Source organism: Heterocephalus glaber, unplaced genomic scaffold, assembly GCF_053883595.1.
Source record: "Heterocephalus glaber isolate CG9 unplaced genomic scaffold, H.glaber_assembly_v1.0 deba00001564, whole genome shotgun sequence".
NCBI lineage: Eukaryota > Metazoa > Chordata > Mammalia > Rodentia > Bathyergidae > Heterocephalus > Heterocephalus glaber.
The window spans coordinates 21766430-21910608 of NW_028258351.1; the positions used below are offsets into that span (position 1 = coordinate 21766430).

The window sequence follows — 144179 nt, forward strand, 5'->3', positions numbered from 1 at the left end:
TCTCCCATCTCCTTACAAAATCATTTTGTAAACTCTAAAGTGTAGATCATTTTATTATTAGTGTCAAAACAAGTCAAGGGAGGTGACAGTTTAATGAGAGAAGATATAAAAAGAGTACTCTAGAGAAGCCAGAGAAAAGGGGAACAGGAGCAGGGCATTGGATTGGTCAGGGAGCTGATTCTGACAGTAATGTCAGCAGGATGGTGGGGGAAGCAGCTTTGAAGACAAGGGATTAAGGAGTGAGCAGGTGTTAAGGAGGAGGAAAGTTTTCCTGATGGTCCTAGGAGAGCATCACATCACCAATCACAATTTAAGATGTATTCAGGAGAAAAGTAGATTTGGATGGCATAGTGAGAAAAAAAAAGGCAGGAGCGAGGCCAGCTAGAGAGGACTAGGGGAAAAGCATCATCAAGGTCATTCATCAGAAGGCTACTTGAGGAAAAAGGGCAATTAATTGTGCTGATAGCTGGATCATGACTTGCCCCTCATAACTGGGCTAAGGGCCTTACGTAACAGATGAAATTTCAAAGAGCAACTGGAAGTTTCCCAGCCAGGAACAGAAATTTCTGGGTTGAAAGTCATAGGACAGGGATACTAGTGAGTGACACTAGTCATATTGAATTGATTAACTAAAGGGTTGAGTGAGAATATTACATTCTGAAACTGAAAGAGAGACATGCACATTATCTAGTCTAACTTCCACCTCACAGAATTGGAAACTGAGGCTCTGTTTGGACAGATCACCTAATTCATGCTAAAGGTAAAAACTGACTCCTCTTTCTACTCAAACCAAGAGAGCAAGAACTTTCAACTTCAGAACTTTCAAATATAATACATAACCTTCTTCACTCCTGGCATTTACCTACTGAATTTTTCAAAGGAAAAAGTTGATAGAGGGTTAACAAGACCATTGTTTAAATTGATTCTTTTTAAATGGCATGCAGGAGATAGAACTTCTTGCAGTTTTACAGGTGAGAAACTGAGGTTGGAGAGTTTAGATGACTAGTTGTACAGCTAGAGAGTGCAGAGTGTGAACTCATGCAAACATCTTTTGACTCCAAGTCCAGTTTGTTTTTTCACTGTAAGACATCTGCTTCTAGCTTTGCAAGATCCTGTAAGATGCTAATGCTCCCAGAATTGTGCATGCTGCTCAGAATTACACGCAAACCAGGCATTTCCTTCTCTGAAAACAACATGAAGTGATTATTTGGTTGGCCTGGAAACATTCTGTTCAGAGAAGAAATCCTACCAGATAGACATATTCAGTAACCTGGAGACTTTCCTGTCTGACTTCATAATGTTGACTGATGCCTGTGAGAGTTGGGATCTTTGGCCATTTGACTTTGTTATCAGCTAAGTTTTGGTACTTCAGCTGCTTTAATTTTTATCATAACTAAGGAAAACACAACAAGTTGCCATTAATTAATACCTCTGGGGTCTTAAACAATGCATCCTCAAAAAAATCTGTATCTTTTACTAAACATAGGCAAAATATATGTTTATACTATGAAAATCTGGAGGATAATGTAGTAACTAAGAATAAATATTGAGAATTAAAATTTGGGTGAATGAAATTTTGACTTGACCATTTAACTGATATGTGAATTTGAGCAGTTATTTAATCTAGATTTTAGTTTACTCATCTTTAAAATAGGGATGATAGTAATACTTGACTCATAGGGTTCTTGTGGCAATTCAGTGAGTGAATGATACATGGCACAGTATTGTTCAGAAGCAACATGCTAGTTTGGGGAAGGGGGAGAGTGGTTGGAGATATGTCAACAGAAGAGCCTGACATTTAGGAATCATTAACTTCTAGGGAACTCATTAACCACTGCTAATGGGAGAGGGCTCTGGAAGTCAGGTCAATGTCTTCTATGTCGTTCTTTTATGTCTTTTATGCTGCTGTCTGGCGAGGCCCACCATCTGACCACAGCCTGTCCATTGTCTATCAAGTCCTCTTCTTCTCCCCATTGCATGTAGCTAATATCCAGTACAGATGGCCCAGGACACTCTGAAGCCAGCCCCTTTCCCACAATGCAAGCGGGGAAGATGGAATCCAGATACCTGTGAGCAGGGACACTAGCCATCTTGGTTAGCTTAGGGTTGAAGTAGTTCTTGAGATCCTCAGTTTTCAAATCAGGACAGTGTTGGACAAATGGGGATAGATTTCATCACTGAAAGGTTGTGAGGGGATAGTGGCAAAATCCTCAAGCCTGACCTCAAGATGGTCCTTGATGGAATCAGTTTGCGATCTTCCACCAAGATAGGATGATGAAGAAATTTGCACCTGGAACTGCTATCAAAGCCTTAACACAGTAATTTCAAAGCTATGTGTGGGTACATACTTAGCAGAGATTCAGCTACATAGGGAAAGAATGCACTCATTCAACTGTTTATCAAACATTTATTGAAGACCTACCATGATCTGGGAGGATTTTATGATTTGCCCTCATGAAAATTATATTCTAGTGTATGTGTATATGGGAACGGACAATAAACACACATGTAATGTGAATTAGTAATAAATACTTTAATGGAAAGAAAAATCAGGGTACGGAAATGGTAGATGTGCAATGTCTAAATAGATCAATCGGTGTAAGTTTCTCTTAAGAGGTAATATTTGAGGAGACACTGCTGAGGTGAGGAGTAAACATGACAATATCAAAGCAGACCAGTACTCTTGGCAGAGGAACCAAAGCAAAAGGCCTATGAGGTATGTATGGCTGCATAGGAACAGAAAAAAGGCCAGTGGACAGGGTAAAGCAGTAGTTAAGAATGAAGTGGTATAGCACAGACAGTTTAGAGCCTTGGAAATTCAGGTAAGGACTTCAAATTGAATTAAATAAAATAATAATTTTTTTGCAGTATTGGTGATCAAACTCAGGACCTCGCACCAACTAAGCATGTGCTCTACTACGGAGCTATAACCCCAGCCCCAAAAGTTTGGGTTTTAAATGTCAGCTGTTATTATAAAGGTAGTTTTATTCCTCCTTATTCTGTGCTGCATATTGGCTCTATTGTCTGCTCTTTTTCTCTCATTTTAAAATTTATTTTATTGATACCTGATAGTTGTACATATTTATGGACCATAATCTGATACATGTATACTTTTTCTTTTTTTGCAGTATTGGGGATTGAACCTAAAAGCTTTACACTGAGCTACATCCCAGTCCTTCTTATTTATTTTTATTTTGAGACAGAGTCTTCCTAAGTTGTTAAGTTGCCCAGGCTCAATTTGAATTCGTGATCCTCCTGCTTCAGCCTCTCAAATACCTGGGACCAAGTAGCTGGGATTATAGGCATGTATGACCATATCCAGCTAAATATTGTATATTGATCAAATCAGGATAGTAAAATATCAATTACCTCTTGCATTTATTTATTTTTTGAGGGATGAGACTATTCTATATGCTCTCTTTCAGCTATTTTGAAGTATGCAACATCTCATTGTTAATATCAGAATTTATTTCTCCTATTTATTGTAATTTTGTGACCATCTCTTCTCATCTCCCTCTCACCCCACACCTCCCCAGGCTCTGACTCTGTTAACCATTGCTTTTTCTTTCTTTTATCTTCTCTTCCTGCCCTCTCCCTCCCTCTCTCCCTTCCTCCCTTCTTTCCTCTTTTCCTTCCTTCCTCCTTCTCCTCCCCTTTCCACCTCTCCCTTCTCTCTCTAGGCACATGAGCATTTACAGTCCTTTGCCCTTAAAGTTTTGTTTGTTTTGTTTTGTTTACATACTTTTGCTAAATTGTCCAGGCTGGACTCCAACCTGCGGTCCTCCTGCCTCAGGGGTCCAGGTAGTTGGATTACAGGGCTAAACCACCACATCTGGCTTGTTCTGTCTACTTCTATGAGATCAGATATTTAATGATTCCACAAATGAATGAGGTCTTGTGGTGTTTAACTTGCTCTTTTTCTACTCAATATAGCTTCGTTTTGTCAAACAAAAGGACTGTATATATAGGATATCTGCTTTTTCACTCAATGAACAGCTTTTCATTCAACAAAGCAGTCTGTTCCAAGCATTGGTTATTAAAAGCTTATTAAACCCTCATTATCTAGTTGGAATAAAGAGGTGTATGTGGTCACAGTACCAAGAACATAAAAAACCAACCCAAATCAAACCAAACAAAAACAAAAAAACAGTTGTACGCTTTGGAAATGCCCAATAGTTTCTGAGGGAAGCTACTCATAGAAGGTAGGAATCACTTCCGGTATGCCCCAGGGTATCATGGGACCGGTCAGGTTGAGGGAAGACTCGAAGTGGGGAAGGCAGGAAATGGTCAGCGGATCTCGATTGGGCCTAGCCTGGTGACAGTACACCCGTCTCTGCTACATCCCGTTTTTTATTTTTTATTTTTGACAGAGTCTTCCTAAATCGCTAAGTTCCCCAGGTAATCCTCGTGCCTTCCCTCCTCCTGGCTGAGGGAAGGCATTTGAAGGTTAGCTAGGGGCCAGGGTGTGATTTATTTTGGGCTGTTCCATTCCATAGATTAACTAGGTGGACTCTATGGTGGGATGTGTGAGAAATTGGGCATAGAGAGGGAATTAAAGAAAGGGCACATGGCATGACTGGGCCAGAAGGAAAATTTTAGAAAATTCTTCAGTCACTAAATCCCATTTGAAGTTTTTCAGTGCATATATAAGCATGCTATTATGTTGGATATACATATAGTATATTACTGCATAATACTGTATATCATAGCAAATCAAGTTTGAGTACTAAAATCTGAATAAATTGACATTATTATTTTTCAGAATAGTGGAAAAAATGATGATCCTGTTGTTGAAACTTTTATCTTCCTTATCTATGCTTTTCACAGAATTTCTCCTAATTTGAGCTCTCACATTGCTCAGCATCTCAGTTTCCCCAAGAGACAGTCACAGGCCATAGATCCCGTGAGGAGCTGAGAAAATAGCCCCTCCTCTTGTGAAGCTTAGTCTAGTGGAATCTAAGAAAAGCCTCGTTTTGGGTGTGTTCCCCAAGGCTGGGTATTTTTCTCCTTCATCACGAAGAGGTGTTGTTTTTCCTTGTGGCTTCCGGAAGCAGCATCTTGGTGACCCTGGGAGCCAGGGTGGGAGGAATCAAGCATGTGAATTCCATCCTTAAGTAAGGTTTAAGGATCTGCCCACAGCAGATTCTTTAGCTTCCCGCTGAGGAAAATGTGACTGCTGAAGCCTGCAGTAAGGTGCCTGGGGACACTGATATGTGTAACACGTGCCCAAACCGCTGCCACAGCCAGGAGCCAGGAGTCAGAATGTAAGTTTGCTACTGACAGCTGCTTGGTGTTAGCCCTGGAATGTTAATCCTTGATGAAAGGTTGGATGAAAGGCAGCAGCTTTTAGCAGCTGTGTTAATGGTCTCACCCATCAAATGACCCTCTCCTCTTCACCTTTCTGTTGTCAGCTATGTCCAGGTCTCTGATAAGAAGTGGATATGAAATCTTCTTATGGGGTGATAAGTTTTAGTTATTTTAAAAATAATGAGCCTTAAAAAAATCCCCAAAGATATACAGTACATTGAAAAAGTAATGAATCATACTGAAGGAAAATTTAATTTTTTCTAATGTATTGTCTTTTTTTTTTCTTTTGGTACTGGGGATCGAACTTGGGACCTTGTGCTTGCAAGACAGGCTGTGGAACCACTGAGCTAAATTCCCGGCCCACAGTCTTTTAAATTGAGAAAATTGGATGTATTTACCATATATGTGATGTTTTGAAATATATAATGAAATGTTTAAATCTAACTAATGAATGTTACATAGACATTTTGTGGTGTGAACATTAATATCTGCCATAAAAATTTTTCAAGAATACAATATATTGGCATTAACTGTACTCACCATGCTGTGCAATAGATCTCTTAAATTTATTCCTGCTATTTAACTGTAATTTTGTATCCTTTAACATTTGTTCAAATATTTCTAATTTTAGTATAGAGGTAATCTCTACCTTGGTTTACATCCTTTCATATCCTTTACTCCACTCATGTTTGTATTCTTACATACACAATTGGGATATCAATCTGCAAGTACTGTTTTTATCCTGCTTTTAGAAAAAAATGTTTTGAAAAATTTCCTGTAGCATTAACTACAGACAGTTCCTAACCTGTCATGGTCCTTCTTAGAAATGTTTGACTTTACAATGGTGTGAAACCAATACACATTCAGTAGAAACTGTACTTTGAATTTTGAAATTTGGTCTCTTCCTAAGTGTATATGCATTATAATTGTTTCTCCAGCTGTAATTCCCACTCAGCTCCATGATCACAAGAAGAAACACCCGTATCTAGTGTCTTGTCTTGCTAAGCCTGGATGGTTGGGAAGGTAGGTGTATTAAATGAATGTTTGACTTGTGATATATTCAATTTGCCATGGATTCTCTTACTGTTAAGTTGAGGAAGACCTGTATAATACCGTGTATGATTGCTTAAAGAAAAATAAAAAATTAGATGTAAATCTAACAAAATATGTTGAAAAAATATATTGAAAATATATTGAAAACTACAAGACAAATTTCTTTGATGAAAGAAAGACATGTCAATGGAGGAGAGATTGTAGTCATGAATTGGAAGACTCAACATAGTAAAATGTCAGTATACTGATAACTAACTAGATTTAATGCAATTTCTATCAAAAGTTCTAGTTCTGGCTTTAAAGTTTGGCCTACAATATTCTAATATTATTATTTCCCCAAAGTGCTATAATTGTAGTATTTCTCCCAATGAAGAATTCTAAACGGCCTTGCGGAGGTATAAGTGATATAACAATAAACTGTACATTTTTAAGTATACAATGTAAGTTTTGATGTGTGTGCACCTATGAAGCCATGTTCTTAATCAAGATAGTTAAGATGTTCATCAGCCTCAAAAGTTTCCTGCTGTTTACTTGTAGTCTCACCTACTGTCCTTCTGTACCCCTACACAACCCTTCCCCCTGCATCTCTAAGCAACTATTAGTTTGCTTTCAATCACTATAGATCAATTTTCAGTCTGTAGAATTTGATACATATGTAATTATACAGTATTTAGTTTGAGGGGGAAGGTCTGGTTGCTCTCAGTGTAATTATCTTAAAATCCACCCATTTTTATGTTAATAGTTTATATTTATTTATTTGTTTATTTATTTATTTATTGGTACTGGGGATCGAACTTGGGACCTTCCACTTGCGAGACAGGTGGCAGAACCACTGAGCTAAATCCCTGGCCCTATAGTTTATTTTTTTATTGCTGAATAATATTACATTGTATGATTATACCACAATTTATTTACCCACTTACCTGTTGGTAGACATTTGGATTCTTTCTTTTTGACAATTAGAATATTCTGTGAACATTTGTGTGCATATTTGGGACATATGTTTTCATTTCTTTTGGGTAAATAACTAGAAGTGGAATGGCTGGATCATATGGATAACTTCTTGGTTTTTCAAGAAGCTGTCAAACTGTTTCCCAAAGTGGTTGTACTGTTTTACATTATGATTAGCAGGTAGGAGAGGTCCAGTTCTTCCTCTGGGCCAACACTAGGTCCTTTTGTCATTGTAATAGGTATGTAATGGTATTTTATGGGGTCTTGTTATGAGGTATTTTACAGGGACTCATGATGTTGAGCAGTTTTTCGAGTGCCTGTTTGAAATTCTGTATGTCTTCTTTAGTTAAATGCTTGTTTAAACACTTTGTCTTTTACAATTTTCGATTTTCTTTTTTATTGGATTTTTAGGTTTGTTTATTCTGGATACAAGTCTCTTATAGAAGGATATGAACTGCAAATATTATCTCTTAACTTGTGTTGGTCTTTTCATTCTAACAGTAGTTTTCAAAAGGCAGACGCTTGGGGCCTGGGATTTAGCTCAGTGGTGCCACTACCTGTGCCTCTGAAGCTCAAGGTCCTGAGTTTGATCTCCAGTACCAAAAAAAAAAAAAAAAGAAGAAGCAGCTTTAAATTTTGATGAAGTTCAGTCAATTTTTTCCTTATGGCTTGTGTTTTTTGCTGTTACAGCTGAGAAATCTTTGTACAAGTTAAGGCCACAATGATTTTCCTCTAATGTTTACTTTTAACATTTTTTTATGATTGTGGTTTTGAGTTCCTGCTTCACTGGATAAAGTCAGAAGTAAGGCCTTAGTGTAGCCATCAGGTCCTACATGACCTGGCCCCCTGGTTTCCCTTTTATATCTTAATTTTTGGTCTTTTTCCTTGTCCTGTAACCATACCAGCCTTCTCCTTGTCCTTGCAACACACCCATTTGGCCCTGCTATAGGGCTTTTGCATTTTCTGCTGTTCCCTCTGCCCGGAAATGTCCTGACCTCATATACTCATTTAGCACATTACTCTCTTGCTTCCTTCAGGTCTCTGATCAAATGTATTCAAATTAGAGAGGCCTTCCCTGACTTCTCTCTATAACATCATAACTGTCTTCCACTACTTTTATATTTCCCACTGGTACTTATCCTGTGACACATTATATAGCTATTTATTTGTTTATTGCTTTTCTTTCCTCGTGGAATATTAAGCTCTCAGATACCAAGAACCAACAGAATTTAAAGCAGTACCTGGCACATAGTAGATCTCAGTATCTATTTGTGGAGTGGATAGATGATGGGTCTGTCTGGAGAGGCATCATCAGAGAGTGTTTTCCTCAATTATTTGTAACAATCTAGAGAGAGTTAATGAAAAGAAGCCCTGCAAAAGATATTTGGGGAGGGTGGCAGTGGGAAAGGGACTGTTGGATGGTAATGGAAGTACAAAATCTTGAAAGATCTATAAAGTCATATATAACATTAAAAATAATATCTAGGCAAGAACTATATTTGAAAATTAACACCTTGGCAGAGGAAAAAAATGAAAGTCTTGTTTAGTTAATAAATTTATTGTAGTTTTTATTTATTTAACACCAAGAAAAATTAACACGATACAGCAAGTGACCCAAAGAGGCACATTTTGTACACTGCTTCAGACACTTGGTAGCATCAGGCAGGTGTGTTCACTCTGCATTGATTTTCATGTGAACCTCCCGGCTCTTCACTCGAAGTTTGTTGACCTGAGATTCTGCGATGTCAGCCCTTTCCTCTGCCTCCTCCAGCTCATGTTGGAGCTTGCGGAATTTCGCTAGATTAGCGTTGGATTGTTCCTCCTAGGAGGAGAAATAGGAATGTGAGAATTAGACTTTGGTTCTCATTGCTGGCCACACACGATTATTTCCTCCAATCAAGTATATCCTTCTCATGTTCTGTTTGTCATAACAGACTTCAAATCTGGACAGAATATGTCAATTCAATTACAATTTTCATTTGAAAGGATAAAAGGGGAAATAGTTTTGGAGGGGACAGCCTCTGGTCAAGCCTACACATCCACTCATGATGCGTGTCCCAGGTAGAAAGGAAAAAGATACCTCATAGAGCTCAGTAAGTACATGTGAGGTCAATGTATAACTTTGGGAAGATCCCACTAAATATTGTTTTGCCATATATTTTCTTTCTTCTGTATAGAGAAAGGGAAAAAGTGGGGCTAGGAAGAAAGAGCATCTCTGTTGGTATTGGTCTGACTCATTACCATTTGTGGCTTTCCCTTTCTTCTTTCTTTTCCTTCCTTCCCGCGTCCATTATACCCACCACATGTGTCTGGACAAATCAAAACCTGTTTGTTTGGTGCTGGGGATTGAACCTAGGGTGTCACACATGTTAAGCACACACTCTGTCACTGAGCTACATGCACAGCCCTTTCAACATGTTCTTATAGTACTTACAACAGATGTAGGGACAGAAGCCCTGCTCATGACACTGGTAGTGAGTGAGTGAATCAGCTGGGGTAAAAGACTGATGTTTGGTTTTGGAGAAAACCTGACTTTGTGTATGTGAATGGAGAAAAATATTCTGGGGTTAGAGTTTCTACTGTATTCCTGGAAGTGGGTTATTTGGAACTTTCTTTTTTCCCTGCCCTTACAAATTTCTTAATAATAAAACTATATCTTTTTGAAGTCCTATTGTATAATTGGGATGCAGGGGTGTAAATTCATATTTATAAGAAAGCCCTTTGTCCTCTTCTTTCTCATTAATACATCTTTTTAGCACATTTTCTACCTCAAAAGAAATTTGCTTCTTTCCTTAAGGGATTAAAGGTACTCACAGCCTCCTCAGCTTGTCTTTTGTATGATTTCACCTTTGCCTGTAATTTATCCACCAAGTCCTGCAGCCTGAGAACATTCTTGCGGTCTTCCTCAGTCTGAAAGTTTAAAAAAAAATGATGTCCATCCAAACCAAAGAAGCCTACTATGAGTGGTAAAATAAACCACTTGGTATCCCAGCAGGAGGACCTGGGGTAAGCTTGACCGACTCTGAGGCTTCCCTCCTGGTTGTCATAGTAGCCACTCTTGTTAAATGTCAACTATGTGCAGACACTGTAGTAGGGAACTACAAACGTCTTTTCTAATCCTTATCTCCCTAGCCTGGGAAGTAAATGCTCCTATTCTTCTTTTATAGGTGAGTAAACTAAAGTTTAGAGTATTAAGTAATTCACTTGAGTTCAAAAAGCTAAGAGTAAAAATACCCAGTTTATCTGGGCTTAATACTTACATTCTTTTCTCTCCTTTGGCATTTTCATTTCTTCCTCACTCTCTCCCTCTTCATATCCTGCTCTGTCTCCCTCTATCCCTTCTTTCTTCCTTCCTTTCCCCTCTCTCTTACTCCATCCCTCTCTCCCTTCCTCTATTCCTTCCTTTCTCTGGGGATTGCACTCAAGGCCTCTCTCATACTAGACTTGTGCTCTCCCACTGAACTATATCACCAGCCCTACTGTGTTTTCTAAAGGCCTCCGTAATATTCCTAGCTTAGTATAGGTTTGTGATAAGCACCTGTGTCTCTTACCCCTTATAGGTAGGGAGTTAATGTGTATCTATTTGTGAGTGTTACAGAAATATTCACTTTCCCTCTGGGAAGAATGTCTGGCTATTCTAGAAAGCTATTTCCCTTACCTGGTAAGTGAGTTCTTTTACTCTTCTCTCGTGTTTCCGTAATCCTTTAACTGCCTCAGCATTGCGTTTCTGTTCACTTTCAACCTCTCCTTCAAGTTCACGTACCTGCAATCAAGAAAGACACATATGCAGTCTTGGGGCTATTAATTTGCTCTGGAGCTGTTAAAGGTACAGGTTGGGTCTTCCTGACTCTAGAACAAGGATGGGACTCCATATATAGGAAGAGAGAAGGGGAGGGGGAGTGACCTTTTTCCTTTCCCAGGCTTAAGAGATTGAAACACCCACCCTGGCCTCCAGTTTCTGGATCTGCTTCTTGCCGCCCTTCAGCGCCAGCTGCTCAGCCTCATCCAGACGGTGCTGCAGGTCCTTCACCGTCTGCTCCAGGTTCTTCTTCATCCGCTCCAGGTGGGCGCTGGTGTCTTGCTCCTTCTTCAGCTCCTCGGCCATCATGGCGGCCTATTTAGCAAATGAGTCAAGCAAATAATGAAACCTGGTGGTAGCAGGTAGCACTGGTGTGTCAGGAAGGCAAATGTTCATCTTGCTCACATCAGTGATGGCCTTTTTGGCTTTCTCTTCTGCATTGCGTGATTCTTGAATTACTTCTTCCACTTCACTCTGGAGTTGTGAGACATCATTTTCCAGTTTCTTCTTGGTGTTGATGAGGCTGGTGTTCTGTTAAAAACGGTGAAAATTTACAAGGTTAGTTTGCCTTATTGGGATTCTACAAATGTTACATAGTTCGGTAGTCCAAGGAACTTGATGTTAGCATTGAACTAGACTTTAAGTATTTGTTCAGTGTGAAATATTAATCATTTGCCAGGTTGGGAACTCCCTTCCTCACACTAATGCCCCAATGTCCACCTGATTTATACATAAGGATTCTGGAGTTTAAGAATGCCTCTATGTTGGCAGACATTAAGTTTTTGCTCTTTCAATTATATTTCAATCATATGTAACTAGCATCCTATCCCTTCAAAGGTTGAGAATAATATGTTATAAAAGAATAGATTCCTTGGGCTGGGGATTTAGCTCAGTGGTGCCACCGCCTGCCTCGTAAGCGCAAGGTTCCGAGTTCAATCCCGGTACCAAAAAAAAAAAAAGATTCCTTTTGTGAATGCTTGTCATGGGGGTTTCTCAATTAGAAGGAATCTAGTCTCTGTGAACTTTCATGGTTTACTCCCTTGAGGAGTTCTGAATTTGTCTTATGAGAATATTTTCTCAAAATTTTTACCCACCAAAATCACTGATTGTTTCACCCATGGATAACTGAAATTGATCTTTTCGAGCATACCCCCTGCCCTTATTTATGTACACATATTTATAAAAATGAGGTACACCTACAATATACTCTGACTCATCACTTCCAGGGTAACAGTATTTTGCCTTACCTGAGTGTGGAGGAGCTGGACACGCTCACTGGCATCCAGGAGCTCCTGCTCTGCGATTCTCCTGCTCCTCTCTGTCTGCTCCAGCATGGCCTGCAGCTCCTCCACCTCTGCCTGCAGCAGGTTGGCTCTGCGCTCCACGATCGCCAGCTGCTCCTTCAGGTCCTCCTGGCCCCGGAGAGCATCATCCAGGTGCAGCTGGGTGTCCTATTAAGTTAAAAAGGTCTTAAACATTCTGAAGAGGATGAACACATTCCAGGAGACAAATTAGAAGGGTGTATTGGTGTCAGGAACATGACACGACATGCTTGTCATTTGAATGAGCTTGAGAATGGTGATGTCACTTGCTTAAGTTAAGAGAGTTTTTTTTTTTTTGTAGCGGGGATCGAACTCAGGACCTTGCACTTGTGAGGCAGGGGTGGAACCACTGAGCTAAATCCCTGGCCCGGTTAAGAGAGAATTATCAGAAGACATGGGTTCTTGTTCTATTTCTGCTTTTAAGTACTTATTGAAAATCACTCATATTTATCATTTATGAAGCATTTTCTATGCATTCACTCTTCCCAGTACTTCACATCTGTTTACCTCATTTGATCCTCACAGCAACTCTGTGGTGAGAAGTTTCCTTCTTACTTTGTAAAAGAAGAAACAGAAGTTCTGAGAGGTTAAATAACTTATCTAATATCAGGCAGCTAGTAAATGACAAAACCAAGACTCAGCTTCAGGCCTATCTGGTGCCAAAGGCTATGCACGGTCTATCATGTCACACCTTAGTCTCTGGGCTTCTATTTTGTCTATACAGTTTTTAAAAGAATAGGTTCTATGTGCATTTACCTGCCTTTGTGTATTCAGCTCTATAATTTGTGAAAAGAATGGTTAATGAAGCATGTGGGACAGTAACTCTCTTGATTTATCTGAGAGGCTAAAGACCCATCTACCTTGAGGATGCCTTGGGTGTTCCTGTAGTTCCGCAAGCTCTCTGCAGCCAGGCGGTTGGCGTGGTTCAGCTGGATTTCCATTTCATTCAGATCTCCCTCCATCTTCTTCTTGACTCTTAGAGCATCATTCCTGCTCCTGATCTCAGCATCCAGTGTGCTCTGCAGTGTCTCCACGACTCTAATGTGGTTTCTCTTCAGCTGGTCAATTTCTTCATCTTTTTCAGCAATTTTCCTATCAACTTCAGACTTGACTTGGTTTAACTCAAGCTGGATACGTAGAATCTTTCCTTCTTCATGTTCCAGAGATGCCTTAATAAAACAACAACTAATTAGTAATGGAAAAGAACTTGAATATTGGGAGTCTATTCCTTTGTGAGACAAACTCTTATTAATGTGCTTGTCTAGTTTTACAAAGTAACAGTGGTCCCAGGAATCTGCTAGGAAAATCATTCTTTTGTTTCTTAATCACAGATTATATAGGGCAGTTCTGAAATAAAAGTGCTTTGTGATATATAAATACTCATTTTCATATTAACAAATGTATGTGACTAAACCTATGTGTAGTAACATTAACTCACAATCTGTTTTATAAATTAAAATGTCTATGTGTGATATACTAATGTCTAGTGTAGAAACTATCAGTTTTAAACTATATTTGTATATTTTTCTGCTTAGATAATACATATTCAATGTACTATCAATGTGGGGGTAGTTCATGAAAACAAAGAAAAAGCTATCCGTGTGTCCCCACTCAGAGATAACCATTTTTCTAGTTTGTTTTCCTATTCCTATATATTTTTACATACTCAAAGTTGAGTATGCAGGTTTCTGTCTTGCTTTCAAAAAGCATTTTTAAAAGTATTTATTTTTATCTACCATAATTATTTTCCCACATTAATCTTACTTAATGACTGTATAGAAGTCCATCATATGGCTGTTTTAAAATTTGCTTATTCTTGTTCTTGGATTACACATTTTTGTTTTAAAACTTTGTCTCTTTTAAGAGCACTTTGTTGGGATAAATTCCAAGAGAATTGATGGGTCAGAGTAATTACATTTTTAAGGCTTTTGATAATGATTGCCAAGTTGCCCTTCACAGAAGTCATATGAATTCACATTGTCACCACCTCCATAATAATGTGTCCATCTCATGTTACATTGTCCATTTTGAGTCATTTCACTGATAATTTTATTTTTCCCAAAGCATAGTAGAATGTACCTCTGCCTCCTCTAAGGCAGCCTGAATGTCACATTTCTCTTGTTCCACTTGCTTCTTTATTTTCTCCAATTCATGAATTTGCTTCCCTCCCTCTGCAATCTGCTCTGTGAGGTCTGAAATCTCCTCTGTGGATGAACAGACAAAGCAGACCTGATTAGACTGATGGGAGCTTGGAAGAGTCCTGCCAGGGAAATGTAGGATACAGAAAGTCACAAGGACTTACGCTGCAAATTCTTATTTTCTCTCTTGAGTGTTTCAAGTTGATCCAGGGATTCCTCATAGGCATTCTTCACCTTGAACAGCTCAGTGCTGAGAGAACGGGACTCCTTCTGGGAGGCCTCTAGTTCAGCCTGGGTTTCCTCATACTTTTGTTTCCACTCGGATAGGATCTGCAAAACAGTATGTTGTCAGTTTGTCCAAGGAAAAAGAATCCCACATAAAACATTATAAAGTTGAAGCAGGCTGAGCCACCTTATCAAAGTTCCTTTGCTTCTTGTCCAGAGCTGCACAGGCAGCATTAGATCTCTCCACATCTAGCATGAGGTCCTCCACCTCATTCTGGAGCCGCTGCTTTGTTTTCTCCAGGGAAGCACATTTGGCGTTCACAGCTTCTACATGCTCCTCAGCTTCCTGCAGACGCTGAGCCAGCTTCTTCCTGAAAAGTTAGCCAGGTAGTCAAGACCTGGCCAAGACTAAGTTGGAGGAAAGTGATAACCTCCAGGGTCCCTTCTCACAGTACTGTTCTTTATTGCCAGAACTCATGATTTTCAAAATTGTGGCAGCCAGAACTGCTTCCTAGAGTGATAAAGTGCATGGAAAGGTCCTAAATGGGGAATAATTTGAGTCAAACCCTTGGTATGTTATTGAATTTTTAGAGGCTGCAGTTAGTGCTAGTACTATGTGTATTTTACTACTTCAGTAATTTGGGGCTTTTAGGATTTCTGATTGCGGACCATTGTGAAAATGATTAGCTGAGACAATTTAATTGGTTGATATCGCTTCTTATCCCAAAATGAATTTGAGGCTAACTAGATATTTTATTGGTCAAAAATGTATTGAGTATATTTTACTTGTTTTCTCAGACTTTCTGTTTCTTTGTATGTACTTTCTCCCTACAGGATAGTCAGTTTCTTCTAATCATATATACTTGGCCAGTCTATCCAGAAAATAAATTGATAGATAAATCAGGACTCTTCATGCAGCTTAAGCAAAGAGAATTTTTGCTTTTAGTTTGAATTATCTGTGTTCTTGCTTTATTCTCAATGGTGTGCCAAGTGTATACCCCTAAGGTACAGCAAAGGCCTCAGCCTTGATACCTGAGAAAGTCTACTTGAAGGTATCTTGGTCTATACAAAGATGAAGGCTTTACCCTATTTAGACCAGTCTCAGACGTTATGTACAGTTTGGTGTCCTCCAACATGAATTTTGAGAGACATGTCTTCTTACTCAATGCTTAACAAGGTGGGTCCTGGAAACAGAATGTTTGGTTCTGGTCTCAGCTGTACAATTTATTGACCATATGCTTTTGGGCTAGTTGTTTAACATCTTGCAGCCTGAATTTCCTTTTCTGTTTGATGGAGATAAAAATAATTATACCAACACATTATTGTTATGAAAACTAAATGAGCTGGTGTAGATACAGTATACTATTTTTTTTTTTCCCTGTGGTACTGAGGATTGAACCCATGGCCTTTGCACTGAGTTACATTGCAGCCCTTTTGAATTTGTTTTGTTTTGAGATAGGGTCTCACTAAGTTGCTAAGTCGGCCAGGCTGGATTCCAGTATGTGACATTCCTGCCTCAGCCTCCCAGAGTGCTGGGATTACAGGCATGGAGCACTCTGTCTGACTAGATAGTACTTGATATATAGTTTGTGTTTAATAAATGTTAGCTTTTGTTTGTATATCTCTGTCATCATCATCACAACTATTTCTGGGAGTTGCTAAGTTGGGCTGCTAAGAGACCATATTTTTTTCCGGTGGAGTTCACAGCACATACTTGGCCTCCTCCAGCTCCTCCGTGCGCTGGATGGCGTCCGTCTCGTATTTGGTCCTCCACTGGGCAACCTCACTGTTGGCCTTGGACATGGCCCTCTGCAGTTCAGCCTTGGCTTCCTGCTCCTCCTCGTACTGCTCCCGAAGCAGGTCACAGTCGTGGCGGGAGGACTGCAGGGCATGGGCCAGGGCATTCTTGGCCTGTGGAAGTGCAGTTCAGTGACTTAAATTCATGTACTCAGTGATATTTAATTTATAGAACCTCAAGTAGAACCTAATGAGGCATATTTAAATTTAATTAGTTAGCAAGATTTTTGGTGCAACTCACTTTAGTTTCTTCCTCTAGCTGGCGTTTTAGCTCCTCAATCTGTTGGGTAGATGCTTGTTTGCCCCTTGAAAGCTGAGAAACTAAAGCATCTTTCTCATCTAATTGTCGAGAATATTCACCTAAGAATAACGGGAGTCAAAGAATTTTTAAATTGTGTAACATAAGCCTAAAATTTTCATATTTATATACACATATGTATAAAATACATTTTATCTGGTTCTAAATATTGTGTGGGACTGGAGATCAACAGAGAGAATTGCAGTAGGAGTGTAACATATAAACTGCTCAGTCTTACTTTTTTTCTCTTGGCCTGTCCATAAAATTATTAGTTTGTTTGACCCCTCTAAGGTAGGAATACTGCTGTTTATTTGGAAGCCCTGGAATTACTTTTATCTGGTCTTTGATATTAGGGCTTAGAGAAGGCGCTCTTACCTGCTTCCGTCTGCAGACGCGCCCTCTGTGCTGTCAGCTCATGGATCAGGCGCTGCTGCTCCTCCTCCTTGGTCTTCAGTTCACTCACTTGATCTTCTAGTGTACGGCACATCTTTTCAAGGTTTCCCTATGGGACAATTGACAATGAAAGATGAGGCATTGAATGCAGCATCAACAGTTAGACCCTGATTCTTAAAATAATTTTAGAGTCAATCAATTTATACCAAGTATGAGCAGAAATTGAGGACATCAATTCCGTGGAATATGTTAGAATTCAAGCATGGTTTGTGCACTATGTCTCTATTGTAGTTGTTGTTCAGACCATTCATGTATCTCAATGATGCTAACACTTGCTTAAAGTGGATTTTGAAATCATCTTACTGGGTTTTAACGAGCATTCAATAAAATGAAATACAAAGGAATGCAAAATACAAAATGCCTATAAATCATGTTTAATACCAGAGAAAAATGCATTGGCTTTGTAGGACATACCATTATCTAGAGACAATACTGGGTACCTTGGCTTTGGAAATGGCTTCTGCATTACTGCTAAGGTCATCGATCTCCATCTTCAGCTCGCTCTTCTCCTTCTCCAGCTTCTGCTTGACCCGCTGTAGGCTGTCAATCTGCTCTCCAAGCTCAGCCACGCTGTCTGCGTGCTTCTTCCTCAGGGTGGCTGCCGTGGCTTCGTGCTGCAGGGTCGCCTCCTCTAGGTCCCTGCGTAGTTTCTGGAACTCTGCCTCCCGCTTCTTGTTCATCTCAATCTGGGCAGAAGTGGCCCCACCGGCTTCTTCCAGCCTCTCGCTGATCTCCTCCAGTTCCCGGGAGAGGTCAGAGCGCTGCTTCTCTGCTTTGGCCCGGGAGGCTCTCTCTGCCTCAATTTCTTCTTCCAGCTCTTCAATGCGAGCCTGAAAGTGAAGCAAATACATTAATGTAAACTCATCTCAATTTTAGTTTTTAAATTTTTTTGTGGGTAGAAAAATAGAGGTGACCTACCTGCAATTCTTTGATCTTCTTCTGTAGTTGAATTTCTACTGCTTGCTCATCTTCAATTTTGCTTATCAAATTGCTGATTTCAAATTCTTTCCTTTAGACAGAGTGATGACATATTAATATTCAAGTGAATTCAAATATGGTATCACACAGAATGTTTTTCTGGAGTACATACTTTTTAAGCTTTTCATCAAGTTGTTGTTTGTCATTTTCTATATCCATTGTGGATTCTTGGGCCAATTTGAGGTCACCCTCCAGCTTCCTCTTTGCTCTTTCTAGGTCCATGCGAAGTTTCTTTTCTTGCTCCAGAGACCCTTCAAGCTAATGGGAAAGCTAATATGTTAAAAATCAAAAGTTTATTTTTAAAAGTACTTCAAAAAGATATTAGAAAGGTGCTGACATCATCCACTTGCTGTTCTAGCTTGACTTTAGCTTTGGTCAGGGTGTTGACTTTGTCCTCCTCTGCCTGCAGGTCATCCAGGGTCTGCTGGTGAGCCTCTTGGAGGGCCTTCTTCTCCTTGGTCAGCTTAGCGATGGTTTCATCCAGGCCCGCCATCTCCTCTGTGAGGTTCTTCACCTACAAAGGTTAAGAAAGAGATCATTTCTGCTCTAAAGCAGCTCTGTTGGGTGGCAGAACCTCTATCTAGTATGTCAGACTGTGTTTCCTACCTTGTTCTCCGTGGCATGCTTTTCCTTCTCAACCTTGGCCAGTGTCAGCTCAAGGTCATCTATGTCTTTCTTCAGTTCTGAGCACTCATCCTCCAGTTTCCTCTTCTTGGCTGTCAGCTCAGCATTGATCTCTTCTTCATCCTCAGCTCTTTCAGTCACCTCCTTGATTTTGGCTTCAAGCTGGATTTTGTTTTTAATCAGTTGTTCACACCTTTCTTCTGCATCAGCCAAGCTATCTGCTTCCTACAGAGAGATTTATTAGGATATTTAGAGCTGGGCATGGTGGCACACACCTATAATCTTAGCACTTTGGGAGCCTAAAGCAGGAGATGGCAAATTCAAGCCCAGACTGGGCAATTTAGCAAGAGCTTGTCTCAAAAATTGTAATCAAATATAAAAGGCTGGGGTGTATCTCAGTGCTAACATCCCGGGTTCAATCCCCAGTACCATAAAAAAATAATTTAGAGAGTTTCTTCTTTATTGTAAAACTTTTTATTTGCACAAATATAAATGCTTTATTAAATATTATTGAATTTTTTAGTATAAATATGAATTCAACTTTAATTGGAATTATTACATGTCCTGGAGAAATTTAGTTAATTAGACATGAGACTATTGGTTTGTAAACAAACTAGTCTGCAGAATAATTGGCTTGGAGGAGACAATGACTATCTTTTTTTTTTTTTCTACCGGGGATTGAACTCGGGTCCTTGAGCTTGTGCAGCAAGCGGTGAAACCACTGAGCTAAATCCCCAGCCCGACAATGACTATTAATAGTGTGTATCTGGGCAGAAAGACCATTAGTCAGGGCAAAAGAAGTCTGGATTCTTATTGCATTATTATTTCCATAGGTATAAGCAAATTGCTTTAATCCTCTTACTCAGTTTTTTTCATATAAATAGGAGGCTGGAATAAATAATTGCTAGGAGTTTTTAGGTATAATATTCAAAGATTTTGATTTAATGACATTGGTCAGTTTTGATTTTAACCATTTGTTCTCCTTTTCAAGCAACTTATTGCTAGATTTTAAAAAGAAAAGTAAAATTACTTACATTTCTATGCCGCATTATATCCACTCAGACCTTCCCAATCGTGTAAATAATGCTGTAATCATCCCAAAATTTCCATTTCCATTTAAATAATTACTTGTTAGCCTCAAATTGAGTTTTATAATATAAATATATAATTCTAAGAAATTGTATAGCTTCATGAGGTTTTTATAAATGGTTAAAAGACTCAAATAAAAATCAGTTCAGTCATTAACTTATTAAATTATTCTGCCCTAGGGAATTTTTTAAACTTCCTAGTGTGTGTTTGGTTCATATCTTAAGTTTTTAAACAATGTTTAAATGAATGATAATGAGTGTTTCCAAGGATTCCTAGATCATTTTTAATAGAGATACACTGTTTACTCTGATCATAACTATGAAGAGGCTTAGGTGAATAGACTGTGTTCTTATGCTTTTGGAAAAATATAACCTTTGTGTAAGTAAAATTATCAGAAGGAAAAGTTGAAAATAGTTTAAAATTTGAGGAAAACTATTCTTTTCACAGGTAATTTTATTTTATTTTGGTACCGGGGATCGAACTCGGGACCTTGTGCTTATGAGCCAGGCAGCGGCACTACTGAGCTAAATCCCTGGCCCTCACAGGTTACTTTATAATGTTGGGCTTGCTGGCCAAGGAAATGAGAGGTTACATTTAGCCCGAGTGCTGGTACCAAATTTACTCCCTACTCTGATTATAGCTCTTTCCACCCAGGCTACGGCTCTTTCTAGACTCAGGATCAGGAAGAGCACTTTGCAGAACTTTCCATGTTAGTGGTTCAGTTTAAGTAAATACAAATGTTTATTGCATTAAATCTTGAGGATTAAGGAAAAGAGATCCAGAGAGAAAGTAGTCTTTCTTGAAATTAAAGAAAATCTCATAGACTCCACATTTAGAAAATAGGCCTATATTTTTAAGTCTGGGAAGATGCAGCTAAGGCAACAGGTAAAATACCCAATTGAGATATTTAGGGGCTTGGCTTTCAGTTTGGTTCCTTCTTGGTTATTAAATTTTGTGATGTTATTGAATAAATTCTTCCGTCTTTCCTTTTCTCTCTATAACTTGGAAGTAATTGTGCCTTTCCTTCCTCACAGAATATTGAGATAAATGAACGACTTAAAAAATGCTTGAGTATTTTTTTTCTTTCAAGAATGGCCACCAGGAAGTTAGTTTATTTGTATCCTAGAAAAGGTACAGTCACATGGTGTATGTGGAACATGCAATACTCACAGATTGGACTTGGAGCTGCAGGTCATTTTTCTCTTTTAAGAGAGTGACCATTTTTTCCTCGAGCTCCTTCCTCTTTGCCTCCGACTTGGCGAGCTCATCTTTGGTTTTCTGGAACTCTTCCTTCATGGTGGCCATCTCCTTCTCCGTCTCTGCGCTTTTGAGCAGGGGCTTGATCTTGAAGAAAAGTTTCATCCAGGGCCAGTGCTTGACGTTCATGAAGGCGCGGACATTGTATTGGATGCAGAAAAGGGCTTCTCTGAAATGATGTAGAAATACTAGTTTAGATGGATCCGTGAGAGGGAATGTTATTTACTGCACACAAGCTCCCTTTCCTTTTAATGAATATCCCCACTTTATGATATGTGAACTTTTTAGTGTTAGATATAGAACTATTTATGCACACATAGACATGTGTGCATTCTCACTCTCATGCTCAGACTTCTCCTTGGTATAAGTGCTTTACTAATGTGAGTATTGTTCATAGTCCAGTCTTTCATGCTCTCAGTCCCTATCAGACTAGCAGAGAAGGTGAATTTGGAGGAAGAATACTTTTCTTCCTCCTTAAATTCTTTTATTGGTACATTTTAGGTATACAATACATTTACATTTATCATCGGGAACTTATACCTTTACATGGTGTGTCTTGGTTCTTATTTTTTCCCCAGGAGGAAGAATACTTTGAATGTATAAGCGGCATGTAGCACTCTAAGATCACTTGACACATTACAATAGTAATGATCTTGGAATGGGTGTGGTAATTGTAAGTTGATTGTGCTGCCTGGCTGTTGCCACATGGATGTGAACTATGAAATGGCACAAGTTGCTTTCTAAATTGTCTCATCTAAAGCTGACCATGTTATTTAACATCTCATTCTTTAAACTTCTCCTCTTTTTTTTTTTTGATCAGCACTGAATTAGTCACCCTTTTGTTAGCTTCTTTAGATAACATATTGGCTTTTCCAAACTCTTCTGAGTCCTTCTGTCTTATCTGTTCAATTAGATCATTAACATTTACCGGGAATTTAGCATGAATTGTGCTCCAAATTGGTTTTATTTAAATAAAGTTTTAAAATATTAATTAAAAAATCCTTTCCACAAACTATAGCATAGAGTGGCAAAGTTTTGACTAACTTGTGGCAATGTTTATGTCTTTTTAAGATTTTGAAAATGGAAATCCTATGTCTGTAGGTCCAATTTTTAAGAACTGTAAGTCTGGGAGGACTGATACCATGCCACAAATCCTAACATGGAAAAGACTTGGTTCCATTTGTAACGCAGACTTAAAGATGAGAAAAGTGAATCCAAAATGTGTGTGAGGAGAGGAAATGCAATAGTGTTGTAGATAAACTTGGTTAGGTTAATTGCAGAAAGACGAAATGGAACTTTTGAATAGATAAATTTGGATAAGGGAACAGGACTTCTGCAAACATGAGAATAAGAGATAAGTGGCAAATTGTGTAGCCTGGCTGGAAAAGCCTATGTGACTGAAAATGATACATGAGGCAGGGAATAGAGTGGGTCTTGACAGTCAACAAGGCAACTTAGATTTGTCATGGGATGCCATGGGGAGCCAGAAGCCAAGATGCAGCATGATGAAAATAGTGCTTACTGCACACTGTTCCTGCAGCTATATGAGACATAGATGGAAAGGGAGACATTGGAGGCAGGAGAGAAGTTTTGGAGGGACTCCAAATGTGAGGGGTGAAGAGAAGGCTGATGTGTTCTAGGGGTGAGAGGCACATGTTAGCCACAACATGAAAGAATCAATGAATAAGGAAGGCTGATTGCTAGCTAAGGGACCTTATAACCCTGATATTCTATGTAGTTATTACCTCCTCTGCAGCATTTTTTGGTATTCTACCCTCATTAGGAATCCCCTACAGACGGCTTGCGTTCTTGTTATAATCTGAGCCAGCTTTTCATCTCTCATTTCTTCCAGAAGACCCAGAAGGCCAGCTTTGAAGAAAACCTAGAGAAAGGGAGAGTCACAAATCATCCTGATACTGCAGGAGACAAAGAAGTGACAGAAGGTAGTTGGATTAGGTGTAAATAAATACAGTTATACCTTGGTATGTCCAAATTTGTATTGGGTGTGATCAATATCAATAGAGGCCAGGAGTTTTTCAGAAGCCTTTTTGCTGTCAATGAATTGTCCCTCTGGAATAGCACTTGCATTTAAAACCTTGTATCTGCTCAGTTAAGCAAGGAAAGAATGGTTAGGAAGATGTAATCACATATGCAAGTGACACCAAAAAGGAATACCAATAAAAATCTGAGAGTGAAAGTAAAAGTGGACAATCCAACTGTCCTTTAAGATCAAAGCAATGTGATTTTCTTTTGCATTCCTCCTGCGTATTATTTTTCTAACCTATTAGTCTATCTTCTTACCACAAGACTGTATTATTCAACTTCTTAATTTTATAATATATACTAGTAGGATAATTAAATATAATGAACAGAGGACAACAATTAAGGTGGTAAAATATTTATAGCATTTGGTGAAATACAACAGGGAACTGACCTTTGTTTAAAATCCCCATATAAGATTCTGCTTGGGAATCCTTTCCTGCAGATGCGGATGCCTTCCAGCACTCCGTTACACCTCAGCTGGTGCAGGACAAGTTCATGCTCCATGGCACCTGAAAATGGAGAAGAGAACTTGACTACAGGGCACCATATTTTCAAGCCTGTGCCTGTTCAATACCTCATGCTGTGTGTCTTACCAGGAGTTTTGGTTTCATTGGGAATGATGCACCGTACAAAGTGAGGATGTGTGCTCCTCAGGTTGGTCATTAATTTATTTAAATTTTCCTAGAAAACCAGATAAAAAGGACTTGATGAGAAAGTTCTGTTTCAGATTGTTTTTTGTTGTAATCACATGGAGTGAACTGAGGCACTCTCTTTACTAGGCATAAACTTGTGAGGCTTCAATTATTCTGTGTTTTGAAGTGAGTAGCCTTGGTACACAGGAAGTGTTCTCAACATGGAGCCAGAAGACAAAAGACTGTAGCCTTGCTCTGCTACTAATGAGCTGCCTGATGCTTTAAGATTCCCTTTATTTCCTTGGGTCTCATCTGAAAATCCTTCAGATCATTTCTAAGGTCTCTTTCACCTTTTTCAGTGCTAATAATTTTCACAGTAGCTAGCAATTTATAGTGGTAACCTAGGTTAGCAATTGTCTCGACTTCTGCAATTCCTCGCTCGAGTGTATTCCTCCCTGGGACTTCTATCCTCTTGGTTTTTTTTGTTGCTGTTGTTGCTCTGTTTTTTGAAGAGTCTAAAATTGTAAGACTAAATAACCTTGGATACCTGAGACAATCTATGGGCTGAATGAAACATATGGAAGGGGTTGTTCCAGAAATAGAGTAATTAATTATGGCAGAGTATGTTTCATTCAGCAACAGGAAACTTCCATGTCAATATTTCTCAATATTCCTTAGGTATACTCTTTAGGAAGGCAGATTTTTTTTCACCTCTGAGTTAACCACTAGGAAATATAAATAAGTAATGTAAATTTCTAATATTGAAAACATACCCAAGGACAATTTGATGAAAGGTAAAAAACAAGAACAATTTTCTTCTTTAGGTCAGAGGTCATGGATCATATGTTATATTTGCATTTTAGTTTTGAAAACAATGAGAGCCACACAAATTCTCCTAAAATAGTCATTATAATAAATATCTTACAGATTCCTCCTTGGAAGAACCAGTTTCAAATAAGAAAATCACATTGTTTTGTCGTAAAATTATTCTTTTGATCTGAAGAGATGTTTTTTGCCTTCATCATCTACTTAAATCACTAGGCTTGGCTATACAGGGTTTTCAGCTATTATAAAAAATAAGCCCTCTTCAGAGGACAAAGATTTTTTTTTGGTGGAATGATTTTCTATTCTCAACAAGAAATTCACAAACATTCTTAATGGGCAACATTAGAAGAATAAGAAAATTACTGCAGGGACAGTTGTGAAGTTCAGCCTGCTTCCTTGAAAGCTAGCCTCATTATATAATAAGAATCTTCTAAGGACATGTTGGCATCCCTGAGTACATTAGATAATCATGATAAGGAATAATGTTGGCTACTTGTGGTATTGGCTGATAACAGATAGGCTATATTCTAATGGGAGTGAATATTTGAACTGATTCATATTGACATTCCATTCCTCCCTAATTTATTTTAAATCAGGTAATTATCATAATTTATAGAAACTGAATAAATTTTTCATTTAAATTTGTACTTTACCCTGAAAAGGGCTGACACAGTCTGGAAAGAAGAGCCCTTCTTCTTAGCACCTTTCTTTGCACCGCTGTCTGAAATAAAAAGAAAACCCATCAATCAGAGTAACATCCCAGAGGCTGGAATGTTACATGTACATTCTGTGGGAATAGGTTTAATATAGATTAAGGACACAGAAAATACCTCCTTCAGCACTAGCATAAGTAGAAAACAGACTGGCCAGAGTCTTCATTGCTGACTTCTGGTACAACCCAACCACAGTGTCATTCAGGGGGTCCTTGTTCTTATCCAGCCATCCAGCAATGTTGTAGTCCACGGTGCCAGCATAGTGCACCAGGGAGAAGTGGGCCTCAGCCTTCCCTTTGGCAGGCTTGGGCTTCTGGAAATTGGCAGACTTGCCCAGGTGCTGGTCATACAGCTTGTTCTTGAAGGAGGTATCTGTCGCCTTGGGGAACATGCACTCCTCCTCCAGGATGGAGAAGATGCCTAGTGGCTGGATTCAGAAAAGTAGATATTGATATCAACTTCACTTCTCTCCAAAGATATAGATGTGGTGGCTGTCATTCCATTGCATTATGAGCTCCCTCAATTAAGTACATGTGTAAAGTAAATAAGAGCCACAGCTCAAAAAGTCCCTGTGTTATCCTTAGAGTGACTTCCATCATTCATTCTCACATTCCTTGTGTAGCGTTATTTTCAATTAAAAGGATGGGCGGATACAAACTCCAAAGATTAGCACAGCATTTGGGGCTGATTTGTTAAAATTTTTTGAATTATTCTACTCCTTTTCCTACTAAATGAATAAAATTTGTTGTCAAAGTTTTTCTATGAAAACTACCTGCTGACTTAGAATGATATTGACTCAATGGCAATAATGAACAATATAAGTAACTCAATCCTTATTTAAGGTATTTTCTTTCTTTTTTTTTTTTTTTTTGGTATCGGGGATCGAACTCGGGTCCTTGTGCTTGCGAGACAGGTGGCGGAACCACTGAGCTAAATCCCCAGCCCTATTTAAGGTATTTTCTATATTTAGTCTTCTTAAAAATAAATTACGAAGCAGCATGAAAAATTTGACTTCTTGATTCTAACAGATTAGCTTTCACAAAGCCATACTGTCAGTGCATTAAATTTTTATTTAGAAAAAATATTTCTATTCAATATATCTTGGGTAAAAATATAGATAGACTAGAACTAGTGAGTGTGGTTCTTCTAGTGAAGCAGACCACCTCAGTTTTCAGTGCTGCTTTAATGTTGGATTTGAGCCGATACTAAAATAACACTAGTTAGAATGAAATGAAGCCAACCAGTTTCAAATCCTTTTTATGCAAAATTTATAAAGAGGAAGATTTCTAATAGTAACATCCCAATGTCTGTAGATCGCAAACTATTTGAGATTTACAGTGTTACTTTCTAGAATTGCCAAAGCATCTGTACCAGTCATCTTTACAGCCTGACCTTCCCCCAGAAGTCACACAAACCTTCTCGATGAGCTCGATGCAGGCAGCCAGGTCCATCCCAAAGTCGATGAATGTCCACTCGATGCCTTCCTTCTTGTACTCCTCCTGCTCCAGCACGAACATGTGGTGGTTGAAAAACTGTTGCAGCTTCTCATTGGTGAAGTTGATGCACAGCTGCTCCAGGCTGTTGAACTACTCAAAACAATAGAGAATCCCTACATTAAATGAGTTTTATAATAGTAAAATTTATTGCTGAAAAATTTTTTGTTGAATAAAATTTGGAATAAAATAATGAGTTACAATTTAAACTTAATCGTTCTTCCTTCAAAATTCCTAAGAAAATATAATCATTATTGTTGTGAGCCTTTTTTTTGGTAAAATCTGGGTGTTCTTTAGGGGGCCTGAATTACACCAGTTTTGTAGAAACCACCTCCTTTCACCTCAGATCGCACGGCCAAGAATACACCTTAAAACTGCAACCACATTCTTATATGTTACAGTTTGGGTTTAAGTGTGAAAGGGAGAGTAATGTATTGGGAATCCTCTTTTCTTTTACCTTCCCTCTCCAATTCAAAATAAAGTTCACATTTTCAAGTTGGCTCTCACATTATTAAGGAAAGCTTGTCTTAAGGGTGATGTATAAAGTGAAATGACTAGGGCAATTTCAATTCATTTCAGACATTGGCAGATGCCCCTTGTCCAGGCAAATCCCCCTGTCTATGAAAGTAGGGAAATGGTGCAGTATAGCAATTGAAGATCTGACTCTTTGTAATACTTTATTCTCTCATTTTATCCATGAAAAAGCCAGTGTTTTAGGAGTGAAATAGTTTGTATAAGTTGAACTTGGAAGAAGAGACTGTTATATATTTCCAGGCATCTACCTTTTTCCTTTTTTCCTTCTGTACGGCCCAAACACTATAAATCTATGTTCCTATCTTGGGTTTGTCTTATATGCCTGTGAGATGGTTCACTAGTGTTTTGATTTCCCTGCACTGCAGTTTCTTCATATGTAGCAAGGATTAAAATTAACTACTACTCCTGGGTTGCTTTGAAGATTGAATGAGGTAGCCTTTTGAAGTCTGTAACATAGAGCCAGAAATACGTTGACTGCTCAGTAAGTGTTGAGTATTATTATCATTACTTTCAGTTACCTCCTAGATATTTTGGATGTAAGTCTTGTTCTAGGTGCAGTATTAAAACCAACAATGTGGATAGTATAAATGCTAATGAATAATGATAATACATAGTATATCAAGGCCACATTTGCCTCACTCTTACTTTTTATTAGTATGAAGATAACTCACATCAAAGATCTCAAAGCCAGCGATGTCCAAGACCCCGATGAAGTACTGCCTGGGCTGCTTGGTGTCCAGCTGCTGGTTGATGCGGGTGACCATCCACAGGAACATCTTCTCATAGACAGCCTTGGCCAGAGCACCCACTGCATTGTACACCTTCACAAATACAGTATTTTTTTGGTTCACAGTTTTAGAGAGATGTCATGAAGATGTGGTGTGATTCATTGAAGTCATGTACTTACCTGCTGCACAGTCTGGCCTTTGGTGACATACTCATTGCCAACCTTGACCCTAGGGTAGCAGAGGGCTTTGAGCAGGTCAGCGGAGTTCAAACTCTGGAGATAGGCCGCCTTGTCAGCAACTGCAGACACACAAATCAGAAAATGTTGTTTAATGATGTATAGCCTCCTTAACCTAGTCTACCCAGTTTTCCTCCAATTTTCTTTATTTAAATAGAAAGCTTTAAATTGTTCTGTAAAAGGTCAAATGAGGTTCTACGTACATAAGAGCATAAACTTGTCAATAGATATTGGGATTCTTATCTTAGTCTTCTCTCTCCCAATTTATCCATACTAGGGATTAATTTCTTTATCTGAAAATGTGGAAATTAAAATTTACCAAGTCTCTAAAATACGTCTCTAAAATGACATATTTCAGTTTCAAAAGTTAACTTTTGAAAAGTTTAGAAGAGAGAGAATGTCAGGTTGGGTGGTCAGGAAAGGTTTTAAGAAACAGATGCTTAACTTTCCCTAGTAGGTCACATATATTGCATGTTCTTTCCTTATGTAAAGTACATGATTTTTATTTCTCAAATTCTTTTTCATCTTACTTGCTGCCTATATTTTTGACAGGTTTATATATAGAAAACACACATGCACATAGAGATGTTTCCAGGGCAACTTCTAGGTCTAGCCCTATATTTTGGCAGATCATTGTCAGCTACTGGGTTTTCCTAGCTAATGCCAATATGTGGTTATCTTATATGTGGACCCACTGTGGCCAAGGCAAAGCAGCAGGACTATCCTATCTCATTCTACCTGCTATTATCTGGTTCTAGGTTTTGTGGTGTGTGTGTGTGTGTGTGTGTGTGTGTTTGGCTTTGGGGGTTCATTTGATCACATTTGGGCTGGAGAGAAATGAGGAAGATGGAGATGGAGCAAGGGAGTGGTGAAGAGAGCATACAGCATGTGTAAATGTGTAAATGCCCTTCGGAAGTTCAGCTACAGAGGTGATACATGTGCAGTGTAGGATTTTTTTTTAAAAGCAAAACATTTATTAGTACATTTTAGATATACACAATAACGCTCATCACAGGGAATTTGCACCTGTACACGATATATCTTGGTTCTTTTGTCCATTCCTCCCCTCAATCCTCCTCCCTCCCTCTATACAAAAGCTTTGTTTCTATTTTTTTCTTCTATTTTTACTTTTTTATTATTCCTTTTTTCCTTTTTCCCTTCCCCCTCCCTTGTTCCCCTTCCCATTTGAACATTTTCTTTTCATTTCAAATTGGACACACATGTTTAAATACCACATTGTTTCTTTGGTGTGAGAAATTGAAAGTGGAAATAAGGACTAAAATGTATAATAGATATTGGGAAATGTAGTGTAGGATTTTAAAAATATATTTTTTACTGTATTCTCTGATTTGAACTCAGATAGAGATTTGTTACCTTCAGTGCCATCTGGCTCTGCTTGCTCCTCACGCTGCTTTTGCTTGAACTTCATGTTCCCATAATGCATCACAGCCCCTGTGAGTTTATAGATGGACACTTTCTCCTCAGGAGAGAAGCCCAGGATGTCAATGGCACTCTACCAGGAAAATGAGAGGACACAGGCTAGGCCAAAAGACATTGCTTACTTCTGAGAATTTATAGTACAATCTAAGGTGATCACATCTTTATTGTAGTGGTTTGCTATTATTCCCATACACAATGGATTTCTTTAAAACTGTGCTTGCATGTGCATGCATGTATGTGTGTGTGCGTGTGTGTGTGTGTGAGTGAGAGAGAGAGAGAGAAAGAGCAAGAGAGAGAGAGAGGGAGAGAGAGAGGATAGAAAGAGAGAGGATAGAGAGAGAGACTTACATCAGTGGCCATCAGCTCTTCTTGGTCATCAATGCTGGGGACTGTGATCTCTCCTTGACTGACGAAGGCATAGTCATATGGGTTGGTGGTGATCAGAAGCATTTCTGGGTACACAGAATTTAGGGGATTATTTTTTTGTTAGAAATTGTTAATAAAATGTTAACTTCCATATATGGATTTAAATTCTTACCAATTAGATCTGGCTTCTTATTGGAAGTGATCTGATAAAAAATATGGTAGCTTCTTTCTGCCTTTAACTGGAAAGTAACTCTAGACTTTTCAAGAAGATCTGGAAAGAGAGAGAAAGAGAGATAGAACTAGAAAAAATATCAGTTCTTCTGGCATATTAAATGAGCCTCATTGTCTTTGGGCAAACCTGGGAACAGTACATCTGGTTCCACTGATATTTCAATTTGATAAGCCATTCTATGGTTGTACATACTAAAATTACAGATGCACATGGCAACTTCCTATGCTTCTCATCATCTAAGAGCAGCACCTGCAGTATACCTGCTCTGGGGCAAATGAAATTTCTTTTTTTTTTTCAAATGAAATTTCATACAGGGAACCTATGACTTCTGAGTTTTAGTTGGTCTCTAATATCCCTTCCTCATATCATCTCAGATTCACTCTGTTGTGAGGGGGTACCTTGGACATGTGTATCAAAGTTCAGATCAAGAGTAAATCACAATGGTATATTTTGATCACCTTCTTGTAAACCCATAGGTATTCATAGGAACTCATAGATAGCCCTAGTGTTTGTCCTGGAAAAAAAATATCATTGTTACTTCTGAGATAGGAATTCCTCAAAGATGTGCTACAAGGCTATCAACCTGTGAGTGAGACAAGGGTAACATATGGTGGATTATGGGTAAGTCTGGCATTAATGCCCAGGCAACGCTACCAGCAGACCACTGTTTTAAAACCTTCATACACAGAAAGTGTTGCAAAATGCCCTTGCAACCAAAACCACTGGTTCTGTTTTGACTTTCAGTGGCCCTGTTACTCACATGTTTCAATATCAGCAGATGCCAACTTCCCTGTAGTACCAAAGTGGATTCGAATAAATTTACCCTTGGAAAGATAAAAATAATTTAGTATTAAAAACTTGAGGCACACAGAGGGCTGCAACAGAAATCATAATTCTGACATGGCTATTCTGGCATGTAAGGACTGGAAGGATCCTTCTGGGAGCAGGAGACTTACAAAGCGAGAAGAGTTGTCATTCCTCACAGTCTTGGCATTGCCAAAGGCCTCCAGTAGGGGGTTGGCACTGATGATTTGATCTTCCAGAGTCCCCTGCAAAGGAAAGAGCAGTACTTGCATGGGATCCAGACTTATGAGACACCCAACAGAGTGCTGATTCTCACTCCAGCTACAGACCCACCTGCATTTTGCCAGACTCTTCCTTCTTCTTCTCCCCAGTAACTGCAATTGTTGCAAAGTACTGGATAACACGCTTCGTGTTCACAGTCTTTCCTGCACCGGATTCTCCACTGTCAAACAGAAATCAGAAGAGATCAAAACTATGGCTCACCTTATTTACACTTAAGATAATCACTGCAAACCAGGGAAGAAGAAAAAAAATCACCTACGTGATCAGGATGGACTGGTTCTCACGATCTATGAAAGAAATCAAGGTCATCAGTCAAAAAATGCACGTTAAGTAGGAAGACGATGGAATCAGTTCAGCTGACACAGTGTGTCTTGTTCTTTTTAACCATTTGAAGATGTTGTCTATGACTTTGCACTTCTGCTTAGTTACCAATCGGCTCCTCTAAGAGTTAAATTTGTGAAATTGAAAGGCAAAGAATCATCTATTTCTTTTTTGTGCTTTATTACTTTTTATTATGATAAAATACACATAACAGAAAACTTACCATCTTAACCATTTCAGTGTACAGTACGGTAGTATTAAGCTCACTCATAATGCTGTACAACCATCATCACCTTCCATCTAAAAAGCTCTTTTCATTTTGTAAAACTAAAACTTTATCCATTAAACAGTAATTCCCTGGTATCTGGCAACTACCACTCTCAATCTCTATGAATTGTACCTCTACATACCTCTATGAGGTACTCTGAATACCTCATAAACGGAATCATATAGTATTTGTCTTTATTTGTGACTTATTTTAGTCCACGGAATATTCTCAAGGTTCATCCCTGTTGTGGCACATGTCAGAATTTCTTTTTTTAAAGCACTATTCCATTGTATGAATATGCCACATTTGCTTATCTGTTCATCTGGTGATGGATGCTTGGGGTGGTTCCACATTTTAGCTATTGTAAGTAAAGCTGCTATGAATGTGATTGGACAAATATCTCTTTGAGACTTTGCTTAAATTAGTTTGGTTATATACCTAGAAATGGGACTGCAGGGTCATCCTGTGATTATATATTTAATTGGTTGAGGAACCACAGTAAGATTGCACCACTGCACATTCCCACCAACAGTATGCAAAAGTTCTGATTTTTCTACACCCTTGCCAACACTTGTTATTTCTGTTTTTTATAGTAACCATCCTAATAGGTGAAATGTGTATTTCATTAATTTTACAATTTTTTTAAAACCTTTAACTACACAAAGAGCAGACAGAAATGAGCCCCTATATTTCCATCTTACAGATGCAGCAATTTTTAACATCAAGCCAATTTTATGTCATATCTGCCTCATTCTGCTCTCATTGGGTTAATTCTAAAGAGAACCTCAGGCATCATATAATTTTTTGTTAAATAATTTAAAATGAATCACAGAATTTTAAATATAAGAGACCTTAGAAATTGCTTAAACTAACTTTTCCACTTAACAGATAAAGAAGCTGAGATCTAGAGAGGAATATGTGACTTTCCTAATATTAATTATGCAACTAGTTAAGGTCAAAGGTATTCAAGTCTTTCCAGGCTAGGTCCAGTTTATGTATTTTTCTGTTACTTGATCTCCCAGTTTTTGAAGTCACTAGTTGGACTGCTAATGATACTAAATGTTAAGTGGTGAATTGTGAGTGAATGAATTGTGAATATTTGTGTTGATTCTTTTTTATTTTCCTTTTAATATTTATTTCTAAACAATAATACCTATGCTATTGATATGTTTTATTTATATCTGTTTGCTAAATTGTTAAATCTCTAATTTATAGTGGTACAATATAGATTTTAGAGAATCCTAAAATCTACAACTATTTTTCAGAGGAAATTGATACAAATCTGGATAGTACTTGGATGTAGGTATAGACTTCAGAGAACTTTAATGATCTACTCAGTTTAATGTTCTACAGTTTTGGATCATATTCAGATTGAATTTTTTCTACTATAGGAAAAATCAAGGAAGATCATACTGCATTTAGTGGGAGAATAAATAAGAAGACAATGTTCTGGTTTCTTTTGGCAATACTAAATACTAATACCAGTTCAAGTGCCATGATTATGCATGATTTTGTACTAAAATCATATTTGCAAGCCATAAGTGACCTTGACTTTGGAGCAGCCCCAAAGGGTGGGGCATCAGTTGCGGTCGGGGTGCACATTGCTCTGTAAATGCAGCTGCTCAGTATTAAAACCTCTGACGCAAGCCAGCATTTGGATAAATTTTGATTGCTTCTGTGGACAACCAGAAGACAGTATACTGGTGTAGAGTCCTTGTAGAACTCCTGGCCAATTTGTAATAGGAGATTTCTGTTTTATCCCCCCCCCCCTGCCAAAAAAGATAAAAACAAGTGTCACAAAATAGACAAACAAAAAGGGGAAAAATAGACTTCAGTTCAAAATTCCAGGAAAAAGCCAGGAAACTAGAGAACTTATAATATTTCCAAAGGCCATACATTTGGTGTGTGAGGATAAATAGGTTTTAATCTTGTATTTGGGCCTATAATGTGTATTGAAGCTGGTTGTTTATACTTTGATAAGGTAGAAATAAGAGATTTTGGTAAGAGTTTTAGAAATTGTTTGAAGAAGAGAGATATTTAAATAGATATTTTTCTTCTATTCTCATGGAAAAATGCTGCAAAATCTTTGGGAGGAAAGTTGTAGCTCATGGTCCATTCCTAAGGTTGGCAGTATTAGCGGTGTCATTTGAAAATAAAGATAAACATTCACAGCGTCCTGCAGCTGTGATTGAGAACTCCTTTTCTTGGTTGCCATGAATGTGGATATTTAAAGAAATCTATTTGAACTTTTTTTGGTATCATATCCAGATCAGAAAGTTAAGAGAAAATATGGGAAGCAGTAAGTATGTGTACAGAAGTCTGCTACTTCTTTCCACTAGGCTTCCACTACTCACTGTGTTAGTTTGGGCAGGACAGTGAATTCAGTGAGTTTTGCTTTACTTGTCTGTAAAAGGGAAATGGCTGCTGAGCAATATATGACATCAGGGCTACGAAAGGTCTTTAAATATAGGGAAGCTCCCTGTGGCTGAAATATGTCGTTATAATAAGGCTCAGATAAAGTCTGTTCATTAAGGATTCTATTTACGCATTTCTGTAATAGATGCTTCACTCACTCACCAGTCAGCATGAACTGATAGGCGTTGTCCGAGATGGAGAAGATGTGGGGCGGGGCCTCCTGGCGCTTTTTGCCTCTGTAGGCACCCACCACCTCGGGGTTGTACACCGGCAGCCACTTGTAGGGGTTGACAGTGACACAGAAGAGGCCCGAGTAGGTCTGGAATCATCAGAAATTCAACAAATGCATCTTCCTTCTTTTCGGAACAATAAATGGACAAAACCCAGCCACTGAAGGGCACTCACATAGATCATCCAGGCTGCATAGCGCTCTTTGAGGTTATACAGCACTCCAGGCTCGTGTAGATGGGTCATCATAGCCATGTCCTCAATTTTGTCGTATTTTGGAGGGTTCATAGGGAAGACTTGATCTTCCCTGACAGTGAGAGTCTGGTTAGTAAGCAGAAGACCAGTTTGAATCAGTGGTTTGAGGTAGAGTTTATGTTTGCTTCCTTATTATGGTTATAAAAGTATTTGTGTATATGTTCCATTGTATTACTCAGTGTGTTTTAAAAGCATAAAAATGTTTCATTTGAGTTTGGAAAGAAAATCTGTTTCCAATGCTAAGCTAGGATACTACCTCCCCGACTCGCCCCACGTATTGCTTGTACATATTAATGGGTTGGTTTAATGTGATGTTCCCATACATGGATATAGCATGCATTGGTCAACTCCAACTACACTTTTCCTACCCTTTGGCCCATAATTTGGCCCTGGATATATCTGCAAAGGAAATGAAATCAGCACACCAAAGAGAGAACTGCGGGCCCATGTTGATTGCAGCACTATTCAGTTTTTCAAAAGATTTTTTTCCCCCACTGTCTTTTTCCCATTGAGATTTATTTATCAGTTTATATCCTTTTGTGTTTATTTTACTGGGTTAAGTATTTTTATGTTTCTTTACTATTCTTTATAAGAAACTAATTTTGAAATAATGGAGATATTAATACATTATTTAAGCAATGAACTAACTATTTAAGCAAGGACATATATTTGATATATATATATATATATATATTTGGAGGGGTACTGGGGATTGAACCCAGAGCCCTCACACTGAGCTACCTCCTCCCACAGCCCATATTATTTTTTATTTTGGGACAGGGTCTCACTAAGTTGTTCAGACTGGCCTCAAACTTTCAATGCTCTTGCAGCTGCCCAGTCAAAAATGAGTTTGAAAAGAAACTTTTCTTTTGATAGGAGCTTAGTTTTTATTTTTCTCAAGTTTGGAGTTTTACTTTGAGAAGAGGAGAACTGAAAGGAATGGTAAAGGCAGGTAAGTGAATGGGCTGAGTATTATGGGAAGTTGGGAATGGGAGATATGAGGTTACAGCTGTGAATTCTTTTATCTTCCATATCTGATCTCCACCAGCTTAGTAAAATGGTGTTTGTTTTGGCAATAGGCTTAGAGATTTCCAGCAAGGAAGACTTCATATTGAATTGCAGAGCTAGAAAAATGAAATGAGGAGAGGTATTTTTCTACTTACTGCTCCACCTTCAGTCTTTACAGTTACTTTTCCTCCTTCCTTGCTTTGTATGGTGCTCTTCACATAGGATTCCTTAGGCTCCGCCACAAAGACAGACGTTTTAGCATCAAAAGGCTTGTTTTGGGCCTCAATCCGCTCTCTTTCTGATTTTCGGAGGTAGGGAGCAGCTTCCCCAAAAATAGCCATCTCAGCGTCGGAACTTGAGCTCATGGCTGCTATTTATTTAGCAGAGGATTCTGTGTTGGGGAAAGAAAGAACAAAGGAGAGGGAGAAACAGAAAGTAGAAATCATAAATGTGAGTTAGGATGTGAAATAAAAGCAGTGTTCAGAACGTGCAGTCTGTACTGTGACTGTTCCTCCGGCTGACATTCACCAACATTCTACCATAGTCTAAAGGACTATTTTGGAATGAGAGTGTAGTTGAGGCTTCATTCTTTGGTCTTTGTAAATTTCCTGTTCAGATCACATATCTCAATTCTCAGGACTATGTACCTAGAGTTGAATAGAATGGAATCCTTACATGTTCTTTATATCTGGGACCTTGTGCTTGCAAGGCAGGCGGCAGAACCACTGAGCTAGATTCCCGGCCTTTGTAGCTGAAACTCTTAATGGATTACTTTATAGCAACTGTCGTAATTTAATGCCCACTTCTCATAATGCCTGCATCTGCCGTATCCTAGAACAGTCAGGTAGTTTGGAAGAAAAGTTTGCCTTATGCAAATGAAGGTTAATATTTTCAAAGTAATTAAAAACATTTTTGCCTTTTAGATGTCCATTTTCTCTCATAAACCAAATAATTATTTTTAACATCTTTATGTTGATATTTGGTGTTATGTCTCTCAGTGGGTTGTTAAAAAGATCTATAACAAATTCTAGTTCTCTGGATTTTTCATCATTTAGCTTGCTATCAAATGACTTAGTATTGCCCTAATTTCCAAATCTCTTCTGTCATTCTCCTTCGACGTGAGAGATTTTATCTGTCACTGAACAGATCCATTAGCATGGAGGCCCTTCATAGATAAATTCATGGAGGTTCATTCTTTGTTACCAGGAAGAAGAAAAAGGAAAAGAGTTCATCACATGTATGTAAGTTTTGTTTTGTTTTGTTTTTTGGTACCGGGGATTGAACGCCAGACCTTCCACTTGCGAAGCAGGCAGTGGAACCACTGAGCTAACTCCCTGGCCTTGTAATTTATTTTTTTCCTGATTGATAAATATACTTCTGCTATGTTGACATGTTAGATTCACTTTTCCTTTACTTTCAGATAGTAAGTTACTTAGGAAAGGCCAAGATCTTTCTTAAATTATATGTCTTATTTAGTATTTGGTCAGTATAATAACTTGTGACTTCTTGAGAGAAAAATAACTTTTCTTATGCAAATTACAATGAATCACCAAAGTTGCTAAAATATGGTTTTAATGAAAAGTTTGTGTTTAGATTTTTTGGGTGAGAATCTTTCTTGAGTGTTTAAAAAATGTCAGTAAATTGTCTAAGTATTCAGTACTTTGCAGCAGCAAGAGGTTGACTTGAAATAGCCTGTTGTTCTTGGATTGTTGTAAGCACAGCTGAGGACTCACTGTCAAAACTCACTCCATCCTAAATGGTTCTTTTAGTCCTGCAACTCAAAAGAGGATAGTACTTTCTGAGAATAATCATTCTGAAAAATGATTTTCCAGCACTTATAAATAATTACTCGAAAACACTTTCTATTGATAGAACTGAAAAGACATGGAAATGATGTATAATTAAGAACTGTTCACAACTTGCTTAGACTAAATCTCCCCTGTCATCAATACGTGAATAAAACCAAGTCTTACCTCTGAAGTTCCAGATGAAAATGTAGGGTCAGAACTGTCCCACACTATAAAACAAGAAGTTTCTTGTTAGTGATGCTTTTTAATTCCAGAAATATAATTACAGAATTAAAATTTCCCTATCCTAAAGCTTGGCTCTATGAAAACAAAAGACAAAGTTGAGAGGAGAATTTCATGCTCAGAGATAGCCACATGGTTAGGGCTTTCAGCCTCCAGGGTCCTTGGGGTTCCAAGCCCCCCAGCACTTACCTCTGGGTTCTTGATGGAGATAAGACACAAGGATCAGTCCTGTTTATATAGGAACTAATGTGCTGATGCTGCAGCTACCTCCTTTTTGTTAGGGCAAGACGTTTGGCAACATGAAGTCTCAGCATAGTTTGCAGTGACATTTGGCATGTTTGGATATAATTAGAAGTATTCATATCATTTAGAGTATGTGAACCAATCTCCTATAAATAATTTGTCAGGGGCCAATCTGGCATCAGAGAATGTTTTCTAGTGTGCTGGGGAGGGAATCTTTGACAGTGCCTTGTGGGACCTCATAGTCAGTTCTTAGGAGCTATGTTCAATTTGGCAAACTCTTTCATGCATGCCTGGGTAACCGAATGAGCAGATGCCCAGCGACATGCTGCTGTCAGAGCCATCACCAGGCCTCCTTATGCCATCCCACAGGAACCCCCTACTGCATTTCCTGGGCCACTGCCAGGGCTCATCCTTGGAGACAGGGATGGTCAGCAGAGCCAAACTGAGAGGAGCTTCTGCCCTGAGTCTCCACTGCTGGGCCAGGGCCCACCCAGCCAACACTGAAACAAATTACTAGAAATTAGTATGTGTTCAGTGCTGGGAAAATATAGATAAATAGAAAGAAAAATGTCTATAATCCTGGTGTGTAGAGATAAAATATAGGCACGTAAGTGGGATGGTATTATATATAAATGTATAGTAAACTATGTCTTGCAATTTGCTTTAAAATCATTACATTATGGGTGATTTTCATACTTCTAATGTCATTTACATCTTCATAATTCAAACATGTTATATTGTTGTTGTTCTTTTTTAAATTAAAAATTTTAAGGACAAGTATGTTGAGGTATAACTTAGGTATAGCCTAACTCACCCTTTTTAATGACACTTATGTAAGGTCATTTTGCTTATATTTTTAAAAAGAACTTTTTAAAGCTTTACAATAAAATTCACTTCTTTTGTTGTGTGGTTCTGTGTTTTTACAAATGCATTGATTCATGTAACTGCTGTAATAGTATGCAGAACAGCTACAATTTTATCAGTTTTGATAGATATAGGTGGTTCTGTATTCTCTTAGATTTTAATTATGTAAAAGTTAAAGCCTTATGGGTTAGACTAAAATTCTCATTCAGTGGACACTCACAATGCTGATACCTCTGTTCTCTCTAGTGACAAGCACCATTACCAGTTTGGTTTGTGGTATTCCAGGCCTTATCATGCATTTACATGTCTATTTGCTGGGAAAATATAAATGAGCAAAACTGGTCTAAGTAAATGAGACCATAGAAAATATACAATATAAATGTTTAAAGTGTATTATAGATATATCATAGTTTATATATTTGTCAACTTTCTTTTTTCATTCTATACCCTTGGATTCGTTTCCAGTGTTAGTACATATAAGAAAAAATTTCAAGTGTATGCAATTTCTCAGCATTGCTAATTATTAATTAGCTCAAGATCAGTCTTATTTCATATATACTCTTAGGCATTCCCTCCATCTTTAGATTATTTTAATGTTACTCATAAAATTTCTGTGCTAAATTCTATGCTTGAGATTTTAATAATTTTTATACAGATTGTAAATGGTTGGTTTAATAATGATCCTAACTCTTCTATGACATCTCAGATTTCTAGATTTTATGTCTTCTAGAAAGTCTAAAATTTTAAGTATTCATAACTGTATCAATTTTTTTCTCTATACATGTACTTTTTTTGGTGTATATTATAAAAAAAGACTTTCCTCCTTAACTCAAGGACTCAGGGTCATATATATGTTCTTCTATGTTTTCAGTCTAATGATTTTTTAAAAATGTTGATAGTTTCTTAACCCAGGTCTGTGTATATGTTTCTGGGTTTCATATTTTGTACTATATTTCTGTACCAATAGCACATAAGCTTTGATGTCTAGGAGGACAAATTTTACCTCATCAGTTCTCCTTTCCATGGTCAGCAACAGTTACCAGATTTTGTGTCTTTCGAGATGTATTTTATTCATATACGAACATATACTTACATTCTTTTTTTTACTGTCGTAACTCAAGTTTTGTGAATGTTTTAGATTTAGATTGGTGTTTTTAAACTTTTTTTCATTATTGCAGAAAAAAATAATTAAACCAATCAAAAAACCAAATTAGTTAAAACTAAGTTTAATTTCTCTACAAAAGAAATGAAATACTAATGATTAAGATTAAATTAAATTAAATTTGAATGATCTTTTTAGGAAGAAATTAAATGGGCTGCAATAAGATTTTTCAGGAAAATTTGAACTTTGAGCCTGAGGGCAGGGCATAAACCATTGTAACAGCTAACTTTTTTGCCCCTCTAAATCAATTTTTCACCTCATTAGGGACAATATGACCTCTACTGAAAATATATATTTTGGTTATATAAAAAAAAAATTTATATTCCCTTATTGTTAGTTAGAAAGTTTCATATTTATCTTTACAGGGGAAGTTGTTACTTGTGTTATTCAAAACATTCATATTTTTATTTTTATCTACTTGATTTTTCTGGTAGGTATAAATTAAAAATTTTTCACTATGATTGTTTGCAGCTATATTAGATTTTGTTATGTAGAGATCAAAGATATTTGCTCACCCTATAGAAATTTATGACTATTTTATCTCTCTGGTGGATTGTAGTTTTTACAAATAAAATATGAACTATCCCTGCTTCTTTTAGTACTATTTTGCCTTCAATTCTATTTCATCTACTGTCAATCGTGCCACAATTGCTTTTAGTTTTTGGTAGCATATGTATGAGTTATTTTTTCTCCTACTTTTATTTTCAACCTTTCCAAGTTACTTTATTTTTCATCTAACTTTTAAAACAAAGTAGGTATTTGAAAAATCCATTATGACAGTCACTTTTAATGAATGAGTACGTTTTAGAGCAGCAAACTGGCTGGCATGCCTTTTATAGTGTGCACAGTGTTTTAAATATGAATTTCACTAGCCAGATGTTATTTTGTCTAATATTTGGCAAGCCACCTAACCTGTTTAGGATTCAGTTTGTTCATCTGCTAAAGGCAGAATAATCATAATTTCCCACCATTTCATATGATTAATGTAGTTAATGAATAATATATGTAAAGCATTTAGCATTGTACCTGGCAATATAGTTCATAATTAATAAATATTGTCTAATATCACCATGTTTAAAATAATGTAAAGGGCTTTATCCTGTGAGTGACAGGATATCACTACAGTGTTTTGTGTAAGGAACTGACCTTAAGATTTGCTTTAAATGTAATTGTAATAGCAGCATGGAAGATAAATTGCAGGAGTGAAACAGAGTCGAGAACCTACTTTAAACCGTTGTTATGCTATTTTAAGGAAGAGTTGAGGACTGAACTAAGCCAGTAGTGTTTGGAAAAGAAAAGAGAGGGATAGAATTGAGGGATATTTAGGTTGTAGACTTGACTGCTCTTGCTCTTCTAAAATAAAAATAATTTTAGACATTCAGAAACTACCTAAATTGGTTCTACCCCAATATAATTGGAAATAAAGAGAATTTCCTAAGATTAGAGGTTAAATTTCTCATAGAAAGGAAACAGAGTTGGGAAAGAATAGACAAAAGATAATGATATTTCTTTTGGATGTAGAATTGGTAGAATTCCTGGTAAAAGCAAGCAAGTTTCCAGGAACAAAAAGTTTTTGCCACATGAACACATTTTAAAAAATATGATATTTAAACAATGTAAAATTAATGAAGATAAGTAAATCAGTAGAACATAAAAAAGTCCAGAATGGGCCCTTGTATGTATGACAAGTTAGTACATGATAAAGTTGGCATTCCAAACCACTTGTAGAAAGGAAGGGCAGTTCATTGAGTGGGGTTGAGGCTTAAAATTTGAAAATAAAAATTACTTCCTTGTCTGTAACTTATTTCCGAAAATAAGTTACAGATGAATTGAAGTCTTAGACATTAAAACAAGCAAACCATAAGAGAATATGTTTATTCCCTATGGGTAGGAAAGATCTCTGATAAAGAAAAAAGACCCTATGTTAATTGAATATATCAAAATTTAAGACTTCTCAATTAGAAATAAGCTCTATAAACAATTTAAAGATAAATGGCAGACTAGGGAGAATTATTAGTTACATATATCACAAGGAAATTATAGTCAGTTATATTCAGAAGTGAATCAAACAAAAGGGAGATACATGCAAATAGCTAAAAGATATGTAATTCATGGAAGGCACAATACAAATGGGCAGTAAATATATAAATATACACTCAATCCCAGGAAGTGCAAGATCAAATAACATAGAAAATTAGTATATTTTATCCATCAAGTTGGCAAAAAAAAAAAAATTAATAGCAGCAAATTAGTTGGTATGGGGAAGTGGATGCTGTCATATATTATGTGTAAAGATGTAAATTTTCCAGGGCAATTTCTTACACCTATTAAATTTAAAATTGCAATAATTTTACTTCTTACTCTTTCCTACAGAAGCACACGAAATAGGAAAATATGTTTAAGGTTGTGCATTTAGTGTTTCTTTTAATAGTGCAGTTTTGAAAACTATCCATTCAGTTACATTGTAGTTTAATTAAGTGACCACCTGTTAAATGGTGGTGCTCTGATGATGTGCTCAGTGGTTGGAACTTGACACTTTAATCTGAGATTTGGATCAGCTTAATGCATTTTCCACTGGTTCTCTTTGAGCTCTAATACTGAAAACTGAAGGCTTTGTTTTAAATAGCAATAAGCAATGAAGTAGGAAGTTTTAACTAGTAATATTAAGAAAACTAAATTGTGAGATATTTGTTAATGTCTAATTATTGTTATATTTCTAACCTATATCCAATATACAGATATCTTTTAGGCAAGTCTTGTGTGACAGCTCACTTTTAAATTAAAGACTCTTCCAAGGTCTGGCATATATCCCTTGCCCTTGCTCTTCTTGCTAATATCCGCTTACTGTTAAGCCCAGAGTAAGAGTCGAGTTTCCATCTCTAATAATCCTACTCCAAGAGTCACTACCAGAAATTAATTGTATTTCCTGAGATTCCCTCTGTCCTGAGTGGCTCTGTTTTTTCCCTCCAGTGAGTAAAGCAGATGAATCGAGCCACTTTAGATATCTCTACTTTTTCTAGTGTGAAACACTGTAATTATCTTGTCTTTAACCAAAGCAAAAGACTTGCTTTTCGTATGATTTATGCCAAAGAGGAACGTTACTTAGATCCATCTACGTTCTTGCATGTATCAGTAATTGATTTCTTTTTACTGGTGAGGATATTTCATATTGAGAATATACCATATTTTGTTCATCTATTATCTTGCTGATGAGTATTTTTCTTATCTTTTTGTGGAAATATTTTATTTCTTTTGGTTAAATAACAAGGAGTGGAATCATTAGATGAAGATGTAGGTGTCTATTTAATTTATTTTTTAATTTTTTTCCCCATTAACTTTATTGGTACATTTTAGGTATAAAATATAGTTACATTCATCTTTGGGATCTTGTACCTTTACATGAGTCTCTTGGTTCTTATTTTTTTTCCCCTTCCCTTGCCCTCCCTTCACCCCCTCCACCCTTCCATATTTGCAAAGACCTTGTTTCCATTTTTTTCCTCTTCTCATATTTTTTCCTTTCCCTTTTTTCCCTTCCCCTACCCCTCCCAAATCCCCTGCTCTTTTAGACCTTTTCTTCCTGTTTCACAATATCAGTTATACATTTTTTAAATTACAGTATTAAGATCTAGGAGACATTACCACAGATTTTACAGAATTTAGAAGGATATAGAAAGCATATTACAAAAATCTTTTTTGAAATAAATTTGACAACTTCTAAGAAGTACCTTGGAAGACAAATTCATGAAAGTAACTCTGGAGGAAATATAAAATTTGAATAGCACCTATTAAAGAAAGTATATTCCTAGCTTGAAAACCTACCTATATGACAACAGCAGGCTCATAAACATTTTAACTGATAAATTATATCAAACAATTAAAGCAGAAAAAAGAAGGAACACTTCTCCCCTCATTTTAGGAACTCCACATTGTGCTAATCCTAAAATTGGATAAAGATAACAGAAGAAAAAAGTGTGAACATAGAAATTTGTTTAACAAAACAAACTATTGGAAGTCAGATCTGGAAGGATGTAGAAAGTGGTTTTGTTATAGGGATGGCAGTGTTGGTTCAGCATTGGAAGATCCACCCCCAAAAGTCATCATTTTAACAGAGGGAAGAACAAAGCCATGTGATCCTGCCACTAGTTGGAGAAAAAGTATTGGACTAAATTCCACAGCTGTTCATGGTAAAAGCTATCAGGAGACTAGAAGTAGAACAGAACCTTCTCAACAGATTAAAGACATGTACTCCATACTTCCAGCAAGAACGCCTTATATGAATGGAGAAGATACAATGCTTTCTCCTTAAGGTGGGGAACAAAGGCAGATATGCTTACTCTTTATCTGTCCATTAAACTTTGAAACCTAGTCCCCACCAAAATAGTCTGGCAATAAAATGACACAACTAGGATAGGATTGGGATGGCAGAAGCAAAATCTTTATATGTAGATGAAATGATCATCTACAGAGAAAATACTAAGAAATCTCTAGGAGCCCCTAGAACTTGTACTTGAATTTAGCAGGATTAGAAAACACAAGGTATATATAAAAATTCAGGTCTGTGTATACTTGCTATAAATGAAGAATTGGATATTGAAATTTAAAAGTTATGTAGGAGTACAAAAGACCTAGAAAAGTTTAAAACAAAAACAGTGTTGAAAGACGTTTAGTACCTAATTTTAAGACTTCCTCTAAAGCTACAGTAATCAAGGCAGTGTTGGTATAAGGGAAGACATATAGATCATTTGAATAAAACAGAGAATCTAGAAATAGAACCACACATATATGGTCCACTGAATTTTGAAAGACTATTTAACATTAGCATTTTATAGAATATAAACTCAATTCAAGAGCCGAGGAAGAGATAGTGTTTTCAGCAAACGGCACTAGAACACCTGGTATCCATATATAAAAAATTAATCTCAGCCCTTTTTTTCCATACATGAAAATAACTTGAAGGGATCTATGAACCTAAATAAGAAAGCCTAAAAGTATAAAACTTTAAGAAGAAATTATATGGGAAAATATTTATGAATTCAGGGTAGGCAAGAACTACCTAGGATACAAAAGACATGATGTATGAAAGAAAACAATTGATAAATGAGATTCCATCAAAATTTAGAACTTTAAATGACATCATTAAAATAAGAAGTAGTCCTTAAACAGACCATATTTCCAATGCATATAACCCATGACCAGAATATATAAAGAATTCTTAGAGCTCATTAATAGACAACCCAATTAAAATGTAGACGTAAGAAGATGATAAATAGCCAGTATAGCACAAGGAATGATGTGCAACTCTAGAATCAGAAAAATACAAATCAGTACAATAATAAGACTGAATTATACACCATTAGGGAGATGAAGTTAAAAGTTTTAAAAGCCTTGTCCTGACTTTTTCTTTTTGTTGGATTCTCCCCCTTTGCGTTTAATTTGTCACGCCCAATGGATTCATTCTGCTGGGTTTCCTGGGGTTGTGATCCTCATTGTCTTTTCCTAGGGTATTGTCTAAAATTTTTTGGAGTGCTGTTTTGGTATTCATGAAGTTCCTGAGGTGCTCTTTATCATGAAAGTATCTTATTTCTCCATCAATTTTGAAAGATAGTTTTGCAGGGTACATCAATCTGGGTTGGAGGCTATTTTCCTTTAGGGCTTGAAATACATCACTCCAAGCTCTTCTTGCCTTGAGGGTTTGCATTGAGAAGTCTTCTGTGATTCTGATGGGCTTTCCTTTGTATGTGATTTGTTTCTTTTCTCTCACTGCTTGTAGAATTTTATTCTTCTGTTGGATTTCTGGAATCCTAACTATTATATGCCTATGTGTAGATTTTTTTGATTAAGGCTAGCTGGAGTCCTATATGCCTCACTTATCTGTATGTCAAATTCTTTTCCCCTCCTTGGGAAGTTTTCTGCCATCACTTCTGTGAACAGTCTTTTTATGTCATCTGCACTCTCTTCTCTTTCTTCATTGACTCCAATCAGTCTTATGTTATTCTTCTTTGCATCATGTAGCAGCTGCTGGATTGATTTCTCCTGTTCCCTTACAATTTTAAAGCAATTTTTCTTTTCCTCCTCACTAATTGCAATCTTATCTTTTATATGTGAAATTCTATCCTCACATTGGTTCATTCTGCTGGGTAGACTTTCGATGGAGTTTTTAATCTCTTGGAAATCTGTTTGTATCTGTTTTATGGATTCCATTAGTTTCCTATGTTGGGATTCCATCATGTTCCTCGGATCCTCTATTTTTTTTATCTGTGTCCTGTCTAGATTTATTAATCATGTCTTGCACTATGAGCAAAATCTTTGCTGTTATCTAAGTAATTATTTCTGATTTCATTTTTCCCAGATCCTCTTTTGTTGCCAGTTCAGAGAGTCCAGGTGGTTGAGTATCAGAGTGTTCCATCTCGTTTCCCTTTGGGGTTGCTGTAAGTGATCCAGAAGTCTGTTTTTGAGGCTTGTTTATGTGTCTTCTCATTTCCGTGGGGGAAGGGGGGTGCTTCTGGTGCCCATGTGGCTCACCTTCTCTGCCCTAGGAGCTTGGGATGGAGGTGGGGTAGCTTCCTTCTGGGTGCTGGGACCGGCTCAGCTTCTCTGCCCTAGGAGCTTGGGATGGTGGTGGGGGAGCTTCCTTCTGGGTGCTGGGACCAGCTCACCTTCTCTGCCCTAGGAGCCTGGGTTGGTGGTGGGGGAGCTTCCTTCCAGGTGCTGGGACCAGCTGAGCTTCTCTGCCCTAGGAGCCTGGGATGGCAGTGGGGGAGCTCCCTTTCAGGTGCTGGGACCAGCTCAGCTTCTCTGCCCCTGTCTATTTAATTTATAAGATGTGACCAATATTTTAAAAAATTAATTGTACTATTTTACATTCTTACTAGCAATGTATGAGAGCTATAATTACTGTGTCCTTTCCAACATTTGTCATTTGTAGTCTTTACAAATTTGGTCATTCTTATGGATTTTTAGTGGAATTTTTGGGTCCTTTAAACAGTATATAGTTTGATCATGTTTTTAAAATCCAATCTGACAGTCTGTCTTTTAATTGGATTGTTTAATTTAGTCATATTTAATATTATTTAGGTAATTGGAATTGTTTTCTGTCTCTTACCCTTTTTCTTCCTCTATTTTTCCTTTACTAGTTTATTTAGCATTATTCCCTGATATACTATTTTAATTTATTTAATAATTTTTCCACACTTTTGAGTTATTTTAATTGATTTCTCTAGTTTATCATGTACCTTAACTTAAAAGAATCAATATCAGCTTTGTACTAGTTTAATTCCAGTAATACATGAAAATTTTACTCTCATATAACTTTGTTCCCTTTCACCTATTTTATCATTTTGTCTTTAATATCATAAACCCAACAATATACTGTTAAAATTATTATTTTATTATCTGTGGTCATTTCCTTAGCCCAATACAACTTTGCTTCCATATCACTCTTTTGTGCTACTGACAAGTATATTACACATATATTATACAGTATTTATGTTATAGGTCCAATAATACATTATATGGGTATGTTTTATTTTCTACAATTGCTTTTAAAGTCAGATACAAAATGTGAAATACCTATTTGTATAAGGTTTTATAATTACATAATCACCTTTACTGGTGTTCTTTCTTTTTTTTTTTTTTGAGGTGTACATGGATGTGAATTACTTTTTCTTCATTTACTGTGGGATTTCCTTGGTATATTGAGTAATTCCAACTGAAACCTGGGCAGTTTTGCATTTAGCCCAGGACTCTGGATCTTACTTAATCTCTTTATCTGGACTTTTCTAACTCTTCTCTGGTGAAGGGAAGGAGTAGTATCACCTTCTACTTCTTTTTTTTTTTTTTTTTTTTAGTCTAGGAAAAAATATATTTATATCACTGCAATGGCACACCCTGGGTAAAATGTTTCAGCAATGCATATCATAGGCAGCTCATGAGAACTGGCTTTGTTCTATGTGGTGGCACCTGACCTGGTGTCCATAGTAAAACCTGTCGCCTTTGGTCACTCGCTGCCACAGCGATGCAGCAGTGACATACAGGAATGGAATATGGAAATACATATAAATAAAACCACGAGGAGTTTAGGAGCAAGCACTCTGCAGAGCTGGTGCCATAAGACAGTACATTCCTCCATGCAACTGGAGAACAGATGCTGAACTTTAATTCTGCTGATTTCACTGGGAAACGGGGTTCGAAAATCATACATTTCTTCTTTTCAGGTATAGGTGTTACTTCATCCTTGTCTTTGCCCAGAACTGGTGTCACAGAAGCAGAAGAAACACGTTTGGAAGGAACTGAGGAGGGTGTGTTCTGTTTTCTTCCAAGGGCTTTGTAATCGACAGGAAGGGCTGTGAGGCTGCAATAGCAGAATTTACTCCCTTATAGATTTGAGGTTGTTTCTTTACAAGGAGGGAAGTATGAAAGTTCCCTGTTCCAGATTGTCACAGCCCATTTTCTATAAGTTAGTTATAAGTTTGCAGAGTCCACAAATAAGACTATATATGGCACAGCCTCGGGCCCAAAGAGACAGACTTCCTTTGTCCAGTTAGGGGTTTGGGGTCCTGTATTTTTAAAAAATCTGCTTTCTCTTTTTTTCTCAGCCCCACCGTGTCCAAAGAATCCACCAGTGATGAGGACCCTGAAGAAGCAACACCCACGAGCCACATGTTTTTCATCCATCCTTTTTTCCATGCTATGAACCAAGCCCTAAAAGCTACAACTGCATCCTTCGCAACTGTTCCCGTGCATGGTCCTCACACCAGTGGAGGAAGATGATTATAATTTATGCCACAAACAAAACACTATGGTTGTAATTCCAAATGGAGGAGGGATCAAGGATCCTCGGAGAAGCTCAGTGTCTGGCAGCAAATACAGCATCTAAACTTGGAGGCAGAGTTCTATTTATATAGTTACATGTATTTTACACACTGGCGATGGACTTAGGTACTTCTGAGAAACCATTTGTTCCAGGTCTAATCCCAATGACCGGCTGTCATTTCTGAAAAGCCCCACCGTTTCAGCAATCCGTACACCAAGCAATGCTGCAGATACTTCTTCCTTTAATTTCCAAGGGCGAAGATGAAGTAAAAAAAAGTGCAGTTCTTCAATTAAAGTGCATGGATGAGGTAAACTAATTTCAAGAGTTCTGAGTTTATTCGGTAGTGGCTCAGACAGGAACCATCTTGCTGTGCATCTGCTGCACCTGGGTTCGCATCACCTGGACGCTGCTCAAAATCTTATTCTGGTGAGTGATGGCCATGATGCCAATTCTCACCAGGTCACCTTTTGTGTTACATCGCTGAGTACTTACTCCTGGTTCATGTGCACCATAGCCTCTAGTGTGGTATAACTGGCAGCTGTGAAGTTATCCTTATACTGGTCCATTTTAATGGCCTGGAGCCAGTCGCCTACTGATACGATGGCAGAGAATTCAGGAGAGCTGGGATCCAACAAGGCAGTGTTAGGTCTGGAGCTCTCCGTCCCTGTCCTTTTCAAGCTGTTGGGATTTCGGATGAGTTTGTTCAACATGTTGACAATCTGCCCAAATTTAGGCCTGTCTCTTCTCTCCTTCTGCCAGCAGTCCAGCATCAGCTGGTGGAGTGCAATGGGGCAGTCCATGGGCGGGGGTAGCCGATAGCCTTCCTCAATGGCTTTAATCACATCTTGATTGGACATATCCCAGTAGGGTCTCTCTCCATATGACATCACTTCCCACATAACGATTCCATAGCTCCATACATCACTTGCTGATGTGAATTTATGATAGGCAATTGCTTCTGGCGTGGTCCACCGGATAGGAATCTTGCCACCTCTAGTAGTATAAGCTGCTTCGGGATCAACCTCCAGCACTCGGGACATGCCAAAATCAGACACTTTGCAAACTAAGTTGCTGTTTACCAGGATGTTCCGTGCAGCCAGGTCGAGATGCACATAGCTCATATCAGATAGGTACTTCATTCCAGACCCAATACCATGGAGCATGCCCACCAGCTGAATAACTGTAAATCTGCCATCATTCTTCCTGAGGAAGGCATCCAAAGACCCATTCTCCATGTACTCTGTTATGATCATTACTGGTTTACATTTGGTGACGACGCCTTCCAAGTGAATAATATTTGGGTGGTCAAACTGTCCCATGATGCTGGCCTTGCTCAGGAAATCTCTCCTTCGCTTGTCTGTATAACCAGCTTTCAGAGTCTTGATAGCCACACAGATATCTCTCTTGCCAGGGCACTTTGAGCCGCCCACTGCAGACTTCACCAAATTCACCAACTCCTATGACTTTTTTGATCTTAATGCAAGATGCATCAATCTCCTTGGCAAATTCTTGAACTGCCTGGTTGGGATCTTCATATGTAAAGGGATCCACGTAAGTTCTAACACCTTGATTCAAATGTTTCTCTTCATCTGCTTCTTGTTTTGCTTTACTGTATTTACTCCGTCTCCGGCTGATGACAAAAGCTGCAATGAGAATGACCACTAGCACCACGCTGCCTGAGACAGACACCAGGAGGACAGTGGAGTTGGCCCCATCTCCAATGATCCTGGAAGGCACTGTGTTGGTTGTGACCTCCAAGGGCTCACTGAAGTCTCCATAGCCAGCTGCTGTCTGGGCTCTCACATGGAAAACATAGGAAGTCAGAGGGTTCAGACCCTGATGTTCGTGTTCCTGGCGGCTGTCCGAACTATACGATAGCTTCGTTCATTCTGATCCTTCTCATAATACTTGACTTCATACTCCAAGATTACTCCATTGGGCCGATCTGATTCCAACCAAGCCAGAGCCACGCTGTATCTTGTGACTTCTTTAGCCTGGACCAAAGCAATGGATGATGGTGCTGCTTGGTTGGTCGTCACAGTGACAGACACTGATTGGTCCGGACTAGGGTTATACTTGGACACTCTGTTCACCACCCAGATTTCAAAGGTGTAGTTGGTATGTGCGAGCAGGTCAGTGATGGAGACTTTGGTTGTTTTCAGGCCATTCTGCTGCGGGGTACAGTGGACCCCACTTCCTCAGGGTCGGCACTTGCTGGGGTCACCAGCTCCACACTTCTTGCAGACCACATTGTACGAGATGTCCTGGCGGCCTCCTATGTTCCGAGGACTGCTCCATTCCAAGTTCACTGAGGTCTCGTTGACATTGGAAATCAAGTTGAGGGGAGCAGATGGTGGGCGGGTGCAGGGCATGGAGGCAGCGTCATTGTCAGCTCTGAAAAAGCCTCTGTCACAGGTGCATGAGGTGGCTCCTTCCCAGACAGAATAGCTGTGGGGTGGACACTTGGCACAAGTGGCATCCATGGAGAGAGCCTTGTAGTATCCAATTTTGCAAGCTTGGCATTCTCCATTCTGCTCTTCATGCCCAGCATTGCATAGGCAGTTGCCAATGGGGACCAGCCATTCACCATCTGCCCCACAGTACATTTTTGGCACATCCTTCTCTTCCGAGTTGTTGACACAAGAGCCTCGAACTTCCACCAGGGAGGAGGTATCAGCCCCTGTGATGGTGTCTGGAAACTGGGCCAGATTGTGAACAGTGAGTGGGCATTTCTTATAGAACACTCAGACTGACACCAGGGCAATGTAGGCACCAACATCCTGAAAAGCCGGGTAAAACCCCTTTTTGCTCAGTGGCCCCACATCCCGGATCTCAGTGTTGAGCTTCATGATTCTGTCGCCAATGTCTACTTGGGTGAAGCTCACATCAGCAGCAATGGTGTCAATCTTAGCAAACTGGCTCTCTCTGATGAAACGTTCCTTGTCGTTGTCTGATTCATAGTAGTACAGGTTAAACGTCTCCTTGCAGGTCCCCATGACTCCTGGGAGGCTATTGCAGTCCTGCAAGGTGAACTTGATCTTAATGTACACCCTCTGAGCTCCTTCCTGGGTGATCCAATCAATTCGCATCCAGTTATTCTGGCTGGGTTCCATCACGTTGCACACTTGGTAGGTTCGGATTGGTGTGGTTTTTTCATCCATGATACTCACTTTTTCCCACCCTCTTTCCAGAGGGCTTGCTATCCACCCAAGTTCTCCCTGAACGGATCTGGAATCCAATAAAGTAACTTCATTCGCCGGGTACACCCTAGAACCCGTGACAGCGTCGCAAATCCCAAAGAGAAACGAAAAGAGGACAAAATAGAAAATCCCAGCCATGGTTCGCCATGCCAAGGCTGTTATCCTGCCGCTTCTATCCCAGTGGAATAAATGCTTCACACCTTCTACTTCTAAGTCCAGGTTCCTTTCTGTGGTCTTATAATTTTTGGATGGGGATAGTTTTTTCACCAGTGGGCATTATGAAAATGATGGCTTTCCTGTAGGTGTATTCTGACAGTGGGAAGGACAAGAGGCCTTGTTACTCCTAGGTGGGTGGAAGCCAAGGATTCCTATGTTATCTTCACTAGTAATACTGGCAGGGGCACATTATTTACGAATAGGGATGGAAATCCCATGTTGCTACTACTCCCTTGAGACCACTTCATCACAGGGGGTGTTGGGACAACTTATTAAAGCTTCATACATTTGGAAGTATATAGTATAGGCCTTTCATTATGTTTTTTCTGGGGGTAGGGTAGGGCCACAGTTTGTGTGTGTGTGTGTGTGTTTGTGTTTTCTGTGTTATTGAATTGGGCAGTTATTGCCTAAATGTTTTCTCTCTTGCTGGGATGCCCACTTCTTTGTTCTCTTAACAGAGAGAAAGGCCTTTTCTTTTTCTTTGGTCCATTGTGTTTCCAAGTTGTTTGCCTTTTCAACTCCAAATCTGGTTCATACCATGCAAAAGGAAAGCTCCAGAAACATACCACCATATCATTCCTGGTCCTGAGACCCATAGCTGTTCCACCTGTCTCCATCTTTCAAAGTCTCTTATGCTAGGTTTTTGTATAAGGTCCATGGTTTTTAGTTGTACTTAGTCGGAGGAATAGGTAAAAATAAAACTACTTCGTCTTCCTGGAAGTGAAAGTCTCATTACTAATTTTTTGTAGTTCTATTAATTACTAGAAAATAACTATTAAAATATCCTCTGATTTAGGAATTACTTGGGGGAAATACATGTAAAATACCTAACACAGAGCATGGCACAGATTATATTCTTTTAACCTTTGTATATTTCTTAAACACCTGTTATGTGCCAGGCAATGTCTAACTCATCAGATATTCAAAGTGACCAAAACAAACTTTGCTAATGTAGAATTTACCTACAATGACAGATTAAGCAATTAGTTGATTAGTAATAAAGTGGTGATAAGTGCCATAATCAGAAATAAAATAAAAGAGGCAAGAAGCATAACGGGCAGAGAACAGTGAAATGGTTGCCTTTAGGTACTGGGTAACCAGGGAATTCCTGTGGTGTAATTTGCATAGATTTCTGTAGATGTTAAGGAGCAAATCAAGTGGATATGGGCTGAAAAGAAATAACCCTTCCTCTGCTTTGGCAAAATGACAGATAGCTGACCTTATTTCTATGCGAGTGATGTTATAAGATCTTTCCATTGGTCAGGGTAGGAAGGAAATCCAGAACAGTGGATTGCTTTCAGGATGAAGAATTAGATGATCTTGCTTAAATTTGGCTTTTTCATTTATTAGTCATGCAACTTTTGACAAATCACTATCCTCTTTCTAAATTTCCAAAAGGATTTATTTCACAAGGTTGTGAGCATCCAACAACTGACAAATTGCATATGAAAATGTTTTGTAAATAAAGCAAAGGGTCTCATAGATATAAAACATTATTCTTATATTGCTATTATTGACAATACTTGGAATAAATACACTTAGGTAAGGTTTTACAGATTATTTAACCCAATCACCTGATGTAATGGATAAAGAAATTGAGGCCTAGAACAGTTGTGGCTTAATTTATGGGTACAAATGTAGGACAGTAGAATATAGCTTTTATTTTTTTTGTAACAGATTTGGTGATTGATATAAAGTCATGGTTTTCTGAGGGTAGGCTATAAACTACAGCATCATCATCACCTGGAGACTTATTTCTTAAAAAATATTACTTTATTGGTACATTTTAGGTATACAATATAATGACATTCATCACTGAAAATTTGCACCTTTACATACTCTCTTGGTTCTTATTTTTTCCCCTTCCCCTGACCTCCCTTCAACCCCTCCATCTCTCCCTATTTACAAAGACTTTGTTTCCATTTATTCACTTTCTCATATTAATTCCATTCCCTTCTTTCCTTTCCCCTACCCCTCCCACTTCCCTTTCCCCTTTGCCCCTTTTCTTCCTGCTTCACATTATTTATTATATTTTTCAGTCCTTATTTACACTTTCAGTTTCTCACATTAGAGAAACTATTCTGGTATTTACACATGTGTGTCCTGTTCATCTCATTTAAGAGTATGGCCTCAATGTGCATCCATTTAACTATAAGTGTCTCTAATTTCTCATTTTTTATGGCTGAGTAATCCTGCATTTTATTTTAAAAAACCCCACATTTTCTTTATCCAGTCTCCAGTTGATGGGCCTTTAGGCTGCTTCCAAGTTTTAGCTATTACGAATTGTGCTGCTATGAACATGGGTGCACACATATCACTGTGATATGATTCTTTTAATTCTTTGGGGAAGATACCCAGCAGGGGAATAGCTGGGTCAAATGGGACCTCTAGCCCTAGTTCTTTGAGATATCCTGGAGACTTATTAGAAATGTAAATTCTTTGGCCTCAACCTAGACCTATTGAATCAGAAACTCTGGAGACTGGGTCCAGCCATCTGTGTTTTAACATGGCCTCCATAGGCTCTGATGTGTGCTAAATTTTAGAACCACAGATGTGGAGGTTCATATAGCCCTTGAGGAATGTGATACTAGAAGACAAAATACTCAAGTTCACCCTTCAGCAAAATTGTGAGTAGTTGACCTATGTACAGGCATTTTCTTCTTTTTCCTTCTTTCATGCCTCAGTGATGCCTTTCCTTCAGGCACATATCAAGGAACTTCTTTCTTTAGTTTCTTTCTTAGTTGGCTAGCCAATAGCTTCAGTTAGGGTGTGTTATGGTTTGGGTCTAGATGTCCCCCCAAAGCCTTATGTGGTCATAGGATTGATCTAGAGTGTGTGAAGCTGGGATTGATTCATGGTACAATGCTAGGCTCAAGGGTACTAGGATGAAGGGTGTAAATGCTACCCGCCCTAGGTAGACTGAATAAGATAAAAGGGGCAGAGAGACACTGTTAACCTCCCCCTTGTTACCTCTGCTGTCTTGTGGCACCATGCTGTTCCTGCTCTGCCATGCCTGTTGGTCATCCCTGCCTTGGAGTTGGCCGATTATGGACTGAAACCTCTACAAACTGTAAGGCAAATAAATCCCTTCCCCTTTAACTTTGGGTGTCTGGTATTGTGTCTCAGCAATGAGAGAAAAGTAACTAACACAGGATGTTAATTAAAATTAGTACCTTTCAACTTATGAAGAGATTAAATAGAGCAAACATTCTCCAAGATCCCAATAATTCAGTTTCTAATCACAGGAGATTTCAACATAGGATAAAAAGGAGAAGTAATGTCTTGGAGTAGGAGAATTTTGAGGTTTTTTACCCTGTTCTTTATATCTGTTTGGTTATTTGAATCCTTATGAATGGAGTTGGAAAAAAATTCATATTTCCAAGTATCACTATGGCAACGGTCCCAGAATTTACTTCCAGTATCTGTGTATAGAGAAGCAAAGAAACTGATCTTGTTATGAACTCATAGGTGGTTCTGTTGAGTGGCATGATGTCTGACTGGTTACCAAAAACACTAGGGCATAGTCATCTCTGCCTACTTCCCTGTGTGCACATTAGAGGAAAGATCTCTTGCTTTTTTGTAACATTTCACAATATTCTTCCAGTCTCAGTTACTTTCAATCACAGTTTTAGAGCTGTGTTCAGGTAGGAATCAGATTTAAACTGTCTGTATTGTTTCCAGGTCAAATTTGTTCATTCTTAGAGCTTGGGGGCCTTCCATTTCATGTGTCCTGTTTGCTTCATATACAACTGCAATACGTTAGAAACATTTCCTAAACCTCAATGATGCTTCATATCAATTTCAAAGCAGGCAAAGGTGTTAAAAGTAGTCTGAGATTATTGTGTGTGGCTTTATTCTAGTAGATGAGGAAATAATTCTATGTCACCCAATCTGTGAAGAAGATGAGCAAGAATATTAACCAGAATAACTGTGACAGAATATCCTTACTGCCTTAATCAGGGAACCCAGAATAATTGACCCATATATAATAGAATTCACTCTCAGCTCTCCACATACGCAATTATTTAAATAGTTAGGAGACAGAATAATAAAGCAGTTGCTCAGTGCTTTGGGGGTCAATAGGTTAACTCTACAGAGCTTAATTAAATTTGATAATAAATGCCTTCTCTAAGCAGGATAATTCATTAGTCTTCATCATGGCTTAGGTGAAATATTCCTCATAATTATTTTCTATCCCCTTTAAATTCTTTTTTCTTGAAGTAAGCTTCTTATTACTAATTAGTATTCCCACACCAGGGAAAGAGATTTCCCAAATAGCCTCATTAGGAAAGGATATTCACAACTATAAAAGAACAAATTGGTATTTGTCTATCTTATTTTTTGGATATACATGCAATGAAGCCAAATTTTAAGTTTCAAGAATATATCAAAGAAAAAAATCTCCCTGGTGATGGCTATGATAAAATTTCAGTCATATTCTCTTTTTAAATTAATAAATAAATTCCCTTTCTGGTTCCACTTTAAAATATGTAAGATAGTGAGAAAAGTCAAGTTCCTTAGTAACAGAGAGGGAAAAGTTCCAGGAAAATACTTTTTTTTTCCAAAAGGAAGTAAAAATCTGTGACCAAAAAGTAAACCAGACACTGAATGCTATGAAACTCTTTCACTTCTTCAGTGCTTTCCAAGCCCTCTCTCCACACTGGTATAAGAACCTGTTTTCATTCTGCAGTTTTGTTCATTACCACTGCCTCTATATGGATCACGCCTTCTAAACTGTCCTTTCAGGCCCATCCTTTCGCATCCGACTCATTGCTCCCTCCATACTACTCTGAGAGTTGTGGCAGTTTTCCTCATGAAATTTGACCAGGTTGTTGCAAGTCCTAATTCTTCAGCACTGCATTTGAGGCCATACCCTTCCCAATCAGGCTTGGCTTCCGTATCTGCCATCTTTACTTATAATGCCACTGCTTCAACTGAGATCTCATGCCTGTGTTCTCTCTTCAGAATGACCATCTCCTTTTCTGTATCACATGATAGCTGTCTACGTGACTCTGAGCAACTAGCTCAGTTTCTATTCAGAAGTTTATTTGGATTTCCCAGGTTAGTTGTTCACTTTATGTTATTGCCGCATTTTGTTTTGTGAGACCAAAAGTGACTCCATTTTGCTAATGTGAGACCAGAATGATTCCATTTTGTCCAAAATGGAGCAGTCTCCTTTGTTCTTTCAAATTAATGATTAAATGTGCTTAATCTGGGACAAAAGACATGATCTGTAACTCAAGATTCCTAAGCTCATTACTCAGCCATCTGTTTGCCCTAGAAACAAGTGTCCCAGGCCCACTATCTATAGGACAATCTGTTAACGTGCTGACTGTCCACACAGGTGGTCATGACCATTAGTCAAGATGTCTGCTGACCATCAGTACGTGACAGTAGACCACTAACCTTTGTCCCCATTTTTCTTGTAAAAACCTATACGTAATCCCCTTCAACCCCCAATGAGCCTAGCCAATCAAAATTCTACACTTCATACTTGCTAAATGTTAACCAATCATATGGCTGCTAATGACTGAAGCTTGCTGTAATCTCAATAAAAACCCTGCTAATTTGGAACTCGGGGCTCTCAATCTCGATCCGCTGTGTGTCGGTGACAATTGAGAGTCCCTGCTTGAGCTTGAATAAACGACCCTCGTGTGCTTACATTGGAAACGGCCTCCTGGTGGTCTTTGGGACTTTGCAATCTGGGCATAACAGTTTTTATAATTCTGTCAGAGTACATATGCTGTACAATAACTGTTTGAATTGCTATCTCTCTTACGGGGCTAATCTTCTCAAAGACAGGGATGAGTCTCGTTTCCTTAGTATCTAATTCTGTACTGGACACCTACTTGGTACTCACTAAAATTGGTTGCATGTAATTGAGGGCGCATTTATCCCTGTTGCATCTCCTCTGAGCACTTTATGTCACTGGCCTTCTATTAAATTTGGTTTACTGCCACCATTCATTTTCATCATCTCTGTGCCCAGTAGGAGCCCCACAGATGTTAACTAAATGAATTAGTTCTAATAGGACAATACAGCTTATAATTAAGAGACAAATACATTTTTTGATCGCAAAATTCTCTGCAGATTTTATTTCCTTGACATACAAGATAGTGACAAAGAACTTTTTGTGCATTTCTTTGGTCACCCTGCAACAATAAAATGAATTACTCTTCATTTATGACTTTTGTGTGAACTTCCCGGCTCTTCACCCGTAGTTTGTTGACCTGGGACTCAGCAATGTCAGCCCGTTCCTCGGCTTCCTCCAGTTCATGCTGGATCTTGCGGAACTTGGCAAGGTTGACATTGGATTGTTCCTCCTGAGAACAGAAGTGCATTTGGGAGAACAAGAAAATTTGACATTTTCTGATTGATTTTGCCTTGGTTACTAAAAGCAGCTGTAGGATTTGCCTCATGAATTTGAATACAAAAGGTTTTGTTACTTGGTGACATACTTATTTGAGGGCAGGGCATCCTACAAACTAGCCTATATAAATAAGTGTGTTCATACCCCCCTCAGTCTTTTTCACTTCACTCTTTTTCTTGGCAAAATGAAGATGCTACAATAACAACAGAGATCAAAGGAGCAGGGATCAAATTAAATCTAATTTCTGTAAAGCAAATTTAAAAAAAATAGAAGCAGTGGTGGTATTGGGTGCAGAGAACCTTAAAGAAGATTTCAAAATTAACAGTATGAGATAGATAATTGAAAAGAAAAAAAAGTCTAGAGGAGCGTTCATCCTGAAGTTAAATAAGGCTTAGAATTTATACCCTCATTTTCATAGGCCCCTGTGAGTGTAACAGTTTAGACTGCTCTAGGGAGGGAAATGTGCTGTAGTCAAGAAGCATTTGTATGTTAATATGTTTGGAAAATTGTTTAAGGGGTTCTCAGAAGAAATGAACCACAATCTCTGAAGCGCCAGTAATTTGTGGCAAGTTTTCTCATTCCAAATAAATATTTAGTTTCCTAGCTAATTTTGTGTTCACCGGCTTAAAGAGAGCTCCTTAAATTTTAGAAAACTCAGGGCCTCACAAAACCTTGATATGATCCTAAACCTTTCTTTTTCACCAAAGAGATACTCACAGCTTCTTCAGCTTGTCTCTTGTAAGCTTTAACTTTACTTTGTAATTTGTCCACCAAGTCTTGTAGCCTGAGAACATTCTTGCGGTCCTCCTCAGTCTGAAAGAGGCAGTAAATAGATAGTACCATTATTGGAAATGTCTTATTTGTATTTTCTTGAAAACTGAAAATCTGGAAAATATGCAAAGGGAAATCACCTGGTAAGTGAGTTCCTTCACTCTTCTCTCATGTTTACGAAGACCTTTGACAGCCTCAATATTGCGCTTCTGCTCACTTTCAACTTCATTTTCAAGTTCCCTCACCTGGAAGAAAACAAAGGTGTTTAACAGTTTGGCTTTAAATGGCCACATGAACAGGTTACATTCAGTGAAAGTGTGGACACCCACCCTGGCCTCCAGTTTCTGGATCTGCTTCTTGCCACCCTTCAGCGCCAGCTGCTCAGCCTCATCCAGACGGTGCTGCAGGTCCTTCACCGTCTGCTCCAGGTTCTTCTTCATCCGCTCCAGGTGGGCACTGGTGTCCTGCTCCTTCTTCAGCTCCTCGGCCATCATAGCAGCCTGGTTAGCAGAAAACAGAGTCAGTTAGGAGCTGAGAGAGCACAGTAGGGTTCAGGTTTGCCCACCACTGCATTCCCCCCTGCTGACATCAGTGATGGCCTTCTTGGCCTTCTCTTCTGCATTGCGGGCTTCCTGGACGATGTCCTCCATCTCTCCTTGGATCTGGGAAATGTCTGTCTCCAGCTTCTTCTTGGTGTTGATCAGGCTGGTGTTCTGTTGCAAATTAACAAAAAAGAGGAAAAGCACATTTAATCATAACCACTAATACATTGTTGTTTGAACTAGCGTATATAGGAATTAAATTGCTGATTGTAAGAGATTTTTAAAATAAATCCAAATCAGAAGTTAATTAATTTTACATTCATACATTTTCTCCTTTTTATCAATATATCTGTTCATAAAACTTCTCTTAGATTATTACAGGTGAAATTTAATTTCTAATACCAAATGTATTCAACCATTATCTGTGGCTATTTGTAAACATACAGCAAGACCACTCAAATTTAAAGAAGTATACTATGTAGTACTGCACAGTGGATGGAAAAATTAACTTTTAGCTTTTTTTTCATATTGGTTAACTCCATAACATAAGCACATAAGTAGCATCATTATTGGTATAAAAATGAACCAAGAGTCCCCTTTATTTTTTGCAAAGTGGGCAGTATTTGAAATATTTAGTAAATTTTGTCTACTCAAATGAGTAAGAATGATGTATATTAATTTAATTTTAAAGTTATTTGTAGTATATCATTTAACAATTCCATAATGACTGTTTCTACATATTGCAACTTCAAAAGTATACAGTAATATATATTGATTGTAAAAAAAAAAGGCTATGCAAATTAGCAAAAAAAGAGACAAAAATAATAATAATAATAATAATTATTATTATTATTTTTTTTGAGACTGAGAAGAAGCTGAGCTTTGGGTCTGATCAGTGCTGCTCTGGGCAGCAAAGACAAGAACCCCTAGCTTGCAGCACCTTTTATTCAGTACACGGGGAGAAACAGATGTAACAAATGAATATGTAGATTTTAGTACTTCACATTGGGATAAACAAGGTGTAACGAAAGACTGGGGGCAGTGGAAATCTAAGAACAACGAGGAACTATGCAGATGAAGATTTGGTTCCTCCCAGGGTATCTCCCACAGGTGTGGTTTTGCCCTGGAGCATCACAGCATCACGGGATCACTAAGGTCTCAGTTGTGACCTGAGGCCAAAATGGAATTAGAGACAAAAATAATTATTGCACTCTCACCAACACAACACTCTTAATAATCCTTTTGGACAATTTGTACATTTCTAACAAAAAAATCATACATTCTATATTATTTTAAAGTTGCCTCTTCATTTACTACATTGTGAGCATCTTTTCATGACAATAAATGTATACTACAATTCTGCATATTAACTATTGCAAGGATATACCTCCATTTATTTAACAAACCCACTCTAAGCAACAAATGCTAATTAGCACTCATGATGGCCTCTGTGCATTTGACCCCAAGAGTTTTTTTTTTAATATTCTATACGGTTAGCTTTATGTGCATCTGTGATACATAAATATTATCTGGTGGCTTATTGTAATTCTCCAGTTTATTTGCCTATTTACAGCTTAGTGTTTTAAAAGACAAGATGGCTATCAATGTTGTATGTATGGCTATTCCTAGGTGGTCTTCTGGGCTTCATTATATAAATTTAAAACTCCAGATTATTTCAAATAAACATGAGTATTCCAGCCTATAAATACACTTGAAAATCAGCCATATGTCAGGGCATACTTACATTATTCTGTGCATTTTCCAGAACTCCAGGAAGAAATACCCGCCAAAATCACTCCCTGTCTTATAAATACGCTTATCCTCTGAAGTTGTCTTCACCCTCAGGGAGTATTTGTGCCAAACCTAAACCTCACCTGAGTGTGCAGGAGTTGCACACGTTCACTGGCATCCAGAAGCTCTTGCTCTGCCACCCTCCTGCTCCTTTCAGTCTGTTCCAGCGATGCCCTGAGTTCTTCAATCTCAGCCTGCATCAGGTTAGCTCTGCGCTCAACCATTGCCAGCTGTTCTTTAAGGTCATCTTGACCTCTGATGGCATCATCCAAATGTAGCTGAGTGTCCTACACAGAAACAGAAGAAGACTCTTACTCATGTTCCAATTAAAGTGGATACAAGATTAGGGTCATGTACACATTTTGATCTTAATAACTTACAGCCTGGTAGACAGGAACAATCTACAAATACCTTTAATCACAAACTTTTGGAAACTTAGGGTAGCACTTCTACTCAAAAGAATACAATGTTTTATTACTTTAGATCTTGAATTATAAAAAATATTGTGGCTAAATCTATAAAATTTGGATCAGGAAAGTATCCTTAGAGATCAGCTGGCCCAATAGTGTTATTTTACATATTAACTGAATTTTGGGTAAATGCAGTGAACTGCAGCTAAACTCACTTATCACTCCCTCTGTCTCCTCACCTGTCACCGCTTGGTCTTCTTTGCAGATAACAAATGAAGTTCTGTTCTAGGTCTTCTACAGAATTATGCTCATTTTCAGCAATGTACATAAAATTTGTAACTGATTATTACATTAGCTAATCTATGAGCTATATTCTTCATAAAGTATTAAAGTTAGTTATACAGTGACATTTCGACTGACACCATGTGTGTTTACCCCAGTGTACCTTGAGCATTCCTTGTGTGTTTCTGAGATTCCTTATTGCCTCAGCAGCCTGGCGGTTGGCATGATTCAGCTGGATTTCCATTTCATTGAGATCTCCCTCCATCTTCTTCTTGATCCTCAGGGCATCATTTCTGCTCCGGATCTCAGCATCCAATGTGCTCTGCATCGACTCCACAACTCTGAGATGATTTCTCTTTAGCTGATCAATTTCTTCATCTTTTTCAGCAATTTTTCGGTCAATCTCAGATTTCACCTGATTCAACTCAAGTTGGATGCGAAGAATTTTGCCTTCTTCATGCTCGAGGGATGCCTTAATAAAAGGAGCATGTAGGTTACCTAAAGAGGCTTTTCCCTTCCCTGTTATGATGATTTCTCTAAGAATGCATTTTAAAAACTCACAAACTTTTATGATATTAATTTAGGCTATTAGTTTTGCATTCCCAAAGTATAACTGAACATTATTCATAGAATTATATCCACTACCTAAGGCTTGCAGCATGATAGATCTCAGATTGTTTCAATTTATTTGTAATGTATAGGTGAACAAACAAAATATATACCTCTGCTTCCTCTAGGGCAGCCTGCAATTCACTCTTCTCTTGATCAATTTGTTTCTTTATTTTCTCCAGCTCATGGATATGCTTTCCACCTTCTGCAATTTGCTCAGTAAGGTCAGAGATCTCCTCTGTAATTTAATAATAAAAAAGCAAAGTTCAGTTGAAGAGAATGACAAATTGAAAAGATCTCCCCCTACAATTTTTGAAATAGGATGATTTCAGTGACTCACGCTGCAAGTTCTTATTTTCTCTCTTGAGTGTTTCAAGTTGATCCAGGGATTCCTCATAGGCATTCTTTACCTTGAACAGCTCCGTACTGAGAGAACGGGACTCCTTCTGGGAGGCCTCAAATTCAGCTTGAGTTTCCTCATACTTCTGTTTCCACTCTGCCAGAATCTGGAAGTACATTAGCAGTTAGCCCCTGAAACCAAGAATGATGCTAGTTTCCCCCTAGAGAGCTGGTCTTTGGAGCCACCTTGTCAAAGTTCCGTTGTTTCTTGTCCAGAGCTGCACAGGCAGCATTAGTTCTCTCCACATCAATCATGAGGTCCTCCACCTCATTCTGGAGCCGCTGCTTTGTCTTCTCAAGAGAAGCGCATTTAGAATTCACAGCTTCTACATGCTCCTCAGCATCCTGCAGACGCTGAGCCAGCTTCTTCCTGAAAAATTGGTCAATGGGAGTGACTAAGAGTAGAATCAGTTACCACAATGAACTCCAAAAATCTGCTCACTGGGAAATCATATTTTCCCCAAGAGTGTTTATCCTTATATCTACAAGTTTTTCTAAAATAGCTTCTTACTACCCACTTTGTCTCTCCTAGGATTCTGTTTTCCCTAGTGAGTGCTTATCTCTCTCAGTTGTTAAATGTAATTATGAAGGGGGGGGGCGCACAAGAGTAAGCCTTTAAGATGAGTGAGCAATGTGAAAATGCGATGTTGAGTAAACAATGGAAACTATCAACAGGAGGTATTACATTAAAGAATGTTAGTTTTAAGTAGGATTCTTAGACATTTTCTAGTGTGGTCCTCTCTGCTGTTCTTGGAATGACACATTCAAGGTTGTACAGCTAATCAGTAACTCTCTGGATTAGATATCCCCAGAAAATAAGTATTATTCCATTACTATATTTTCCAAATAACCTCCCAAGTCTTATTTACTTCTTCCTTCAGCAACCCACTTAACTGACCGCTTCTCCCACCCCACACCATTATTTAGAATGTTTCCTCTGCAAATGCTTGCCAGATTTTCTCATTTGGTTTAATTCTAACAACTGAGATCAAATGAAAATTTGGAAGGCTTTCTTTGCTAAGAATATAATTTTTTTCCTTCTATATGTAACTCCTATGAGTTTTATTACACAAACTTTACGTGTAATTTGTGAATAAGTCCATTGATACTCATGTATTATAAACTTTTTCCAAACATTCAACACTCCATAGCTAATGAAAAATTGATTATTGTTGATTATGATATTCATAATAATATACCAGATAATCTTAATACCTCCATATTTTCCTTCTGTGAAAGGAAATTGGTCCTACTTAATTTATGAAGGATAGACTGAATAAGACATTTCGATGGAAAGGAATGTAAGGTGTTTCTGTACCAGAATGTGGAAAGCTGCTGTCCCAGTTCTCAATGGACATACACTGAGCTATAAGGAGACTATGGTGGAATTCACCACCTATAATATAATAGATGGAAATTCTTCATCTATCCCCATGCCTGAAATAATCTCTTTCTCTACTTTATCTTCATCATTTTTACTTTTGTTTCTTTCTTTTCTATCATGGAAAACCCATACTTGGCCTCCTCCAGCTCCTCCGTGCGCTGGATGGCGTCCGTCTCATATTTGGTCCTCCACTGGGCAACCTCACTGTTGGCCTTGGACAGCGCCCTCTGCAGTTCAGCCTTGGCTTCCTGCTCCTCCTCGTACTGCTCCCGAAGCAGGTCACAGTCATGGCGGGCTGACTGTAGGGCATGGGCCAGGGCATTCTTGGCCTAGACCAACAAAAAGTGAATAATGTAAGTTTATGTTTGGATCACCCATAGTCTCTGAGTGAAGCTCAGTAGTATGTCACGTCACACACTTCAAGCGATTGAAAGTATCAATTGGAGAAGTCTCACCTTCGACTCCTCTTCTAGCTGCCTCTTTAATTCCTCAATCTGTTGTGTAAATGCTTGCTTGCCTCGGGATAGCTGAGAAACCATAGCATCTTTCTCATCTAGTTGTCTGGAAAACTCACCTGTAGAATAAAAAACACAAATGATTTAGTTCCATTGTTTAGGTGAAGAAAAATTTGAAGGATAGACTGATGAGAACTTCCTTATTTTGTATGATGGAAGGAAGCTTCAGTGCATTGAGAGGGTTATTCTTGTTGCTTTTAAAGTTTGTAGGAGTTTTCTTTCATGTTTTAGGCTTTGGGATTATTATTATTATTTTTTTGAGTAATGCCAAGCTAATAAAAATCTCTTGAGTTCAGAAAGCTTAATGTTTTCCTCCAGTTATAATGTATGATCATTCCTTTTTACCATTTCATAGTAAAAAGATGAAGGAGTAACTAAGAAATAATAAATGGGTGTGTATTGCCTGAAATATGATCTGTGTTCTGAGGACAGAGACTCGCCTTCCGTTCTGCGTCTCTCCGAAGGCTACAGACACTCAATGACTGACCTGATTCTGTGTGTAAACGCGCCTTCTGGGCTGACAACTCATTTATTAAGCGTTGCTGCTCCTCCTCCTTTGTCTTCACTTCACTAAGCTGGTCCTCTAGGGTGCGGCACATTTTCTCAAGGTTCGCCTGTGGTGGGAACCAGGAAACAGGCAAAGATGATATACTTCTACATGTAAGGCTGGGATTTGGAGATTTGTAACTACGTGTGGAAAAGAACTGAATTTTATTTACTTTCCCATCAAAGCCTTGCATGATGCCTAGAAATAGTTTAAGACATAATTTTGGCTTAATTAATTAGATTACTAATTAATTAATTAGATTATTTTCCTTTGGAAAACATGAACATCATTTATATCCTTCATCTTATAAAGTATGGTTTTTGGTAAGATTTGTAATTGCATTCTTTCATGGAAATAGGGACAAAGTTCACAGTGATTTCCACAAATCAGATAGAGAATTTAAGTGATTCAGTTGAATACAATTCTATTAGGAAAAATGTAATAGTCAGATAATATCTAATCTGGCTATGATTTTTATAATTATATAAAAATTCATTTTGAATTATTGCAAATAAAGATAAAAAAGGGACAAGTTAAGAAAGACCTTGGCTTTGGCGACTGTCTCCATGTTGCTAGCAAGGTCATCGATCTCCATCTTCAGCTCGCTCTTCTCCTTCTCCAGCTTCTGCTTGACCCGCTGCAGGTTGTCGATCTGCTCCCCGAGCTCAGCCACGCTGTCCGCGTGCTTCTTCCTCAGGGTGGCTGCCGTGGCTTCGTGCTGCAGGGTCGCCTCCTCCAGGTCCCTGCGCATTTTCTGGAACTCTGCCTCCCGCTTCTTGTTCATCTCAATCTGGGCAGAAGTGGCCCCACCGGCTTCTTCCAGCCTCTCGCTGATCTCCTCCAGTTCCCGGGAGAGGTCAGAGCGCTGCTTCTCTGCTTTGGCCCGGGAGGCTCTCTCTGCCTCGATTTCCTCTTCCAGTTCCTCAATGCGGGCCTAGCAGTAAGATGTCAACATTAATGTGAATTTCTGGCAGTTTCATTCTCTATAGTGCTGAGAAAAGGTAGAGGTTATGATTTACCTGTAACTCCTTAATCTTCTTTTGTAGCTGCATTGCAAGGGCCTGTTCATCTTCAATCTTGCTTTGCAGATTGCTCATTTCAAACTCTTTCCTAGCAGAGAGCAACACTCATATTCAATTCTCTTACCAATCTTTCTTACTGTGTATAACTGAACTTTCTTATACTTCTGGTGTTGAGGAAGTGAGTGGTACATGTTTCACAAGTCAATAATATCCCCTTTTCATTAAATAAAAAAATCAAGGATATCATTTATTCATTTTCCCCACATGCCGTGAAGTAATATTTCAGAGACACTTTAAACATACATTCCATTTGCACTGACAACAAGCAGGTTAGAGCTGAATTATGCCATACTTACTTTTTGAGTTTCTCATCAAGTTGCTGTTTGTCATTTTCTACATCCATTGTGGATTCTTGGGCCAATTTTAGGTCACCTTCTAGTTTCCTCTTGGCTCTTTCTAAGTCCATTCGGAGTTTCTTTTCTTGTTCCAGAGATCCTTCAAGCTAAATTTATAATGGATTTTATTTAAGTTCTTAAGCCCTGAACCCTTTGCCATTAGCCAGATACTCAAGGAAAAATTAAAAGATAGAACCTGAGAACTTTATTATTTACAAAGTCTTATGAACACCACTGGATTTCATGTCACAATTGTTTATTTCATCCATCTTGAGGGGAAACATTTTGGTTTTCATACTTACATCATCCACTTGCTGTTCTAGCTTGACTTTAGCTTTGGTCAGGGTGTTGACTTTGTCCTCCTCTGCCTGCAGGTCATCCAGGGTCTGCTGGTGAGCCTCTTGGAGGGCCTTCTTCTCCTTGGTCAGCTTAGCGATATTTTCATCCAGGCCCGCCATCTCCTCTGTGAGGTTCTTCACCTTTAGATTTGAACAGATAACAGGCATGCTAATGTTGATGACAACATGTTGTCTTGATGAAAAACATGGTAATATTTTAGGACTATGTCAGCCTGAGATGGAAAATGTAAACCAGAAGCCAACTTAGGCCTGCATAGCAGAATGAAAAAGAGATAAAGGTAAGGGCAAGTAGATTGAGGTGGTGAAGCCCACAGATGTGACATAATTATGATAGTGTTTTTCTTTCATATTCAGTAATTTTAAGATGAAGTTTTTGATTTAGATACTTCAGTAACATATTAATACTTGCAAATACTCTAAAATTGATCGTAATTTGTACCTTGTTCTCCGTGGCATGCTTTTCCTTCTCAACCTTGGCCAGTGTCAGCTCAAGGTCATCTATGTCTTTCTTCAGTTCTGAGCACTCATCCTCCAGTTTCCTCTTCTTGGCTGTCAGCTCAGCATTGATCTCTTCCTCGTCCTCAGCTCTTTCAGTCACCTCCTTGATTTTGGCTTCAAGTTGGATTTTAGTTTTAATCAATTGATCACATCTTTCCTCTGCATCAGCCAAGCCATCTGCTTCCTAATGGGAAAATTTAAACATTTTAATTTGTCCAAACTATATCTGCAAACACACAATAATTTATTAAATGGTGGAAACTTAAATGACTATCAGTTTTGTCAACAGACACACCAAATAAATTGCCAACTTTAAAAAGTGAAGTAGACAAAATGTTAATTATTTTGGCCTAGCGATTAACTAAGGTAACACATTTCCTCCAAATATCTAAGTTTGGAAGGAAAATCAGGAAAATGAGCCTTTTGGCAAAAAGCTGCAATTTAGCAACTTCTGCTACTTTTGGAAAAGTCACTTACTCATTCTAGGACTCAGTTTTCTCACGTTTAAGGATGAATTAACTTAACCTTTTTTCTGCCCTGGTAAAAACAGTGTAACTTCTATTTCATACATGAAAATATTTACTAAAGAGAGGATGATCTAAGAGACTATTCCATCAAGAAAGAAAAGTGTTTAGGGATATCTTATGACTTTGCACATTGGTGACCAAAGCAACGTGTGCCCGCACAATGAACATGTTACAGGACATGTGGCTTTGCATCGATTGCTCCTTTAGATCAGCATCTTAGCATTTTTGAAGGGCAAGCAATCACAAAAAGTGTTTCACTAAAAACCTTTTACTTTTAAAATTTAAATTAAGAAAAATTCTTACATTCAGTGAGAGTGATTAGGTAATAAACTATGAACTGTGCAATGTGTAATACTCACAGCTTGAACTTGGAGTTGCAGGTCATTTTTCTCTTGCATCAGAGCTACCATCTTTTCCTCCAGTTCTTTCCTTTTTGCCTCTGACTTAGCCAGATCCTCCTTGGCCTTCTCAAAATCTTCTTTCATGGTGGCCATCTCCTTCTCTGTCTCTGCACTCTTGAGGAGGGGCTTGATCTTGAAATACAGCTTCATCCATGGCCAGTGCTTCACATTCATGAAGGCACGGACATTGTACTGGATGCAGAAGATGGATTCTCTGTAGGAAAAGGAAAGCAGATGCAAGTGGAAAAGAATGTGGAAAGTGACCATCACAACAAAAGTAGGGAAGGCACTGAATTCATTTCTAAAGTATGCAGAGGAAGACTGCTTCATCCCTCACCTCCTCTCCACCATCTTTCTGAACTCCACCCTCATCAGGTATCCTCTGCACATGGCTTGGGTGCGTGTGATGAGCTGGGCCAGCTTTTCATCTCTCATCTCCTCCAGAGTTCCCAGGAGGCCAGCTTTAAAGAAAACCTTGGCAAAGAGCAAGTTAAGTGTGTCATTTCCACTCCTGAGAAAATCTAAAAGGGACAAAATTATGATAGAAATTTGGGCTGCTGGTACCTTGGTGTGACCAAATTTGTACTGGGTGTGGTCAATGTCAATAGACCCTAAAAGTTTCTCAGAAGCCTTCTTGCTGTCAATAAATTGACCCTCTGGAATAGCACTGGCATTTAGAACTTTGTATCTGTCAAATTACAAAGAAAATTAGACGATGATAGATTAAACTTTGGAGAACAAATTTCATTAAAAATTCAACACTGCTTTATGTAAAACATGGAAAGTTGTGAGACACAAACCTCTGTTTGAAGTCTGCATAAAGGATTCTGCTTGGGAATCCTTTCCTACAGATGCGGATGCCTTCCAGCACACCGTTACACCTCAGCTGGTGCAGGACAAGTTCATGCTCCATGGCACCTGAAAAAATGGCATGTTTTCCATATAATAGTCTAGAGAGAAATCACACCACTCTTATCTGGATATCAGAAGTGTCTTACCAGGAGTTTTAGTTTCATTGGGAATGATACAGCGTACAAAGTGGGGGTGAGTGCTCCTCAAGTTGGTCATCAGCTTATTTAAATTCTCCTATAAAACCATATAAAATGTTTTAAAATAATCTGTAGTTATATCTACACGAGAGCTCCAGTCCATTTTCTATAGTCAATTTTGTCCAATTTCAAATTCTAATGAGGTGTCTCTAACAAATCATGATGACCAAGAGGAATTATACATATGGAGTACAGATAGGAAATCACTGGTTACACAAAATCAATCAGTTTCTGCTTATTATTTTCAAGTACTTCCAGTCAGAGAAAATTTGTATTGAGACTTTGATCATATGGAATTGATGTAACTTAATATGGGGTGGTTTAATTTTAAATTTTTAAAAATTTTTAAATTTTTCTTCATACATATTTGCAGTATAGTTGATTGCATTCATTGTGGGGAATTGGTACATGTACATACATAACATATCTCATTGTTTTTTTCCCCTTTCCCTCCACCTGTGGGTTTTTAAAAAGAGGGCTTGATTTTCTGTGAAATTTAATACTAGATCTGTTAGATTTGGGTGGGACTCAGGGGGAATGGCTCCATTATCATAATGTTTGATGTGAAGAGACACACTGTGTCTTCTTTTTAGTAAATTTTTTCCCCTCAAATTCTTTTATTGGTACATTTTAGGTATAAAATATGTTTACATTTATCATTGAGTGCTTGTCTGTACATGATGTATCTTGGTTCTTATTTTTTTCCCCATTACCTGTCTGCCCTTCACCCCATCCACCCTTCCCTATTTACATAGACTTCATTTCCATTTTTTTCTCATAATTTTTCCTTTCACTTCTTTCCTTTCCCCTTCCCCTCCCACCACCCCTACCCCTTTGGACCTTTTCCTATTTCAAATTATCAATTATTCGTTTTAATCATTTTAGTCCTTATTTACACTTTCAGTTTCTCACACTAGCGAAATTATTTGGCATTTACACATGTGTGTCCTATTTATTTCACTTAAGAATATGGCCTCAATATGCATCCATTTAGCTATAAATGTCTCTAGTTTCTCATTCTTTGTGGCTGGGTAGTACTTCATTTTATAAAAAAACCACATCTTCTTTATCCACTTTCCAGTTGATGGGCACTTGAGCTGTTTCCAAGCTTTAGCTATTACAAACTGTGCTGCTATAAACATGGGTGCACATATATCCCTGTGGTATGATTCTTCTAATTCTTTTGGGAAGATCCCCAGCAGGGGAATAGCTGGGTCAAATGGGACCTCTAGCCCTAGTTCTTTGAGCTATCTCCGTACTGATTTCCACAGTGGTTGCACCAGTCTGCACTCCCACCAACAATGGAGAAGGGTTCCTTTCTCCCCACACCCCCACCAGCATTTGTTATTGGTTGATTTCTTGATAGCAGCTATTCTTTCTGCGGTGAGATGGAATCTCAGTGTTGTTTTCATCTGCATCTCTCAAATGAACATTTTGGTAAATTTTTACCAAAATATTTCTCAGATATTTTTCAGTATGTCACTAGTTTTTTCACTTTTACCTTGGGTATCTTTAAGAACTGTTACAATAATTTTATTTTTTATTAATAAAAGTATACCTCTGGAATTCAAGAATATACTGTACCCTGAAGAGAGCAGACACGGTCTGGAAAGAAGAACCCTTCTTCTTGCCACCTTTCTTTCCACCACCGCCCTCTGAAAATAGAAAAATTAAAATTTTTTTCAATAGTCTTTGAAATACTATCTGTGGACATCAGGATTTCCAAAAATTCTTTTGGAATTTAAATTTGCATTCATTCCTATTCTTTCCGTATCTTTCTTCCCTCGATTGTAGATTATACAAATATATAAGGAAATATAATCATGGGCTCACAAAACAACAAAAAATTGTAATGAGTGAAAGGGTAGATGTGGGGAGGGGTAGGACTCCCCAGTGCCACCTAAGCAATGTAAGTTTCCTGGAGGATGTGCTCAAGAGACAGAGTAATATTGCTTCATTAGTGGGTACATTCCCAAGAACAGGCAAAGCTGCAAGCTTGATTCCAGATAAGTGAGCCTCTGCTCACCTTCAGGGAGGTCCTACTTTATATTTGCCAGTGCCTCCATCTTCTCTAAGCATAGTTAAGGAGACCAAACCTCATTTCCCCATGTACGTGGGCCCTGAGAAGGATTTCCTTATCTCCAGGTCAGCTGTATCTTTGAAGGAAGCAATACTATTAAAGTGATAAAAATGAGTTATGTGATCCTGAGCAAATCACTTAGCTGGAGTCTCGGTGTTCTCATTGGTAAAGTGAGAATGTGAACTAAATGATCCATAATGCTAATTTTAGCTCTGAAAGTCCTAAGACAGTTTGCCATAGTTATTAGAAATGCTTCCTTTCATTAAACTTATATTGGTCAATATTTTCATGTTAGGTTTTGCTATAACTGTATTTGTGTCTGATAAACAGTATATTCCTATTTTGTGATTCTTAGAACATATTGATGTTATTAAAAATTACCTGCTTCAGCAGCTTGTCCCCCAACAAAGAGAAAAGCCAGAGTTTTCAATCCAGACTTCTGGTACAGCCCCACCACAGTTTCATTCAGGGGGTCCTTGTTCTTATCGAGCCAGCCAATAATGTTGTAGTCCACGGTGCCCGCGTAGTGCACCAATGAGAAGTGGGCCTCAGCCTTGCCTTTGGCAGGCTTGGGCTTCTGGAAGTTGTTGGACTTGCCAAGATGTTGTTCATAAAGTTTGTTCTTGAAAGAGTTGTCTGTTGCCTTAGGGAACATGCACTCCTCTTCCAGGATGGAGAAGATGCCCATTGGCTAAGAATAGAAAAAAAGAATGATAATGATGAGTCACTCAGATAATTATGCCCCAGTAGTTTATGTAGTTGGTGCAAACCTGAACATGCCACATTTTGAAAGAAGAATTGGGATGATATATTAAATAGGCACAATCCTACTTTGTTGCCTATTCTCTACTATGGAACTAGAATGTGAAAGAAGCATTCATCAATGACATATGGGAAATATGTTTGCTAGAAAGACTCAGTTTAATTCATCCATGCCATTTGGCATTTTATGTTTGTGTATAAAATTAAATTCTAAAAGTACCATTCCAAAACTACATTCTTATTCCATAAATGTATGTATGTATGAATACCTTCTTATCTGCTGATGGTGTAATTTCCTTCACCCCAAATCTAGAGATGACAAAAATATGTCTGATGACTAAAAATGTATAATTGCCAAGAGAAAAATGCATTTCTGCTATATCACTAAAGCTCTTTGTACCTTAAGCTACATCCCCCACCAGCATGGAGTAAGTTAAGTAATGGTAATTTGGTTTTTCCTTCTAAGCAGATTAACTTCTTTCAGTAGCAAATTTAATATAACTGTGATGATTTCACAAATTCACAAATTATCTCCCCTAAACCAATTTGATGAGCCAGAAACTGAAATAATAAAGAAAATTAATACCTTTCCTGGGGGCTCTACAGTTTTTATGTATAGTGGAGATATTATATTTTGTTAATATTTAAAAATTAGCATATTTTTCCAAATTACGTACATTTAGTCTGCTTTTGTATTCTTTCATTTTTTTTTTGGTGAATTTTGACCTGATTATTTGAAGTTTTCTTAGTTGGCAATACCATTTATTTCTTCTTTCCTGCTGCATAGGGTAGAGTTCACACATACTTTATTGATATCAATAGTAGTTTTGAGAGTGTTTAATGATTTCTGAAGGGCTACTGTCCAACTTTTGAGACATCTTGATACATTCTGCCTTGTTATACATGAGTATGATATGTGCTCAGTACACCATTACGGGTACACTGCTGTTAATTTCAATGCTCAGACAACTAGCTATAATTTCATTCATTTCTCCCATACCCACAAAATCATGTAGGAATAAAAGTAAGGGATAATGAAGTTATTAAGTTAAAAATCTGAATCCATATATATGTGCTATCATTTTTCTGCAAACTACTGTACTTTATTCATTAATAACATCACTTAGGATATACTTCACAAATGATCAGAGTACACAAGTATGTCAGGAAACACCACTCCTGTTCTTTGAGAACTGGGATTGTAATTTGACACAGGAAGGTGGGCAACTTGTCTTTACAGTCTTGAAGGCTTAAAAAGTCACACAAACCTTCTCAATGAGCTCGATGCAGGCAGCCAGGTCCATCCCAAAGTCAATAAACTCCCACTCGATGCCTTCCTTCTTGTACTCCTCCTGCTCCAGCACAAACATGTGGTGGTTGAAAAACTGTTGCAACTTCTCATTGGTGAAGTTGATACATAACTGCTCCAGAGTGTTGAACTATAGGAAAGAATAAATATGGAAAATTGGTCATAACTTTTAAGTATTTAGTAGCTACAGTATAGGTACTAATATTTTCTTCTGAATTTAAGGCACTTTGGTTTATTATATCATGCATCTTTAGATTGTTCTCTTAAAGTATAATTCTAAACAAAGAATTGACTCCTCAGATTCTAAGTAACTTCCTGAAATCATGTATTTTAGGCAAAATGATGTTAAATGTGAATTCTTTTTTTTTTTTGGTACCAGAGATCGAACTCGGGTCCTTGCACTTGCGCAGCAGGTGGCGAAACCACTGAGCTAAATCCCCGGCCTAATGTGAATTCTTTTAAATATTCCAGTAGAGTAATTTAAGAAAGTATTTCTATACTCTTAGAAATGTGATCGGATCCAAGATAGATTGTGAATATTTTAACCTTTCATGGACCATTCTTTCAGACTTCTAGACTTGAAAAAATAGAACCCTCTTTTTCTATTTATGTCTATTTATTACCTTCCTATCTCTTTTCAAAGACCTGTTTCAGAAGGAATTATAATTTGCACTTTTTATAAAGTATACTTTATAAAGATTAAATGCTTTAAGAAGATTAATCAGATGACTAGTGATTTGCATTTGCTAATTTTCTACTCACATCAAAGATCTCAAAGCCAGCAATGTCCAAGACCCCGATGAAGTACTGTCTGGGCTGCTTGGTGTCCAGCTGCTGGTTGATGCGGGTGACCATCCACAGGAACATCTTCTCATAGACAGCCTTGGCCAGAGCACCCACTGAATTGTACACCTTTAAGAAGCGTAGTGGTTTGGTTTTTAAAATTGAACATTGTGATGAATTCTTGAGTCTTCAGTGGTTCAAGTGAATCAGGGGGTTTGAATCCTGTTTACCTGCTGCACAGTCTGGCCTTTGGTGACATACTCATTGCCGACCTTGACCCTGGGGTAGCAGAGGGCTTTGAGCAGGTCAGCAGAGTTCAGACTCTGGAGATAGGCCGCCTTGTCAGCAACTGCATGAGCAAAGTGAGAAAGCTGAAACTAACTATAGCTTACACAATTTAAGATGTGAATGATGATGATGAAGAAAAAAGTTTTGCTCAAATAGTAATATGTACAAATATTGTGAAACCTATTTATTTGCTCATATTGTTCAATATCATTGCCATTATTCACCCTAATTTTAACCATTATAATGGCTAATTGGAGGTTGGAGAATCAATGTTGTGTGTGATATTTAAAATATGGCAGAAGAAGACCAAAGATAACAGTAATTTTGGAAACCTTAACCTAGTAATGATAAGGAAATTCAGATCTCTAGATTTTTTCCCAGTACATGTGGATATACAAATTATTCACTAGATTAAAAATATTTTAATCAAGTAAAGAATACTGGCTTACAAAAGTTTAATGAAATATTGAATGGAGAGTCATCACGAATCTTCACAAATCTGCTCAGTTACGCAAGGCATCTGACAGTGTTATTTTCTCTTTCTACTACTTTTGCCCTTCATGAGATAGATCAAAAAAAAGTAAAAACATGGTCCCTACCTCTGAAAAACTCATGGTGTTGGTTTCGTTAAATGAAAGATAACAGTAGGGAGTGATACCTTCAGTGCCATCTGGCTCAGCTTGCTCTTCCCTTTGCTTTTGCTTGAATTTCATGTTCCCATAGTGCATCACAGCCCCAGTGAGCTTGTAAATGGCCGCCTTTTCATCGGCACTGAAACCCAGAATGTCCACAGCACTCTGTCAAAAGAGAAACATTTACTCACCTCCCAATTAATCACCATATCTGATTTGCTCAGGACATGGGGGATCTGCCTCCCCACTTTTTCCCCATTGGGCCTTGCCTTATATTTGACTAACACTTTGCCAGCTCCAGAAGGCACTCATTTTCTTTATCTCTTTGATCCATGTAGCAACATCAAGAAGCATGTTTTAGTCTTTCTAGTTGAGTCATGTGAACAGTGAGAATCTCATGTGACTTGTCCACACTTAACTCAACCAAGATTCAAAGCTAGACCATAAGACCAGGACTTTTCTCATCTATTTCAGCCTGCCTTTGATCCTCAAGATGTGCTCCTTATGGTCTCTTGATTATCTTTGGTTCTTGTCTCCTGTCTCCCAAATCTCTCCTTCGCTTCTTCTTCTCCTATGTTGTTCTAACCTAAAACATAATCATAGTCTATCTTTTCACACTAATGGACATGAATGAATCAGTCAGAAAGAGACTATAATAGCAGGAGCTCCAAGTATTTTTCCATATACCTCTCTGATATCTATTCACAGCTAAGCTGTCTGTGGGATTCCCATGAGTGAATTTTATCTGGTCATTTAGTGCTCATATAGGGAAGAGACATTTGTGAAAGGAATTTTCTCATTTCAGCAAAATAGTTTTGTTTTTTTCCTTATCATATTTTTTTATTAACTTTGTAGTTAATCATGCTAAGCTTTGAAAGGCTTATAAATAGGGCAGGCATCAGAGAAGGTAGAAGAAGATATGTGTATGTGCCACTCTTCTCTCCTAAGACTTATTGCCTTCCAGTTTCAGCTCACTAGGGTTACCTGTTCACAGAACCTACAGGTTATTACAGAAACCTTGGAGGGAAGTTGCTACCTTTTTTTAAACCTCCCCGTCTAGCAGGTATTTCTCATCTTCATATCATTTTGGACATATGGATATTTTAATAAGCTCTAGTGAATAAAAGCTGGCATTTATAAGATAAAGTCACCCAAACAGATTATAAACTTTTGAAAGAAAAAATATTTTTGTGAGCAACTTTCAATCCTTTCTAAGGGTATTGAGATATTAAAGTTAAAAATGTTAAGAATAATAAAAGATAATTAAGAAATTCTAAACCAAATATGAAATATGTAACAGAAAATAATCCAAAAAATAATAATCCTTTTTAAAAGGAGGAGAAGAAAAAAATCTGTAGTTTCAAAAATTGAGATAAAGGCTCACAGAGCCCCCAAAACAGTTTTTTGAGGTAGATGATCCAGTTTTTCTAATACTGCATAGAAAGCTACAGCATTAGCCCACATTCATTCAAAACAAAGTTTGTGTTTACATCTGATTATGAGGAACTGTGAGAATTTCATTTTCTGTTTGGCAGAGGATTTAGTTATTTTTTTCCTAACTATATTTTATTTATGTTGTTTCTCATTTGTGCAATAGGTTTATTTTTTAAATGATTTGATGAATAAATCTTTTGTAAGTTAAAAAAATTTTCATTTTCTGTTATTTAAGATAAAAATATTGTGGCTGTTTCTCAGTTTCTTGGGTGTAGGGTCTGACATAAAATAGAGAAGAAAGAGAAATACTAGTATACAAATATTGATCAAAAATGACCAATAAGATAAAAAAGAAAAAAAAAGGATGAATTAGGTAAGGATAAAAGAACAATTAGATAAGGAATGACAAAGACCTAACACTTATTAGAGACATTTAATGCTTTTAATATATATGTGGGAGAATGTTAAAATACTCTGTCATTTTCTTCCAGGGTTCAGAAAGCCTAAAAAATACCATTACTATTTATAGTCTCTCTGCAAATGCTTTTCACTGCAATAGAGGCAAATATTGTACACTGAAAAGTGCTTTGCTGTATCCTGGTTTGTGCATAATACTTACATCTGTGGCCATCAGCTCTTCCTGGTCATCAATGCTGGGCACAGTAATTTCACCTTGACTGACATAGGCAAAGTCATATGGGTTGGTAGTGATCAGCAGCATTTCTGAACACATGTAATAGAACAGTATACAGAGTTACTTTGGTCACCAAAACATTTCAGAGGGCCATCATAGGCTGATATTCTTTCTTGGTAGAAATAAATCAAGATGCTCCTTACCAATAAGCTCTGGTTTCTTATTGGACATGATTTGATAAAATATGTGATAGCTTCTTTCGGCCTTTAGCTGGAAAGTGACCCGGGACTTCTCCAGCAGATCTGAAAAGTCAGATTAAGGACATTTAAAAGAAAGAAAAGGCTACCATGAAAAGTTAAACTTTTGAAAATTTCACACTACATAGACAAAAACAAGAGTATCCAGTATGTACGTACCCCTGAAGAAAAAGATTCTGAGTCACCACTATTTACTACTAACTTACATGTTTCAATATCTGCAGAAGCCAGTTTGCCTGTGGTACCAAAATGGATCCTGATGAATTTACCCTTGGGAACACAAAGGAGGATTGATTAAAAGGGAGAACTATCTCAATAGCTATGGACCAAATAAATCAGTGTATGGCACGTACACTGATTCTCCTGTGAACAGGAAGACCAAAGACTTACAAAACGAGAAGAGTTGTCATTCCTCACAGTCTTGGCATTGCCGAAGGCTTCCAGTAGAGGGTTGGCACTGATGATTTGATCTTCAAGGGTACCCTTAAGAGAAATGATAAGATAGATAAAGAAACTTCAAAAAAAGTGAACTGAATATATATTTTTTTAAAACTTCCCATTGACTTCCTTCCCTTTCACTTTGCCTGTTGGCAGCATTCTGTAACTCTGGATAAGTCTTTATAAAATGAATTCACTTACTGGGGAGTGGGACACTCCATGGAAGTGGCCTTGATTTCCATATATCTCTGGCCTACTTTTCGCTCCTAATAAATGATTTTGGGAGCTCTTGCCTGTTAAACTTCATCTCATTCTTATAAGCCCTTCCAAGATTTATTTTCTGCCATCAAGTGTAATTGGTTGGTATGGTTTTTGAGTACTGTGATCACATTTTTAAAAGCCTATTATTCCTTCTTTCCTCAGAGGACTATCAGACCCACCTGCATTTTGCCAGAGGGTGCTTCTTCCTTCTTCTTCTCCCCAGCAACTGCAATTGTTGCAAAGTACTGGATGACACGCTTTGTGTTCACAGTCTTTCCTGCACCGGATTCTCCACTGGCAAGACCAATCAGAATTTAAAAAACCCACAATGAAGGTGGTATTAACCACCACAACAATCAAAACTTAGAAGAAAGAAAGTCATGACATCTACATACGTAATCAGGATTGACTGGTTCTCACGATCTGTGAAAGAGAAACCCAAAGATAATGTAAAACAACACAGCAAACACACTTAGCACATAGTAAACTTAATAAACTCAAAATTGTCTTTTAAAATTCCCCACTCACAGAAAATAAGAACAATATAAATTGTGGTTTGCTTTTCGCAAGAAACTTTTAAAAATAATCAGGAAAAGTGTGTTAATTGACCTGTGCATTACACTCCTATTGCCACTCACATAATAGAATATGGAATGCATTATTTCACCACTCTATCCATGAGAATAATCAAGCAATCACAGATAAATAATAGTTTCCTGTCCCATTCAGTCATTTTTTTCATAGTGCAAAATTTTGTCATATTATTAATGTCCAATACAGTTTCCTACAGTGCTTGTGATGACTTTTAACTGAAATTTTAAAAATAAAAGGCAGAATTAGGGCGTAAATTTTATTATTTTTGAGGTGTAATTGGCATAATTAATATGAATTTTGACATTAAAAACCTAAGTAAATTTCTCTGTAATTTTGGAACTGGAGCATCTTATTCGATTTCCCCACTTTTATTGTTACTGTTCTCATGTTTGTACAGAACATTTTATTCTTGAAGTACACAAATATTTTACAATGCTTGTAAAAATTGTAATTATGGATTTACTCACCAGTCAGCATGAACTGATAGGCGTTGTCCGAGATGGAGAAGATGTGGGGCGGGGCCTCCTGGCGCTTTTTGCCTCTGTAGGCACCCACCACCTCGGGGTTGTACACCGGCAGCCACTTGTAGGGGTTGACGGTGACACAGAAGAGGCCCGAGTAGGTCTGTGGGAAAGCACAAGGTTGCTCAGTCAGAAATCACCTCATTATTCTACCTTAGGAGTACTGTTCTAAGGGCAGGGTGGGAGGGACCTGTGCACTGTGTTAGTTCCATGAAGCTTAACAGTTTCATTTACTGTTGCCTTTCTGTCACCTGGTCCTGCACAAAGTGCTTCAGCTTTCCAGCTGTTTAGTTAAGTAGATAGTTTTCCACAGGTATATTGTCCCATATGTCATAATTTACAACACTAAACAAATGATTGGTCTTAAGAGACACTTACAATAGCAAAATCTGAAAATTAAGTCCTTAATTTGTTTCAGCAAACACAAGAAGTTCATGGAGTTGGTGACATACAACATCACAGGGAAGACTCACGTAGATCATCCAGGCTGCGTAACGCTCTTTGAGGTTGTACAGCACCGCAGGCTCATGCAGGTGAGTCATCATGGCCATGTCCTCGATCTTGTCATATTTGGGAGGGTTCATGGAGAAGACTTGGTCTTCCTTAACAGTGAGAGTCTATTAGAAAGAAGAAGAAGGATCCAGTGAGTACCACCTGAATAGTAGAAAAGAATCAATTACATGGCCCTCCCACCCTCTTTCTTTTACTTACAGCTCCGCCTTCAGTCTTGGCCGTCACCTTTCCCCCTTCCCTGCTCTGCACTGTTGCTTTCACATAGGACTCTTTCGGTTCCACCACAAAGACAGATGTCTTGGCATCAAAAGGCTTGTTCTGAGCTTCAATTCGCTCCTTTTCAGATTTCCTGAGGTAAGGAGCAGCCTCCCCAAAAACGGCCATCTCAGAGTCAGAACTCATGGCTGCAGGTTATCGATGGCAGCTCTGGGCTGGGTGCACCTAGGGGAAGAAGCAGAGCCAGATGACGATTGAGGATTGGGTGGGGAGTTGTCCTGTTGGCTTCATTTACCATGCTTGTTCCTTTGTGTAAGGATCATACCTGTGTGTTGTGCCAAGATACTGAAAGATCACTCATGGGCTTGAAAGCCATATATTGGCAGCTTAAGTGCTGTGACATTTTAAGCCTTCATTCTTTCCTCTCTATTGTAAACTGTAGTTGGGAAATGTGGAGGGACTGATGATATTCACCCAGCAACATTTGTTATGCTCCACGTGTGTTCAGAATCTTTGCTTCTACTTGCCTTTTCCCCTTTCCTTTTCTCCAACCCTCCTCCTTATTTTTTTTTTTTTTTACATTATGGTGATATACAGAAATAGAAAATAACTCTTTAATGGCTTTACAATCTAAATGAACCTATTTTAAAAACAAATATATAGGAATATTTCCCCAAATTATTAAAATTGGATGTGGAAAATATTAAATTTGGATGTGAAAAGATATATGGGTTCTTTCAGGACACAAGTTCAGGTTGAAAACACCTAATAAATATATCTCTAGTTACTGATGTGTACTGGGTAAGGAAAGGGTGAAATAAGTACAATGAAAGTTGAGAATCCAAAAGTGATTTTGTCCTAAATCAAAATTTAGTTTCTTTTATCAGTTTTCAAATCTTTTAAAGTCAGCAATATTTTCTAAACAAAAATCACTTTAAATTATCCTTGGAGAAAAACAACATCTGAATTTTTAATAAAGCATCACAGTAATTTCAGATTTGCAGTACATATTTCTCTGAGTTTTGGTGGATCCTAGCATGCCACTTTTAATCTTGTTCTGTTTTAGGTTTATATAACTATATCTTTTCTGCTCCTTTCTTTTTAAAAATATCAATCTTTTAAATAGCTCTTCTGAAATTGATAGTCAATATAAAGTTTCAAGCCAAAGTGAAGTTAGTTTTTCCCACTGACAAATTAATTATGAGCAAATAGAATAAGTCCTTTAGCTCTGACCAGAGTAAAAGAAGCTGACTTCTGTGGAGTGAAAGACAAGATGATTTGTAGAAAGCAATGTCTTGAGGCAGGTGTGGTGGTGCATGCCTGTAATCCCTGCACTCTGGGAGTCTGGAGCAAGAGGTCACATGTTTGAGCCCAGCCTGGGCAACTTAGCAAGACCCTGTCTCAAGAAATAAAAAGGGCTGGGAATGTAGCTTAGTGTGAAGGCCCCATGTTCAATCCCCAATACCAGGGGGAAAACACCACAGTGTCTTGGTTGCCAACAGCAATGATAATGACAATAATAGCCTCAACTTTTTGTAGATTTTCCAGAAAAGATTTTGGTCTTTCATCATATTAAGCTTCCTCTCAACTTAAACTGCTGGATATGGAATTTGCCATATACTGTAATTCAAAATCAGTTTTTTTAAAAAAGTCTCTTGATGATACAGATAAATTTTCAGGGGATAGATAATGGAACATTAATATTAGGATGTTTTTTTCAAAGCAGAAATGTTATTGTATTACATTTTTTGTTTTGAATTAACAATACACTACCATCTAGTGATTCAAAATTCAGTATATCTGTGAAAACGCAGAAAGGATATCCCTCTAATGTCTTAGATCAATTGTTTCCCAACTTGTGGGTCATAAGTCTCCATGAAGCCTGATTTGTTGCAGAAGGTCTGAATCCACCTACATGGTTATAATTGCTTTAAGTTTGAACAAACAACATTTCCAAATAAATAATATGTTTTCTTTCTTTTTCTAAATGAATATAAGGACTGTATTGAATATAAACTTATTTAAAATAATCATTAAATCATTAAATGCATAGTGGGTCTCTCTCTCCCTCTCTCTCTCCCTCTCCCTCTCTCCCTCTTTCCCTCTCTCCCTCCCCCACCTCCTCCTTGGAGGTGAGCCTTTAAGTGCTTTGATTCCATGGAAGGGGTTGGAAAACCACTGACTTAGGTTACAGACAGAAAAAACTGGAAAGACCTTAGTGGTCATCTAGAATCCAGTCTCCTCATTTTACTGATGAAGAAAAAAAATCTGAAAGGTGAAGGGTCATTGGTAAGAGGCAGTGATGAGACAGGAGCCCAGTTCTCCTAAATACAGGTTCAGTGTTAATTTCACTGCAACACACTGTGTTTGAAGATACATAAAGGCTAACTGGTTTGACCCAGGCAAGCAGATTTAGGGAAAAGCCTAGATTGGCAACTGGAAGTTTTGACTTCCAGATGAACACATTATTGATTTCATCATGTTGTCTTTTTTACTAGTTTAACTGAAGTAGTAAGTCATGCTAAGTATTATGTATGATGGTTATATTCTTTTTGAAGTTCTAATAACATATGAAAGAGAACTTTCATTAAGTTTTTGTCTGGGTAAAAGTCCTGAAAAGTCAAAATCTTAGGCCACTTTTAAAGAACATCTGTTCTTTGTATCCTATACCCAATACTAATCAGGAAATTAAATGGTAGCTCATTAAGATGTAGCAATATAGAGATACTTTGTTCTTTAGAGTGTAACAATAAATTCCTCTTACCTCTTGTGTTATCAGATGAAGAAGGTGGCAGGCTCAAAGCAGACTACTGTTGAAAGAAAAAACAGATAATGCAGGATTTTTTTCCCATTTAGTCACGAACTACTAGTAACTATATTGTGTACAATGTCGTCCTGAGGAATGTTGAAAAGAAAATTAAAAATTGGGAAATAACAATCATCTCCTTTAAATGAATCATCACTATATGTGAGAATGTACAATTACTCAAGTGTTCTTCCACTATACATACCTTTAAGAGTTTTGAGGAAGGACAGGCCAGAGGCGTCTGGGCTCTACTTTTATAGAGGCCATTCTGCAAACACAGCAGCCACCTCAGCTGTCCTAGTTGCAGACTTACTTGGCAAAATCTGTTTTGGCAATCTCTTTGCACAATATTCACTGACTGTGGCTGTGAATGGATATAATTAGAAATATTTCTTGTCACCTATAAATAATTTGACAGAGGATGATCTAGGGTTTTTGATAGGCATTTGACAGGGGATGGGGATTCAGGGCTTCTGAGGCTGTTTCTGCAGCTTGGCTGTTGCATCATTCATCACAGAATACAAAGCCAGGTTCCCACTTACTCTTCTCCTATAAAACTGGTCAGACACAATGAGCTTGATATGAGGAGCTTAGGACCACTTGATTTGTTAGTGCTTGGAGTCATTAGGAGTCTGGAATAAATTTTAGATCTAACAGTAATAATGGAAGCAATGAGTGATAGATATTAAGACAGAAAATTTCTAGCCAAGGTCTAGATTTTAACAGGACTGCTGATAGGTTCTTTTAAAGTTTGAAAGTCTGAAACATGAAGGAGAAAGTGAATTTTCAGATTAGGTGGTAGTGATGGAACAGTGAGGAATGCCTAGGGGATTTAGAATAGATACAAACATTTCTGTTCCTTTTCTGGAGGACTTTACCATGGATATCTCCAGCTTGTATGTTTTCACAGAGGGGGCAACAGGACGCTGTGTGATGTTCCATGCATGTTTCTACTGCATAATGGAAGGAGACCCAAACATGCATTCCTAGGTCATGGGCGAACTCTCATGGCTAGCTATAGCTATAATGAGGTGGGTACCATATATTTTTATTCAAGCTTGGAGGAAAGACGTGCCACCCACAAAACTTTCCCTGTGAACTAACAAGCTGGGTGGGGTGTCACAAGCCCATAATACTCATAAATTGTGTTTGGTAGTTTTGTCATATACACAGCTTTTGCTGAATATAACAGGAAATAGATCTACTCTAAGATCTGGCATGATATTTTCAAATATCATTTGCTGGTTTAAATTACTGATTAATGAGATCACTGTTTTTATAATCTTATTGACTAAAATTTCTCTTTGACACATTGGCAGATTGAATCTTTTATGCTTTTTAAAATTTCTTTTGATACAATACTATAAAATAAGCGTCCGCCTTTTGTTTTCTTTTTTTAATCTTCATAGAAATGATTCGTAGAAGTCTAACAACTTACTCCAAGTGTTAGGCACTAAATCAGAAAGAAACTGACTTTTCTTTTAGTTTTAGAATTCATTTATTTTTACTTCTTTTGGAACTTGATATCTGAATTACAAATGTAAGAACTGTTTATTAAGCACATTTGTTACATTTGGAAACTGAAAGATAAAAGAAGAAAATGTAAATGAGACCAAAACAGATAGAATGACTTATAGGAATATAGCTAATGAGGACTCTCTCACCTAAAGTCGAACTTTGATCAGTTAAAGACAGACTGATCATTTAGACCTTAAAAGCTCTGAAGACAGTAACATTCTAATGACAACCAACCTAGACCACCAGGAGTAGATCAGAGAACCTTGCACAGCTTTCATAGGGAAAGAATGCTAAATGAGGGAGGAGTCATTTCCCTTCAACTTACTTCTTGAGCATTTGTCTAACTAGAAAAACAAGGAAATGAACACTAAGTGTTCTTGTATTTGTGTGCTTCTTTATGATTAGATTCAGGTGGGAAGCATGGCTCCAGTCTAAATTAGGAGACTTATTTTGGAAGCTATATTTCAAAAGTCCAGAAAAAAGTGTCTCTCCAGCATTTTCCCCCTATTCTGTTCATATATGTATTAGGACTATTATAGGTTCCTGAAATGTTGTACTCCTTTTTCTATTAATAATATAAATCTAGTGGAAATCTAGTACTGCTTTTGCCTTACAGGGTTATGTAAATTAAATTATATTATTCATATAAATGTATTATAGATTATTACATATATATGAGTTTATATGCAATGTCATTTAATTCATATACAGATAGGTATATGTCAAAAATTTAGGACATTGTCACCAGGGGGCGCTGAAACAAACTTTTCTTAATGACAGATGAAGGTCACAATGGCAGGCTGGCACTTCTGAATATGCTCAAGAGGTAGTAAAGAGTTGAATATAGATAGTGGTTGAGAAATGTTCAATAAATAAGATTATTTTTGTTGCTGTCACTTCTTTTCATATATAAATTATGTTAAAAACTAAAGCTGGGACCTAGGCCAGAGATACTATGTCCTGGTTTCATTGTTGTCCAGCATGGCAGCATATCAATAAAACTCCCTGCAATTCAGCAAGTCAAATTGGTTTTTACTTTCTTTTAAATTTCTCCAAAACTTTAAAGGACTATCACTCTAAAAAGTGGTATAGAGTCATTTTTAAGTCAACTATTTATTACAATTTACATAGTTCTCGCTTCAATTATGTGGGAATAGTCAGTCACTCACTTGTTTACTCAAAACATTTCTATTGACTCTCCAATGTGTCAGCTACTGTTTCACTCAGGGGATACTGCAGAAACTAGCATAGCCAATGTCTCATGGCAGTCCAGTCAACATTGGAATGTTGGGGTGAATTCAACAGGGGTGAATGCATCCAAACAAATAGGTAAACATATGGTATATGAGAGAGTATGAAGTGCTAAAAGGAACAATAAAGTAGATTAAGAGGGACAGGGAGTGAATAATCCACCAAGTTGAGTGACATATGAGTAGAAATATGAGAGATGTAAAGGAGCTGTAGATAGCTGGAACAAGAAAATTCCAAATAGAGGCAAAAAAAAGTGCAAAGGTTCTGAAACAGGAGTAACCTGAAATGTTCAATTTGTGACAGTGTAGATGAACTTAGATAACATTACATTAAATGAAATAAAATAAGCACAGAAAGACAAATACTGCGTGAACTCATTTGTCTATAAGTGGAATCTAAAAATTTTAACTCATAGAAGCAGAGAGTTAAATGGTGGTTTTCAGGGGAAATTTGGAGCTAGGAGTTGAAAGAGATTTGAAATTGAAGAGATGTTAGTCAAAGGATATAAAATGCAGTTAGAAATAATAAATTCAAGAGATCTATTATAATACATGATGAATATAATTAAATTAATAATACCTCGTTATATGCATCAAAAACCTTAAGATAGTAAGTTCTGAGTGTTCTTACCACAAAAAAATGATAACTGTGAAATAAGGTATATATTAATTAGCTCAATTTATCCATTCACAATGTATACATATTTTAAAACATGTTTCACCACATGATATATATATATATATATATATATATATAAATATATATAATTTTTTTAAAAAGCAAGGAAGCCTGTAACAGGAACAGAATGGGCAAAGAGAAGCATGCCAAGAGATGAGCTAGAGAGTGGCAGATAATGTAGGACCTGGTAGGGACAGTATAGTGAATTTGGCTTTTCATTTGAGTGAGATGGAGAGCTAGTGAGAGTCTTTTTTTTTATTTTAATTTTTTTAGTGAGAGTCTTAAGAAGAGGCATAATGTAATTTGCCTGAAGATTGAAAAGAATAACTTGTTGTGGTATCGAGTCTAGACTGTGAGCATCAAGGGTACTCTGTGTAGGTAGGCGGGCCAAGGCTAGGTAAATATTGCAATGACGCAGAATATAACAATGATTTGGGCCATGTTCTGGTTACTATAGCTACATAACTAGTTAACCCAAACATAGTGGCTTAAAACAACCATTTTTTTAAATGCACATAGATTCTGTGGGTCAGGAATTTGATATTTGGAAAGGATGCAGAAATCTGTGTTCTGCAATATCTGAGGCCCCTGAGAACCCAAAACTTCGGGATGATTCAATAGCTAGGGGTAAATACTTTGTCTCAAAAAAAGTTTGGAGAAAAAAATTATTGTTGAGGAGGGTAGTTAATAAATGAAGTGGTATCTGGAGGCAGACAAGGAGATAAGAGGGGAGAGATTAAATCTATTATTAAAAGAAGGATGAGAGCAAGCAGATTTGCACTGATGAGGAGGATTAATTGAGACAAATTGATGATGCAAGTGGGAGGGCATAATTGTGGGAAACAAGGTACGAAGGGCTTTGACTCTGAGGCCAAATGGTCTCTGATGAGAACAGTATACCGTGTATTGGGAAAGAAGACTGAGAATGAAAGCAAGATTCAGGTTAGTTGGTAGAGCTGATGGCAGAGGGTGTGAGAGTTGCTATTTGCTTGCTTCTATTTTCTCCGTAAAGGCAAGGTCATTGGCAGAGAGTGAGAGCAGAAGAGGAGATGTAGTGAGTGCAGAAAGAAAAGATGTAAAGTGTTCATTTTGGAGAGTGAGAAGTGTCCTACACTTGCTCAGAACACTGAATTGTAATCATAAAGTTAAAGTAAGACCAATCTGGCAAAACTGTGTGTTTTTCTTCAGTTGCCCACATGTGGCCACAGAAAAGGTGAATAGTTGGGTTTAACCAATATAAGACTTTTTCAGGAGGTAAGAGTATGAAAGGACATATCAGAAATATGAAAAAATCATGAAGAGGCCAATGGATAGGGGATTTTGGCACTCACTAGAACTCAATGTGCTACCCAGAGCCTGCCCATTAGGGGATTGTGATGATGTTGAAGAATTGCAAGGACAGAAAATCTTGAGTCAATGACCTACAAGAAGAAGAGGTATTGGATAGAAATTGAGTGAAATAAATTCCATTTGGTCATGGATTTGATTTGCCAATTTTTACTTGAGGATCTTTTCATTGCATCTGGTGGGTTTGGGGTCACCAGCCCCTCCTTGAACTTTTCCAGGCTTCTCTCTCTCTCTCTCTCTCTCTGATGCATACAGAGGAAGAATCAGAAGTCACAGTGCAGAGTGAAAGTAGATTTATTGCAGCGAAGTAAAAGTAAATTTATTGTAGAAGTGGCTCAAAGCCACTCCAAGGAGTGGGGGACCCAGAGCTGGGTGACTGCTGGATATAGATAGGGCAGCAGTCCTATTTTTATGGGACAGGGCCTTCTTTACCCACCGAGAGGGTCTGCACTTCATTGGTTAACAGGCTTATTGCTAAGGTTACAATGTCATACAGTGCATCAAGATAATTACAGCACACAGTTTAGGACTATTTTAGGATGTTCAAACCATAAAGGAATGAGTGGAACAGTTTTGAAAACCAGTACAAGGTTATCTATTGGCCAGTGGGCTTATTGCTTCAGAAGTAAAACCACAAAACTGCTCTTAGTCACAGAGGCTACTTTTTCTTCTAAAAGGGCCTGTGTCCCTTACTCTAACCCTACCTAAGAGTCCCATCTTTCCCTACGTTTTCATCTCTGTACACGAGAGGTCTTGGTCTGTAATTTTCCTTTTTTTGTATTGTCTTTTTCTGGTTTTGGTATAGGGTCATGATGACCTCCTGATGAGTGAGACAATGTTCCCTCTGCTTCTGTTTCCTTGAGAATATTTTGGAGAGTTGGTACAATTTCTTCTTTCAATATTTGGTAGAATTCGCCGTGAAACCATGTGGGTTTAGAGCTTCTTATTAAGAAGATGATTATTTTTCAATTTACTTAGTAGATATAGGCCTATTTAGATTATCTATTTTTTTCTTGTGTGAGTTTTGGTAATCTATGTAGAGACTGAATGCAGTGTTTGAAATAGAGATTTTGAGAAGGTACTAATATTAATTATGATTAGATCAAGGATAGCTATGTGCTTGTATTTTTTATTTTTTTTGAGGAACCTCAATACTCTTCCAAATTGGCTGTACTAACTTATATTCACACAAACTTTGTATAAGGGTTCTTTTCTCCACATCCTTGCGAATACATTATCTGTCTCTTGTCTTTTTATAATAGCCATCCTAGCATGTATAAGATGGTATCTCATTGTGACCTTAATTTGCATTCCTGATGCTAATGCTAATGAATATCTTATATAACTATTGGTCATTTCTATGTATTCACCGTAGAATTATCAAATCAAACTAATTAACATATATGTCACCTCAAATATCTATAATTTCTTTGTGTGAGATAATTTAAAATTCTTTCTTTGAGCTGTTTTGAAATATGCAGTAAATTACTATTAACTATTATCACTATACTGTATAACCGATCACCAGAATGCATTTTTCCTATCTAACTGAAATATTATACATTTTGACCAAGGTCTTCCTTTTCTTTGTATTCTCTACCTTTCATCACCCTTTGGAAATCACTATTTTACTCTCTGCTTTTGTCTGCTTTTTTGGATTACACACACACATACATTACATAATACGATATTTGTCTTTCTGTGCCTGCTTTAATTTCACTTAACATAATGTCCTCTAGGTTCATTTGTGATGTCAAAATCTAGTCTGTTCAAATTTTCTATATTTTTCATGGTAAGTCTTGGTTGGTTGTAAGTTTCTAGGAATTTGTCTATTTTTATAGGTTATACAGTTTGTTGGTGTACAGTTATTCATAGTGGTTGCTCATAATCTTTTTTATTTGTGGTATCTTTATGTATTCGAGTCCTCTTTTTCCTTGCTTATTGCAGCTGAAACTTCGTCAATTTTATTTATTTTCACAAAAACCTACTCTTAGTTTAGTTGATCTTTTCTATTGTCTTTCTAATCTCTTTCATTTAGTTTTCTTTGGTCCTTATTATTTTCTTCCATATTTTGATTTGGGGCTTAGTTTGTTCTTTTTCTAATTCCTTGAAATGTGAAGTTAGGTAGTTCATTTAAAATCTTTTTTAGTTCTTAGTCTTGGCATTTGTTGCTATAAACTTCCCTTACAACTACTTTTGCTATATCCTGTAAGTTTTCATATGTTCTATTTTCAATATCATTTGGCTCAAGATATATTTTTATTTCTTCTTTGGCCCATTGGTTGTTCTGGAGTTCTGGAGTGTGTTGTTTAAATTACACATATTTGTGAATTTTCTAAAGTCCTCTCATTGATTTCTAGTTTAATACATTGTGGTTGGAAATGATATGTGACATGATTTCAGCTTTCTTTAACTTTTAAAACTTGGTTTGTGGCCCAATAGATGATCTAGCCCGGAAAATGTTCATGTGCACTTTAAGAAATATGTGTTCTGTTTTTAATGAATAGAAAGTTCTGTATATATCTGTTATATTAATTTGGTCTATATTATTATTAAAGTCTACTATTTTCTTTTTGAGTTTTTGGTTTTATTTATACTACTAGTTTATCATAGTATTAAAAAGAAAGATTTGTGTTATCATCTGTTTGTTTCTTTTTTTGTAGAAATCTTTTCATACTCTGAGTAACTACCTTAAAGATAACATATACAGTGTAGTAATTATTGTTATTCTTTTATTATTTGATTATGAAATTTTGTTTTATTTTCTCATAAAATAAATAAAGCATGGTATTGAAGTTTCTGTTATTGTGTTGCTGTCTGTATCTCCCTTCAATTGTTAGTATTGGCGTTATATATTTAGGTACTTCCATGTTGGGTGTGTGTATTTTTACAATTCTTATATTCTCTTGGTAAATTGACCTTCTTATCATTCGTGACATTGGTAGCTTGTGAGAGATTTTGATGGAAAAATCTCTTTTATCTGATATTAATGTAGCCACTTGTACTCTCTTTTGATTACCATTTCCATGAAATATGCTTTTCTTTTTTTCTATCCCTCCCCCACACTGGTTATTCAACTTAGGGACATTTTACCACTAAGCTACATCCCCAGGCCTTTTTATTTTTTATTATGAAACAGGATTCACTAAGTTGTCCAGGCTAGGCTTGAACTTGTGATCTTCATGCCTCTGTTTTTCAAGTAAGTGGGACTACAAGTTTGCTCCACTGTGTCCTGCTTGAATATCTTTTGTAATACCCTCAATTTCAGCCTATGTGTGTTCTTAATGCTAAAGTGAATCTCTTGCAGACAACATATTGTTAGATTTTTTTAAAAATCCATTTAACCTCTCTTTTTCTTTTAATTGGAAAAGTTAGCTAACTTATAATTGGAGCAGTCATTAAAAAATAAAGATTTATTTCTATTTTGTTGATTGTTTTCTGGTTGTGTATATCCTTTGTTCCTTCATCTTTTGCTTTCTTCCTTTGTAACTTGTTGTTTGTTTTGTAATGGCATGCTTTGCTTGCTTTTGATATCTTCTGTTTATCTATTAAAGATTTATTTCTTTGTTGTTACCATGGATCTTACATAAAACATCTTATAATTATAACTTTAGACTTTCTTCCTTTTTTTTTCAGACAGGGCTTTGCTATGCAGTTCAGGCTAACCTCGAACTCATTATTTAGCCCAGCTGGCCTTGACCTCACAGTGATGTATCTGCCTCATCATCCTGAGTATTGGGATTACAAGCATGTGTCAACATGCCTGGCTATAACTTTCTGCTTTCAACTGATAAGAACATAGCTTAAATCACCTAAAAACCCTATACTCCTACATTTCCCTATCCTAATTTTATATTATTGATGCAACACTACATATTTTATATTGTGTATTCATTAACAAATTGTTGTAGGCATAATTATTCTAATACTTTTGCAATTTAGCTAATACCTGCATTAAAATAATTTATACAACATAATGAACATTCAGAACTTAAGAATACATTTAGGTCCTTTCATTTCAACTTTAAGAATTCTCTTTAGCATTTCGTATAAGGCTGCTATTGTTTGTCTGGAAATGTCTTTGTCCTTCATTTTTGAAGGACAGCATTGATTTGTAATATTCTTGCTTGGTAGATTTTGTCCTTATCACTCTTGTCATTCCACTCCTTTGTGTCTTGCAAGCTTTCTAAGAAGTTCATTGTTAGCCTTATATAAGTTCCCTTGTATATGATGAGTCACTTTTTTCTTGTTGCTTTCAAAGTTATTGCTTTGTCTTGGACTTTTGTAAACTTGAGTGTAATGTGTTTTGGAAAATTGTTCTTTGGGTTAATCTTTGTTCAATCTTTATTAATCTTTTTAAAAAAATTCTTTTATTGGTACATTTTAGGTATACAATATATTTACATTTATCATTGGGTGCTTGTACCTGTATATGATGTATCCTAGTTCTTATTTTTTTCCCCATTACCTCCGCACTTTTTACCCCCTCCACCCTTTCCTATTTACATAGATTTCATTTCTATTTTTTTTCTTTTCTCATAATTTTTTCTTTCCCTTCTTTCTTTTCCCCTCCCCTCCCACCATGGCTACATCTTTGGACCTTTTCCTATTTCAAATTATCAATTATTCATTTTAATCATTTTAATCCTTATTTACACTTTCAGTTTCTCACACTAGAGAAACCATTTGGTATTTACACATATATATCCTATTTGTTTCACTTAAGAGTATGGCCTCAATATTTATCCATTTAGCTATAAAGCTCTCTAGTTTTTAGTACTTTATGGCTGAGTAGTACTCCATTTTATTTAAAAAACCCACATATTTATCCAGTTTCCAGTTGATGGGCACTTGGGCTGTTTCCAAGCTTTAGCTATTACAAGCTCTGCTGCTATAAACATGGGTGCACATATATCGCTGTGGTATGATTCTTTTAATTCTTTGGAAAAGATCCCCAGCAGGGGAATAGCTGAGTCAAATGGGACCTCCAGCCCTAGTTCTTTGAGGTATCTCCATACTGATTTCCACAGTGGTTGCACCAGTCTGCACTCCCACCAACAATGGAGAAGGTTTCCTTTCTCTCCACACCCCTGCCAGCATTTGTTATTGGTTGATTTCTTGAAAGCAGCCATTCTGGGGTGAGGGAGAATCTCAGTGTTGTTTTCATCTGCATCTCTCAAATGACCAGTGCTATTGAACATTTATTCATATATTTATTTGCTGCTTTTACTTCTTTGTCTGAGAAATGTCTGTTCATTTCAGATGCCCATTTTTGAATTGTGTTCTTGAATTTCGGGGATCTGATTTTTTTCAATTCTTTATATTTTCTAGATAGTAGACCTTTGTCTGAGGTACAGCTGGTAAAAATTTTTTCCCACATTGTAGGTTGTCTCTTAGCTCTGTTGGTGGTTTCTCTTGCAGTGCAGAAGCTTTTTAGTAAGATGAGATCCCAGTTGTTGATTCTCTGAGCTAGTTCCTGTGATACTGAGGTTTTGTTCATAAAGTCTTTTCCTATGCCAATATCTTCAAGAGTTCTGCCTAACTTATCTTCCAGCAAGTTTAGTGTTTCTGTCTTAATAATTAGATGTTTAATCCACTTTGATCTTAGTTTAGTGCATGGTGATAGGTATGGGTCTAGTTTTAATCTTTGGCAGGTTGAAATCCAATTTTTCTAACACCATTTATTAAATAGGCTATCTTTCCTCCAGTGAGGGTGGTTGGCTCCTTTGTCAAAGATGAGGTGGCTGAGTATGTCTGGAGTTGTTTCTCCATCTTCTAATCTATTCCACTGATCCTCAGGTCTGTTTCTTTGCCAGTACCATGCTGTTTTTATCACAGTAGCTTTGTAGTATAGTCTCAAGTTTGGAATTGTGATACCCTCAGCCATGTATCTATTGCCTAAGATTGCTTTTGCTACTCTAGGTCTCTTCTGGTTCCAAATGAATTTTTGGACTGTTTTCTCTAGTTCTGTGAAGTATATTATTGGAATTTCAATCAGCATTGCATTAAATCTATATAGTAGTTGGGCCAGGGATTTAGCTCAGTGGTTTTGCTGCCTGCTGCACAAGCACAAGGACCCAAGTTCGATCCCCGGTACCAAAAAAAAAAAAAAAAATCTATATAGTAGTTTTGGAAGTATGGCCATTTTCACTATATTGGTTCTTCCTACCTAGGAACAAGGGATGTCTTTCCATTTTCTTATATCCTCCTCAATCTCCTTTTTTAGAATTCTGTAGTTTTCAGTGTAGAGGTCTTTTGCTTCCTTTGTTAGATTGATTCCTAGATATTTCATTTTTTTGGATGTTACTGTAAAAGGAATTGTTCCCTGAATTTCTCTCTCAGTGAGTCTGCTATTTGTGTATAAGAAGACTATTGTTTTTTGAGTGTTGACCTTATATCCAGCTACTCTACTGAATCTGGCAATTAGGTCTAGAAGGCTTTTGACTGAGTTTTTTGGGTGTTCTAGATAAAGTATCATATCATTAGCAAATAATGATGGTTTAGCTTCTTCCTTTCCTATCTAATCTTTATTAATCTTGATGTCTATATTCTTTCTAAAATTTGGGAATTTTTTTGCTTGTAATTCTTTAAGTTTTTTGGGCCTCATTCTCTCTCTTTTTCTGGCACTTACATAATTCATGCATTTGTATGTTTGATGATATCCCATAGCCCTTGTGCATTCTTTGTTCTTTTTTCCTTTGACTTTTCTATTAGGATAATTTGAAATGGCCTACCTTTGAATACACTATTGTTTCTCTTGCATGATTGAGTTTGCTGTTGGAGTTGTCCATTAAATTTTTCAGTTCTATCATTATAATCTTCAGTTCCAGGTTTTTGTTTTGTTCTTTCTCATAGCTTCTATTTCTTTATTAAACATATTCATTTCATTCATGTATTATTTCCCTAATTTTGCTTGTCTGTCTCTGTTTTCCTGCAACTCATTGAGTTTCTTTATGATGATTATTTTGAATTAATTTCAGATAATTCATTGATCTCCATTTCTTTGGAATTGACTACAAGAGCTTTATTAATTTCATTTGATGGGATACTGTGTTTTCCAGCAAACTGATACTGATACTGATATTGCAGACAATATTCATTGTCTGTGTAGCTTTACATCTGTGCCTGTGCATTTGAAGGAGCAAACATATTATCCAATTTTTATAGATGGACTTCATCAAGTAAAGACCTCCTGTTAGTCCCCAGGCACTTCAATAACAAAAGCTTGGGCTGGGGATGTACCTTAGTGGCAAATTGCTTTCCTAGTATGAGTGAAGCTCTAGGTATGATCCCCAGCACCACAAAACAAAAACTAAAAATAGAAGAAGCTAGTTGATGCTCTGCCAAATGATGAGTTATGTTCTACATGCTTACAGTGTACTGCTAGGCTTCACCTATTTCCCACAGGGATGGTGTCTGGTGGGACTTACTGTGCTTGACCTAGTTGTTCTCTATCATGTTTTAGTTTTGATTACTCAGTACTTTTACATAAAACATAAGCAAAATGTTTTCTTTTCTTGGTATATAAAAAGATAGATTGACATAGAGGGAAAAAAGAGTCACAAATTCTTGGCAGGTAAATTTTTTATCTCCAAAAGTCATAAATACAAAACAGAGTGACAAAGATTTTCACATTTTGTGCATGTCTTTGGTCACTTTCCTGCATTTGGATGAATTACTCTTCACTTATGATTTTTGTGTGAACTTCCCGGCTCTTCACCCGTAGTTTGTTGACCTGGGACTCAGCAATGTCAGCCCTTTCTTCAGCTTCCTCCAGCTCGTGCTGAATCTTGCGGAATTTGGAGAGGTTGACATTGGATTGTTCCTCCTGTGAATAGAAGTGCATCAGCAAGGAAAAAAATTCAAATTCCTAGATTTTTAGGACCATAGGTCTATGACTATATATATATATATATATATATATATATATATATATATATATTATTAAGTAATATATATAGTACTTAAAAGTGATTCACTCTATTAAAAGTCTTTTTTAAAAAATTTTAAAAAATGTTTTGAATTTTTATGTTGTACTAATTCCCCTGTATGTGTCTTTTTTTTTTTGGTAGTACTGGGGATTGAGCCCAAGGCCTTTATGCTGAACTACATCCCTAGCACTTTTTATTTTTTATTTTGAGACATGGTCTTGCCAAATTGTCTGGGTGGGAATCAAACTTGCAATCCTCCTGTCTCAGCTTCCCTTACTGATGGGATTACAGTCATGTTACATCATACCCAGCTCCAATTATTCTTCTTGAACTCATAGATAATAAGAAATACAGGTAACATCTGTTTCTGAACTTTCAGAAAACCCAATAATTTTAGAGCTACTACTAAATATGACACCTTTCCAGCCTTGTTTTTTTTCAGGATTCTGAGACTGGAATTAGATCTTTTAAAAATGCAGGTAGGCAATTTTTATTACACCAAACTACTAGTCTTGAATATAAATTTTTGCCACTTGAGTCTAAATTATTGCCACTTAATGAAATTTAGAAATTTAGCAAGTTTGTTGTTTCCTAAAATAGGCTGAGTGGTCTCTAATTATGCTTGAATATAGAGCTGTGAATCTGAGAATAACAGTTCTAGTTTAATCTTCAGTAATCATTCTTTTTTAAAAAGTCTTGTTAAGAACCCTCTCAAAATGTGACAGTCAAATTTAGAACATTGATAAAGCTTAGAATCATTACATAGTATAGCTTTGTTTAAAGAAAAAACCCACAGATCTTCCTCATAGATGAGGAAAATGGGAGCTACAGAAAGGTTTAGTGGCTTATCCATTTGTGGATGTGAGTGTGCACACATGTATATTTGTCTGTTGTCTCTTCCTTTCTTGCCCCTGCCCCGAGTCTTACTCTCAGACATCAGAGGTCAGGGGAAATAGAATTATCAATGAACAGAGGAACTTCCTCCTTTCTAGAGTATTGTGTTTTATTTTATTTTTCTCTATACTTAGGAAATTGATATTATTTGATTATTATTTCAGATGAATCACAGGATGGGAAAATGAGATAAGGTGGAATGCCAAAAACCTATGGGTTTGATCATAACTGAGAACTTCTGAGCTCCATACTCTTATATGCAACTATTTACCTGACATTTTCATTTGTCTATATGGTGGCATTTCACATTTAATGTGTCTAAAACAATTCCTATTTCTTTCTTGTTCTGTAAATCGTATATTCCCCCAGTTCTCCATTTTAGTCATCATTCACTTCATTACTCACATCATAAACTTGAGAAATTACCTTTGATTTCCTTATTTTTCACCACTTTGGCATATCTCCCAGTATCTACTTCCAAAATATAGATGGAATCTCTTTATTTCTGTCTATTTGATCCATCACTACCTTAAGCCAAATGACAGAACCACCTGGAAAGTTTCCTAATATGCCTCCCTCAACCTACCACTATTATTCAAAAATCTGTTCTTCACATAATAACCAGAATATTCTTTGGAAAATATAAACCAGGTGATGTGTGAGCCAGATGAAAACTCTCTCATTGCATCTCACTGCCCCATTGTACTTAGAAAAAAAATCCAGATGTCTTACCATGTCTTAGAAGACCCTATAATCTCCTTTCTGTCTAGCTCTCTAGCTTTTCCTGTGCTGCTCTCTTCCTTATTCTTTCTAATTCTTAGACCACACTCTTTCACATTACAAAACTTTGCATTTGTTCTTCTTCCTCCCTAGAATATTGTGTTTTGTTTTGTTTTTTCTCTCCTTATTTTACTCAACACTTCTTTCATCTTCTTAACTAAAATGGCCTGGTCATGTCGGAAAAGTGGACACTGCCCACTCATCCCAAGGGGTTCTGGACTCACCGCTTCCTCTGCTTGTCTCTTGTATGCCTTCACCTTTGATTGTAGTTTGTCCACAAGGTCCTGGAGCCTAAGAATATTCTTGCGGTCTTCCTCAGTCTAAAATAATGTTTTACAGAGTGAGTTTTTTTTAAAGTACAAGTATCATCACATTTTGTTATGGTTTTAATCCCTTGAGGGCTAAGATCTTAGAGAAACTGTTTTCCTTACTTGGTAAGTGAGTTCCTTCACTCTTCTCTCATGTTTACGCAGGCCCTTGACAGCTTCAACATTGCGCTTCTGTTCACCTTCAACTTCTCCTTCAAGTTCACGTACCTGTAAAATGGTGGACAATTCAAAAACATGTATTGTCATTCATTCACTCAATGAATTACTGCTTCAAATAACCCACATACTTCTTTTATCACCTTCATATATATAATTGCTCTATTATAAGTTCTCAGGCAGCAGGGAATATTTCTCTTTCCTCTCAGTATACCCTATATCATCCACTAGGTATTTAAGGTTACATGTTGGATTCAAATTAGAAAGGGATAAATGTTGATCAGAAGACTAACCCTGGCCTCCAGTTTCTGGATCTGCTTCTTGCCGCCCTTCAGCGCCAGCTGCTCAGCCTCATCCAGACGGTGCTGCAGGTCCTTCACCGTCTGCTCCAGGTTCTTCTTCATCCGCTCCAGGTGGGCACTGGTGTCCTGCTCCTTCTTCAGCTCCTCGGCCATCATGGCGGCCTGGTTAGCAGAAAACAGAGTCAGTTAGGAGCTGAGAGAGCACAGTAGGGTTCAGGTTTGCCCACCACTGCATTCCCCGCTGCTGACATCAGTGATGGCCTTCTTGGCCTTCTCTTCTGCATTGCGGGCTTCCTGGACGATGTCCTCCATCTCTCCTTGGATCTGGGAAATGTCTGTCTCCAGCTTCTTCTTGGTATTGATCAGGCTGGTGTTCTGGTTAAAATATCAAATTTAGAAATATTAAGTACACAGAGCAAAAGTAGAATGCTTGGTGTTCTAATGAAATTAATTGATTAAACTGATTTAGTAAATTAAACTAGTATTTTTCCTTGTTTCATCAATGATGAGTTGATAATATATTTTTAAAAGACAACTGACTCTGTATGTAATAGTTCAGATAAACAAAATATTGTTAATCCAAAAATCAAATGCTTTAAAATTAATTTCCACAAATTATTATGAATAAACTTCTAAATAGCACTAAGATTTGAGTAGGAATTTTATCATTACTCTCTCTCTTTTTTGGAGTGCTGGGGATTAAACCCAGGCCCTACCCATGCTAGGCAAGCATCACGCTATTGAACTATATCCCCTTCACCAGTCTTTCCTTCATATTTTTAATTAATCCATTGTTATATAATAAGTACCTGGGTATGGAGGAGCTGGACACGCTCACTGGCATCCAGGAGCTCCTGCTCTGCGATTTTCCTGCTCCTCTCTGTCTGCTCCAGTGTGGCCCGAAGCTCCTCAATCTCAGCCTGCAGCAGGTTGGCTCTGCGCTCAACCATGGCCAGCTGCTCCTTCAGGTCCTCCTGGCCCCGGAGAGCGTCATCCAGGTGCAGCTGGGTGTCCTGTAGAGTGAATAGTCATTGAGACATCACATTCTCTGGGCTGCAGTCACCCCAACTGTCCTAGAACCATCCCTTGGAGTCATTTACCTTGAGGATGCCTTGGGTGTTCCTGTAGTTCCTCAGGGCCTCGGCTGCCATGCGGTTGGCGTGGTTCAGCTGGATTTCCATTTCATTGAGGTCTCCCTCCATCTTCTTCTTGAGCCTGATGGCATCATTCCTGCTCCTGATCTCAGCATCCAGTGTGCTCTGCATGGACTCTACAATTCTAATGTGGTTTCTCTTCAGTTGGTCAATTTCTTCATCCTTCTCAGCAATTTTCCTGTCGATTTCAGACTTGACTTGGTTCAACTCAAGCTGGATGCGCAGGATCTTTCCTTCTTCATGTTCGAGAGATGCCTTAATGACACAAAAGGTGACATTAGAAAAGGAATTGAGGAGTGTGGTACTGGTACTCTGTAATAGAAATTACTTCTTCTTTTTTGGTACTGGGGATCGAACTCGGGTCCTTGAGCTTGCGAGGCAGACGGCGGAACCACTGAGCTAAACCCCCAGCCTAGAAATTACTTCTTATATTTGCACTACCATAATATATTGTTATTCCATTATTACAGAATGTCTATAATGTGGTATTATTAATTTGATATGCTTTTGTCTCCACAGCTTGAGGGTAGAAACCTTAATTTATCTTTGTTTTCTCAGTTTCTAGCATAGTTCTTAACATACAATAACGTTAGTTGTACACATATTCAATTCTCCATCTTAATCTTTAGTACATGGAAAATTTTTCATTTCTCTTGATTTAACAATCTTTGCATCCAATAAAGCCTAGTGCCTTTCTAAATTGTTTTAGAGAGTACATTAACAATATCCACCTCTGCCTCCTCTAAAGCAGCCTGAAGCTCAGTCTTTTCTTGTTCAACCTGCTTCTTTATTTTTTCCAGTTCATGGATGCGTTTCCCTCCTTCTGCAATCTGTTCAGTGAGATCAGAAATCTCCTCTGTTGGTGAAAAATATAGAGAAAGTCGTTCAGAGAGGGAAAACATTCTTCCAACCTTTTTGTTAAGAGAAAAATGTACTCACGTTGCAAATTCTTATTTTCCCGCTTCAAGGTTTCAAGTTGGTCTAAGGATTCCTCATATGCATTCTTAACCTTGAATAGCTCTGTGCTTAGTGAGCGGGACTCCTTTTGAGAAGCTTCAAGTTCAGCATGTGTTTCTTCATATTTCTGTTTCCATTCTGCTAGAATCTAATGGGCAAGGAGTGGTCAAGAAATTTAGTAGAGAAAGTTTGATTGGATGAAAATTTTCTATTCTGGCTACTCTCAAATAATTTAGGTCTGGGATTGAAAAATAATTATTTCTGTTATTTATTTATTTTTGTTGTACAGGGAATCGAACTTGGGACCTTGAGATTGCGAGGCAGGCAGCAGAACCACTGAGCTAAATCCCCAGCCCTTGAAAAATAATTAGAAATAAAAATAGAAAGCAAAGGAATATCTCCCCACCACACACACACACACACACACACACACACACACACACACACACCTACCAGTGGAGCAAGAACTGCTAAGAACAGCCCTCAAATGGTTTGAATGAGGCCCATTAAAGGTAGCAAGCTATGGCTGAATAGTAATGTGCTGAATTATATGTTGACTATTGAAGCAGAAAGTGGACAAAATACCTTATCAAAGTTTCTTTGCTTTTTGTCCAGGGCTGCACAGGCAGCGTTGGTTCTTTCCACATCAATCATGAGGTCCTCCACCTCATTCTGCAGCCTCTGCTTTGTCTTCTCCAGGGAAGCACATTTGGCATTCACAGCTTCTACATGCTCCTCAGCATCCTGCAGGCGCTGAGCCAGCTTCTTCCTGAAAAGTGAAATATGGATAATAGAAGTAAATGGTTATCAGCAGACTTGGGCGTTTCAAAGTGAGCACAAGTGAATGATTTCCACAGTTAGAGTTCTCCAGTATGTTGCTTCTGAAGCTTGTTTGTACATCCAGTTCTGTGTTAAGTCATTTGCATTCCCTTCTCACCAAATACTAAAAGCAACAGAATTTCAGTATTGTCACACTTCATACTTTGGTTTTTTGGCAACTGATGATAAGGCTGAGGCAACATTTTACACTTCGAGGTAACTGGTTTATTCTTTCTTTATGGAACATTACTATCTACCTTGAATTACTGTTACTTATGTACGTGTCTCCACTTATTTTTAATCCCCAAAGGGAAAAGTCTTTATTTTACTAATCTCTGCTTCCATATAAGAAGGATGTCACACATATTAAAGTCTCAAATGTTGGTTACATCAAATTGAAAAATTTGTCTGTTTAATCTTTATTTTGGACATTTTTTCATTAACCCACTAACAAAAAGCTTTCCCAAATCAATATAAATTTTGCTTTGAGAATACATCTCAGAATCTCTTCTAAGCCTTCACTAAAACTTTAATTGAGCTGTATATTATTTGCAGAATAAATAACCAGATATTGTCTTAAACTTTCTGTTGAATAAGTAGGTCTATTCCTATCCAAATTCTTTTCAGTACAGTTCAGTCTAAAACTTTTAAATTACATTGAATATTTAATTCTTTAGAAAGCAATGTTTTTCTTTCTTATTATGGCATCTTGTATACACTTTATATATGTCTTTAAACATTTCTGTTTTTTCCCATACAGTCATATTTTTGTATCCAAATAGGAAGAGGTTTGCTTTAAAGCCTGATTATTTCACTCTTACACATCCATCATCCTGAATCAATTATTCCATTAGTAGCTGAGAAGGAGAGTTACAGGAAACTACAATTAATTCTTCTTCTATCAGCACCAGTGAAAACAGAAGGAGGTCAAAAGTTCACCCTTTTAAAAATAATTATTAAGCTTTCTCTTGCCTTATGTCCTTTTCCTTTCTACCCTCCAGTGTAATTTCTTTCCCTAGGCTGCATAATGTATTTACATTTCTTGCTTAGATTTATGTTCATGCATTTTTTTTTTCTCCTGGCATTTAGGTTTTTTGGCAGTCAGGACCCTTTTCCCATGTAATATTTATAACCGATGTACTTTGTTAACACAAGTATTTCTGTTTTAATAAGTCTAGAACATACTTGGCCTCCTCCAGCTCCTCCGTGCGCTGGATGGCGTCCGTCTCGTATTTGGTCCTCCACTGGGCAACCTCACTGTTGGCCTTGGACATGGCCCTCTGCAGTTCAGCCTTGGCTTCCTGCTCCTCCTCGTACTGCTCCCGAAGCAGGTCACAGTCGTGGCGGGAGGACTGCAGGGCATGGGCCAGGGCACTCTTGGCCTGAAAACACAGATTGATAATTTAATTTTTATACCTTTCAAGTGATGTTTATTCTCTCAACTCCAATAGAACACCAGCAGAAAATCTGTAAAAGTAAGCAAAATGCAAATAAAAACCAACGGTACTGATAACAAGAAGTGCTTACCTTTATCTCCTCTTCAAGCTGCCTTTTCAATTCCTCAATCTGTTGTGTGAAAGCTTGTTTGCCCCTTGAGAGCTGAGAAAGCAAGGAGTCCTTTTCGTCAAGCTGGCGTGAATATTCGCCTGTGAAGACAAAGACCCAGAAAGTTTAGCCTGACTTTGGAAATTAAAGCTCTAAAATAACAACTGGAGCAGAAAAAGGGAGCTGAGTCCGATGTATGATGGGGAGCATGGATTGCAACAAACCACCAACATCCACTTCATTCCTGATGAGAAAAATCTATGTAAAATATAGGAAACGTAGAGAAGTAAAGAGGGAGATTGCATATACACAACCCCAAAGATTTCAGCAAATGGTTAAGATGATCATATCATAGTAGAAAGTGATGAAGAAACATGTCTAAAAAGAAATGTAAATCAAGCCAGCAAAATACCCTCAATGCTTTTTAGTTAAGGCAGTAGTGTTCTGCTTTCAAGTTCCACTGAAAATTACCAGAAACAAGAGAATTTAGTCTATGGAAAATAAGAAGCTTTGAATAATTGACTGTGTAAACAGAAGTGGTACTCAAAAGAAATCCTGGAAGCATTTTTATATTAAGAAATTTTATATCAGAATGAATTCATTCTGGGTAACTAGTGAATTCCCAAGCTAAATGTCATTTAAATTTGTCTTTAATTTTTAAGTACCATCATTCAGAAAATGCACTAGATTATGTTAGAACAAAAAACCTTCAGCACCAGTTTTAACTTAGTTACTTAGAACTGTTATCTGTTTTGACATTTAATAAGGATAACAATTTTTATTTTTCATATCACTGACTTACTGGTAGTAAACATGTATCAGGATGAGAAACTACAAGGAACATTTTGACTCTTTGAAAATACAGCTTTTCTTTTTCATGAAATGTACTTCCTCCCTTTACAGGAATAAAAACTTTATGTTGAGTCTTATTATTAAAAAAAGCAACATTTGAATGAATATGAAAGAGTAGAATGGTTCTCCAAAACTTTAATCTGCTATTACTTAGCCCAAATGTCCCATAAAACAATTTCCATCTTCTTACTTCTTAACTTGGAGAGGTCAAACTTTGGTAGGAAGTTGAGCAAATCAGTAGGAAGAGGAGTAAATGCTGAGAATTTCCAATTTAACTGATCAAAATATACAAACCTCACTCGAATTCTACTTGGCTGGGTTGTAGTCCTAAATATTTTCTTACTTAATTGTATCAGTTGCCAGCAGTTGGCAAGACTTCAGGGAAAGACTGGAGCAAGTATCCTTCGACAGGTTACTTCATTCATCACATTACCTGTCAACTTTAAAATGGAACTAATAATATACAGGCTACTGAGGAAAACAAAGTAACAAGTACCTTGTGAAACCACTTCAAAAAGTAAAAAAAGAGGATCTACTTTGTATTTGATAACTTTTTGATTAATGCTAAATCTCCTTTAAATCAATGTTTAAAACAAATGATCACCATGCTAGGTATTAGTGAGTGCCTCCCAGTGAGATAATACATGACACCAAGTGATTCAATGCTTGGTTTTTCGGCAAATTGAGCATCCAGGGTAAATTTATCATTGAAAGTAAACACCAGTAAATGGCTCACCTGATTCCGTCTGCAGACGCGCCCTCTGTGCCGTCAGCTCATTGATCATCCGCTGCTGCTCCTCCTCCTTGGTCTTCAGTTCACTCAGTTGATCTTCCAGGGTGCGGCACATCTTTTCAAGGTTTCCCTGCATTCAAAAAGTGGAAGAAGGCTTCTCAAGCAAGTATTTGCATCAAAGAAATTATCAGTAATGCAAATATTTCATGGCTACAGGAATGGGAAAAAAATAAGAGCCAATATATACCACGTACTGGTACAAGTTCCCGATGATGAATGTGATCATTATGTATACCTAAAAACCAATAAACTTCATTTTTTTTAAAAAAGAAAAGAAACTATTTTCCAAACAAACAAAAACAGAGAGACTTTGGAATGTGATGGAAATAATAACAGGACATATACTCTAAAACACTGCCACTAAATTGCTTTGTGAATTGAAAGTTTTTACTAAATTGTATTAGCTGTGACATGCGAATAATGAACCTGATTCAGCTCATGAGATACATGTTAGAAGCAAATTATATTTGTGTTTAAGGGAAAAATAAAAAGCCAAGTAATCAATGTGAAGTGTTTAAAATGTCACAAATTGATGGTTGGGTTGTATTTTTCATTTGAAAGCACTGGAGTTGTCACTCTCCATATTACTTGGGTATGGCTATTCTCAAAGTGTGAGCAAACTGGGGTTATTCCTCATCTCCTGTGCTCCCTCTCTTGCATCGTCTCAGCCTCCTAGCTACTGATGATTTTTGAAAGGTTCACACCTGTCCTGCAGAAATATCTTTGAGATTTAAATCACGGTAGTACCTTGGCTTTGGCGACTGTCTCCATGTTGCTAGCAAGGTCATCGATCTCCATCTTCATCTCGCTCTTCTCCTTCTCCAGCTTCTGCTTGACCCGCTGCAGGTTGTCGATCTGCTCCCCGAGCTCAGCCACGCTGTCCGCGTGCTTCTTCCTCAGGGTGGCTGCCGTGGCTTCGTGCTGCAGGGTCGCCTCCTCCAGGTCCCTGCGCATTTTCTGGAACTCTGCCTCCCGCTTCTTGTTCATCTCAATCTGGGCAGAAGTGGCCCCACCGGCTTCTTCCAGTCTCTCGCTGATCTCCTCCAGTTCCCGGGAGAGGTCAGAGCGCTGCTTCTCTGCTTTGGCCCGGGAGGCTCTCTCTGCCTCGATTTCCTCTTCCAGTTCCTCGATGCGGGCCTGGAAATGGTGAAGAGTAAGTCTCAGCTCTTGTGCCAGACATTTTCCTTGTTGATTAGACTGGTGGGAATCAGGTACTTACTTGTAACTCCTTGATCTTCTTCTGCAGCTGCATACCAAGAGCCTGTTCATCTTCAATCTTGCTTTGCAGATTGCTCATTTCAAACTCTTTTCTGTTAGACAAGTACTTTATGTCAGCCACAGAAATAGTAGTAGTAATTTCCCCCTGAAACTTTTGTCCTTATTGCTTACTTTTTAAGTTTTTCATCAAGTTGTTGCTTGTCATTTTCTATATCCATTGTGGATTCTTGGGCCAATTTTAGGTCTCCCTCCAGCTTCCTCTTTGCTCTTTCTAGATCCATCCGGATTTTCTTTTCTTGTTCCAAAGAGCCTTCAAGCTAAATATTAACAAACTATTAATGCAGTTTCTAGAATGGCACCATGTTTTTCTCAGACTGAAGTGTTATATATTAATTCACATCTTTTTAGCAAATTATTTTTCTATGCATTAGGAAGATTTGTCCCATCAATTCTATGGTTGTTGGTACTTACCTAGTCCAAGGTTTCAGTATTTACAAGGTAAGAAATAAAACTATACAGCAAACTACTGAGACATAATGCCTTCTATATGTCCCTACTGGAATCCATTTTAATCAGTTTTCACCACATGGGATGAACACCATGGGGATATTTCCAAACCATGACCTTTGTTACTGGCTCCCTTACTCAGACATTTTCAATGGGTTCTCTATTACATATCAGATCATGTTGAAAGTCAAATTTATCTTCCACACTCTTTCTTCAGAGTCTCCTGTATTCAGCTGAGAGTAAATATCATTGATCACTACTTCATCCCTTTATATTCCTGTAGCTCAATCAATGACTTGTTTTGTTTGTACAATTTTTTTTTTTGGTGAACACACAAAACCTCCTTTACCTTAATTTTTTTTCTCCATGTTACTCACAGCTAATATTCTTTATTGATTTAAATTATTTTCTTGTGTATCTCTTGGTCCTTCTATCAGGGGTCATGTTCTATATTTCTCATTCATAAGACGCACTTGGTAAGCCCTCATTGTATCATAAAGATACAAACTTGTGCTTTTACTTAGTTATAAAATAAAAAATTATTTTTTTATGATATTAGCCTTACATCATCCACTTGCTGTTCTAGCTTGACTTTAGCTTTGGTCAGGGTGTTGACTTTGTCCTCCTCTGCCTGCAGGTCATCCAGGGTCTGCTGGTGAGCCTCTTGGAGGGCCTTCTTCTCCTTGGTCAGCTTAGCGATGGTTTCATCCAGGCCCGCCATCTCCTCGGTGAGGTTCTTCACCTACAAAGGTTAAGAAAGAGATCATTTCTGCTCTAAAGCAGCTCTGTTGGGTGGCAGAACCTCTATCTAGTATGTCAGACTGTGTTTCCTACCTTGTTCTCCGTGGCATGCTTTTCCTTCTCAACCTTGGCCAGTGTCAGCTCAAGGTCATCTATGTCTTTCTTCAGTTCTGAGCACTCATCCTCCAGTTTCCTCTTCTTGGCTGTCAGCTCAGCATTGATCTCTTCCTCATCCTCAGCTCTTTCAGTCACCTCCTTGATTTTGGCTTCAAGTTGGATTTTGGTTTTGATCAGCTGGTCACATCTTTCCTCTGCATCAGCTAAGCTATCTGCTTCCTTGAAGAAAGAATAGATACATTTAGATTTTAGTTCCTGGATGTTTTCAAATACTATTGATATTTTGAAACTAAATAAGTAAAATATATTTTGAGGCATCAGATTAATTTTTATTAGCTTTCCACTACTGAGAAAATACTAATTGAGCACTTATTACAAAATTGGGCATTTTAAAAAAAGAAATTCAAATTATGGCTCATGGTAAAATTATGACACTGTTACATTTTCTTAACCTATGTTTAACATGCTGGTATATAATTTCAGATCAGTTTTCTTTGTTTAGTGTTTATTTTTTAAAAGTTTATTATGCAAAAGGCCAATAAACAAAAAGGACTTGCTATCTAGAAGGTTGGTGAGAGGAAGCAGCAATATTTGAAAAATGACTTAAAAACAAGGAATGTTGTACCAGTAAAAAAAATTTAAACAGTAAGACATGTCCTGTAGTGATGTAATAGTTTGGAATTAAAGGGAACACCTGGAAAAGCTAAGGGGAATGACACAGGTTAAAATGTGGTGCTTAGAGAAATAACAAGTGTGTTTCTCATGAGAAGAAATAGGAGTTGGAATATAAACTTGTAACAGCACAGGCCATGTTTTTAGCTTGAAGTTGTATCGCTAGGGTCTGGAATTCATCAAATATTTACCAAGTGGGCAGTTGATGGAATACTGTCAAAGAGAGGTTATCCTGTGCCAAAAAGAGAGGAGTATACTTGATTCAAGCTTAAATACTCCCTTCAGTTATATCTTGATTCGTGAAAGCATGATGAACCTTTCTCAGTTTAGAAAATCCTAGTCTATACAAAATACAGTAAAGTCACAATAAAGTATTTCTAATTCATCTTTTTGAAAAAATTTAAACTATGTATCTGGAATCTGTAGGCCCAATGAAACCAATCAATTGCTTTTCTGAATTCAAAGGAATAGAGAATAATTTAATGTTTTGGTGACAGTTTTGGATCATAAAATATGGGTTACAGAGTGGTTGTTGATCAAATATTTAACCCTAATTCCCTGGGTATTTATTGGGTCCTCAGAATGGGATTATTATTATTATTATTATTATTTTGGTACCAGGGATTGAACTTGGATCCTTCTGCTTGCAAGGCAGGCGGCAGAACCACTGAGCTAAATCCCTGACCCCCAGAATGGGATTATTAACATCCAAAGAAGATGTAAATTAGAAAAATATATATAACCAGCCATTTAATTCCACAGAATTGACAGTTTATCTTAGTGATCACTGAGCTGAAATTTTAGCATCAGATTTCAAAAATGGGTTCTGGTACTCACAGCTTGAACCTGGAGTTGCAGGTCATTTTTCTCTTGCATCAGAGCTACCATTTTTTCTTCAAGTTCTTTTCTTTTGGCCTCAGCTTTTGCAAGACTTTCTTTAGTCTTTTCAAATTCTTCTTTCATGGTGGCCATCTCCTTCTCTGTCTCTGCACTCTTGAGGAGGGGCTTGATCTTGAAATACAGCTTCATCCATGGCCAGTGCTTCACATTCATGAAGGCACGGACATTGTACTGGATGCAGAAGACAGACTCTCTAGGAACAAACATGTACAAAATCAGATTATAACTGTACACAGAATTTAAAAACCTAGGATGGTGGGGTAAAGTACATTATCCTTATCAATACCTCCTCTCCACCATCTTCTGGTACTCCACTCTTGCCAAGAACCCTCTGCACATGGCCTGGGTTCGTGTAATCAGTTGGGCCAACTTGTCATCTCTCATCTCCTCTAGGAGCCCCAGAAGACCAGCTTTGAAAAAGACCTGTGCACATATATGTGGAAATATTGCATTGTCTCTTTAGTGTGAGAAACTGAAAGGGTAAATAAGGACCAAAATATATAATAGATAATATGAAATAGGAAGAAACTATTCAAAATGAAAGGGAAAATGTGAAAGGGGGAGGGAGGAAAAGGGAAAAAAATTGATAAAAGAAGGAAAAAATGGAAATAAAAATTTTGTAAATGGGGGAAGGGAGGTTAAAGAGAAGGAAGGGGAATGGGCGAAAAAGAGGAATACAGGTATATTATGTTTGGATACAAACTCCTTTTAATGCATGTGATCGTTGTGTATTATTTAAATTGTACCAATAAAATTAATTAGTAAAGAGAAAATTAAATTTAAAAAAAGAAAAGAAAACCTGCGCATAGGAAATGGTGCAGATAAGAAACTGTACATAAAGTTCAAAGGGACAGGAAAGTTGGATTTAGAGAACATTACCTTGGTGTGACCAAATTTATACTGGGTGTGGTCAATGTCAATGGATCCAAGGAGCTTCTCAGAAGCTTTCTTGCTGTCGATGAATTGTCCTTCAGGGATAGCACTTGCATTCAATACCTTGTATCTGTTTAAGCCAAACAAACAAATGATATGATTGTTGTCATCAACAAGAAATCTTCCCACCATAGAAACAACATAGCCATTGTGTAGTCAAACATAAAGAAGAAATCACATTTTTCCTCTTCTCTGGATTTCATACTTATCATATATCCATAAATAGTCTAAATTTGTCTGCAATTGAATTTTAATAGAAGGTATAAAAGATTAATAGAAGGGTTGTTTCACTGAAAAATTAAACAACAAGAACCTCTTAAAGTCAGAGTGAAAATACCTCTGTTTGAAGTCTGCATAAAGGATTCTGCTTGGGAATCCTTTCCTACAGATGCGGATGCCTTCCAGCACACCGTTACACCTTAGCTGGTGCAGGACAAGTTCATGCTCCATGGCACCTGAAAAAATGGCATGTTTTGCATATAATAGTCTAGAGAGAAATCACACCAGAGGCTTATCTGGTATCAAAAGTACCTTACCAGGAGTTTTAGTTTCATTGGGGATGATGCACCGCACAAAGTGGGGGTGAGTGCTCCTCAGATTGGTCATCAGCTTATTCAGATTCTCCTATGGAGTCATAAAAATATTTGCTTTAAAAATGCACTGTTTTTGTATGTTCATATGTACATACACATGTTCAGATATAATGATCATGGTCTATGACATTGATTCACTTCTATTGAATAATATCCATATCGGAATTTTCAAAGAGTTGTCTCTAGAATTTTCACATTCCCAACACATTCTCCTGCTTTATATTTTTTATGTATTATAAATGTATGTTTCTATAAGCTGTTGAAGCAGTTGTTCACTGATGTTGAGTTACCTAGCATATGTTTTAAATTCAGTATGACATTCTAAACATATGGGAATACTCTGCCCACTCTCTTCTTTTGCCTATATATGTGGTGTCTGGTTTTACTGTTAATTCAGTATCTTCCTCCAAATCCTTCATTTCTTTCTTGACACAGCTTTCAGTTACCTCTACCTCTTTCATCACATGCTTATTCCTTTTAGATACAGAGCTGTGTCTTCCTGCAGGCATCATAGAGAGTGACCTTTTAATACTCATTCTCGGAGTTATTATAAAACTGCCAGCCATATTACCAAGTATAAAAAATTTTTTGTCCTATGAAACTGTTTTTCCAGAATAACTAGAGCATTAGTTGTTAGAGGTGAAATTAGGGATGAGATTGCCAAAAGAAGACTAAATTTTCCTTAAAGAGATTTTTGTTATCACATCAAATTGTTTTCTTATATTTTCTTATATTTTGACTTACTCTCCAATTTCCAGCATTATCCATCCATCTTCAACTTTCAAAATTTTCTCATTTCAGTTCTATCCTAATTTATACTTAAGCACTTTGATCTCTTGGAGGCTCCTAAAGACTCAAGAAAAATCACATGCTATTCTTAATCCTATCCCAATGGAGTCATTTAAGTGGCAAATGATCTCATTCTCAGGCTCTGAATTGAATATTGCCATCTGATCCTTCAGAGGAAAATTCACTCTTATCCACCTGGCTTCGATGTCTTGTTGACTGAGGTGTCTCTTCCAAACTATCCTGAAGCTCTTTAAAACTCAATTCTCCCACTATTATCTGACCTGTCTTCCTGTAACATACAGTTTCAGAATCCTTGCAAGATTACTTCCACCTTTCCACACAGAAGAATGAAATCTAATATCCTAAATCCAATTGTAGAGAAAATGAAGTTGGTACCCTGAAGAGAGCAGACACTGTCTGGAAAGAAGAACCCTTCTTCTTGCCACCTTTCTTTCCACCACCAGCCTCTGAGGGGTCAAAGAAAACATAAGCAGTTATAAGATTGGCTCCTTCTGTTTATTTTACATGAAGTAAAATATTAATTTATTGAAAATTACCTGCTTCTGCAGCAGCTGCTGCTCCAGAGAAGAGGTAAGCCAGAGTTTTCATTGAAGACTTCTGATATAGCCCAACCACGGTCTCATTCAGGGGGTCCTTGTTCTTGTCGAGCCAACCGACAATGTTGTAGTCCACGGTGCCAGCATAGTGAATCAGTGAGAAGTGGGCCTCAGTCTTGCCTTTGGTAGGCTTGGGCTTCTGGAAGTTGTTGGACTTTCCAAGATGTTGTTCATAAAGCTTGTTCTTGAAGGAAGTATCTGTTGCCTTAGGGAACATGCACTCCTCTTCCAGGATGGAGAAGATGCCCATCGGCTGGAAGAATGAAAAGTAATGCCATATGAATTCTGGAATGCCTATCAAGAATGTGGTGCTATATCAAACTCTAGGATATGACAGAGTAAGGCAGATAAGGGCTTTGCTTTTGTGGAGTTTATGGTAAGTACTCTTGGGAGTCTTTGATAGAAGTGGAGTTTGAAAGCATCTGCTTTAAAGTACGGAAAATTTATACCTCAAATGTAATATTGAAGCTACAGTAAACAAAGAAATAAGTGAAAATACTCTAATCAATGCTATTTTCAACAAGAAAAGATAGATTTAAACATAAGGCTTTGCATTGCAAATCCTGGGTAGGTAGAGACTTCTGGACTTTGTAGAAAATACTCAATCTCCTTTTACCAGAATAGCTACCTCAGAGTTAGCCAAAGAAGGAATTTTCATTTTTGTATACAAGCAGAAATTTTTCCCAAGGCATATACCAAGATTTTATGATTTTTCTTCCATATAATTAGTATAATCTCTGGTCTGAAAAAACCAAGAGAAAAAATATTTCTATTCAATATATCTTGGGTAAAAATATAGATAGATTAGAACTAGTGAGCATGGTTCTTCTAGTGAAGCAGACCATCTCAGTTTTCAGTGCTGCTTTAATGTTGAATTTGAGCCGATACTAAAATAACACTAGTTAGAATAAAATGAAGCCCACCAGTTTCAAATCCTTTTTATGCAAAATTTATAAAGAGGAAGTGATTTCTAACAGTAACATCCCAATGTCTGTAGATTGCAAACTATTTGAGATTTACAGTGTTACTTTCTAGAATTGCCAAAGCATCTGTACTGGTCATCTTTATAGCCTGACCTTTCCCCAGAAGTTACACAAACCTTCTCGATGAGCTCGATGCAGGCAGCCAGGTCCATCCCGAAGTCAATGAACTCCCACTCGATGCCTTCCTTCTTGTACTCCTCCTGCTCCAGCACGAACATGTGGTGGTTGAAAAACTGTTGCAGCTTCTCGTTGGTGAAGTTGATGCACAGCTGCTCCAGGCTGTTGAACTAATATATGGAAAATACAAATTAATACTCTGTTTATAATGAAAGATTCTCTTGGAAAGACACATTTCTAAATTGATTAGCCTAACTGCCCTCTTAGGAAGCTATAGTTTTGTCCTGCCTGTACCAAGTCCCTTACTCAAATTTCATCCAACTTCTATCAGCTCATACATAGCAAAAAGTTTTGAAATGGGACCTCTGCATGAGACACATCAAAAATACTACTGTGAGGTAGAAGATGTCAGCAACCTCTAGCAGCAGTAGTAAAGTAAGCTATATAGCATTCTTTCCTAGGCAGATAAATACGAGTTGGTTTACAATACCATTTCTATCCTCTATACCTGGGTATTGAGGAAATTATCCTAATATTAAAACACACTTCATTTCTCTTTATTAGATAAGAATCTTAAAGTCATTCATTGAATTTGTCATTGTCCTTCCCATCACCATCTTTGATTCCATCACTGCCATTACCATCTTCTTTGTATCATCTCTTGAGTGCTGACTGTGTGTTGGTGACTGTGCTAAGGACTTTAAATTCAGAATCTTTTGACTGGCAAAAAGAGCTCAGAAATGAGTGTATTATCTGAAGAACTAGGTGCTTTCCCTATGGGTCCTCATTGAAATTTCTCAGTGATCACTTACATACCATACCATTACCACACAAGTAGGAGTTAACAGAGCTGGAGTTTAAATCCAGGTCTATCTCATTCTAAAGTTCATGTCTTTTCATGAACAAATTTTGGTTCTCTTTCATGTGTCAGTTAAGCTTGTAATGCACCTATGCCCCATAGATCCTTTCAATGCATGACTGCAACAACAAGATCTGTCAACTTTTCTACTATAAGTTTCTATTAGCTCACATCAAAGATCTCAAAGCCAGCGATGTCCAAGACCCCGATAAAGTACTGCCTGGGCTGCTTGGTGTCCAGCTGCTGGTTGATGCGGGTGACCATCCACAGGAACATCTTCTCATAGACAGCCTTGCCCAGAGCACCCACTGCATTGTACACCTTCACAAATACAGAATTTTTTGGTTCATATTTTTAAAGACATGTCATGAAGATGTAGTGTGATTCATTGAAGTCATGTACTTGCCTGCTGCACAGTCTGGCCTTTGGTGACATACTCATTGCCGACCTTGACCCTGGGGTAGCAGAGGGCTTTGAGCAGGTCAGCAGAGTTCAGACTCTGGAGATAGGCCGCCTTGTCAGCAACTGCAAAAACATAATTCAGTTACCCAACATGGCTTGTAGTGTACAAGAGGCATGAGTTTGAATGGGCTTTTGGGGCCAACGTTCTCTCATTAAAGCCAGATGGAGGTCCATTTAGTACCTTCAGTGCCATCTGGCTCTGCTTGCTCCTCACGCTGCTTTTGCTTGAATTTCATGTTGCCGTAATGCATCACACCCCCTGTGAGCTTATAGATGGACACTCTTTCGTCAGGAGTAAAGCCCAGAATCTCAATGGCACTCTACCAGGAGAGATGAGAAGACAAAAGTTAGAACAGAAGACACTAACTTATTTAGGAGAATGTATACCTCATTCTTAACCACACCTACACCAAGCTGTTAGTGTCATCCTCATACATAATATATAACTCACATCTGTGGCCATCAACTCTTCTTGATCATCAATACTGGGGACTGTGATCTCCCCCTGGCTGACGAAAGCATAGTCGTATGGGTTGGTGGTGATCAGGAGCATTTCTATGTACATAGAATTCAGAGTATACGTTTTACATTTGAAAATGTTAGTAGAACAATTAACTTTTAAATTGTGAATTTAAGTGTTTCTTACCAATTAGATCTGGCTTCTTATTAGACATGATCTGATAAAAAATATGGTAGCTTCTTTCAGCCTTTAGCTGAAAAGTAACTCTAGACTTCTCCAGAAGATCTGCAGTGGAGGATAGACATAGAATTGAAGGAAAATATAAAGTGCTCTACAGTGATTTTAGAACTTGAGGCCAACAGTTAAATGTTACTGGCCCCTTGAGATTTCATTGAATGTTTCCTTGAATTCCACGTATTATGTCTTTATAAATGCCGAAGCAATTCCTCTCACTATCTCTAGAAAGTTAAAACACATTTGGCCAAAGATCTATTCACTTCTCATGTAGAAGAATCCTGATATTTGGAATATAGTATAAGATTTCTCCCTCCCAGGGGTTTCCTGTTATCATACAATAGAGGCACACTAAAAGCAATATTTATTAATGCTCAGAAAAGGAAGAACTCACATATTCTCAACCGAGAGGCAACTCATTTACCTATTCCTACTGATACGTTTTTCTTGGAAAAATTTGAAGTTATTCTGAGGCCAAGATTTTTCAGACAAGCCCAATCAGTTCCTGGTGATTTCTACAGAATCATTAGCTGATGCTTGGAGTGGGTAGAGAGCACTGTGGGGTCTGGATAAGATTGGCACTAACCACAGGCATGCTTGGGAGCAAACTGGCATTTTATGGGCTCTGCACTCAGCAGGAGCTGCAGAATGTTCCTCCCAACCATCATTTGTCATTCTTGGATTTAATTTAGGAGGTCCTGTTACTCACATGTTTCAATATCAGCAGAAGCCAGTTTCCCTGTGGTACCAAAGTGGATCCTGATGAATTTACCCTGTCAAGTAAAGTAGATGTTGTTATACACAAATCTTGAAGCACATAAGAGTAATGCAATTAAAATAATTCAGGTATGCTGTCTCTGGCATCTAAAGCCAGAGAGGACCCTTCTGAGACCAAGAGACTTACAAAGCGAGAGGAGTTGTCATTCCTCACAGTCTTGGCATTGCCAAAGGCCTCCAGTAGGGGGTTGGCACTGATGATTTGATCTTCCAGAGTCCCCTGCAAAGGCAAGAGCAGTCCTTGCATCTGGGGCTTGGGGATTTCTTGCCTGAGAGCCTCAACAGAGCCTGGATTCTGACCATGGCAATCAGACCCACCTGCATTTTGCCAGAAGTTTGTTCCTCCTTCTTCTTCTCACCAGTAACTGCAATTGTTGCAAAGTACTGGATGACACGTTTCGTGTTCACAGTCTTCCCTGCACCGGATTCTCCACTGACCAATAAAACCCAAACACATGTGGGAAATTAAGCACCGTGACAAATGAAACTATTTCCACCATAAGCAATTTTTGCCTCATGCATCTGTCTTTATGTATCTTTGAGAGTCTTCTAGATCTTTCTTTTCAGCCTACAAATAGCTTGTGTTATTTCTCTGCTTTGCACTGACAAGAAGTAGGGAAATTTGTTCATTATCATATAAATATTTAAAATGTACCAGGCTTTTTTCTAGCTGCTAAGGTCTGTGATTGAGAGGGTCCACAAAGCAGCCACTCCACAATTGTGTGGTAAATGGAACAATCAGCAAGAAACTCTACAAAATGTGCATGTGTTCATTAGCTGCCTTTGACTAGAGATGAAGCTCAAATTAGGTCTTTGAATTTACAGTATAGACATTTTATGAATAGGCCCACTGGCAATATTCCCAAACTGTTCTATCTTTTGAAGGCTGTATGCATTCTCTGCAGTGTCTTGGGCTCCAGCCAAGCTCAGAGTAGCATTTTACACTTCCTATTTCTAGGAAACTCCTCTGGAACTTTCAGGACTAGACTAGCAAATGAATATGTAGCTTGGAGCATTTTTATTTTATATTTTTACTCAATCTATACCCTACCATAAAGTTAAAACATTATTGTATCTTGTTCTTGGATGATCATGCTATTGCATTGGTATGGGGGCATTAACTATTTTTTTTCTCTTGGTTTGTTATTTTCCCAGTGAGAATTAAATACCAATAAGTATCAGAATATAAATACATACGTGATTAAGATAGACTGATTCTCCCGATCTAGAAGAAAACAATCGACAGCATATAATTTGAGTAGATAAGTGTCATATTTTCCACAGAGTTTTTCAACATATTACTATGAAGTTGTATATGGTATTATTTTTAAGCCCTTTTTTTAAAAAACTGGCTTTTTATTGGGAAGAGGAGCATAAATTTTTGTCATATATTAAGTTCCTTAGGTCACCACAGGAAGTTATCCTGCTGGTTTAATTTACAGTATGGCTCTCAAGCCACACATATCCCTTAGTTTCCATCTGTAGATTTCACTGCAGCTGTCTGTTGATTAATGCATGTAACTGAAAAAGCATACTATGCTATGAGTTTGGTTGTGGTTTGACAGGTTAAAATAATATGAATCAATCCAAGGTTGAGATTTCATTTCTAAATAGGTTAATTGGTTTCATGTAGAGAAAGAAAATTTTCTTTGTCTCAGCGGTCATAGAATGCAACTTTAACTATGATCAGACTCCTCAAAAGTGTGATATTGTGTTAAAGAAAGATGAGATAGAAGAAGGTAGCTCAATCAAAATGAGATTCTCCTAGAAAAGAAAAGAATAACTTCTGCTTATTTGTGTGACTCCAAAACGTCATCTTTATTCAAGGCCATTAGTTCTGGGATGTACTCTGGTGACTTTTAAATGACAATGATACTTTTAAAAACATATAATTTATAAGCAACAAGAAATTGAAATGCTAGAAGACTGAACATGTATTTTTCATTTCTAGTCATATAATTTATGATTCAGTTATTACTTAGACTTGCTTCTATTATTTAAATGAATAAAGTAAATCATGTGTTTGAATGTTAAAAAACTTAACAGGGATGAGGCTGTAGCAAGGTCCAGTAAAATCATGGAGGGTAGAATCAGGAAAGCTGAGTTTTATTCCCAGCATTGATGGTGTATAGTTTTCTGTGCTTTGGTAACCTGTTCTGAGCCCCTAGAGAATTGAATTAAATGATTTCTGTAGGTCTTTTGCTCTAGCATTTTGTGATTATGGGTGGTGAAATTATGGGTATGAAAGTCAATTGACCCACTCACCAGTCAGCATGAACTGATAGGCATTGTCAGAGATGGAGAAGATGTGGGGCGGGGCCTCCTGGCGCTTTTTGCCTCGGTAGGCTGTCACCACTTCTGCATTATACACTGGCAGCCACTTGTAGGGGTTGACGGTGACACAGAAGAGGCCTGAGTAGGTCTGCACCGATATTAATTAATTAAAAAATACAATTATTTGATGGAGAACTTAACCACCCAGTATTTTAAACATAATATTAACTACCTGCATGAGTAGAGGGTCATGGGAAAAAAAAACTCACATAGATCATCCAGGCTGCGTAACGCTCTTTGAGGTTGTACAGCACCGCAGGCTCATGCAGGTGAGTCATCATGGCCATGTCCTCGATCTTGTCATATTTGGGAGGGTTCATGGGGTAGACTTGGTCATCTTTCACTGTTACAGTCTGTTAAGTAAAACAAGAGAGATCAGCTCAGCATATAAATGTCAGCTAAATAAACTCAAAGTGTGGCATGATCTAATCAGCTGCAGATGCTTTACTCACAGCTCCGCCTTCAGTCTTGGCCGTCACCTTTCCCCCTTCCCTGCTCTGCACTGTTGCTTTCACAAAGGACTCTTTTGCATCCACCACAAAGACAGATGTCTTGGCATCAAAAGGCTTGTTCTGGGCCTCGATGCGCTCCTTTTCAGACTTCCGGAGGAAAGGAGCAGCCTCCCCAAAAACGGCCATCTCAGAGTCAGAACTCATGGCTGCAGGTTATTGATGGCAGCCCAGTGAAGGACCTTGCCTGGCAGAAGAAGAAAAGAAATAATAGAAATTTAAAAACTGGACCATTAAAATCACATTTTAAAAGTTTTTAAAAGATTCATTGACCAGTTGGATGCTTATCATTGCGTTGGGTATCACCACCTCCCTGGCTTTGTTGCTGATGAAATGTCAGTCTGCTCATTCTATGCCAGTGATGATAGGTAGTTAATCATGCATTTGGGAAGAGACAGTTATTTCTGGATCACCTACTGTGATACTGTAGCTGCTTTCTGTGTTTTATTTGAAATATATATGTATATATCTTTATAAGCTAGCTCTCGTTATTTATAAAGGGCAAAAGCTAAGATGATGGCAGGATGTTCTCTGGCTCTTTCCCTAATAGATTTTATCTCCCCTGTTAGATTATAAGCACCTTGTAGTCAGGGAGCACTCTTCCCTTAGGCATCCTTTGGACCTCTAAGAATACATGCTGGATACAGAGAAAGGCTCAGAGCCAGCTTCGTAATGTAAAAGAACAATCAGAATATGCGGCTGAAATTTTAGGAGTTGTTTTGTACATGGTAAAAATTTTTTCATTATAAACTTGAGAGTTACAAAGACTGGATAATGTTAAAGTTAAAATGTAAAGAGCTTTGTTTTGCATTGTTTTGTTAAAAATGTTTTAGTATACATCAGTTTATCTTGTTCCTCTATCATAATTTTGACAAACTTATCTTTTTCATTTGTCTTTGGTATTTTGCAAAGATTTATTATATGTTTATTAACTATATTTTCTCTCTATTACTAATATACTCATCAAGACTGCAGAAAACTTTAGCCTTTCAAATCCATGTCTTGCCACTTTAACTTGCATTCATGAATTCTGTCACTAACCCTCATACATAATCTACTTTATAGTGACAAAGGTACTTTTCCAGGAAAGTACACTTGAGTAAACTTTTTCACATTTTTCCATTCAAACTTCAGTGACTCCAGTTAAAGTGATTTTTCTTGCTGAAAGCATTTTTCATACCATTTTTTAAAATGTTCCATTTTGCAGATTATAAAACACCATGCAGATTTAGGCAACTTTTTAAAGGTGAGAATTCAGATCATTGTATTTATCCATTTAGATATCACCTTAAACTCTTTACATTAGTGCTGAGTAAAAGCTATACCATGGAAAATTTACATTTTCCCTATAAATGAATAAACTTCTGAGGTGTTACATCACATGTTGTAATGTAATTATTTAAAAGACAAAGTACAATGCCAGAAATAGAAAAAATGTACATAAAACTCCTACAGACTCTGAGAAAGGGTTTTCATATATTGCAAAAGATGTGAGTTAATGAGACCCAGTTTCTAAAATTTCCCTCAGAGTTGTTCAAGAGAAGCATAATTAGCCTTGAAATTTAAATGCTTTTTTTAAAAAAAAATCTCAGCCTCTTCCCAAACCACTGACTGAAGATTCCTTGCTCTCTGTGATGAAGGATAAATATAATCAGAGTCTTACCTGTAGAGATGCAACCTTGAAGTGGGTCAGAACTGTAAGAAAAAGAGCAAATTTCTTCTGATTAAATTCTAGTTTATTCCCAACAATGGCACAGCCCTTAACTGAGGACGAGGAAATGACTGGGAAGACCACATCTAATTGAAATAGCTGCAGGGAAGGTTGTGCTTCACTGGCAGGGCTGCCAGGACAGTGGGAGCCAGGATGTGTGGCATGCATGCAAGGAGCCAGGCATCACTTTGTGTGCTCAAGACAGGGCGCTGTCCTCACACACTCTTACCTTGAAGCTTTATGAGGAAAGACAAGTCATACTCATTCCAAGGGTACTTTTATAGGATCAAATATGGAAAACATGTAGCCTCCTCCTCCTTCTGAAAACATATTTGGCAAAACATGTTTTTGGCAAAGAAGATCTCCAAGCCTAATTCCCTTCATATTAAAGATGTTTGGATATAATTAGAAATATTCCCTCTCCCATTGGGTTAAGTATATGAATCAATCTCCTATAAATAATTTGAGTTGTCGGCAATCTAAAAGTGATCCACCCTTGGAATAATGTAAGGTGTTGTGTCAAAGACAGCTACAGCTCTGAAATGCCTGCACTTTGTTGCCTCCTGCTCTTCTGTTTCACCCAGTTGCCTGTGTGAAGTCTTCTCAAGTGCCTGCACAATTGCCGTATTATACTAGGGAGAAAGTTTCTGCTACTCGGCTGAGTATTATAAAAAAGATTGTTGGTTCCTCCCAAGATGACATGATTTTTTTTTCCCTGCAATTTACTGTACTTTTTCAAAGGTGCTTCAAAACTTAATTTTAAAACTTGCTTCCTGAAGAGCTGCCAAAGATAGTGTCTTTTGTTTCTTCCACCAGTCATTTCATCCGCTGTTTCCTCTGATTCATTGTCAAGTCTTCCCATTCCCACTTCAGACTGGTTCCAAAATTGCATTGCCTTGCTGAGCAGAGATGTCCTCTTTCTCTCTCTTAAAAAAACTGCAAGTTGTTTAAGACATTCTGGTTTTTTCTACAATACTGAACATAAGAAAATATCAAAAGCAGGACATTTCTCTCTGTAAATATTAGCATGTATGACTTTTCTTCCATTAGCTACCCATGATATACATTTAACATTTTGCTTGAAAATAATACTTGAACATTGTTTTCTATTCTGACTTTTAATTTTAAACCATATTTGTTTTATTGTCTCTGTGGCGTGGTATCTCTGTCAGCATTATCTGGGCAGGACTGGGACCCAGTCTACCCTGTTTTGCCCCATTTCTGTATTATTTTACTGAAATTTCAATCACTATAGCAGAAATAGTTTGCCTAGTGAAAGCAGTATCTGGGGGTACTGGTTGTAATGGTCATATGATTTCATTACTGTAGAGACTATCAAATTTGTATTTCTCATCCCACAAATAAAGAAATTCAGATCCAAAGAATAGAAGACTCTCCACAGATCACACAGCAGTCTAGGTCCCAGTCATCTGACTCACCATCCAGTATGCTTGCTGGTGACTCTCTTCTACTTGGAGTTGATTAAAGCTGTTAAGAGGGGTCTTGCAGGGGATGTGCATCCAAGAGGGGCTTTACTAGCCAGCTCTTAGTGCATTTTGTTATCACAGGTACATCATTTTGCTTTCTTAAATGTCTGTTTCTTTATTAGGCATCTGTAAAATGTGAGTAATGATTCTCAGGAAGAAAGAACATTTTAATGATGCTCTTATCAGAATTTGATGAGAATTTGAAAGCAGCCTTTTGTCCTTCTCTGGACAAGCTTTTCAGCAGGTAGAAAGTAATACTTTGTTTTTGTCATTACTGTCAAGTTACAAGGCACTTCAGGATTAATGGGTGGTGTGGGAACAAAGTGAAAGAGGAGCCAAAACAGTGAGAAAAGCAATTCTACGCTCTTCCTAAGGCTGGCATGATGGTGTGAATCCAATTTACCTGTGAAATTGCCTCCACATGTCTTATTTAAATCATTCTCACCTGGTGCCATTTAAGTCAGGATATTCTTGCTTTCTCTTCAGATGGCAAGTTAGCGTTTAGGTTTTCCATGATGCTGTCAAGGAAGATTATATTCTTGGCTGTGTATCTCTGCTGTATCCAGTTTTAAAATCTTAATCCTCTAGGAAAACTACTGAGTAATGTGGATAGCTGCTATTTCTTTTTGTACCAAACTTGTATTCATGATCATGTGTGTATACATTTAAGTAATCTACTTTGAGATTCATATTTTACTGGTGCTTTTAGTATTATTTTGACCTCTTATGTGACTACATAGGTCACATAAGACTTTTCATGAAGTCTGGAAACATAGCCTTATAGCTCATTGATACCGATTATAATATATAAAATAATATTCTCTATGTTTCCAGACCTGATAGCCAATGTGTAGCTCTCACAGGGAGCAGGGCCACATCTCTGTCAAACCCATTAGCCAACGTGGATACTGTGGATATCTGTATGGTTTGCTGGTCTTGATGTTGAAAATATCCATGGCCAATTAAGAGTGCTTTATACTTGTGTTCTTTGTAACAGTAAGCAAGAAGTCATGATGCAGTTCAGTCTGAATCCCTTATGTGAAAATACAGCTAATGCCATCCTTTGTGTAGACCTAGAAAATTAGGTTCATGTTAGGGGAAGCAGGAGCTTTCTAGGATTTTACTATTCCCAGCAATCAAGAAAGGTTAGAAAGAAAAATAGCTGCCAGACTTCTATTTATCAGAAATAGGCTTTCTAGGTGACACCTTTATAGTTAAAGTATTGAAATAGACCTAAAATAATCATGGATACATAAATACTTCTCAATGGTAAGGTGAATGTGATTGTTCAGCAGCTTTCAGATTATTCAAACTTCGACAGCGCATGAGGAGAGAGAAAAGAAAGACGAGCCCAGGGATCTTATTTGCAAAGTACCCTCTGCTTTTTATTTCCTTTGCAATAGGGTAGAATAGACAAAATTACAAAGGGAAATGACCAAAGACTTCACATTTTGTGCCTTTCTCCAGTCATTCCACAGCATCAGGGCTTGATCACTCTTCACTTATGACTTTCGTGTGAACCTCCCGGCTCTTCACACGTAGTTTGTTGACCTGGGACTCAGCAATGTCAGCCCTTTCCTCAGCTTCCTCCAGTTCATGCTGGAGCTTGCGGAATTTGGATAGATTTGTGTTGGATTGTTCCTCCTGAAGGGGAAAAGTGGAATTGTAAGAAACCTCACTGTGCATCTTCCTAGTCTCTGTAGACATAAGGGAAGACAGGACTGGGCATCTACAAATAAGCACAATCGTACCAACACCTAGATTTTACTTATCATTTGAAATTAATTTCATGGTTTGGGTCTTGGTGTCTCATCAATAATCTCATCCCTGTTTTTGCTACCAAATCCTATTAAAGGATATGTATCACAAGCATATGTACAGCAAGAAAAGTGTACATATATAATAGGAAGAGAAGGTTAAAAATATTAAAGTCAAGGTTGTTGTTAGATAACAAATATTTTATCAAATTAAGGATGAATTTAATAATGGTTTTTAAAAATTAAAATAAATGTTGGATTTCATTATATATATATTTTTTGGCACAAAACCATTATATTTCCCCTCCAGCTTTGTATGTAACAATTATAGAGACACGTTCCCTAGTAAAGAGTAATTCTAACATTGGAAGAATTAAGCTTATTTAATTACTGATAGACAATGCCTTTCTAAAGGAAGGGTTTTACTCCTTAGCAATTTACCCATGCTGCAACTGTCCTGTAACTTTCACCTCCCCATGGTGAAGCTGCCCTTCTTTTCTTCCCCCTGTTCTCTCTTGGACAGGTTCTGGTATGTGGGTTATGTGAGCTTCTTAACATGAACTGGAAAGCTTTCCATCTTTTCCCATGCTCTTGAACAGCCTACATACCTGGGGGATTATCTGTTCCTTGAAATTTTGAAAGACCTGTCTGGACCTGGTTCTATTTTCAGAGCTAATTCTTAAATATATTATTCAGACAATTTGTTAATTTTTATTTCCTTAGAAAAATCAGTTTCTTTTGGATTTCAACTTTTTGGATAGGTTAATGTATTACATTAAAAAAACAATCCTCTATGTTTATGGCTTATTCTCTTTCTCATTTCTCATATGGAAAGTTTGTATTTTCTTTCATTTTTTTTCTTGATTAAACTAGTGATGTTTGTTAGTTTTATTAAATCCCCCAAAGTTATCAGGTATTATTGAAATGATCAAATTAGAAAATAGTATACTCTAATTAATAAATTCCTACTTTTAACAGTGTTTCTTCCATTGTTTTACTTTTTATTCATAATTTCTGTAATGTACTGTGGTTTGTGCATTTATTTTTATTTTTCATTCAAAATGAAAACATATAAAGCAATCTATTAGCCTCTCAGCACAGTTTGACTAAATTCTATAGGTTTCTAAATGTAGCATTTTCCTTGTAATTTTATTTATAATTAATTTATTAGTCAATAATTATGATTTTTCTTGCTCATATAGCCCAAGAATTATTTAGGAAAGTTTGTTTTAAAAATATTTTCTCATCACTTTATAATTTTATCACACTGTCTCAGAGAATATGACCTGTATTATTTTTGCTTTTTTTATTTTGAGGTTTCTTGTGGACTGAAAGCTTACTTTTAAACTCAAATTATAGATATTATAAGTGATAAGCAATAAGTACAAAAATATACAGAAGTTTTAATCTTATATAAGGCAGTTTACTTATAGAAAAGGGTGGTGAATCTAATTACTTATTAGCTTTTCTTAATTCAGGGACTTCACTCTTCCCTTCTGTCTTAAGGATACTTACAGCCTCCTCAGCTTGTCTCTTGTAAGATTTCACTTTTGCCTGAAGTTTATCTACCAGATCCTGAAGCCTGAGAATATTTTTCCGATCTTCTTCCGTCTGAAAGATTATAAGAACCGTAGGGTCTCACTTCTGAAGCACATGACTATTACATCATTGTAGTAAGTATTTCACATATATTTGGAAAAGTTCTTAGCTGATTAAAAACTACTGCTATACCTGGTATGTGAGCTCCTTCACTCGCCTCTCATGTTTGCGCAGACCTTTGACAGCCTCAACATTACGCTTTTGCTCACTCTCCACCTCTCCTTCCAGCTCACGCACCTGCAAATAGGTAGGTTCTTAAGAGCTTTGATCCAATCAGGCATTGGAAGCAGATGGTAATACATAGATATTGGGACACCCACCCTGGCTTCCAGTTTCTGGATCTGCTTCTTGCCGCCCTTCAGTGCCAACTGCTCGGCCTCATCCAAACGAAGCTGCAGGTCTTTCACTGTCTGTTCCATGTTTTTCTTCATTCGCTCCAAGTGGGCACTGGTGTCCTGCTCCTTCTTTAGCTCCTCAGCCATCATGGCAGCCTATTTAGCAAATAAATCAAGAAAGCTATTGCTGTCGGGAATTCTCACTGTTACATCAATGGAGAAGTGTGCCTGCTACTTACGTCAGTGATGGCCTTCTTGGCCTTCTCTTCTGCATTTCGGGCTTCCTGGACGATGTCCTCCATCTCCCCCTGAATTTGGGAAATGTCTGTCTCTAGCTTCTTCTTGGTGTTGATTAGGCTTGTGTTCTGTTTGAAAATAAGTAGTACATTTTTTTATCATGTTACCAAAGGACTTAGTGGTAATCATCAGGTAAAACTTTGGAAGTAAATGAAATGCTCATCAATATTAAAGAATTTAAGGGCTGAGGGTTAAGCTCAGTGGTTCTGCTGCCTGCTTCATAAGCACAAGGCCCTGAGTTCAATCCCCGGTACCAAAAAAACAAAAAGGTACTAATATTACAGAATTTAATTATGTAGTACAATTAAAAAAAAATAGAAAGGCCATAGAATATTCAGCATTTTTGCAAGCAGAGTTCATAAGTAGACTATATAGCTCTGTAATTTTTAAATAACCATTTACCAATGAGCTCATTCCCAGGGATAAAATTGTAAAAGATGTTCAAAACATTCCATTTTTCCTCAACAAAAATGTCAATATTGATACAAAGATCAATAAAGCTATTAACACACTAGAATAGGAAATTGCCTTAGACTATTATAGGAGGTGAATCAATAATAATTGTTTAAGACAATGAAAAATTTCTCTTTGATACAGTGAAAATTTGGCAGAAATATGAAACATGGCTGTCATATAAAAATTCAGGCTTATATATTTTGAGACATACAAACATTTACTGCAGGGAACTTCTTTGTGTGGAATCTCACCTGAGTGTGGAGGAGCTGGACACGCTCACTGGCATCCAGGAGCTCCTGCTCTGCGATTTTCCTGCTCCTCTCTGTCTGCTCCAGTGTGGCCCGAAGCTCCTCAATCTCAGCCTGCAGCAGGTTGGCTCTGCGCTCAACCATGGCCAGCTGCTCCTTCAGGTCCTCCTGGCCCCGGAGAGCGTCATCCAGGTGCAGCTGGGTGTCCTGTAGAGTGAACAGTCGTTGAGACATCACATTCTCTGGGCTGCAGTCACCCCAACTGTCCTAGAACCATCCCTTGGAGTCATTTACCTTGAGGATGCCTTGGGTGTTCCTGTAGTTCCTCAGGGCCTCGGCTGCCATGCGGTTGGCGTGGTTCAGCTGGATTTCCATTTCATTGAGGTCTCCCTCCATCTTCTTCTTGAGCCTGATGGCATCATTCCTGCTCCTGATCTCAGCATCCAGTGTGCTCTGCATGGACTCTACAATTCTAATGTGGTTTCTCTTCAGTTGGTCAATTTCTTCATCCTTCTCAGCAATTTTCCTGTCGATTTCAGACTTGACTTGGTTCAACTCAAGCTGGATGCGCAGGATCTTTCCTTCTTCATGTTCGAGAGATGCCTAAATAACAGCAAGAGATGATATTAGCAAGAAGCATCCTGAACTATTTCTGCACACCAATAAGTTTGTGCTGTATATCTTTTTAGTCAATCTATGCAGACTGTCTTAATTCCTTTCGAATGGGTTGGTTTATGCATAAATTGACGTATACCTCTGCTTCTTCTAAGGCAGCCTGAAGTTCACACTTTTCTTGTTCCACTTGTTTCTTTATTTTCTCTAGTTCATGGATACGTTTCCCTCCTTCTGCAATCTGCTCCGTGAGGTCAGAAATCTCCTCTATTGTTTGGGTATAAGGCAAGTAAGGGTTTGGTCAAACAGATAACATGAGAGAGATGGTAGGGGAGGATTGTTCCAAGTTGGGAATGTTATTGAAAGTGAAAAGGACTCACGCTGCAAGTTTTTGTTTTCTCTCTTCAGGGTCTCTAGCTGATCCAAGGATTCCTCATAGGCATTCTTCATCTTGAACAGTTCAGTGCCCAGAGAGCGGGCCTCCTTCTGGGATGCCTCTAGTTCAGCATGCGTTTCCTCATATTTCTGCTTCCATTCTGCCAAGACCTGAAAAACCAACAGCAGTTACCTTCTGTAAATGACAGAAGGAAGTTGTGGAGGACAGAGGATGCTGCAGGAATCACCTTATCGAAGTTCCTTTGCTTCTTGTCCAGGGCTGCACAGGCAGCGTTGGTTCTCTCCACATCCAGCATGAGGTCCTCCACCTCATTCTGCAGCCTCTGCTTCGTCTTCTCCAGGGAAGCACATTTGGCATTCACAGCTTCTACATGCTCCTCAGCAGCCTGTAACCTCTGGGCCAGCTTCTTCCTTGAAGATTACATATGTTTTTAGGTAGAAGTAACCATTATAGTTATGAACTATTACCATACTGAAGAGTATTGGAGACTTCATATTAATGCTATCATTCATTCATTCATTCATTTACCTATTCAACAACTACCAATGAGCTCCTTTTATGAGCCAGATGCTGAGTGCACAGCATTGAATAAAACAAAACAATGTTCCTGATCCAAGAAGCTTACAAACAGTGAAAAGGATAAAAATTAAGCAAGCCAGAAAACATGTACTAACACCTTGCAGATGTAAGTGCAGTGAAGAGAAATAAAATAGGGTAAATGGTGGCCAACTAGTCCAGCAATCAGGGAAAGCCTCTTTGAGAAGTAACAATTAAGTCAAGACCTGAAAGAAGTCAGAGTAAACTAGAGGGAGACAAGCAAGGAGAATATTCCAGACAGAACAATCAGCACGTGTAGAACCCTGGAGCAGCAACAAGCTTGGCGCAATTGACATTTAGCAGTAAACTCTAATTTTCGGGGTAATTATTTGTTATTCTTTGTTTCTTTAATGTTTAGGCTAAGGACCATGTTTGCTTCATTTAAGAATTATTCTAGGGCCTGATAGTAACTGGTAAAGAGAAACTAATAAATGAATGTGGGTGAGTTAATTCACCACAATTTTCTGCTCATTCTCTCATGTCTGCGCACATACTTGGCCTCCTCCAGCTCCTCGGTGCGCTGGATGGCGTCCGTCTCATATTTGGTCCTCCACTGGGCAACCTCACTGTTGGCCTTGGACAGCGCCCTCTGCAGTTCAGCCTTGGATTCCTGCTCCTCCTCGTACTGCTCCCGAAGCAGGTCACAGTCGTGGCGGGAGGACTGCAGCGCGTGGGCCAGGGCGTTCTTGGCCTGTGAAGATAGTTACACTTTATTTTACTGGTTATTTAGATATTCTTAAGTTTCAGAACTCTTTAAAAGTTGATGTAACTGGCTCTGTTTAGGGCCAACTCACAGGACCAAAAAAAAAAATCAGTCTTTTAATAATACAGTAGTTACCTTAACTTCCTCTTCGAGTTGCCTCTTTAATTCCTCAATCTGTTGTGTAAATGCTTGTTTGCCTCTTGATAACTGAGACACCAGAGCTTCTTTTTCATCAAGCTGGCGTGAAAATTCACCTGACAGACCAAAGAAATGGCACTATTGTAAGTGAAGAAAAATTCAGCAAACTCATGTTAGAAATAGATTTAACTCTTAGCCCCCAAATTGAGTGCTCAGATGACTGAAATCTCTGTTAACATATTCATGCTCAAGCCCAAATTTCTGGGGGATTTTAGTGCCATTTATACAACAATACAAATGAGCAAATACAGCTTAAAATTCTTTTGTCTTCTGCTTACTTAATTCTTTTAGGCTTATATGATACGGTGGAAAAAAAAAACCTGATGGCAGTCAAAAAGGTAGCTAAAATGCCCAATTCTACCATAGTTCAGGTTCCACAGACCTTTCTTTTTGGTACCAGGAATCGAACTTGGGACCTTGCACTTGTGAGGCAGGTGGTGGCACCACTGAGCTGAATCCCTGGCCCACCACAGACTTTTGATAGACTTGGGTAGCCATTCTCCCATTTAGGAATTTATTCATGCTGACATAAATTTTAAGAAAACAAAACAAAACAAAACTAGGACTGAGGATATAGCTCAATGGTAGAACACTTGACAAACACGCATGGGGCCCTAGGTGCAATCCCTAGTACTACAAAACAACAACAATAACAGCAAAATATGGCCTGAAACAGAAGCTCTGTGCCTGTGTTAGAGTGATTTCTAATTTCAGCATCCCTTCTGTGAACAACATTTAGGGCCTTTCTGTAACAAATCTTGAGCTGGTCATACTGGAATCTTTTATCTCCTCCAGTGGTGTCCCCCAATGACCTCGAATGTGGATTGAGAGTCTGAGCCTCTCAGTAAAGTACACACGAGCTCAGCTGCTTTTCTTAGGCTGTCACATCATCAAATCACTTGTTCTTAACCACATCATTGCCCACTGGAGCACCATAGAAGAGGGAACAATTACCCGATTCGGTCTGCAAGCGTCCCCTCTGGGTTGTCAAGTCATTGATCAGCCGCTGCTGCTCTTCTTCCTTTGATTTGAGTTCACTCAGTTGGTCCTCAAGAGTACGGCACATCTTTTCTAGGTTTCCCTGCAGGATAAACAGGGAAAGAAGGAAATGAAGCTCTTGCAAAATAATGTTCTTTGTGATAGCCATAATCTCTCCCCAAATGAAAAAAACATATAATAATTTTGATACATAAAATAAGTCAAATTGGGGCCGGAGATTTAGCTCGGTGGTACCATGTCTGCCTCGAAAGCACAAGGTCCTGAGTTTGATCCCTGGTATCAAAATAAATAAATAAATAAATAAATAAATAAATAAATAAATAAAGTCAAATTATCTTATATATAATGTGATATAGAGAAATTTTCTTTTAATCTTGCAAAAGCTAACCATAAATGTCTCTGCAATTTTAATGTAACACTTTGTAGGTTAGTTCCTAAATTTAAAATTATATGGTACATTTTCTAAAAACATATTTAAAATATTTTTGCCTTTATGTATACAGAAACCTTGCTTGTTGCATAACTGAACATAAGGGAGACCTGTATTTTTCACTTCTGCAAACCCAAACCCTTCCTATCTTGCTAGGCCCAACTCAAATACCATTTCTTTCATGAAACCATCTCTGACTTAACTTCTCTGGTTCAGGATGTATTAATTGTTCTCTACATTAATGGTAGCTTTTGAGAGATAACTTTTCTAACCTATACTCTTTTAAAGGGACAGGACAACAGCCAATACGTTTTGCTTTTCTCACATATGAAAAATGAACTGCACATTTCACTCTTCACTTGGAGACCTGGACCTGTATTCAAAAGCTGATGCTGTCATTTATTAACAGTGTCATGGGTTAGTGTGCTCAGCCCCCTTGACTTTCCGTTTCTTCTTCTGTTCAATGGAAATAGTAAAAACACTATTATTTCTTCTACTTAACTTCCTGGCTCACTGCAAATAACAAATGAACTCATGTGAATAAAGTGACATGTGCTGACCATGCCTGATATGTCTGCAATGGATTAGTATCATTAATATCAATTTCCCTAAATCGGTAGTACCTTGGCTTTGGAGACTGTCTCTACATTACTAGCAAGGTCATCGATCTCCATCTTCATCTCGCTCTTCTCCTTCTCCAGCTTCTGCTTGACCCGCTGCAGGTTGTCGATCTGCTCCCCGAGCTCAGCCACGCTGTCTGCGTGCTTCTTCCTCAGGGTGGCTGCCGTGGCTTCGTGCTGCAGGGTCGCCTCCTCCAGGTCCCTGCGCATTTTCTGGAACTCTGCCTCCCGCTTCTTGTTCATCTCAATCTGGGCAGAAGTGGCCCCACCGGCTTCTTCCAGTCTCTCGCTGATCTCCTCCAGTTCCCGGGAGAGGTCAGAGCGCTGCTTCTCTGCTTTGGCCCGGGAGGCTCTCTCTGCCTCGATTTCCTCTTCCAGTTCCTCGATGCGGGCCTGGAAATGGTGAAGAGTCAGTCTCAGCTCTTGTGCCAGTCATTTTCCTTGTTGATTAGACTGGTGGGAATCAGGTACTTACTTGTAACTCCTTGATCTTCTTCTGTAACTGAATACTGACTGCCTGTTCATCTTCAATCTTGCTTTGCAGATTGCTCATTTCAAACTCTTTCCTTTTAGAAAAGTGGCAAAGGACAGGCATTTAGTTATATCCAATACTGGAAGCAAGCTCATGGAGGATGTTTTATACTTACTTTTTGAGCTTTTCATCAAGTTGCTGTTTCTCATTTTCAATGTCCATTATGGACTCTTGGGCCAGCTTCAAGTCACCCTCAAGTTTCCTCTTAGCTCGCTCTAGATCCATGCGAAGTTTCTTTTCTTGCTCCAAGGACCCTTCAAGCTAAACATAAGCAATGTTGAGCCAGAAGGAATGCTTACTTTCTTTTAGAAGAAAATAATTTCCTTGACAGTGCTAAACTTACATCATCCACTTGCTGTTCAAGCTTGATTTTTGCTTTGGTCAGGGTGTTGACTTTGTCCTCCTCTGCCTGCAGGTCATCCAGGGTCTGCTGGTGAGCCTCTTGGAGGGCCTTCTTCTCCTTGGTCAGCTTAGCAATGGTTTCATCCAGGCCCGCCATCTCCTCTGTGAGGTTCTTCACCTACAAAGGTTAAGAAAGAGATCATTTCTGCTCTAAAGCAGCTCTGTTGGGTGGCAGAACCTCTATCTAGTATGTCAGACTGTGTTTCCTACCTTGTTCTCCGTGGCATGCTTCTCCTTCTCAACCTTGGCCAGTGTCAGCTCAAGGTCATCTATGTCTTTCTTCAGTTCTGAGCACTCATCCTCCAGTTTCCTCTTCTTGGCTGTCAGCTCAGCATTGATCTCTTCTTCATCCTCAGCTCTTTCAGTCACCTCCTTGATTTTGGCTTCAAGTTGGATTTTGGTTTTGATCAGTTGGTCACATCTTTCCTCTGCATCAGCTAAGCCTTCAGCTTCCTTGAGTTAGAAACAAAATCAAAATTGAGATAAAGAAATGAAATATTTTACAATGACAAGAATCTAAATTTCTGCCATTGTTCCTTTGGATTTCTAATATTTACTAATTTATGCCTTCACAGACTTTCATTTCATGAACCACCTGCTGTGTACAATACATTTTTCATATGTGTGAAAACCAAAATGTATTGGTTGTTGTCCTGTTCCTTTAGAAGAGTATAGATTAGAAAAGTTATCTCTCAAAAGCTACCATTAATATAAAGAACAATTAGTCAATCCAAAATCAGAGAAGTTAAATCTGAGATGGTTTCATGGAAGACGTAGTATTTGAGTTGAGCCTTGCAAGATGGGTAGGATTTGAGTTTGCAGAAATCAACTTATTAAGGAGAAGATTTGGAGGAGCAGGGGAAGGATTCCTGCCCAAAGAATGTAGTTGTTACTGAAATTTTTTGTAGTAGTAGTGGAGGATGTTTCTTGTTATAGTGCTCTAGATTCAAGTTGAGGCATAAAATAATAAAAAACTTCATGATAACACACTGTTTTCATATACAGGAATGTATCAGGCAGGAAATGAAAGTGACGTGTAATATATATTTACCAGTCATTCTACATATCAACCCTTGAATGCATAAAAAAATATGATGAGCTCCATATAGCTATGCAGTGAATACAGTGGTGTAGGATAAATTTTGTGTAAATCTTTGGGGAGAACAGAAAATAATTTGGGATGAACTTGAAGGGGGTGGAGGCAGTTAAAGGCTATTTTTCTTTCTATAACCTTGAAGGAGTTATTACACTGCCCAAACTTTCAGGAGAGACTAATCTTAAAAACAAAAAAATACAATTCTGTGATGAGTAAATTATAACAGACCAATTCAATTCAACCCACATGAAAGACATACTTATAAATTATATTTTAGAGTTGATGGAAGCCATTCTAAATGACTGGACCAGGAGTGAGCAATGAGTAGGCTGGATAGAATAAAAAAGACTTAGAAGGAGGCAGAGCAAGTTGGGTGCTAAGGCAGCAATCTAGAAGTGATATAATAGGGTCCTGACAGAAGACATGGATTGGAAAGAGTGGATATGAATTTTTGAGGTCAATGACAAACAATAATTCAATATAATTTGGGATAGAATGCAGCCATATGTCAGCTGTCCATATTGTAATTTAAGACTCATGTACCTAAAGAAGATGTTCAAAGAAGTTTCAGAAGAAACAATTAGGTCCATGCTATCCTCCTAACATTTTATTTGGGGTTGCTTCATGTTAAAATAACTTCAGAGACTACCTTTAAAGGGAAAATAAGTCATAAATCCTGTACTTTGATGAAAATGAATAGAAAAGGAGATGAACAGTTCTACCTCATTGCCATGGTGCCAGTTTGGGGAGATGTGTTGGGCAGTTCAGGAATACATGGACCTTAGAGCTCTCTAACCTCCCTGCATATCTTCCCTGCACACTATCCAGCTCATGGTCCTTAGTGGCTAGAGTTCTAGCACTTGAATCCTGATTAGTGATACCCAGGATATTACCCCAACATACAGCCTGAACTTGGAGCTGCAAGTCATTTTTTTCTTTCAACAGTGACACCATCTTTTCTTCCAGTTCTTTCCTTTTTGCTTCTGATTTGGCAAGTTCGTCTTTGGTTTTCTGGAACTCTTCCTTCATAGTGGCCATCTCCTTCTCTGTCTCTGCACTTTTGAGTAGGGGCTTGATCTTAAAGAAGAGTTTCATCCAGGGCCAGTGCTTGACGTTCATGAAGGCGCGGATGTTGTACTGGATGCAGAAGATGGACTCCCTGAAATACAATGGATGCAAATTAGGTACTATGTGGATGATGAGACGAGATAAAATCTTAGCAGTGAGGCTGGAAGATTCTGCCCCTAGCCTGTTCCTCATCTGCTCACCTGCTTTCAAATGTGCAGATTAAAGATATTATCTTTTGGAGTGATAGTCAAGGTTTTGCTGTTTATTCATTTCTCTACATCATTGCTTCTCAAACTTTGGCATGCATAAGAATCACATGAAGGACTTGTTAAAAATATTGATTCTTGGGGCTGGGGATTTTGGTTCCACCACCTGCATCGCAAGTGCAAGGTTTTTTGATGATCCCCGGTACCCAAAAAAAAAAATATTACTGACTCTTAGACTCTGCCCTCATAGAGTCAGATTCAGAGGATTTAGGGTAGGACCAGAAATTTTGCATTTTTTACCAAATTTGCTAAATATGATGATCGTGTGAATCAAGGAGCACCCTTTGAAGACCATTACTCTACAGTAATGCTTCTCAAATATTCTTACTACAATACCATAAAGGCAGTGAAAGAAGAACATGACCTTTGAGGAATTTTGGGTATGAGATTTAAAAAAAAACCCTTCAGAATTACTTTGACAATCTCTGGTTTTATATTTCAGTGTGCAAGTTTTGCCTTCTACTCTATAATACCACATTTACTTAAATCTAGATTATTTAAAAATTACTTACTCACCTATAGATAATTAGCTACTCACATATGTGTGTGTGTTGTGATCATGACCAAATTTTATTGTTTTTAATTAAATAGGACACAATAGAAAATATTACTGTAATTGCAATGGCAAAAAGAAAGTTTGTTTTGTGTAAATTACTTATATATTCACATATACATATCCACATATGTGTAGATATACAAGGGGCAATGTAAAATGCATTTCTTGTGATAGGTCCTGGTCACATGCATCTTGCAGTCTGAGATATCCAGCTCTATAGTCTTTACTTTCTGTTTCTGCATCAAATTAGATCATGAAGAAGCTACATTCATTAATGTATTAATTTGTATTAACTTACTGCAAAAAATGTTTCACTCACAATGCCCTTAATATTTTAGATCATGATAGGTCAATATAAATGATCAGATAGAAGCTGTTTTTGTGTCTTGTATAAAAGTATTTTTCCAGTGGTGCCATGCCTTCCTTGCAAGCGCAAGGTCCTGAGTTCGATCACCAGTATGGGGGAAAAAAAGTATTTTTATTCATTTCACTATCTTTTATTTAATTATTTATCCAATAAACTCATATTAGAACCAAATGCTAGGGCAAAAAATTTATCTTTGTTTACTCATTAGTATATTTTCTCTTGTTAGATAAGAGCTATGCACACTTGATGCTTCTCAACTCTTTACTCAAACACTCAGAATATAGGCCATGGTCATGATCCTTAAGTATTCTCCCATTCATTAGGAAACTCTTATTCATTCCTTCTCATTTGATCTCCTTATTAGTGGTGAGCCTTAACTGTAAGCCATCTCAAATGTGTTTTTGAAGAGGGAAGATGTGAATAAACAATGTTTCTTTACCTCCTCTCCACCATCTTCTGGTACTCCACTCTTGCCAAGAACCCTCTGCACATGGCCTGGGTTCGTGTAATCAGTTGAGCCAACTTGTCATCTCTCATCTCCTCTAGGAGCCCCAGAAGACCAGCTTTGAAAAATACCTGTGCATAGGAAGTGGTGCAGATCAGAAACTTTACGTAAAGGTAGAAGGGACAGGAAAGGCTTAGGTTGGATTTGGGGGACATTACCTTGGTGTGACCAAATTTATACTGGGTGTGGTCAATGTCAATGGACCCAAGGAGCTTCTCAGAAGCTTTCTTGCTGTCGATGAATTGTCCTTCAGGGATAGCACTTGCATTTAATACCTTGTATCTGTTAAAGTAAATACAATTTTTTAAAACCTTATTAACTGATGAAAAAAATAGTAGCTAAAACTAAAGTGATTCATTTTTAAAACTGGAGTTTTTAAAAATATTTTTAGTTCACAGGGAGGACATTTTTTTTACATGGATGTTCAACCTGTTGGTTATCAATTTCTAACTATTTTCCCTTTCTGCGCAGTTGCAGTTTTCCTTTCCACATTGAGCTTAAGTCTCAGGAAAGGATTGTATATAATCTTGTTCACATAAGGTGTAGATGTCCTATAAAATGCAATGCATTTGCTTTGCTAGGTAAATTTGCTTTTTTAGGATCCTGAGTCCAAGAAAGCTACTTTCTATTAAGGAATCTGGTGGAAGGTACTTTGGATATGGGGAACTTTCCTAATCATCTAAAAGCACACTTAAGGTGCCTTGATCTTGAACTTTGGCATTCTCTGTCAACTCTAGCACATCCAGGCTTCATCTCTGAATCCCAAAATGGGGTTATCTAGGGAGGAGAAAAGGGATCTAAGGAGACATCATTGTGACATGTCCCCTCTGTTTCTGGGAAACATTTGGAGGCCAATGTATGAAAAAAAAATAAAGAGATGATCTGGGAAACATTTGGAGGCCAATATGTGAAAAAAAATAAAGAGATGAAATAAAAGTAAGTGAAAGAAAATGACTTATTTGGATCCACCTGCATGGGAGAATTTCTAATTTAGCCACTTATTAACTGTGTGATTTGAGCAAATAATTTAATCTCTCTGAGAATCAGTTTGTTCATCTATAAAGTGAGGTAATGATTGTATTCAAACATATTAAGTAGTGAAAAAGGTAGCTCTCATAATTGTTGAAGATGGTGTGCACATCTATGATCTAAGTCAGGTTCTCGGTAAAAAATCTGGTAAAAAATTCTTCCTAGTGCTTAAAATTACCTATCTTTTAAAAGTGTTCTGGCACTTATAATTTTTACTTCTTTGTAGCAAGTTAAAAAATAACAAATAGGGCCAGGGATTTTAGCTCAGTGGTTCTGCCCCTGCCTCGCAAGCGCAAGGTCCCAAGTTTGATCCCTGGTACCAAAGAAACTCCAAAAAACAAAACAAATAGAGGCATATTTTTTACTAAATTAATTTGCTTGCATTGAATTTGCCCAAACTTAACTTCAAAATATACCATAATCAGGAGAGTCTGACCTCTGTTTGAAGTCTGCATAAAGGATTCTGCTTGGGAATCCTTTCCTGCAGATGCGGATGCCTTCCAGCACACCGTTACACCTCAGCTGGTGCAGGACAAGTTCATGCTCCATGGCACCTGAAAATACATATTTATTTCACAGCAAAGTTATGAAAAAGGCACTGTGGCAATTGTGCTTTGTGCCTTCACTCCAGAACTTCTTACCAGGAGTTTTAGTTTCATTGGGGATGATGCACCTCACAAAATGAGGATGGGTACTTCTGAGGTTGGTCATCAGCTTGTTCAAATTCTCCTGTAAAATTAGGAACAATCTTGTCATCTCAAACTACTCACGTGGTTATGAGCAGTTGATGATGTCTATAAAATCAATCTCTATATTGATCCCTGGTACCAAAAAAAAAATCAATCTCTATAGATGGGTTCAATGACCAATATGGACTGTTTTCATTTAAGGCAACACCTTGAATACTTCTCATGAGATATAGTTCTTCCTCAAATATCTTTCTGCATCTGAGTTAGCAGGAGTTATACATATAAAGCAGTCTGACATGTGCTCCTTTTTGGTTTATACCAGCCCCATCCTTCTTTCTACCCTGGTCTGTGGTCACCCAAAGAAATTTCCAAAGCCATTCAATGTCTTCTGCTAAACCTCACAATTCTCAAGGAAATGCAGGTCTGTGCTACATTTGGACTTTTTCTCATAAATAAAGCTCCCTCTTTCAAGCTTTATTAATGTTTAAAGCATAAAGATTACGTTAAGAAGATAAACTCACTATCTGTAACTGATTGGATTGAGTACAAGGCTACCACATTAGCTTCATTGTAGATTAGCTGCTAGGTTTCCTTTGTCTTGCTGATGTTTTTTAGTCTCTCTGTACCTGTCATTGCTCCTTGTCATGACTAGATTATGAATACTATAGCATTAAGTTTTATAAAATTTCCTGTGAAATATTATTCATTATTTGACTTAGCATGTTAAATGAGATAATAGTTTCTGAGTAATTTAAATGCCTTCCCTCCAAAGTTACATCATCAGGAGTTATTAGTTTATATTAGTGCTCTCCTATTGTCTCCTAGAAAAAAGACCTTGTGCTGGGAATGTCAAGAAAAGTTTCTTCCTTACTCTAAAAAGGGCAGACACTGTCTGGAAAGAAGAGCCCTTCTTCTTGCCACCCTTCTTGGCACCACCACTTGCCTCTGGTGAGAAAGAAAAGAAAAGAAGTAATGCAGTTAAATTTTTGACAGGGCTACGTCCTGGTTATTTTCTGATTTCTATGATCATCAAGGAGAGCATTTTCTCACCCTATTGCTATTTCTGATTGAATCTTATTTTGTAGTTAATTTTTTCACCTACTTTTCTATGATTCTTTCTCCTTTGAGAAATTATGTGAAAGGCATTCACCTCACCATGGAGATTAGGACATTTGGGGACACATTAACTTCAGAAACCTTCAGAAGCCAGCATGAGAGGCAGTCACAAGGATCTCTTAAATATCCGCAGATACTCAGTGTGACAGAAGAATTAGGACAGAATTATACAAGCTGAGACATTGGCTGAGAACATGATAGTTCCTCTCTGACCCTTTACAGTAGAGGCCCTGTCAGCAGTGGGGTGAGGTACACATGTATATTACAATGCACCCTGTCTATTTAATGCTTGGAGGAATAAAAGGTTTGGCCTGCAAACATTCCAGGAGTATGAAATCACCAGCTTCAATCTAACATAAAATTTGTAATAGCTACACTAAGTGTCAGACATTTTCACATTACCTGCTTCAGCAGTTTGAGCTCCAGAGAAGAGGTTAGCTAAAGTTTTCAAGGAAGACTTCTGGTACAGCCCTACCACAGTATCATTTAGGGGGTCCTTGTTCTTCTCCAGCCAACCATTAATGTTATAGTCCACCGTGCCAGCATAGTGAATCAGCGAGAAGTGGGCCTCAACTTTGCCTTTGACCACCTTGGGCTTCTGGAAGTTGGCAGACTTGCCCAGGTGCTGGTCATACAGCTTGTTCTTGAAGGAGGTGTCTGTTGCCTTGGGGAACATGCACTCCTCCTCCAGGATGGAGAAGATGCCCATGGGCTGGATTGAAGGCAAGGCAAAAGGCATCCGGGTGAGTGTGAGCAGCAGAGGGCACGGGGAGAGGGTGCCGAGTGGAGGCCTAGGTTACCTTCTCGATGAGCTCGATGCAGGCAGCCAGGTCCATCCCGAAGTCGATGAATGTCCACTCGATGCCTTCCTTCTTGTACTCCTCCTGCTCCAGCACGAACATGTGGTGGTTGAAAAACTGTTGCAGCTTCTCGTTGGTGAAGTTGATACACAGCTGCTCCAGGGTGTTGAACTAAAGAAACAGACTTGTTTACTTCTTTCTTGCAAATTGAGCATTTTGTAAAAGACAGGAGTTTTAAAAATTAAGACCGAGTCCCAAGAGCCTTCAGAGTGATGTCAGAATCATTGGGCTGAAGACACTCCTCTGAAATAAAACCTGACAAGTGTAGAAGGTTTCAGGACAAGTGGAAGCTACTTTTTCCTCTGGTACCATTTTATAGACAGTCCTAAATCAGTATTAGTTCTCTTTTTCTGCATTTGTTTACTCAGACATTTTTCTGAGTTTCTACTTAATCATTCCATATTTATTCCCATTATCTTCTACATTTTTCAGAGGACTCATAGTTTCTTGTGGACTTATTCAACAGCCAAATTACAACCTATGAGAATCTGTCTAGTAGTCTCTATTGCATGGAAGACAGAAGGGTCAGCATTTCAAGTGAGCAATAATTGCTACCTTTGATCCTTTTTAATGTGAAATGAAAAAAATTAAGATCCATACCAAAAAATACACACAGTATGGTAATACACCCTTACATTTTATATATGTACATATATATATATATATATATATATATATATATATATATATAGTTTGGTTTTTTTTGAGACAAGGTCTCACTATGTAGCTCAGGCTAGCTGTGAACTCACTAGGTAGCCCAGGCTGGCTTTGAGCTCACAACAATCCTCCTGCCTCTGCCTCCTGAGTGCTGGGATTACAGGCATGTGCCACCACACCAGGCCACACACTTACATTTTTAAAAACTCACCAAAATGTCAATATTGACTAGATATAAATAGTAGAATAACATGGAATATTTTCCTTTGTTTTTCCATATTTTCTGTGATGCACAAGTTTTGCTTTAATAATTAGAAAGAAGATAAACTTACTTAAAACTGTAAGCAGAAAAAATGTATTGCATAACTGAAATGAATTTTTATTTCATGCTGTCATGTTAACGGCCTTTAAAAGCTAAATGCATTTATTGATGCTGACTCTAAATTATTAAGCTATTATCTGCCTAAGTATTTCCAAATGATTTCTCCACCACATATTCAGAGGATATTATGTGTTGCTAAGGTTTACTTTGATATTTTCATGTCAGCTTCATTTTGCTTTGTGCGATTTTTTAGACCCTCAACACCAGGCTAATTCATAACTTCTTTTGGATCACATAGAAGTTGAAGCATTTTATTATGTGCATGGTTTTTCATAGAGATGAATCACCACTACAATAAATGATTAGTGCCTGCCAAATTAATCTCTTTTAAGTTTTAATATAGCTGACAGTGGTATGCAAAGGCCATAATTTTCACAAAGTCTTATTAATATTTCCTTTGCCTTACTATAAAATCCCTTCATCATCCAGCTTCTAACTCACATCAAAGATCTCAAAGCCAGCGATGTCCAAGACCCCGATGAAGTACTGCCTGGGCTGCTTGGTGTCCAGCTGCTGGTTGATGCGGGTGACCATCCACAGGAACATCTTCTCATAGACAGCCTTGGCCAGAGCACCCACTGCGTTGGTCACCTTGAAAGGCAAAGATATAACTGTTTAAGTTATTTGAGGGCTATGAAAGTGTTTCTGTCCTAGCAGTGACTTTGAATTAGCACCTACTTGCTCTACAGTCTGGCCTTTGGTGACATACTCATTGCCGACCTTGACCCTAGGGAAGCAAAGGGCTTTGAGCAGGTCAGCAGAGTTCAGACCCTGCAGATAGGCGGCCTTGTCAGCAACTAAAAGGAAAAAAGGTAGAAAAATATTGTTAGACCTCACAGAAACCCACTGTCTTAAAATTCTTTTAAACTACATGTATTTTGTGCATTGTTTTCAAAGTGTCTTTTAAAATATTCTTGTCTATTTTTTTTCCCACTAAGTTCAAGATCTCAGTTATGGGAATTTTGTCCTAAAGAACTTCAGAAATTATTGGAAAAATTGATCTAATGTTCATACTTCACAAAGTATATTATTTAGGCGTACTTTAAAACTCCATTTTTAAAAGTGAATTTGTCTCCCCTAGGAAAACAGGCAACAAGAATTTGATTTTCAAACAAATGTACAATCAAGTAGATGATGCAATTGATACCTTCAGTGCCATCTGGTTCTGCTTGCTCCTCACGCTGCTTTTGCTTGAATTTCATGTTGCCATAATGCATCACACCCCCGGTGAGCTTGTAAATGGAGACCTTCTCGTCATTAGTAAAGCCCAGAATATCAATAGCACTCTGTCAATATAACCAGTAGGATGGATAACTGTTAGGTTATAGTCTACACATTTGCTATTTATAATTCACACTCTCATTCCTGACTTCAGACTTAGTGCCCATACTAATGAGGGAAGGGATTTCTTAGATTGGGTGTAGAAAGGCCTGATGAGTCAAAGGCCGGCACAGAGCAGTAGAACTATAGGTGCAGAACATCTGAACATTCAATGTAAATTTAGTACAGGGAAGAAAGATAGAAAATGTAAGGTACTTGCTATTTTGAGAGGTGGTATGGATTTTTGCAAGTAAAGTTCCAAAAAAAAGGCTTTGGGCAAGTTCCAAATGACAAATCTTTAGAAAAGAATTAAAAGGAAAGCGAAATGTTGTATTTCCACATGTTAATCTTTTTATTTGACTCCCAGGGTCACATGTGTGCTCATCATCCTTAAATTTTCCTTTGATATTTCTACCAGAGACTCAATATTTATCTGAATGGACTATTGCTCTGTCCCAGCATAGTAACTCTAGTTATTCTTGTGTTCTACTTACATCTGTGGCCATGAGCTCTTCCTGATCATCAATGCTGGGCACACTGATCTCCCCTTGGCTGACAAATGGGTAATCATATGGGTTTGTAGTGATCAGAAGCATTTCTAAGCACATAGAACAGAGCAAAGATAAGCATGATCATCCTCTTCATTGAAGCAAGAGATTTTTAGGCAAATTCTATGGGCACTGTATGATCTGTAGTTGAAAGATACTTGATGGGCACTTAAAAGATATTTAGCATCACCTCAAGCACCTTGAAGTTGATGCTGTGGCATCTCCCATCATTCCCTATTTTTAATACACTATTATAGTATAATACACAAAGATAATTACATATGGGAAGAGCTGTATGTATAAGCATACTCACTATAGTGTTGTCTATTTAAAATCCAGATTTAGAAGAAACTTAAATACCCTTAAAGGGGACAGAGCATGAGAAAGTAAATTATTCTTATCTCTGGAATGAAACACTATGCAAGCATTAAAAATCATAATGTGGATTTACTATACAAATTGACAAAGAGAAAATTATGATATACTCAATGAAAAAACAAATTACAAAAGAGCATGTACCTATTATTTTAGTTATGTAAATCATGTTTTGTATTCATATGTAACAATATAAAATGACTACAATTATGTTTATCCAACTCTTCATAGTAGTAATTTCATAGTGGTAGAAATTGGAGGTGTTATTTTTTTTCTTGTAAATTTTCTAGTAAGTGCTTACAAATTTTTAAAAACCTAAAAAAGGGTCTTTTATTTCAGTGTTGGGCATGGAACCCAGGACCTTATGCATGCTAGGCAAGCACTCTAACACTGAGCTGCATTCTTAGCCCTACAAAGTTATTTTTAAAAATAAAATAATCCATAAACTCAACAAAATTCAGATATGGCAAAGTAGGTTGGGCCATGTGCCGATAGGTGCTTGTACAGTAATTTGGAAGAAATTATGACATTTCTTACCAATTAGTTCTGGTTTCTTGTTTGAAGTGATCTGATAAAAGATATGATAGCTTCTTTCAGCTTTAAGCTGGAAGGTAACTCTAGACTTCTCTAACAGATCTGGAAGGAAACAAACAGGAAAAAAATATTTAAAAATTAGAATACAAAAAAATAAACCGGAAAAAATATAAAAATCTATGTGACATGCATAAACTTTTGGTTAATTTTGTAGGTCATGAGAAATAGAAATGATTTTAAAGGATATCCAAGCACGTACATGT

At 37.7% G+C, this 144179-nt stretch overlaps 4 protein-coding genes and 1 pseudogene across 5 annotated transcripts in view; all 5 read right to left on the reverse strand.

Annotated features, from left to right (window-relative positions):
• Positions 1-8848: 8848 nt before the first annotated feature.
• On the reverse strand, positions 8849-38509 carry LOC101697917 (myosin-8). The gene is made up of 40 exons (XM_004857531.3): positions 38334-38509; positions 38088-38131; positions 36270-36505; positions 35029-35172; positions 34786-34942; positions 31879-31906; positions 31671-31779; positions 31490-31582; positions 31294-31357; positions 30474-30572; positions 30284-30387; positions 29870-30008; positions 28439-28557; positions 28203-28352; positions 26920-27090; positions 25622-25931; positions 25445-25512; positions 23928-24015; positions 23726-23843; positions 23270-23393; positions 23037-23173; positions 21205-21460; positions 18928-19170; positions 18659-18835; positions 18434-18579; positions 18262-18352; positions 17784-18173; positions 17266-17392; positions 16834-16952; positions 16510-16706; positions 14983-15166; positions 14735-14900; positions 14512-14636; positions 13293-13601; positions 12358-12561; positions 11516-11641; positions 11255-11425; positions 10970-11074; positions 10126-10221; positions 8849-9133 (listed from the first exon to the last, which is right to left on the reverse strand). Exons 3-40 carry the CDS (start codon positions 36477-36479, stop codon positions 8984-8986), a joined length of 5814 nt encoding a protein of 1937 aa, XP_004857588.2. The 5' UTR covers positions 36480-36505; positions 38088-38131; positions 38334-38509; the 3' UTR covers positions 8849-8983.
• An 11049-nt stretch (positions 38510-49558) lies between these two features.
• LOC101700337 (ephrin type-A receptor 4 pseudogene) lies at positions 49559-52603 on the reverse strand (annotated as a pseudogene).
• A 6100-nt stretch (positions 52604-58703) lies between these two features.
• Positions 58704-84308, reverse strand: LOC147823920 (myosin-4). Its single transcript, XM_021238053.2, has 40 exons — positions 84246-84308; positions 83999-84044; positions 81217-81459; positions 80979-81122; positions 80452-80608; positions 79786-79813; positions 79570-79684; positions 79082-79174; positions 78898-78961; positions 78638-78736; positions 78420-78523; positions 76393-76531; positions 75677-75795; positions 75426-75575; positions 74623-74793; positions 72974-73283; positions 72097-72167; positions 70462-70549; positions 70264-70381; positions 70028-70151; positions 69801-69937; positions 69422-69677; positions 68477-68719; positions 67981-68157; positions 67640-67785; positions 67281-67371; positions 66806-67195; positions 66202-66328; positions 65655-65773; positions 65332-65528; positions 64002-64185; positions 63757-63922; positions 63530-63654; positions 62971-63279; positions 62199-62402; positions 60370-60495; positions 60112-60282; positions 59923-60027; positions 59729-59824; positions 58704-58964 (listed from the first exon to the last, which is right to left on the reverse strand). Exons 3-40 carry the CDS (start codon positions 81418-81420, stop codon positions 58812-58814), a joined length of 5820 nt encoding a protein of 1939 aa, XP_021093712.2. The 5' UTR covers positions 81421-81459; positions 83999-84044; positions 84246-84308; the 3' UTR covers positions 58704-58811.
• Positions 84309-96400: 12092 nt separating this feature from the next.
• On the reverse strand, positions 96401-121177 carry LOC101698292 (myosin-1). Its single transcript, XM_087191833.1, has 40 exons — positions 121109-121177; positions 120832-120863; positions 119112-119355; positions 118869-119012; positions 118591-118747; positions 117523-117550; positions 116644-116758; positions 116453-116545; positions 116258-116321; positions 115501-115599; positions 115306-115409; positions 115036-115174; positions 114799-114917; positions 114564-114713; positions 113533-113703; positions 112374-112686; positions 112213-112283; positions 110971-111058; positions 110772-110889; positions 110381-110504; positions 109788-109924; positions 109439-109694; positions 107906-108148; positions 107637-107813; positions 106736-106881; positions 106566-106656; positions 106094-106483; positions 105290-105416; positions 103684-103802; positions 103342-103538; positions 101923-102106; positions 101320-101485; positions 101112-101236; positions 100327-100635; positions 100036-100239; positions 99476-99601; positions 99218-99388; positions 98871-98975; positions 98664-98759; positions 96401-96662 (listed from the first exon to the last, which is right to left on the reverse strand). The coding sequence occupies exons 3-40, from the start codon at positions 119313-119315 to the stop codon at positions 96510-96512; spliced, it is 5823 nt and encodes a 1940-aa protein (XP_087047959.1). The 5' UTR covers positions 119316-119355; positions 120832-120863; positions 121109-121177; the 3' UTR covers positions 96401-96509.
• A 2547-nt stretch (positions 121178-123724) lies between these two features.
• Myh2 (myosin heavy chain 2) overlaps positions 123725-144179 on the reverse strand; it is a 26471-nt gene continuing 6016 nt past the window's right edge. For both annotated transcript variants that reach the window (XM_087191835.1, XM_087191834.1), the window contains exons 9-40: positions 144176-144179; positions 143920-144018; positions 142954-143057; positions 142287-142425; positions 141818-141936; positions 141581-141730; positions 140041-140211; positions 139643-139952; positions 138996-139069; positions 138077-138164; positions 137872-137989; positions 136565-136688; positions 136341-136477; positions 134548-134803; positions 132759-133001; positions 132490-132666; positions 132262-132407; positions 132090-132180; positions 131618-132007; positions 130520-130646; positions 129503-129621; positions 129159-129355; positions 128294-128477; positions 128051-128216; positions 127813-127937; positions 127353-127661; positions 127062-127265; positions 126297-126422; positions 126043-126213; positions 125855-125959; positions 125639-125734; positions 123725-124010 (exon numbers count right to left, since the gene is read on the reverse strand). The exon at positions 144176-144179 is cut by the window's right edge and continues 60 nt beyond it. In XM_087191835.1, the coding sequence (XP_087047961.1) occupies positions 123858-124010; positions 125639-125734; positions 125855-125959; positions 126043-126213; positions 126297-126422; positions 127062-127265; positions 127353-127661; positions 127813-127937; positions 128051-128216; positions 128294-128477; positions 129159-129355; positions 129503-129621; positions 130520-130646; positions 131618-132007; positions 132090-132180; positions 132262-132407; positions 132490-132666; positions 132759-133001; positions 134548-134803; positions 136341-136477; positions 136565-136688; positions 137872-137989; positions 138077-138164; positions 138996-139069; positions 139643-139952; positions 140041-140211; positions 141581-141730; positions 141818-141936; positions 142287-142425; positions 142954-143057; positions 143920-144018; positions 144176-144179 (5022 nt within the window). In that variant the 3' untranslated portion in view covers positions 123725-123857. The remainder of the gene's footprint in view (positions 124011-125638; positions 125735-125854; positions 125960-126042; positions 126214-126296; positions 126423-127061; positions 127266-127352; positions 127662-127812; positions 127938-128050; positions 128217-128293; positions 128478-129158; positions 129356-129502; positions 129622-130519; positions 130647-131617; positions 132008-132089; positions 132181-132261; positions 132408-132489; positions 132667-132758; positions 133002-134547; positions 134804-136340; positions 136478-136564; positions 136689-137871; positions 137990-138076; positions 138165-138995; positions 139070-139642; positions 139953-140040; positions 140212-141580; positions 141731-141817; positions 141937-142286; positions 142426-142953; positions 143058-143919; positions 144019-144175) is intronic.

Bases quoted from the DNA above. Each gene is read 5' to 3' on its own strand.
- LOC101697917 (XM_004857531.3), bottom strand. From the start codon at position 36,479: ATGAGCTCAAGTTCCGACGCTGAGATGGCTATTTTTGGGGAAGCTGCT. The intron at 31,780-31,878 runs GTAGGTGATTTT...TCTGTTTGACAG, and splicing joins AACCAGTCCATCCTGATCAC to TGGAGAATCCGGTGCAGGAA. The intron at 27,091-28,202 runs GTGAGTTATCTT...TGTTTTGAGTAG, and splicing joins CTGGCTTTGAGATCTTTGAT to TTCAACAGCCTGGAGCAGCT.
- LOC147823920 (XM_021238053.2), bottom strand. From the start codon at position 81,420: ATGAGTTCTGACTCTGAGATGGCCGTTTTTGGGGAGGCTGCTCCTTAC. The intron at 60,028-60,111 runs GTGGGTGTCCAC...GTTTTCTTCCAG, and splicing joins TCCAGAAACTGGAGGCCAGG to GTGAGGGAACTTGAAAATGA. The intron at 59,825-59,922 runs GTGATTTCCCTT...TGCCTCTTTCAG, and splicing joins TGAAGGAACTCACTTACCAG to ACTGAGGAGGACCGCAAGAA.
- LOC101698292 (XM_087191833.1), bottom strand. From the start codon at position 119,315: ATGAGTTCTGACTCTGAGATGGCCGTTTTTGGGGAGGCTGCTCCTTTC. The intron at 114,714-114,798 runs GCAAGTACATGA...GTATTTGTGAAG, and splicing joins AAGGCCAGACTGTGCAGCAG to GTGTACAATGCAGTGGGTGC. The intron at 113,704-114,563 runs GTGAGCTAATAG...TCCATATATTAG, and splicing joins CTGGCTTTGAGATCTTTGAT to TTCAACAGCCTGGAGCAGCT.